General features: G+C 41.1%; 1 protein-coding gene across 3 annotated transcripts; it reads left to right on the top strand.

Annotated features, from left to right (window-relative positions):
* The first annotated feature begins 52,388 nt into the window (after positions 1–52,388).
* Positions 52,389–143,466, top strand: SNX9 (sorting nexin 9). Of its 3 annotated transcripts, XM_061207172.1 has the most exons (18): positions 52,392–52,656; positions 89,859–89,945; positions 92,484–92,558; positions 94,152–94,277; positions 109,719–109,884; positions 112,146–112,296; positions 115,723–115,807; positions 117,833–117,958; positions 118,075–118,192; positions 124,914–125,044; positions 128,354–128,457; positions 129,682–129,785; positions 132,213–132,290; positions 134,950–135,026; positions 136,157–136,246; positions 138,111–138,225; positions 140,092–140,183; positions 141,833–143,465. In XM_061207172.1, exons 1-18 carry the CDS (start codon positions 52,645–52,647, stop codon positions 141,878–141,880), a joined length of 1,785 nt encoding a protein of 594 aa, XP_061063155.1. In that variant the 5' UTR covers positions 52,392–52,644; the 3' UTR covers positions 141,881–143,465. The 3 variants fall into 3 exon arrangements, with proteins under 3 accessions (XP_061063157.1, XP_061063156.1, XP_061063155.1); XM_061207174.1 differs by lacking the exons at positions 140,092–140,183; positions 141,833–143,465 and adding an exon at positions 139,949–140,076 and having other exon boundaries at positions 52,389–52,656; XM_061207173.1 differs by lacking the exon at positions 94,152–94,277 and having other exon boundaries at positions 52,391–52,656; positions 141,833–143,466.
* The last annotated feature ends 713 nt before the right edge of the window (positions 143,467–144,179 follow it).

Below are 144,179 nucleotides of genomic sequence, written 5' to 3'. Positions count from 1 at the left end.
AAAAAAAAAAAAGCATTAAAAATTCAAATATATGAAACAGGTGGTTTGTGGTAGTCAAGGAGAGTACGGAATGCTGGCATAAAGCAGTTAACAGTCACCCTCCTGGGCTTCTGTCTCCAGGCAGAATGCTTCATATTATCCTCAAATATTGAGTATCAAGGGGCTGTGTTTCTGCCCATTGGGGTAATCTGTTTTCAGGAAGTTACTCTTCCTACCAAATGGAGAACAACAAAACACCCTCCCATCCTTGGCCCAGGGTGAGACTCAGAGTGAGAAGGAGGCTGGCAAGCAAGAGAGTGGGGAGCCTTTCCAGGTAGACCCGTAACAGTGGCAGACATTTCTGCAGAGTTTGTGGAGGGAACCAAAGGCTCCTTGGTGATTAGATTAATAAAGACTGTCATTTGACATTTGAACTCTGAGAAAGCATATTCTCCAAAACACAAAATAAAGGCCAACCTACAAGACAGTAATGTCCTAGCACAGAACAGAAAAGGGTCTGAGGGAACTGGTCAAAACGAACACACACACACATCATTTTTACTGAACAAAAACAGTCTATTTCTTAGCCATACCTGACCAAATAATGCCTTATCGCAATTCCACATTTTTTAAAAAGTGGTCAACAAATTGTGCCTTCACAAGCACAGGGTAGAATTCAGTGGTCGGTGCCCCTGACCTTGAAAGCAGCCAGGGGTTTTTTTTTTTTGTTCCATCTTCATTTTATCAGTTTGCACTAAGTACGAGAGTAAATAGGTAATGAAAATTTATTCTTTCATTAATTCCAGCAATAATTGTATTAACTACTCGAGTGAGGGCAAATTTTAATACTGCTGCAAGTTTAGCTTATTTTCAAAAGACAAGGCTGTTTTACACTGTTACTGAGTGATACCTCATCAACATTTGCATCCAAAGATCATTTGCTAACAGAGTTTGCTTAAATATCAGGGTTGACCATCTTGAATTTGAAAACGAAGTATTGAAATTATTAATTCCATACAAAGCACACTTATGGAAAATAGGAATCTTCTCAATTAGCATTAATGAAGTGAGACAAATAACATTAGTAATAACAACTAACATTTATTGAGCCCCTATTATGACCTAGACGCTGTCCTAAGTAGTTGATAGATTTTATTGTTAGGGCCCAGGGCAGGTGCCCCCAAAATATGCCTCAATGGCATATATTTCTCCCGTGTGAAAGCTGCCCTCCCTGTACTAGGAGGTAGAAAGACATCCTTGTTACAAACAAACCTTGTTGATTCTTCACTAATTTATTACCCAAGCCCAAACTTCGCTTAAATTCTTTACTAATTAAGCACCCAAGCCTCAATTTCTTTGTCCTGTCAGTTCCTCTCAAATGTATTGTTTCTTTGTCTAAAAAGTATAAAAGCTGCCTGCTTTGGCCACTTCTTAGGTCCCATTTCTATGACACCTCTGTGGGCACGAATTAAACATTTTTTTTTTCTCCTGTTAATCTGTCTGGTGTCTATTTTATTATTAGTCCAGCCACAGAACTCAAGAGGGATAGAGAGGGAAATTTCCCCCACTCCAACATTATCATCTTTAATCTTCACTAGAACTTTCTTCGATGACTGCTATTATTATCTCCATTTTCCTGTTTAAAAAAAAACCCAGAATCTCAGAGAGATTAAATAACTTGCCCACAGTCACACAGCTGGTAAGAGGCAGAGTTGAGATTTTAACCCAGTCTGAGTCTGGAACTGGAACTCTAAAACTTCTAGAATCAAACAAGAGTTTTCCTCTGTCAAACTTTTATTTCAACAAAACAACATCATCCATCATATTAAATTAATGTTATTAGTCCAAATTTTATTGGTTTGGTCATTTCATTTTTATGGAATTTGTAAGTTTATCTCAGTTTTATAATTATATTAGATCTTCCAATATAAGGACTCTGTACCTAGGTTTAGTTTGTTCATATTTAAGTAACCTAATAAAAACTAATTTGTGTTGACATAGGATATCTGTAAGAAATATTTACTTTAAGAAAGGGTCCATCCTTTACACGTTTTACAAACGCCTCTGTACACTAGGAACCCCTACTTCACACAGCCTTGTCTTCTGTCCAGTGCAAAATCTTGTGCATTAAAGAACTTTTGACTGGTAGCGGAAAATTCATCTGCTTTCTCATTCTCATTTTCACAGAGCCTTTCCTCCTGAGAGTTTAAGGAGCTGTATGGAAAATTTTCAACAAATTAAGATGTTCCATGACACTATGAACAGCCTAAGAGTTGGGAGGAGTTATTAAAATCACATAAACAGTGGCCTGGCTTTCTGTAGTACTTTTCCTCTCAGTATTACAAAACACTTTTAGATAAATTTTATCACATTTGTCTTCTCATATCCTGAGGCAGTAGGCCGTGGAAAGTCTCTTTGTCACAGCCTCACAAATAGAGGCTCTAAAGTACAGAGAGGGTCAATAAAACTCACAAGAGAATTCATGTGGAACGATGAAGTTTATATACTCTAATTACCTTTAGAGTCTAATTAGATTTCACATCTCCCGGGGGACTTGTGTATTGAGTCTGAGAAGCCACTGGGTGAAGAGGTCTCTGCCCCAAGCCGGCCTAGTGTTCCTACAATTAGTGAGTCGGGGAGAGTTCAGGGTAATGGACAAGGGTGTGGCCAGTCTGGTCTGACCCTTAGCTCCATCACTTACTAGCTTTGAGACCCTGGGAAAATTACTTCACTTTTATGACCTTCGGTTTCCTCATCTATCAAATGGGAATAGTTATATTCCCTACCTCATGGGGTCCTTTCGATAATTAACTAAGATAGTGTATGCAAAGGGCTTAGCGCTGGTCTCATGCCGAGGATATGCTGAAGAAATGGGAGTAGTCACCATCGGTGGTGACAATGGTGCTCATGTGTATTTCTGTTCTTCCAAGTGGGCTTCAGGCGTCAAGACCCCCTACATCTTAGAAAAACTGCTGAGATGGAGGGTAGAAGAAATGATATAGGGGCAGAGGGATACAGCAACCTATGAATAGAGACAAGAGCTAATTATGGATTATTATTTAGGAAGCTTTCAGATTTAACTCAGTACGGTCTCAACAAGGATATTTAGTCTCATATGACAAGAAGTTCGGAGGTAGAGCTGGTAGATTGATTCGGCAACTCAAAATTCTCAAGGATTCAAGTAATTTACATTTCTCTAGTCTACTATATTCAATAGGTCTGTTTTGCCCTCGGGCTGGTTCCCTTCATGTTCACAAGATGATTGCCACATCCTAAGATTACAAATAAAATAGGTATGACAAAGTCCAGAGGAGGATGAGAGGTTATCTCTTTCTATGTCTATTTTTTAAGAAACAAAGAAACCTTTGTTTCTTAACCTTCCCAGAAGCCTCCAGATTTTCCCCCACGTCTCACTGGCCAGAACTGGTCATCTATTTACTGTAACCCAGTCACTGGGATCACAGTAGTTGTCCCAGAGTCATCAAGATTCTGCTGCTGTGGCTGGAAATGGGAAACACAGGACAGAGACCTGGACACAATCAGAGTTCTCTTAGCAAAGAAGAAATAGGGTTGGCAGTTGGGTAGGCTACTTACTAACAATGTCTGCACTTAACAGATTCCCACTCTGACTTGAAACATAAAAGTGCTTTCTTGAAACGGGGCCTATACATACATAGCATTGTGTGAAATGGGCATAACTCTGCCCTATGCATTTGAATATCTATAGCAAAATTTCTGAATAAGAACTCTGCCTCATAAATCTACAGCTATCAGAACCTCAAAGCTTCAAATGCTGTAGTCAGAATAAGAGTGCAAGGGGACAAGGGGACATGCAGCCATCCGAGAAGGTAGACATACTGCTAGGGGCCTGTTTTAAAGGCTCGTCCCTTGATAGACTGAAGCCCAAGACCACCAGAACTGAAAGGACCGACCCAGAGGCAAGACTCAGGGAATTTCTTCCCCATCTCCCAACTGGGCTCCCAACAAGCCTCACTTTTGCCCAGCGTTAAACATCTCCACTGGTCTGACTGTTCTCCAGTTACAGCTTCCTTCCAGGAAATTATTTCAGGAGGCTAAGGTATTTCCGAAAAGAGTAAGAGTCTGAGGGAAAGGAAATGCTGCCCCGTGCCTGATTCTTCTGAACCGCAGGGACCTCGCTTGTCTCTCCAGGCAGATGGATCCCGGAGAAAACAAACTCTAATTGTCCTGCATTCGGCGGCTGCCCCTTGGAAAGTAAGGTCAAAAGGTTCATTTTACTTAGAACGTTCTTCTGATCCCACATCAGAGGACTTTGATTTTGGCTGCAAGTTGAAATCTGGGTCGAAGTTATTCGGGCAATATCATTATTAGCCCCAGGGGCTGCCCAGATGCCCTGAGAGGATCTTTCCCCTGTTATGGAGAGTCATGTCATGGCGAGAAACCCAACAGGCATTCCCTCTCCTGCTTGTTGTCATGAGGGCTCCTGGAACTGAAGATTTTCCCCACGAGACCATAAATTGTCCACATGCATAGAACAGGTATGTCCTGCTCTTCAAATCTGGAGTACGAATGTAATTGTGTCTCTTTTTTTGCTTTCATTTAATCACCAAAGACCTTCACTAAGAAGCGGAAAGCTCTCTGATCTGCCTAAAACCAAAAAAACTTCTGGTCTGGCTACCAATGTTTCCAGATACAGTATCCAAAATGGTGGTTAACTCCCCAATATCCATTCTACCCCAAAAGAATTGTCCAAACCACTCATGGTAACCCATTTCCCCTGGCCACCGGGTGGTTTAGCAATAGACATGATATAGACATGTGACCCAGCCCTAACCACTGAGATGTAAGGGAAGCTGGGGGGCTCCTGGGAAAGGCGCTTTCTCTCCTGAAAATAAAGAGTATCTCACAATCTCCAGGGAGAAATTCTCTCTCTCAGTTGTCTCTCTTTCCTAGTGGCCTCTCTTGGCACCATGTTCCTGAGTGTTAGTCATTCCTGGTAGGGAAGAGAATGCATCTGGGATAGAAAAACACCAGCTCAGATTTTGTGGAGATTTCTCTTTGAATGTGTGGAGCAACAGAGACTACTGATGGACTGGCATAATTTCGGAGTTTTGCCCTTTTTTTGGTCAAAGATTAAAGGAGGAAAAGGACCTTTCCCCACTATTTGATTTAACTCACTCAAATAGATGATAATGTGACAAATGTCACTGTGATTTAAGCTTGAATGTGAGGAATTTAAAAGCACTTGCTTGAAAAAAATTGTATTACATCTTAAAAAAAACAAAAAAATACTTCGGAATGATTTTTATTTTCCATTCCTTTGAAAAAACAAAGCTGAATGCTTTTCGTCCTGAAAATGCCCTTTCATAATTTCTAGGATCCTGGCTGCAAGACACAAATTGAAAATCACCCACAGGAAACCTCTCCAGTAATTGCATCTATCTATACCCCACGCTTTGATCTCAGATGTTACTGGTGAGGCGGGGTAGAAATCTCAGGTGCTACGGAAAGATGATGCTGGTGAGTCATACTTATGGGATTTTTTTCTTCTGAAACTAGACTGTCTCATGTGTGACCTTCGCGATGAGATATGACATCAGCTGACTGACAAGACGGTTGTCAATAGCCACATCTGACGCTAGCGTGTCGGTCTATGATATTTTATCTACCATCCTCACTGGTGTGGTTGACAGGGTTAAATGAGAAAATGTGTGCTGCAGTTCTCTGTTAATTGCAAAGTGGTACATAAATACAATTCTTTGATCCATGCAATCTCTCTCTAGGCACAATAAATTGTACGGTAGGGTTCTTCCGGTTTTCGGTTCTGATTTATGCTTTTCCAAGATTATCAAAGTTTCTAGCTCCTTGAACACGGACATCATACCTTAAGGATAGGAATCACTTTGGTACCCCTGCAGTTTCTAACAGCACACAGGTAGGAGGAGATAGTCCAGCCAGCGAGGAAATATTTATTGAAACTTGGGCCTGATCCATAAGGGGGCAACATAGTCAAACACATTGGGAAGGTCTGGCTGCAGCCAGCAAAGGGCAGCGACGATGAAGCCGAGCATCCCAGCAATGGAGGAAGTGGTGCCAATATGCAAATGAGGCCGGGCTCCGAGCCCCAAGGCTTGGGAGTAGCCGGATAATTCAGGTGCTTTGACAGCCTTTCCCTTGGCTTTTAGCTGTCATGTGTGTATGCTACATTACCTCACACATCACCACACTCAGTCTTGGATCTTTTACATCCAACCCTGCCCCCATACACACACACACACCCCGACCCCATCCCCACCCTAAGAGCCAGCAGTTAAAGATACCTATAACATCAGGATTATGCCACTTCTCTAGTGAAAATCAGGAAGATTAAGATGATGATAAACACGCTGATGAAGGGAGTCCATAAAAGTAAACTGAAAAGCACAACACAGAAGCTACTTAAGTGCCTAAAAATATTCAGTCGTTATAACAGTTGCCATTTATTACCTATGTGCGGAGTGCTTGACAACCACTTTTCTCTCATAAGCCTCACACTCATGGTCTGAAGTAGCTACTTTGTGGAGCGCTGTGCCCCAGTCACTCTACACGGGAGAGGCAGCACCAGGGTTCACTTGGGGTCCCGTGCCCTTGGCCACCTCACCGGGTTAACACTGTCACACTCGTTCATTCAACATGAGGTTACTGACTGCTTACTGGGGCCCTGCACACTCCTCGTTGCCAGGAATTCAGAGAGAAAAGACACAGCGTCCTCCAGCAAGAGCTCGTTTTCCAAAGAAGCATGGAGACTGGTAAACAGATGATTACCGTATGGCATGACACAGACTTGACAGAGAGAAGAGTCACCAAACACAGCCCGGGAGGGCCAGCGAACACCTCCAGGAGGAGGTGACAGGAGCAGCCCCGTGGAACGGCCATAGCGGCACACTTGCATCAGAGCAAGTTTTGAAGGATGAGTAGGAACAGCAAGCAGTCAAAGAAGGGAATGGGGGTGGGGTGGCATGGGCGGGTGGAGGGATGCCAGGCACAGGGAAGGGTCTGAGAAATGTCCCAAGGGGAACGGGGACAAGCAGACCAAGAGGTGGACAGGGCCCAGGCCACATGGCCTTTTCATGATGCCAGGGAGCATAAGCTTTGTTCTGCAGGCTGAGAGGGTGTTTGGGAGAATGTTATACAGGGCAATGGCCATATCATAAATGTGGTTTCAGAAGTATTGTTAGGCCAGCGTTATGGAGAAAGGATTCGAATGCAGCAAGTCTCTGGATGGAAAGACCAGGGAGGGGCTTCCTGCGTAATCCAGGAGAGAAATGATAAGGACCTGAGAAGACAGCCGTGGTGGGAATGGAAGAGGAGGACAGGTTCCAGACTTGTTTAGGAGGAAGAAGAGGTCAGATTTACTGACCAAATGATAGTAAATAAGTAATGTGGGAGAGGCAGGGGTCAAAGATGACTCCAGGGTTCTGGCCTAGGTCACCGGGCGGATGGAGATGAATAAGTTCCATGAGGACTGTGGCTTATTCAGCAGGTGGTACAGTGACTAGCATGTAGTAGGTGTTCAGTAAATATTTATGGAATGAATGATGTCATGAATGCCTGGGTGAGGAACATAAAGAAAGAGCAAGTAGTTTTGGGGGAGGGGTTGGAATGATGGTACATGTTGAGTGTGAGATGCTTTTGAGATGGTCAGATAAAGATGTGCCGCAGACATTTGCATCTATAAGACTGGAGTTCAAAAGAGACATCTGGGCTAAAGGTATCGTTGTGGGAAACATCCACATTCACGTTCAGAATAAGGAGACCGGAAGACCAAAAGGAATCATGGTCAGATCCCGGGAAGCATCAACAGTTAAAAGGCCAGCAGAGGAACAGGAGCCCTCAGAAGAGGTTTTAAAAATAATGGCAAGAAAGAATGGTGTTGTAGAATTTCAAGATGGATGGGGTGTCACAGGCCCCTGGAAGGCCAAGTAGAATAAAAGCTGGAATTTATGCCTTGAATTTAGCAACCAGGAGAACAAAAGTCACATGGCCCTGGCTAGAAGGAACACTGAGATCCTGCAGACTGCTGGCAGGGTGAGATGAAGCACAGCTGAAGCCGTGGGAGGGTGAGGCCCACAGGCACGGGGGAGTGCTGTGCAGGAGCTGACCCCGGACAGGAGCCTACCCCGGACAGAAGCAAGCAAACCAATTGTTACACTTGCAGGAATTCTGAGAGCTGGTATTAAACATAGCCATTATTAAAAATTAAATTATATAAACCCGAAAATTGAATAAATTATACTAAAAACAAAAGTTATAAACACCGAAAACTCGTCACTTCCTAATTATTTACATTTTACTGTTTTCTCAGCTGTCAAGGTTATTAACATCTATTATATCTGGATGGCAGAAATACCGTATAACCGTGTGCTGCTGTACATCTCTTCCCTACCCCGCATTCAGTGATGTCATGGTGATAGGCTGAGACTGGCCATGGTGGGAGTATTTATACCAGGTGCAAATGCTACAGTTTGGGGTTCTTTTCTTCCAGAGAGCTGGTTGTTACCATTTACCAGCACGCCACTGAAACCAGGCCAGCAGCTGCCTGCCCCCGGGCTTTTCCATCAGGGAGTGGCGTTGATCCAATCACTACAGTGAGGCTGGTGTAGGGGAGGCGCTGACTGCAGAGTGTTTAGTCAAGGACAGTTCTTAGCGTCAGGAGGATGCCCGTGTCACCTTTCTAGAGAGTTCTCTCCAGGTTGGTATAGGGGCCAGCCAGAGAGGATTCAGAGGATTTGGGGGCAGGGAGGAAGTAGGCGGCAGGGATTGGGGTGCCAGTAACTGTGCTGACACTCAGGGCTGGATTTCAGGGCCAGAAAAAACCCAGGATGGGGGCAGAGGCCCGCGTGGTCGACTGGTCACCCACACTGTGCTCAGGTGCAGATGACCCCAGCCCTGAGGGTTTTTCAGTTTTCATTGCCTCAGGCCTGGCTGACAGGAGCCTCAGGGCAGCTGGGGGAAACCAGACTAGGGAGGGCAGGATCTGGCAACCAAGCAGGGGGAAGTGAGATTTATTTATTTAAGGGGAAAAAAGACCAATTAAAATAATTCTGAAAAAAATCCCGTCTGATGGGTAACATGAATCACTGGTCACACTGGGTGGTGTACCGGGAGGGAGGGGGGAGCCGTGGGTCCTGGGGTGCACTGTCTGTAGAGAATTAACAAATAAGAGGAAAACCAACTAATAGGCCTGCTTTTTATTATCGCCAGATGTGGCAATTCTAAACAACCGCACTGACAAAATACACCTCCTTTGGGGCGGACTCTGCCCACGCACCCTCCACACATGTATTTTTGAGAACCTTCTATGTAATCAGTTGATTGTATTAGAACAGCTGACACATACTTCTTTAGTTCCTTTTTTGTGGTGTTTGTTTCATAGAATCACTTATTTTTAGAGTGTTGGAGGCATGTCTTGTTTTTCCATTCAGACACCAACATATATCAAGGGTCCCTGAGGAGCTGTCAGTTACGCTTGGAGTTTAAGGGCATTCGCAAAGATGTAATATGGTCTTTGGAAGAATCGGCAGACGGCCTTGTGTTGTATGTGCCATAAAAGAAGTCAGAAGTTGGTTATGAATCACCACTTTCCTATTATTCTAGCATTGTGCCCTGCAGAGCAGAAGGAGGTTTTAAGCATAAAAAAGGTTTTTTAAAAAGACAGAAGCAAACAGGATGTGGAAGGGATGACCTAGAAGCAAGTTCTGTTGCATTTCAACTGTGTGACCTTAGAAGTATTCTACTCAATTGCTCGGAGGCTCAGTTTTCCTGTTTGTAAAATGGGGTTAACAGTACCTGACTAGCTTCTTCCTGGGGCTGGTGAGACCAGGTGTAGGAAGGGGTGATGCACCGAATAAAGCTTGGTGCTGCTTCAGTTCCTCAGGATCCGGGAAGGGGGAGCGTGGAGCCCAGAGCAAGCCTATCTGAGGAGGTTAAATGAGGTTTAGATCTGCAACTTCAGTTGCCACTGCCGATACAGTGTGCTCAGAAATGTCTGGGGACATCAAAGTGAAAACTGGAACTTGGAAAACAGGTCAGTGGGGAAAGGAGACAGGTCAGGGCTCTCCCGGAGTGGGGCTCACCCCACTCAGCCGTGATCACGTAGTAGGTCAGCACCTCGCACCGGCTCAGAGCTGCGATGTCTGGTCGGGAAGGAAAAGTCAGGTCTAGAAGCGGCTCTGGGAGCAGCAGTTCCAACACCACTTGCCAACTGGCAGATTCGATTTGAACCAGAAGCCCCTTCTCTTTTCATTGTCTTGGCTGCATTTTTGAAGAGTGGATGGTTCTTCTAGAAAGGAGGGTGGTAGAAATCCTATGAACCCCACCAAATCTCCCAAATCAAATGGAAAAGAAAACAAACAAAATGCCCAGTGACCTCTCTGCAGCTCACTCTACACAGATTATACGCAGCAATGTAAAATACGGACTTTTTCTTTACTACCTGAAAAGGGATGGAAAGTTATTTCCCGAGGGTGCTGATGTTGGCACGGTGATGAAGGATGATATACTGTCACCCCTCCCAGGCATGGTCCATCTGCCTTCTTTGATGCTGAGCAGGGGCTGGGGTCTTTAGCCATAGGACAGGGAGGGAGGAGGGCCAGAGAAGCTGCCCTGTGCTCCCAGGTCAGACCCTCCCAACATGAAAGAGCTTTTCCACGTAGAGCTCTAATACTTCTCCGTGGAATTTAAATAACTAAAGGCAAAGACAGAAAAGGGTCTCTCCCCTTTCTATCTAGTGCTTAATGAAGAGGGTAAGGCTGAGAAGGGAACAGGACAAATCAGATTAGAAGAAACAAGCCTTTGAGACGGTCTTGGGCTTCAGATGGTTGACCCAGGAGCAGGTCAGGCCAAGAGCTGTGAATCTAGTGTTGGGACCCAGGGCAGGCTGCCCCAAAGTATGCCTCAATGGCATATTGATTATTTAGAATTAAAGTTACTTAAGAAATGGCCAACGCAAGAAGGACACTCTGACCTTCCTTTCTTTTCTCCCTGAAAGCAGAAAATAAATCTCTCATGTGAAAGGTGCTCTCCCTGTATCTGGAGGTAGAAGGACATTCTTATCGCCAAAGATAGGGAATTCAGGCCAAGAAGCCTATATAAACAAGCCTGTTACTTCTTTAATTTACTATCACAGCCCAAACTCTGTTTAGATTCTTGACTAACTGAGCACCCAAAACCTAAGTTTCTTTGTCCTGTCAATTCCTCACAAATTTATTGTTTGTCTGAAAAGTATAAAAGCTGCCTGCTGCCTTCTCTGGCTATTTCTTAGGTCCCATTTCTTTTTTTTTTCTTTTTTCTTTTTCTTTTTCTTTTTTTTTTTTTTGCTGCACTGCACGGCTTGCAGGATCTTAGTTCCCTTACCAGGGACTGAACCCGGGCCTGGCAGTGAAAGCGCCGAGTCCTAACCAGGGGACCGCCAGGAAATTCCCATAGGTCCCATTTCTATGAGACCTCCTTGTATGTGATTAAAATTATTTCCTTCTTCTCCTGTTAACCTGTCTTGTGTCAATTTTATTATTAGTCCAGCCACAAGAGGGGTAGAGGGCTGACATTCCTCTCCCCGGCACTAGTGACACACTTTTCCTACCTGGAGAGACAACAGGTAAGATTCGCTCCCAGGTGGAACCCTGCCTTCTCCACCAGTCACCCCCCTCTACCCACCTGCCCGATTCCAGCAGCCCAGCCCACCGTGCCAATTAACAGCCTACATTTCCCACAGGCCTGACAATCTCTATTACCGGCAATTCCTCAAAACACTGAGGTGAGGTAGTATGAAATGTTATCCTGGCAAACTTTGCAGGGTAAGAAACATGACCAAGTACCCAATTAATTACTAGCAAATCTAGACTTACACGGTCTTGTGGGTTACACAAACAACCCAGCCACTCTGCTTCTTGTTCTCCAAATATAGTATCTACGCAGCATGCCAGAATCTCACCAGGCAGGATTTTTACCGCAGAGGAAGAAAACAAAGCAGGTGTCAAGGGTCATTAACCTCACCCTGGTCTCTTTCTGAAAATCAGTACTCTGACATGTCCAGGCTACCTTTTAAAGCTCCATGTGTATATGACGCAAATTTACACTTGCTTTGCATATGCATTTTGGGGTCTATTTTTGAGCCAGTTGCTGCACTCAATCAAGATAGTTTTAATTCTGATATTCTGGATCTAAAATAGTCTGCTGTGGTATTTCCCACCCCTGTGCCCTCTCTGAATCTATTTCCAAACCATTATTCCACTCATGCTCATTGGCTTTCAAAGTTGGAATGGCCAATGGATGCAGAGAAACACAGCCTTCATGTTTAACTGAGGCTAAGAAGGACTTTTCCTTGGTAATACTGAGGGGAAAGTATAAATTACAGAAGCAGTAACCAGAAAACAGACCTTCTATCAGAAGCTGGCTCTCTCCCCCAGCCGTGTCCAAAAACCTTCGCTATGAATGTATAGAGGAAGTAAACCTTAACCACACTGAGGCTTAAAAAAATTACACTGGTTTCTGTATGTGGCTTTTGTAAATCAGTTAAGTTATGTCACATTTCCACCTCGAACGTGTGATAATAAGGTCAGGGTTCCCCAGTAGACAGCAGAAAAAACCATATGGCACCTTCCTACACAATCTGTTTTTCCCTTCAAGCTGACAATGAATCATTTGTTGACATCAGTGGGGCCATCACATGGCAGATACGAAATGTGAATAAATGTGCCTGGTAGAGCAATAGTGTTGCTGGAGTGGGATGACCCTGGCACCTCCTTGCGGAGGCCAAACGTGACTCAGTCTCTTTCTCTGTACTGTATGGAATTAAATAACCACGTGTCAAAAACAAACAGCTCCTGCCTTGCGACCCTAAACTGTAAAACATGCTGGCGGCGCCTAAAACCTCTTGCAAAATATAATTACAGGTACCAATGCTTTGAGACTTTGGACATAATCCAACTCAACTTAAAATAGTAACAAAGGCTGAGTGTAAACCTGTGACATAGATTCTCTGAAAAGGGGCCAGGAGTCAGGCCAAGGGCTAATAAGCCTTTTAGGATCAGGAGGAGACTGCTCCATTCAACGACAGCTGACCCTCCAACTCTGACCCTACTCTCCACAGAGAATTAGATCTGAAATCCCTAAGGGCAAGTATTTTTGCCCATATTCCCAGTCCCACCATTGCAGAAATGAACTGAGGTGCACAGCTACAACCATGGGAGCTTTGAGGTGTTTGTTTTCTAATTTATTTATCATTTGAATGTAGTTTGGTAATTTCCTGGAGGGAAAGGATCTGGGGTAGATTGGGCAGCATCTACCATCAGGAGCCAAAAATGTCACAACTGCTAATCTTCCATCCTGACTCTCTTGCAAAAAGACTGTAATATTTATTCACAAGGGAGCTCTGGAAACAAGTCGGCTATTATCCGGGAAGGTCTATCGGCGGACTCCTTTGTACCAAGAAACTGACGCAAGGTCTTGGGCCCACCATTGTAGCTGATTGTGAGTTGCGTTAGCACATTTCCCCACTGTATTATCATTACAAAACTTTTTTGGAAATTTAAAAACAGTTCATGGCAAGAATAAAGACAATATTTATAGTACATACTTTCTGGAAGATTTGGATGAAATAAATAGTTGATTAAGTATCTTGTCAGTAATTCAGGCACCATTTAACTGTGCCATGGTAATTGTCTAGATGTTATTATTATAATGCTTCATCCTAACTTTGTTTGAATTCTGACACCAGGACACATGCTGGATCATCTGTCCAGTTTACAACAATGCCCAGTTCTCTGGTAACCCTCATCCCTGTCTTCCAAGGGGTTGGGCTGGTCTTGTTTATCCTATGTCCCCCGCCCCCCTGTCCACAGCAGTGTGGACCAGAGGTGCCCACCCCACATAGGCTTACTCACTCACTGGTCCTTCTCCTGGAAAATGAAATGGAACAAAGAAGTCTTTCCCATTAGCTGTAGTTAAAATGTATAAAACGTGGGTGCAGCCAGGGACCATGTCCCACCCTTGCACTGAGGAGCAGGGGAAGTTGGTCTACAAAAACCAGAGAGAAAGGCCTGATTTCTTCCAGGGCTTGTGTCCAGTTCCTCCCCAAGGCCCAGCTGCAAGCTCATTCCTGACTCTGACACTCCTGAAAGCTTACATTTTCCCTGCTTGTTTAACTCTGGGTGATTTCTGTCCCACACAACCAAATGATTCCTAACTGGTACAAATTCCTATCTGGGAATCACATCATTTCATGGGGCTTTGGGCTCCAGGCTGATTTGCATCTAAAGCCTTGCAGCATCTCAGAGGCACTGCCTCTGAGTTCTCTGTGCAGAGGCTTCTGGCAACTTGGGTATGAGTTCTGAGCCTGTTCATTCTAAGGATGTGAACTCAGCAAGTCTTCTAGCCTCAGTGCAGCTTAGTTTCCACACCTGTAAAATGAGAAAAACTAACTAAACATTGATAATGTGATAAAGCACAAAAAACTTGAGCTTTGAGGTGACTCTCGGGTTAAAGTCCCAGCTCTGTCACTTATCAGAGCCTCAGTGTTCTCATTAGATTGTCTGAAAAATTAGGAAAAAAAAAAAAAGGTAAATGCACCTGACATGAGACAAGTCCTGTGTAACAGGCACTTTTATTATTACTGTTACTGTCATTACCGCTCCTGCTCTCCTTCTTCTTCCCAATGAATGTGAAAGTTCTCCATAATCTACAAAGAACAATTCCCTAAAGAAAGGGTATATACTTAGAGAATCTTTCTTGAGAAATAAAAAGCAGTGTCTGACATCTCTCTTACTCAGCCAGAGGTGTTCAGCTCTCTGACAATATAACTTCCCAGCTCTGATTGGTTGATCTAGCACGAGAGCTAGAAAACAGGAAGGAAATAGATGTTTTCCCCTCTCCAGAAGAGGAGCTGCAGCCTGGCAATAGTGGGAATGCTGCTGACTCTGGATGTGGCCAGGCCTGCATGCCTGTCCTCAGGCCACTTAACTCTCTGAGTATTTTCTTGGTAGAACCAGAATGACAATGTCATCTACTCCATGGGATCCTGAAAACATTGGAGGTAGTAGGTACGAAGTGGTACTCAACACAAGTTATTTTTAGGACAGTCCTCACTTAGAACTTACCCTAACTCTCCAATCTTCCACCTAGAGCAGCAGAAAGAGAAAAATCCTTCTGACAGCCATGCAGTGTGGCTCTGTGTTAGTAGGAACCCCCCATGTGTTTTTCAGCAATTTTCCTACTAGGTCGTCATTTTAGGAAAAGAGCTAAATCAAACCTCCTTCCCTTAATACGTGTTGCATTATTTGGATTTTTTAGGAACTGAAATTTGCATTCAGTGCAACTTAAAGAGAACAATTTTGACAGTTCAAGTGTATCGGAATTTCAGTTCAGACCAGGATCCTGTTTTCTCTTTAATCACAAATCATTTTAAAATAAAGGTAAAGGGGTTTCATTCTAGAAAATAAAAAACAAATGACACGCTAAAGATAAAATTAGGGTCTGGGTTCCCAACTTCAGGCCAAAGTTGATTCTCAGAATGGCTCTGGAAAGTGGCAGTGCTGTGAGGTCCTCAGGTGGAGACTGGGGAGGGTGCTGAGCCACGTGGCATCACAGTGGGGGCATCATACAGTGGGCCGGGCCTGGGAGAGGCACTGCTAGAACCCCAGGCCATCAGGTGGTGGTAGGGTGATCAACTCGTCCTGCTTTGTCCAGGACCACCTCAGTTTTAAGCCCAGGGACCAGATAACTCCTCAGTCCTGGGCAAACCAGGACCGTTGGTTACCCCAACAGGTGTTGCTCTGACCTGCCTCATATGCATCTAACACTTTAGCCTTCCTAGACATTCTGATCCCTGACTAATCTGTTCCATAGACTTTTCTTAAATTTTCTTCCTTATTTTTTCTTATCTGTAGAGCAGAAGACAAACATAACAGGAGGGGGAAAGTGTTTGAGGACAGATAATCAGTGAGGCTATTAACCATTGCTTATATAGCCATGACCTTGGACTAGAAGGGAATTGCCCTCAATTTTCTCGCAGCTCAGGACCTCAGAAGCAGTAAACACCATCCCTGGTGACGAGCAGCGCTCATGGTCTCTCTTTATGGCTGTGTTTGCTTTCTTACTTTTATATAAATTTATTAAAAGAATATTAATTGGCAGCATTGACACTAGAGTTAACTTCCTCTTCATACCCTTTCTTCGCTGATGTGTGGAGCAGAGAAGGAAGGCTGTCTTCCCTTTCCCGCTAGAGGAAATAGATTTGCAAAGAACATGAACCCCCAAAGGAAATTCCTCTTGCCCGATTCTTTTTTTTCTAAAGCAAAATTTGCTGGGGAGGGGTGGTTCATCACGATTATCAAAGTAATACATGCATATTGTCACAAACAAAAAAAAACAGAGGAGGAATAAAAAAAATCACACATAATCCCAGAATGTCACCTTTTAAAACACGCTGAATAGCAACACAAACAGTGGACATCTTCAGTGAGCAGGACTTGTTCAGGTGGGTCACACTGTCATTCAGCAGTGCCACCGGCTGCTCTGAACATTCTCCTCGCTACTGCCTTTTACACAGTAGCAGCAACAGCAAGCCCATTACTAAATGACAGTACCCAGTCTTCTTCCTCCAGGCTGCTGAACTTGTGAGAGCCTTGAATCAATCAACCCATCCACCAACAAATACTTGTAAAGTTTCTACGACGGTGCAGGTACCCTGGGAACAAGGCAGGGGAGGACCCACACCCTCACGGACAGAAAATACACTGGGCAAGTGTGATGAATTATGCCAACTGGCAGAGAGAGTGCTGGGCGAGTGGGTAGCCAGGGGATCGCTCTTGTCTGAGAGGCAGGGAAATCTTCCTAAGGATGTTATACGTAAGTCAAGACTCGATGGCATCTACGAGTGAGGCAGGTGAAGACAGAGAGGAGGAAAGACGCAGGCCGAAGGGGCAGCCCGTGGGAAGGCCAGAAGTGGGAGCGTCCTATTTGAGGGGCAGCGGGGAGAGGGCCAGGTGACTAAAACACCCAGGGCCAGGGAGAACGAGGCATGAGCCACGGATGCTGGGGAAGGAGCAGGGACAGAATGGGTGAGGTCTGGAGGTCCATGTTCTGGTTTGGGGGCTTCCACCAAAAGCAACGAGAAGCCACCCCAGGCTGGTCCATGGGGGCAGGATGGGACCTCTGCTGTGAGCAGGGAGGGCTGCAGAGAGCAGGGCGGGGATGTGTGGCAAGGGGTAAGTGGAGGGAAGAGACGTCTGGAGAGGGAGATGGGGAAATGGGCGTGTTTGCAAGGTGTCTAGGTGACAGAACCAGTAGAACTTGGTGACTGAATAAATATGGTGATGAGGGGGCCCAGATGGTAGGCTGCAGAAGGAAGGGTCTGAAAGCTGGAAGGACAGCCCCTAAGGCGGGGCTGGCTTCGTGGGCATGTGGCCTGTACAGTGGCACAAGCCTGTGCTTGGAAGGGCCCAGCACTTGGTCGAAGACTCTGCTATCACTGTCTTGAAATACTTAAATCATTTTTACACAAGGGGCCCTGCCTTTTCATCTTGCACCAGGCCTTCAAATTACATCACCGGTCCTACAGAGGGCTAAATGTCTGCTACATGTGTATGCAGAATCTTCACTTGGCTAATGGGACTTGGACTCCATCCAAGGCTATTTATCCAAGATAAATCGAGATTGTCGATTTATCCCGTCAGGCAGGACACGAATCTAAAGAAGGCTCGGTGGGTCCCAGTCAGTGCAGTTTGTGTCTGCGAGAACATCAAGGAAGGTCTGTGGTTAAAGTTCATGAGAGCAAGAAGAAGACAGAAGACACACTGTGTACGAGCCTTGGAGACAGTCAGGAGATGGAGGGCATCTTAATAACACGAGCTCCAAGCTTGTTGCTTGAGTGAAACAGGAATTTCCCTCACCCAAGTTTCACTTAGTTTAGTAATTCAAGCTAAAAAATTCTGTCCGTTCAAGCCAAAGCTAAATGGGTATACCGTTTGGCAGAAAACAGTTTTTCAAATGAGTGGTTTATTATTTTATTTGGCTAAAGGTCTCAGGCTACACAAAGTTTGCACTTAAAAGAAAGTTATTATTGTAAGGGTTTAAAAGAAAATTTTTGAATATTCCTATGCTTGAACTTCAAGAAAAAGAAAAAGGCAGTCCTTTACAAAATTTAAGGTATAACACCTTTAACTGATTATTCAAGGAACCATCTACAGATAGAATTGCTATGAGAGGTTATAGGCTCTGGACCAAATAATAATGATTACTTTCACTATTTTTTTAAATTTTATTTATTTTTGGCTGCGTTGGGTCTTCGTTGCTACGCACGGGCTTTCTCTAGTTGTGGCGAGCGGGGGCTACTCTTCATTGCAGTGTGTGGGCTTCTCATTGTCGTGGCTTCTCTTGTTGTGCAGCATGGGCTCTAGGTGCGCGGGCTTCAGTAGTTGCGGCACGCGGGCTGTAGAGCACAGGCTCAGTAGTTGTGGCGCACGGGCTTAGTTGCTCCAAGGCATGCGGGATCTTCCCAGACCAGGAATCAAACCCGCGTCCCCTGCATTGGCAGGCGGATTCTTAACATCTGCGCCACCAGGGAAGTCCCTACTTTCACTATTAAATGAGGAAATAAACTATTAAGAATAACTGAGCTATAGATCACCATTCTGAGTTTCTTTGGTGTCTTATACCCACTTAGAGCATCAAATTTCTAAAAAATACTAATATTACAGGAAGAATAGGGGAAATCTGGCAAGCCCTTCCGAATATTTACAAGGCTACATCTTTTGAAGTTGACTTAGTAATGTGCTTAAAAGGAAGGGCTTTGAAGTCAGGTAGTTTCGGTTTAAACCTCGGATCCGTCTTGGGAAAGTTGTTTAACCTGCTCGAGCCTCAGTTTCCCCACATGTAACTGGAGGTAATTCCTACTTGCTGTTTGTAATTTTCATGTTGTTGTCATTCAACAACCTGTATTTTTTTAAGCTGTATTTTTAAAATAGCTGCTAACGGATGATTAAATGCAGTTATCTGCGTGAACCTTTGTGTATTTCCTTAACAATAGCCTCAGTTCCTTTGATAGGTCACTCTGAGGGCAGGGGGCAAGGCTAGGAATCGGCTGCACTGTTCTGCTTATGACAGAGGGTGAAGGAATTGGTGTCTGTCCCTCAGAAGAGAAGAGGCAAAGAGAGGGACCGAGGTAGGGGCACGGGGGAGGGAGAGGGGTCAGTGAGCTGGTGTCACCTGAGGGGTTCACAGTGGGGAAGCAGCCCGGGTCACATCCAGAGAAGCAGGCTACCCATGGGTCTTTCAGGACCAAGATGCGTTTGCATTTCTTTGGTGTAAGCCAGTGTTTCCCTAAATGTATCTCACAGGTAAAGTGATACTATTTGTACCACATCTGTATTTGATTCTTGGGGCTTCTGCAACAAAGCACCACAGACTAGGGGCCTCATGACAACAGAAATTTATTCTCCCATAGTTCTGGAGGCCAGAAGTCTGAAGCCAAGGTAGCGGCAGAGTTGGTTCCTTCTGCAGGCCCTGAGGGAGACTCTGTCCCATGTCGCTCTCCCAGCCTCTGGTGTTTCTTGGCTTGCCGATGCATCTCTCCAATCTCGGCCTCCGTTGTCACACAGCCTTTTCCAGTGTGAGTGTTTCTCTCTGTCTCTTCACGTAGCACCTTGAAATTTTTTGAAAAGCAGGACCCAAACAGGCTTGCACTGGCCCGACCTTTCTCCTCCAGGCCAGGGCCGATGTTGTGAGACTTGGGCCCGCTCCCCTCTGAGTCTGCACTCCAGTGGCCAGCACCCCGTCTCCTCCTGAAGTGGGATGGGCTCCCAGGGCGGCCTCGAGTGTGGTAAGGAGAGCGGAGGAGGAGCTCGGGACCCAGCTGTCAGGGTCATGCTCACGTTTCACCCTAGTTCGGAGGTGTGCTAACCACCGACCACATGTGGGGAGGCCAGGCCTTACCCAAGCCAAGGAGCCTGTTGTCTGGCTGCAGAGATAAAAGAAACACCTCCCTGTGTTAGTTTCCTTTTGCTGTCGTAACAAATTACCACAACCTCCATGGCTTCAAACAACAGAAATTTACTCTTGCATCGTTCTGGGGGCCAGAAGTCCAAAGTCAAGGTGTCATCAGAGTCACGTTCTCTCAGAAGGCTCTAAGGGAGACTCCTTCCTTGGCTCATCGTATCTTCTGGTGGTTGTCAGAAATCCTTGGCTCTCCTTGGCTTGAAGATGCATCCCTCCAATGTCTTCCTCTGTCATCACATAGTGTCCTCCCTGTGTATCTATGTGTTTGTGTCCAAATTTCCTCCTCTTCTATGGACACCAGTCATTGGATCCACTTAGAATCTATTCCAGTATGACCTCATCTTAACTTGATTACATCTGCAAAGACCCTATTTCCAAATAAGGTCACATTTACAGGTACCAGGGGTTAGACTTGAACATATATTTGGGGGTGGGGCACAACGCAACCCACAACACTCCCTAGTGAATATGTCTTGTATTTATGAAAAAGAATGCAAGGGAGCAAGGACTGGGTGCCACAGGAGTAAAATTCATTTTAAATCTAGATAAAGGAGAAATTATCTTGAGCTGGTTGAAAGAGTAGGGGATTTTGAAGAATGGTTAGGAATTAAATAGAGATAAGGCTAAGGACATAATAATAAAACCATTTACTGATCACCTGCTCTGCACCAGGCACTGTGCTGGGTGTTTTAAATGCATGATCTCCAATCCCCCACTGTCTATACTCTATTAGAAAATGCATTCGCCACGTATAGTGTCTTTCCCAAAGTCACACAGTTGGGCAGTGGTAAAGAGAGTTGGAACCCAGGTCCAACTGATACAAAAGCAATCTGGCTTCAAGCCTGGTCCACTGCACTGTACAGGCACCTAGGAGGAGACAGCGGGGTGGAAGTGTGGAGGTGGGTTGTGTGGCCATCTTGTAGAGGATGAACACCACCTGTCTGGCCTGAATGAGAGCTTCCTGCAGGGAAGGTAGGGAACGAGGCTGGACGGGTTGGTCAGAGGAGAGTGGTAGGGGGCTTCCATGTCACACCAGGAGTCGCTAGAACAAGGGAGCCCCTGAAAGTGAATTAGCAGGGAGTCTTATCTCCAACTGTCATGGGACAGGGCGTAGAAAATATATGTGAAGAAAAAATGTGCGTTATTCAAATTGCAGATTAGGGACGATTGCTGTAATTTTCTCAACCTTTTGACAAGGACGTGGCTAGAGTCAAAAGATGTGTTCTAGTTCCATCTCTGGCCCTTGTGACATCAGGAAAATCCCTTAATTTTTCTGCAGATAAATTTCCTATCTCTCAGAGGAAGATAGTGACAGCTGCTCACTGGTTTTATTGGGAGACCTGCCAGGATAATGTTTGGGGAGCATTATTACAGAGCTAGGAGCCTTGGCAAGATTCTCTAGGTGGCTATGCGTGGCCCTTGCCCTGAGATTGCTTTAGAATTCACAGAAGAGTCAAAACAGACAAAAATTAATTTAAATAGTATTAGAGGGGTTTCCGTGGTGGTGCAGTGGTTGAGAATCCACCTGCCAATGCAGGGGACATGGGTTCAAACCCTGGTCCGGGAAGATCCCACATGCCACAGAGCAACTAAGCCCGTGCGCTACAACTACTAAGCCTGCGCTCTAGAGCCTGCGAGCCACAACCACTGAAGCCCGCGCACCTAGAGCCCGTGCTCAGCAAGAAAGAGAAGCCACCGCATTGAGAAGCCCGCCCACCGGAATGAAGAGTAGTCCCAGCTCGCCGCAACTAGAGAAAGCCCACGCACAGCAATGAAGACCCAACGCAGCCAAAAATAAATAAATTAATTTTTTTAAAAATTAAAAAATAAAAAATAAATAGTATTAGACAAGACAAATAATTTAATTAGACTTGAGTGTGCTGATTTTTTTCCCCCATATGTGGGTGGAAAGGTCTACCCAGAAAACGGTACATGCACTAAAGTCAGGCAAAGCCTGCGCTTGAATCTCACCTCCTCCACTTAACAGCAGTGTGCATCTCCAATGTCTCGTGGACCCTCTGAACTTAAATCTTGCAATCAATAAAGTGGGGACAGTCAGTACATGCAGACTCGTTGCAAGGATTAAATTCCGTCAGATATGTAAACTGCCTGACATAGGAGATACTCAGTTAATGCTCTTCGTTATTACAGATGGGACAATTTTGCTTCTCTTATTATCTTCCTTCTCCAGGCACTGACAAGAAAATTCACCGTTGCCTGGGGAGAAACAAAGGGTTGGCAAGGGATCCCTCCTCTGGGGAAAAAAATCTGCCTTCAGCAGTTCCCTTTCTACATCTTTTTGTTCTGGTCTTTTTTATTTAACAGCAAAGGGGCTGTTTAGAATGTGGAGTTTTCACAGGTTTCAGAGCATCTTCTCTCTTCCTCTTCTCTGATTTTTATTTGGTTTCTCTTGTTGCTAGGGCTGGCTGTGGGTGAGCCTGCCTGCCGACCCACAGCAGGAGACTCCAGGCCCCGCCTGCGCTCTCCTGCCTGGCCTCTCCCGGCTGGCTGGGCTGCCCTGTGAGTCAGCTTCCCCCTCTGTCCCTGTTTACTTCATCGCAAAATGAGGATAGTAGAATTATTTACCAACCACAACAGGGTGCTGTGGCAATAGACAAGTGCGTGATTATAGAGCACACTCATACATAAAGCCCCTGATAAAGCTAAATATTATTTTTATAGGCACTCTCAAAAGGAAGATTTTCTTTACTAGCGTCTGGGGGGTGACTCTCCGGGTTGCTCATGAACTTGGCCTCCCAGCTGGGTGTGCTTCTTCCTCCCAAGAATAGGATTGTGAACATCCAACTGGAGGCCCATTTCCCTATGAGTGTGGCCTTACAGGGCCAGAATTCTGTCCTGTTTGGCAGCACTGAATGGAGACCATGGAGTTGCCAGTTAAATTTGCCAGGACTCTGAGGTAAACTTAAATTTCAGGTCAATGACATACAATTTTTTTAGTATAAGTACGCTTCATACGATAGTTGTAAGAGAAGCAAAACACTTATACTAAAAAATTATTGTCTGTCTATCTGAAATTCAAATTTGACTGGGCATCCTGTTTTAATTAATTTGTTTGTTTGTTTTGGCTAAATCCGGCAACCCTAGGGTTCACAGTGGTTTAGTAGCACCACCTCAGGACCATGATATTTAGACATCACAATCATCAGCTCCTGCCTTCAAGAGATCACAAATATCGATTATTGGGGCTCATGTTAACGTGTAACACTATATATATCTATCTCAACAGTAGCACAAAGTGTGTGTGAGAGGTGTGTGTGTGTGTGTGTGTGTGTGTCTGGTGTGTGGCTGTGTTCCAATAAATATATTTACAATAAGAGGCATCGGGCTGGATTTGACCACAGGCTGAAGTTCGCCACCTCTGTTGTAGAAGATAAGACTGCACAAGCTTGGGAGCCATATTGCCTTGGTTCAAGTTCTGACTTTGCCATTTACTAGCTGTGTGACCTTGAGCAAATGACTTAGCATCACTGTGTTCCCTCATCCAGAAGATGAGAGTAATAATAGTACATCTTCATAGGGTTGTTGTATTAAATGAGTTAATAAACGTAAAACTCTTAAAGCCCTGCCTGGAACAGACTAAGTGCTCAAACAATGTTAATTGTTAACTTAAAGCCAGTTACACCACATATATCAGTTAGGATTAGGTCTGAGTAATAGAAAACCTAAAATGACAAAGGCTGAAATATGAGAGACTTTATCTGGCCCTCTGGTCAATTATGGCAGAGTCGCTAGGGCAGCTCCACAATTGGCAGGGACCCAGGCTCCTTCTAGCTTGTTGCTTCACCAGCCTCAACATGTGGTCTCACTGGTGCTTGAGTTCTAGCATCTTGCCCATATTCCACATTGCCGCCAGCAGGAAGCAGGAAGGCAGGGAAGAAGGGGATGCGCTCTCCCTTTGGAGGTACTTCCCCAAAGTTGCGCGTACCCCTGCCACTTATTTCCCATTGGCCAGGACTTAGGCACATGGCCACAGGGAGCTGCAAGGGGTGCTGGGAGATGTAGTCGTTATTCTGGGTTTCCCCTGGGAGTTCTAGTACTAAGGAGAAAAAACATGTATGGGGGAAAACCAGAGGTCTCTAACACAACAGTGCTTTCCAGAACCTGCTATATTAAAATCAAAACCCTTGGACTTCCCTGGTGACTCAGTGGTTAAGAATCTACCTGCCAATGCAGGGGACACGGGTTCAACTCCTGGTCCGGGAAGATCCCACATGCCGCAGAGCAACTAAGGCCGTGTGCCACAACTACTGAGCCTGTGCTCTAGAGCCCGCGAGCCACAACTACTGAGCCCGCATGCCACGACTACTGAAGCCTGCACGCCTAGAGCCCGTGCTCCACAACAAGAGAAGCCACAGCAATGAGAAGCCGCGCACTGCAATGAAGAGTAGCCCCCGCTCGCCGCAACTAGAGAAAGCCCATGTGCAGCAATGAAGACCCAACACAGCCAAAAATAAATAAATAAAAATAAATAAATCTATTCAAAAATTATTAAAAATAAAATAAAACCCCTTAATTTAGCAAAATCTCCTCGTAGCCAGTGTAAACAGGTGGCTGAAAGAGAAGGGGAAATTTGAAACAAGAAGAGCACGACAAAGAAGAGAAGAGGCAGACTAAGGCCACGTAGCTGGTTTCTTGGACTTGGTTCATTTGTGGTCTGCTTGTTGTGTGGTTGACAGGGAGAGTTGGGGCCCAGGAATCACGTCCAATGGCCTTCCTTCTCTGTTGCCATTTACAAAGGAGTATGAGACATTGGCATCTCCCCAGCTGTGGGTCCTCTCTTCCCGACCTAACCCAGGGCGGGGGTAGCTAAGCAGGAGTGGGTGTGGCTGCAGGGAGGAGGCTCCAGGGAATGGCCTGGATCTCAGAGGAGCGGCCTGGCACTGCTTCTGAGCTCTGCTTCCACTGTGCACTCAGGGCTTGTCTCTGCAACCACACCCCACCCCCAGCCAGTTGTGCCGCCTATCGCAGACCGCCATGCCCCCCCCTCGTGCCTGTCCACTAGCAGCTGGGGGTGGGCCGTGGGGAGGAAACTCTGCCTTTCTGGCTCTCTCTCCACTCCCTAAGTGGCGGCAGGAGCAGCTTGCAGAGTTAGGTGCTTCAGAGGGCGGAATAGTTAGATCAGTTTAAACTCTGTTGGTTCTAGCTCCTAATCCTTTCAATAATCATTGTTGGATCCCCTTGGGAAACCGTAAGATGAGAACAAATTTTATTGGAGTCACTTTGATGCGTTTTAGGTCCATGACTGTGGGTTTTTTAGTAAGTTTTTTTTTCTCTGTCATTTTGTTTTGTTTACAAACAGACTTTTTAAGTGAGCATCTATCAGTTCTTACTTATGCTGCCAAACTACTTTGACATCATCTATAATTCTTCACCTTCCCAAACTGCATGTGCAGGTGAAATTAATTCAGTGAGTCTAAATTACTGATAACAATCCTCTATTCCTATTGTCTGTTCCATTGAGAAGAAATCTTTGTAGTCTTAGTACATGCAATGGAAATTGCTTTTCCTAGTAGTGAAGCAAGAAATGAATTTAGTCTCTGTCTTTGAATGTCAACCAGTCCCCTCTGGGACTATGCAATCAGTCTCCTGTTTGGATCGACTGAGAACACCTGAAATAGTCATAAACCATAGCCCTTAGGCCTGGTCCCTGGTAGGTTTTCAATAACTTTTTGAATAAATAAATGAGAGTCATGTTTATGCTAATTAATGTTTTTGAAAAGCTGTGCCTGTCTTCCTCAACAAATACTTGTCCAGCATTTGGCGATGTGATACCTCTCTTCTTGGCACAAACTGTGGTGATATATCAGTAAGGTGACAGCAGGGAGTCAGTCCACAACTATCAGCCCACTTCAGGGAAACACTTGATATGACCAGCGGGACAAGCTCCTGCATTGCATGGAGTAGTGATGGCTTTTCTCTTACCAGTTTCTTAGCTGGAAGTCAGCACCAAGTAACATCAACAAGTAACTAATTACTAAAATTTCCGGTCAACATAAGAGAGATTTATTGGTATGATTGTGAAGGAATCATTTAACAAAAGTCTTGGGAAAAAATAATCCAACAGAAATCTAACCCAGCTGAAAACACCTGAACACTAGGTTATTTAATTTGGATTATCCGAAAGCACAAAAGTAGCAAAATTCCTTAATGCTATAAACCCTTCAATGTCCCTGCTTCTTAAAAGAGCATTTATTAATTTTTTAAATTACTGAGTGTGTAATGTGTTTGTTTTGGCTTCAACCTTGCCAAGAGGATGCTCTGAACTTTTTAACTTCCAGCTATTGTTCTTATCTCCACCCAATGCTAGCCTGATGACACTAGTATCACTCTTGATTAACATCAAAGAGTTGCCTTATCAGCCTCAAAATATTAAGTTATGGTCTTCATACCGAAGAGGTCCCTTTCTCAAACCCACGTATCTTAGCTTCAGGGATATTAATGCAATGCTGAAGATATTCCCATTCCCCAAAGTTTTCATTCATTCCCTTTGATTGTTTTGTGCCCGTTTCCCCCTCTCCAACCAGATGGCCGGTTTCTTAACAGGCAAGAATTTTTATTCATCTTAGTCCCCACGCTGCCTTGGCAGCCCCAGTGCCCAGGTGAGTTCTTCATGTAAGCAGCAAATCTGCAATAATGCTCACTAAATAAAAGAGAAAATATGGCCATCAGGTAGTTGTGCTTATTTTATTGTATGGCTTGTAAACTGATTCTGAAAATATTTACAAAAATGCTTGAGGAGTGGCAGCATCGGGGAAAATAGTTCATGGCTCCAAAGGGCCTGCTCTGAAGACAATCCTCATTGGAGAGCCTAAGACCTGGTATATTTGTTGGAGGGACAAAAGGGTTTCATTGTTTTTCAGTTAACTTGTATTATGAAATTATAGAATGTTACCTGTATAGCTTGTCTATCAACTAGGCCAACCTTTCTTACAAAGAAACCATGGCTTAGGGAACTTAGAGTACTTACTCAAATCATTAGTTCATCGTAAAGGTGGGACTAAACCCAGGTCTTCTACCTCTCTAAATCTCTGCCAGTATTTTTTTTCTACCACTATTACATTGTCTCTAGAGACTGCTAAAAGCAAACAATATGTTTCTCTCTCTCTCTCTCTCTCTCTCCCTTTCTTTGTAAACTTTGATTATGTATTTTTTTTAACTTTGATTATATATATTTTTTAATTTATGCTTACTTGTTTACAATTAATTCTTAATATTTTTCTTGTATTTTACTCTGAAAAATCAGTTTTACTTTTTTCTAATTTTGCCTTTTTTTTTTTTAATGAGGAAACTTCTCTGAGGAATGAATGAGAAAAGTCTTAATTCTGAGAGAAGGCCATTACACTTAAAGATTTATAATAAAAGAGAGTTTCTTTTTCTGACCCAGATGAACTTTGCAAACATGAAAAACATAAAACTCAGTCATACATCCTCCAAAATTTTACTCTTATTCTCTAGCTCCATAGTAGCTATTTTCAATGATTTTCTTTAGAAAAATAGTGTTTGGCTAGTATATATGTGTTTTTAAAGACCAGGGATATTGAGATACTTAAAAAAGATGCTAGATTTTCCCAGATGCAAGGTGAGAATATTGTCTTGCTCAAACTTCCCCCACCAAAAAAAAAAAAAAAAGAAAACAAAAGATTTGGCAAAGTAGAATTAAAAAAATAGAAGAAAAGTAAAAGGAAACAAATCAAGATAAATTTTTAAATAAAGTAAATTAGCAGAGACTAGAAGCTGAACAATCAAATGCAATATGTGACCTAGTTTAGATCCCAAATCAAACTAAATATAAAATGAAATATAAAAATACATCTTGGGTACACTTGGGATAATTTGCATTTGGGCTGGGTATTAGATATTATGCAGGAATTTATTATTAGGTGACATTATGGTCATGTAAGAAAATATCGTTATTTTTTAGAGATGTGCAGTGAAGTATTTAAGGGTGAAATATTGGGGGGACGAAAAAGGTTTCATTTTTTTTTTGGAGACTGGTTTTTAAATACTTTAGCAAAGGGAAAAAATAAATAAAGCACCTATGACAAAATGTTTACTGCAAAATCGAACTGACAGTTTTAGGAGAATTTGTTATATTATTCTCTCTACTTTTATACATAAAATTGTTATAATAAGTTTTCATATGAATAATGTTAAAAAGCACATTAGATGAAGGAAATCGCCTTCCTAATTCAACCTTAAATACCATTTCAGTGTTGGGACAACTTTTGGTATTAGGATAACAGTAAAAATATCTTAAATGTGGAAATACTAAGCTAACTGGTTGCTGGACAGAAGTTGTACTTCTCACTTTCCTTTCAGTGGAAAAGATGTTAGAACTTAAAACAAAAACAACAAAAATAATGCTATGAACAAAATCAGTATTTTCTTTAAAGAGGAAGTGTGACGTGGAGGATTGGCATAGTAGGAAGACAGGAAGTTAGATCTGAAATCACTGTCAAAAATGATTCAGAGGAGATTACAAGGCAAGTAGCTCTGACGGTATGCCTTGAATTTCAGGAATTCCAGCCCTCTTTTTTTTTTTTTAAACCGATGCTCCTGTGCTCCTGAATGCTTCCTTTTTTCCGTGAATATCCTCGCAACAGTGTTTCTATGAATAAATCTCACAACTGGCATTTTCTCACACTGACAACTCAATTGTGTTTGAACTATTCGTTGAGAATATAAATTGGGATATAATGTTTTTTTCTATTTAAATTGTAACTCTGAAACTAGGAAAGAGAGATATAAGTCAGGATAGGCAAGGTTATGCTGCAGAAATAAGTTAACCTCAAAATCTCAGTGGCTTCAAAGGTTCATTTCTCACAAAAGATCTCCTGTGGGTCAGCAAAGCAGTGGGGGGCGAAGGGGAGCTAGACTGGGCGCAAGAACCTTCCCAGCCTTGTAGCTTTGCCATCTGGAACTTGGCCTCTGCAGGATAAGAGTGACCAGGGCAAACCACAGGGGCTTTTCACCAGTCACTTCTGCTCACATTCCTTTAACCAGGACTGGTCACAGGATTCCAAGGGGGCAGGGGAGGGTGGCTTTCTAGATGTCAGCGAAGGAAAAGAGGCCATGTTTCGGTGAACACTGTTTCTACTTCATTATCACTCATGCTTCGTAGTTGTACAGATTGTTCATTCACCCATGCAAAAGCCACTGCTTGAATACCTGCTATGTGCAGGCACCATGCTAGGCATTGGTGATGTTCAGAGAGTTAATTAAATGACTACACTCCTGGGGCTTCCCTGGTGGCGCAGTAGTTAAGAATCCGCCTGCCAATGCAGGGGACACGGGTTCGAGCCCTGGTCTGGGAAGATCCCACATGCCGCGGAGCAACTAAGCCCGTGTGCCACAACTACTGAGCCTGCGCTCTAGAGCCCGCGAGCCACAACTACTGAAGCCCGCGCACCTAGAGCCTATGCTCCACAACAAAGAAAAGCCACCGCAATGAGAAGCCCGCGTATCGCAACGAAGACCCAATGCAGCCAAAAATTTTTAAAAATAATAAATAAAATAAAATTTAAAAACATTTATAAAAAATAAATAAGTAAATGACTACACTCCGTGAAGGAATTCTGTTATCTTGAGAAGACAGTAAGCTCTGCTTTTTTTTAATTGCTACCAGAATATAAAATATAAACTCAAGGAACAGAGATAATACTGTTTCACGACATATACCTAGAAGGTGTTATATATTGGAAATACTTAACTTTTTAAAAATTAGTATCGAGGATGATCTTTGGAGTGCTACACATTAGGTTCTCTCCTAGCAGTTTCACCCACCGTGAACCTCTCTAAGCCTCAGTTGCCTCCTTTGTAAAATGAATAAAAGAATAATATCATGTACCTCAGAGAATGGTTGCAAGGATTAAATGAGCTGTTGGGTCTAAGTGCACACAGTATCTGGCACACCGCAGGTGCTCTGTCGTGTGAAGCACATAAATAATTTCTAATGAAAGCTAAATAATTTAAAATAACACAAAAAATGGAATTAAAATTGTTAGGAAGCCTCCTCTCTGTTTATCTCGGTCCAGCTTTCCTTCCTGAATGATTTCGTATGAAAGTCACTACGTGGGGGGCAAGCAAGGCAGCCCACCATGTCTGGGAGCCTGGAGCCCAGGCAGGATGAAGAAGGGAACTAGGGGGTAGCAACTTGTTACTTACAGAGAACATTGATGCGATAAGTAAACATTTTGAGGAAAATGGGAACCAGGTTTCACACTGTGAGAGAAGGAAATTACAAATATAGAAAATAAACTAGAATGAACTGAGGTGTTGGATCTGGAATTGGAAGTATTCATATGAACTCATATGGTTTGTATCATATAGAGATAAAGAAATATATATAAATGTAAATATCTGATATATACATGGTGTGTGTGTGTAGATAGCTAGATAGACGATAGATAGGTAGATAGAGATAGAGCCCTAGCTCTGTCTAAAAGCAGTGATACCCCATTAACAATGTGCACACCTAGAGTCTAGATCCTGGTTTCTAAATACCATTCTCTACTAAAAGGAATCAAGGATTCTTGGAGAAATGGCTGATTCCAGGATTGGGGCAGGGAAGGTACAAGATGGGCCTAAAATATCTTGTGCCACAAAATCAGGAAGGGCTCAGTGAATGATAGGGATATTTTAAAAGGACACAGAAACCAGTTCAGTGGACCTCACACTGGATAAATCCAGGACAAAATAAACAATTTGGCCTCAAAATAAGTAATTATGGTAAGTGATGATAAGCCCCTTGAAAAAATAGGCATCCATGAGTCTATACTGATACAATGAAATTACATAATAAATTAATGGGGTGGAAAAGAAAAGCTTTTCCTTATAGTAAAGTACAAACTAATAAATGTACAAGGAATGATGGAATTAGAAAATCACTACTTGACAACATAATGAGTATTAATGCAGCCAGCAGACATTAATGGATACTAAAACCAGTGGGTGAAAATTTGACGAGGAATGGAACATTTTCATAATCTCAAAGTATCTCCTCACAAAAGTCTTACTGATTACAAAAGAAAAAAGAAGAACTCTACCTTGGAGAAACCTGGAAGACAACATTTTAATCAAATGATCAAAATTAATGCCATCCATAATGAAATAAATTGCAATGTTGTATCATGTGAGAGGGTACAATGAGAAAAATTCATCATGACTTCTGTAATATTCCTACCAAAAAGCATAGCCTGAATCTCATTGTGAGGCAACACTGGACAAACAAACTGAGGGACATTCTAGAAAATAACTGGCTTGTAATCTGTGAAAATGTCAAGATTCCGAAAATCAAGGATAAACTGAGAAACTGATTGACCAAGACTAAATGGACAGATGAGAAAGTTGCCCTTTCCTGCTTTCTGGCACAAGACGTTCCAGGTCCATCTTGTACTTTCCCTGCCCCGACTAAACACAGTGACTCATCCTAGACTGGGTCCTTTTCTATAAAGTATATTATTGGAACCATTAGTGAAACCTGTATGGGGTCCAAGGACTAGACGTTGGTGCATGGTCAATGTCAATCTCCTGATTTTGATGGTTGTGTTGGGGTTATTTAGGAGAATGTCCTTGTTCTTAGGGATTTCACACCAAAGTATTCAGGGGTGATAGGATATTATAGCAGCTACTTACTTAACTTACTCTTAAATGGTTCAGGAGAAAAAGTTCTTTGTGCTATTTTTACAACTTTTCTCTAAATTTAAATAAATTTCAAACATAAAAAAGCTAGAGACGGATGGTGGTGATGGTTGCACAACAACGTGAATGTCCTTAATACCACTGAAGTGTACACTTACAACAGGTAACTTTTATGTTAAATGTATTTTATCATATTTTTTTAAAAAGCTAGGAAAATGGTAAATGAAAAATAGAGACTAAAATGGTTGCTCAGGGCACACACTGGGAACTAGTTTGTCCTCCGCACCAAAATTGCACGTGTGTGTGTGTGTGTTTGTAAGGATTTGTTCACGCTGGTGCTTGCCTGTGTCCTACAGAAGGGAATTAAATCAACTACCCTACATAGTGGTTATCCTTGGAGCAGCATCACCCTTGAGGGCTGTTTGGAATTTTGTGGGGACGTTTTTCTGTTGTCACTATTACTGGGGAAGGGGTGCACTACCAGCATTCAGGAGGGAGGGCTGGAGATGCTAGACTTCCTGCCGTGCGGGGACCACACCCTGAAATAAAGAATTGCCCCCATGTCTCCGTGAATCTCAAGTGTCCCACCAGATGTTCATGAGGGGAAAAAAGCTTTTTGTAAATATCTGAGCCTAGAACTCCATTTTGCACATAAACGCAAAGTACTTTTTCCCCACAGTTTCCACATTCACTGAATTTTCCAGTAATGCATCCACCATATAAATTAAGAGAAGACTGTGCATGTTTTGTTTGAGACTTTACCAAGAAGCTGCTTGCTATTTGGGAAAAATGAGGTCACCTATATCAATGCTGCCTGCCCATGGTATTGGAGTAGCCAATATACACACCTCCATCACTCTGCTTTTGCCAGTTTCATATGCAGCTATGTCACTGAGCTGTCTTGAGTCTCCTTTTAACTGCCTTACAACCAAAGCATTATTAAATTAGAGACATTAATTCAAAGATCTGGTTTAATTTCTCTAAAAGGATTCTTTTAGAATATTTCATGTGATTTTTATCATATGTATATTGATTTTTTTTCACTCAGTGATAATAAACACACTGTGAATTTGCATACTGAGATTATTTATTCTTTAGCTGCCCATGTTTTTCAGTCTCCCTCTCCCACTGTCCCCAGAGGTCTACCTCAGGGCCTCTCTGTCCCCTCTACTGCTTCTCTTTCCAATCCAGTCTCCCTGCCCATTGTCTACTGAAGCCTGAGTTCTCCAAGGCTCAGTTACTACAGAGTGAATTTTTTTTGAAGTATAATTGATTCACAATGTTGTGTTAGTTTTAGGTGTACAGCAAAGTGATTCAGTTACATATATATATATTCTTTTTCAGATTCTTTTCCATTACAGGTTATTATAAGATATTGAATATAGATCCCTGTGCCATACAGTAGGATACCTTGTTTATCTCTTTTTTATAAAGTAGTGTGTATCTGTTAATCCCAAACTCCTAATTTATCCCTCCCCCCTCCTTTCCCCTTTGGTAACTATGTTTCCTTTCTATGTTCTACAGAGTGAATTTAAGGAGATCAAAATAGGAGATTTGTTTTTGGTAATTCACTGTCCCATGTCAAAAGGCAGGACTTTATTTTGATAGTACACTTACAGGCAAATTCACAGCTTGCCTGTGAGAATATCATACTTCCTCATTTTCACCCATCTATAATTTGTTATGCTACATATCATGACTTTAAATAAGGCTTTTCCCTCTTTCTTTCATCATATTTAAATAATTTTGGCCTTTATTTGTCTAGTGCATTCTTGTCCCTTTACTTTTTCATTTTCTGTACTTGTTCTGCAGAGGGTCTTCTAATCTTCTCACTCCTTATGCATGCAAACACTGATTATAAGGAGGTGCAAATAACCATTTCATTATGTCTTCTAATGTAGCTATGCCTGAATATGTACATGTTATTTTTTCATAAATTACTTTCCTTTTATTCCTCCTTAATTTTAATTTAAGTAGGACATTATATTTGTTTTAATTATGTGTGTAGATAGCTGCATATATATATTCATATATACATCTGTATATTATATATATACATATATATATATGAACTTTATTTCTTGAGAGTAGGGGAGGTGTTACAAAATATTTGTGGTGAGAAGGAGGTGGGTATTGGGTCTGATAAAGATCAGATTTTGTGCTCTACCATAAATAACTGATTGTCACAACAAAGATGGCTCACATGATCTGAGGATGATGGGGACACTTAAAAAACTGGGGGGGGACAGTTGAGGGAGTTGAGGATGCCTAATCCAAAGCAGCCACAACATTGGCTCCTCAAATACATCAAAGGTAGTTGCTCAGACTGAGGTTTAGATGGGCTCAGGGTGGCCGCAGGGGACAGAAGACTGACCAGTGGGAAAATTGTCAGAGGCAGATTTGAGCCCAATATACAGAATGATTTGCTTAGTTAAGGCTACCCAAATGGGATCATCTTCCCCCTCCAGCCACATTTGAAGATGTTCACATAGATGCTGGAGGCCATAGCGAGGGTGACCCCTGAGACGTCGTCTTAATCTGGATGACTGAGTATGGTACAGGTTAGGGGTATCAGCTCTGGAACCAGGCTGCTGAGGTCCAGATTCTGTGCCTGCAACCTCCAAATGGGGTGACAATGGGACAACTTAACTTCTGTCTCAGTTTCCTCATAGGTATAGTGGAGATGATAAAAAATAACTTTCTCCAAGGGCTCTTGTAGCATAGACTAAATAATCAGTAGACATCAACAATTTCTATTAATCTTTATGAATCACTGCATCGAGAAATAGAAATAGGAAATGGAGAGTCCTAAGAACTCTCCAGTTCCGTATTAAAACCCAGTTACCTTTTTACTCTTGGGTTCCATGAAACTCCTGTATTCTATGATAGTTCCTTTTTTTGTTGTTTATGCTAAGTCAAGTTAGTTTTAGTTACCTGCAACCAAAGAAGCTTGACTAATACAGAGGAAGAAAGTCTAAGAATCTAAAACAGCCTCTGAAAATAAGGCTAAGAAATTCAGAAGAGCGGACTAACACAGTGCCAGCAGTTGGGGGCAATATGGTGGCAGATCCCAGTGCTTACTTGTGAGACCCTTTCTGAACTTCCCACTAGAATATTTATGAATGTACCCGAAAATATGTGAACTGGCAACACCACTGGACATTAAGGGAGAAAACCATGGGCCAGATGTGGGGGAATTTCCGCTATCTTCAGAGTGGATGGGGTTGGGTTGAAAATTACCCCTTTGAATCATACCTCTGTGTCCTCTAAACCAGCACAGTAATGGATGGCTGGAAAAAAAGTGGGGAGGGTCTGACTCACCTCCATTAGGAGTTCCTATTAATAGCTTGAGAACACGTCTCTGAGCAAGCCAGCTTGTCATTCCTGTGTGAAAGTAGCAAAGATGGCCTCAAATAGGCACGGGCTCAAAAAATACACTATCACATACCTTCCTGAAAACATCATTCAAAGAACATACATCAGTATTGGGGTAAGACTATTAAGTGTCTGTGGTAATAGACACCCAGCTCACTGGTAGTCTGTGAGTTGAAATTTGTGATTTAAACATTTTATTGGAACTCCACACACACAAAATTAACAAAGGCATGTTTATCTCTTTCATCTGACAATTAAGACAGATAAACAGCCAAAACAGTGTTGGCCTAAAATTGAGCTACTCTATAACTATTCATCATTTTCAAAAGAAAAAAACAAAAGGCCTCTCTTTCTCTTGGCTTCCTTTTCTGCTCAGTGTGGTAAATCCATCATGTAGGCTTTTTTCTGTCTCCTTATTTTCATTTCTCCATTTCTACATATGCCCTAGGTTACTGAGTCACTTGTCTTCAACAGATGTAGCCATTACTCAAGCTCTCCAAAATATCTGATAATTGTGGAGACAAGCACATTTGTGAAACATTATTCCATGGGTATAATCTTGGCTATGTGACTTTTAGAGGGAAAAATAAAGAAAATATCCTAAAGTTTCTGTCTAGACACCCAACAATCTCCCTTTTGGAAATATAAAGCAAACCAAACATCCATCTCTACTAAATATTATTTTTTTTTTTTTACATTTTTTATTTCTTTAATGTTGTATCTATTTTATTTATTTATTTTTGGCTGCATTGGGCCTTTGTTGTTACGTGCAGGCTTCCTCTAGTTGTGGAGAACGGGGACTGCTCTTCGTTGTGGTGCGCAGGTTTCTCATTGCGGTGGCTTCTTGTTGTGGAGCACGAACTCTAGGTGTGCAGGCTTAAGTAGTTGTGGCATGTGGGCTCAGTAGTTGTGGCGCACGTGCTTAGTTGCTCTGTGGCATGTGGGATCTTCCCAGACCAGGGCTTGAACCTGTGTCCCCTGCATTGGCAGCCGGAGTCTTAACCACTGTGCCACCAGGGAAGCCTCTCTACTAAATACTCTTAAAATCAAGTGAAAAATGGCAGCTGGTAGCAACTACACCAACACTTTGTTTTGATGTAGTCGGAAGTGGATTATTTGAATCAGTTGCCAAACATTTATTTTCTTTCTGAAATTTAAACTCAGATTGTGATGGCAACAGAACATTTGGATGATCTGAAAATTGGGACAACTAAATTTTTGGACCCAATTGCCTTCATATGTTAATCTAAACAAAACATCCTTTTTGTCTTCTGCACTGGCAGAGCCCAGTACAATGTTTGCAAAAATGCTGTTAATAATCACCAACAATGAGAATTTCTATAGAGAATTAAATAGCCTTTCCAATCGGGTTCCTTTACGGTTGTTCCAAATACGTTCCACTGCTCCCTGCTTTCCCCCTTGTATGGTCAGGCTATTCAAGATGGCTGTTTTCTTGCGCTCTGTCTGTCCTGCCTGAAGCAGTGCCTACTTCACCTACACCTACTCACATGACTGACCTTCTCACATATTTGCCCCAGGCCGCAGCTAATGACTGTTCTAGGTTTAGATCAGAACATCTCCACTATGATAGCTTATCAAAGGGGTGGTGAGGGGCATGCCTCTCTGCTGGTTTCCCTGGTAACTAATGAACCAACTTGACATCAATTCCCCTTATAACTGATAACTTTCCACCGCCCACCCCCTACCAACTTTCCAGAATCCTTCTCACTGGAATTTACAATACCTCCATTGTGTGGGAATTTCCACGCTAAATTTTTAGTATGAAAATTAGTCTCAGACTGGTTAAATCTCCAGTTGCCTAGAAGAAGAAATACAAACTACTCTCCAGGGATATTTTCTTAGTCAAAAATGTAAGTGACATTAGAAACAAAATCTTAAAGAAGTGAACTCACAAACAAAAATTATAAACCACAGGAGGAAATGACTCACCACAGACATGGATATCCTCATGACATAGCAGCTGGAATCCGAAAGAGAGAGAGAGAGCTATAGAGCATCCAAGATGGAAGCCACAGACTTTTTATAACCTAACTGTCATGGTGGCATCCATCCCTTTGGTCCTCTTCTGTTCAGTAAAAGCAAATCAATAAATTCAGCCCACTTTCAAGGGGAGGGGATTATACAGGGGAATGAACACTAGGAGAAGGGGATCACTGGGGGCTATTTTAGAGGTCTAGTGGATTCTCCATGAATATGTGTTCAATGAATGAACAAGGTAGGAAATAGAGAAAGGGGAGTAAAATTGGGAGAAATTTTTGTAAGATGGGTTATGTATTCAGTTTTGGCATATACTATTTTGGTCCCAGTGTGTGATTATGACAGAGGCTATGAGTTTACCAAACCCATTTCCTTTTTCCTTGGGCACACAGCTAGACTGCATTTCCAGCCTTGCTTGCAATTACGTGAGGCCAAGTGCTTGAATTTGGCCAATATAAAGTGGGTGTAAATGTTTTCCCTCCTCCCCTACATGCCAGGCAGATGCAGAGGACCCAGTGGGTATGGTAAAACCAATCAGTTGAAGAGCCTGAGTCCCTGACGGAATATGCAGAGCAGATGTGCCCCAAACTCCCAACTAACCCATATCTTGGTGAGTGGGGAAAGTAAACTGTGTTAATCCACTGAAATTTGGGGGTTATTTGCTACAATAGATGAGATGATATTGTAAAAATAGAGTAGCTAAGACAATGTGGCATTGAAATAGAGGTAGACAGTACACCAAGAGAATGGAATAGAAAAGCCAGAAACACACCCATGCATGTAGTGTGACGGAGCTGACACTGCAGATCAGAGAGGAAATGACCTCCTAGTCAATGAATGGTGATTAACCATATTTAAGAAATTGAAAATGAATTCCTGCCACCATGCACAAAAGCAATCCCACAATGACCTAAATGTTAGCACAGCTATTGTTTGTTAGGGATCACAATGATCTGTGTGCTCATCTACTCTTCCAAGTCTTCCTTGCAATTAGATTGGCCATATAATTATTTCTGGCCAATGGAACATGAGCAGAAGTAATATGTCACTCCTAACAAGATGGTTGAGTATTTGGTGGGCATCCCCAACAGTTCTCCCCATCAATTAGATGGATGATAGTGACCTCAAAGCGACAAGATGGAGAAACCCCAATATGAGAGCAGCCTGGGTCCCTGAGTCACACTTTGAGCAGATATGCCTTGGAGAGCTATCCAATCAGGAACTTTCACACTGGGCTTTGGGTGAGCAGTACATAAACTTTTATTGTGGTAAATGCCTAAAATATTAGGGCTTATTTGTTATTACAGTGGAGCATAGGCTACCCTGACAAACACAAATATGAGAGGCAAAACTTTAAAGCTTTTAGGAGAAAATACAAATTTTGACCTCAGAGTAAGGAAGAATTTCTCAAACAAGACACAAAAATCATAAACTGTAAATGAAAAAGCCAGATAATTGGAGCACATTAAAATTAAGAAATTTTATTCAACCACAGGTATAGAGTGAGAAACAAGCCCACCTTGGAACGAGATCTGTAACACATGTGACTAAGAGATGATTCCCAGAATAAAAAGATCTAGTATGAATCAATAAGAAAACAGCAAATATCCCAGCAGAAAAATGGGCCAAAGATATAAACAGGAATTTCACAGAAGAGAAAATATGAATGGCCCATAAACAAATAAAAAACATGGTTATCCTGATTTGTATGAGGGAAAAATTAAAAACACAGTTATAATACTGTATTATACCTATCACATTGACAAAAATCAAGTAACTGGACAATACTAAGTGTCAGAGGCAATAAGAACTCATACAATCCTTTTTGGAAAAAATATTGATATTTCCTGGTAAAATTGAGAATATGCATATTCTGGAACCCAACAGTACCAGGCCTAAGTATATACATGTACAAGAAAGTTCAAAATAGTACTGTTTATTACAGCAAAAACTAGAGACAACCCTTGTCCATTCACAGTAAATTAATAAATACATTGCGGTATATTCAATGGAACAGCATATAGTAGTGAAAATGAATAAGATATAGCTATGAATGAATTTTAAAAACATGTTAAAAAATAAAGTCACATTAGAAAACATATATTTCATTTATTTAAAGTACAAAAACCAGGCAAAACTAAACAATATATTGTTTAGAGATACCTACATAGAGTGAGACTATAAAAAGCACACATATGTTTACAAAATTGAGGAGAGTGGTCACCCCAGAGAGGGAAAGCAGAGGATGTACTTGGGATGAAGCACATAGCTTCAGAGTGCTGGGAACGCTCTGTTCTTAAGCTGCATGGTGTTAGATTTTAAGCATTTTTTAATTTTCTTTTTTTTATTGTGGTAAAATACACATAACATAGCATTAGCTGTCTTAACCATTTTTAATTGTACAGTTCAGTGCTATTAAACACATTCACATTGTTGTGCAACCACCACTGCCATCCATTTCCATAACTCTTTAGGTTTTTAAAATATTTTAAATTAAAATGCACATACATATTATACTCACTCTTTTGCATACTCACATGGTTCTCATTTTTAAAAGGCAAAAAAAAAAACCATTGTAGAACTATATTTATTGTTCTGAAACTACATCCATTGTACATTCTAAAGATAAAATGGAATGATGTGGTGGTATATACATACAATAAAATGTTATCCAGCCATAAAAAAGAATGAAATTCTGATACGCACTATAACTTGGGCAGACCTTAAAAATATTACACTGAGTGAAATAAACCAGACACAAAAGGACAAATATTGTATAATAACTGCACTTATATAAAATATCTAGAATAAGCAAATGTATAGAGACAGAAAGTAGATAAGCATTTACAAGGGTCTGAGGGGGAGAAGAAAATGTGGAGAGATTGCTTAATGGGTACAGAGTTTCTCTTTGGGGTTAGGAAAGGGTTTTGTAAACAGATAGTGGGGATGGTTGCACAGCATTGTGAATGTAATTGATGACACTGAATCAAACAAGTAAAACTAGTTAAAATGGAAATATTATACTATACAGTATTGCTGCTGGGTATTGAATTCTGTTTTTAACAGGAGATTTCTTTGCCACTTTAAAAATGGCACTCCACTGATAGCTGTCTTATTTATGTTGAGACCTTAGGTATCAGCTTTTTTCTTGTTTATTTGCCCTCTGTAGTCTCTAAAGTCCTTCTTGTTATCTTCGATTTTTAGACCATAGTTTGTGTAGCTCGTTACTGTTTCCTGTGTATTTACTTTGCTTAGGGGATGCTGAGTTACTTGAATCTGTGGATTGATGTCTTTCATCAGTTTGGACCATGCTTGTGATTTTCACTTCTAATATCAATTGCTCTCTACATTCTCTCTACTCCCTTTTACATTACATCCCACTTTTCTTTTAAATCTGTCCTGAATTTTCTGATGTTGTTCACCCTGTGCTTTTGTTGAGATATTTGCTCTTTTTTTTTAGCTTTATTTTTAAATTAAATTTTTTTTTCCAGCTTTATTGAGGTGTAATTGACAAATAGAAATTATTTACATTTAGGATGTACAACATAATGATTTAATATATGTATACATTGTGAATTAGTGCTGCAATCAAGTTAATTAACACATTCATCACCCCACACAGTTACCATTTTTGTGTGTGTGTTGAGAACACTTAAGATCTACTCTATTAGCAAATTTCAAGTATACAATACAGTATCATCATTAACTGTAGTCACCATGCTGTACATTAGATCACAACAGAACACATTCATCTTATAACTAAAACATCTCCTCATTCTCCATCCCAACCCCTCCCCAGCCCCTGGCAACCACCATTTTACTCTGTGGTTCTATGAGCTCAACTTTGTTAGATTCCACATGTAAGTGAGATCATACAGTATTTTTTTTTCTGTGTCTGGCTTATTTTACATAGTATAATATCCTCCAAGTTCATCCATGTTGTTGCACATGTCAGGGTTTCCTTCTTTTTTATGGCTGAATAATATTCCTTCATATCACATTTCACATGTCAAAGAACATTTGGGTTGTTTTCATATCTTGGCTATTTAGAATAATGCTACAATGAACATGGAAGTGCAGATATCTCTTTGGGATCGTGATTTCATTTCCTTTGAATATATATTCAGAAGTGGGATTGCTGGATCACATGGTAGTTCTAATTTTAATTTTTTGAGGTGCTTCCATACCGTTTCACATAATGGCTGAACCAATTTACATTCTCATCAATAGTGCACAAGGGTTCCCTTTTCTTTACACCTTCACCAGCAGTTGTTATTTCTTATCTTTTTGATAATAGCCACCCTAAACAGTGTGAGGCGATATCTCATTGCAGTTTTTTTTTTAATTTACCCAATGATTAGCAATGCTGAACACCTTTGCATATACCTGCTGGCCACTTGTATGTCTTCTTTGGAAAAATGCCTATTTAGACCCTTTGTCCATTTTAAAATCAGGTTATTTGTTTTTTTGCTATTGACTTGCATGAATTCCTTGTATATTTTGAATATTAACCCCTTATCAGATATATATGGTTTGCAAATATTTTCTCCCATTTCATAGGTTGCCTTTTTCATTTTGTTGGTAGTTTCCTTGGCTGTACAGAGCTTTTCAGTTTGATATAGTCCCTGTTCTTTATTTTATTTTATTTTATTTTTTTTTTTTTGGCCATGCTGCAAAGCTTATGGGATTTTAGTTCCCCAACCAGGGACTGAACCCACGCCCCCTGCATTGGAAGTGCGGAGTCTTAACCACTGAGCCGCCAGGGAAGTCCCTCTTTTGAAATTCATAATCATTTTTGAACATTTTCCTTTTGATCTTGGACTTGCAAATTATGTAGCCAGGCCAGAGAACAGTGCCCACTGAGAAAGAACTTGGATCCCTGTTTCAGGTGACCCAGTCCTTCTCAGAGCACAGCCACCTGATTTCTAGCAGAGTTAGTAACCATGTTACAAAATCATTCACTTCCCCTTCATTTAAATGAATTCTATCTACTGAATATTTATCAGGTTGGTTTTACCCAAGTTACCAATAGTTCCTTAATCCTCCCCCAATACAATTACATTTTCAAAACAACATGCTAAATTAGTCTCTCATTATCCCAGTGGGAGACATTTGAGACAGGGGATGATTGCAAAGCACACCAGCCCTGGAATGAGAGTATTAGGGTTTGAGGTCGGAGCAGTGTGGTTTGACTGACTCCCCTAAATTGTTCTGCTTTTCACAACTTTTCCCCTCTTTTTGCTTCTGAAACCACAGCTTCTCTAAAACACGGGCATTTCTCCCAGTGGTTCTCATGGCAATAACATGAGAGTTTTGTTTCTAGGAAGGAGCAGAGGACATATGTCCAGTAAGAGTGAATAGAGAGCCGGCACTATGTTAGGGCCTCAGAGTGTGGTAGCACTTGTGAAATTTCTTGTGGTGTATCCTTGTGGTATTTCAAATTCTAGGGGAGCACAAAATGCATTTTTCATAACTTTGAGTTTATCTAACGCAGCTCTTTGCACATAGCTCTCAATAAATATTTTGTGAATGAAATAAAAAGCAGCTAATAGACCAAACTAGCTCTAAAAAGAGCCACTGCTTCTTGAACACCTAGCGTGTGCCATGCACTGGGCCAGGCCTCTTGTGTGCCTTACTCCAGTCAACGACCTGACAATCGCCCCCTGAAAGCCACACCGTTACTTTACAGATGTTGGCATGGACAGGTGACTGGTAGATAGCGACTATTTATGAGAACCACATGTGTTTCCGAACAAATCTTTATTTAATACTTAAAAAAATTAAGCTTGGAATGTCTCCATTTCTACAAAGTATAACATAAAACTGGTTACTTATTTTGAAACTAACGCAGAGCTTATAAGAATTGTGAGTTTTTCTGTGCACTTATTTACTTAAAAGAATATTTTGCATTTTGACATTTCCTGACTTAATCAGAGGTTAATGATCTTAAGAAGCAGAAAATTGCTGAGTTGCCTGTAAAAATTCTGAGAAATTCATCTCTCAGAAAAATTCTGAGAGATGCTAGACACATTAGGGAAGAGATTAAGTATATCACATGACTAAATGAAACACAATGAGGATGAAGAAAGAGGATGCTGAAGAAAGAGAAGAATGACTGGGAAGGCAAAGGAGACAGAAGTGCCATAGGAGTAGACAAACACAGGGACTGGATGTGACTGATAAAACAGCTGTAATCATTGTGGGTCAGCATATTAGAATATTTGTTATAGATCTGAGAACCACAATAAGAAATTGACACCCAGGAGTGAAGCCCACCAAATGCATAGGTATTGATAACTATTTCACGGAATCTGCTAAGTAAGTCGCAGGGCAGTAACAGTATAAATGAGAAAATTCAGGATCAAGATGAAATAAGCTGCTCAAATTCACACAGCTAGTAAGCAGCAGAAATGAGCTTCAAGCCAAGAACCGTCCAAGTCCAGGGCCACGTGCTCACCATTCAGCACTCAGCAGCGGTGGCCTTTCTGGTCAAAGGCCTGGGGGAGAACAGGACTCCAAGGGACAGAGGCTGTAATTCACAGTACCCGACTCTAAATAAGGGTAGTAGTGGCAAATGTCCTGCACTTGTGTCTCACAACCACTGTCACTAGAGTTGCCTTTCACAAAGAAGGAATATAAGAGTGTGTGTTTGTGTGTGCTAGTGTGTTAGGTGGGGCTTTAGCTCTAAAGTAACTAAAGTAACTCTGCATAGCCTGTGATTTAAGCAATGACACATGAGCTAGCAAAATGTCCTTTGCCACCCAACTATTCCTACTCCCACTATTGTCCACTTTGTGCCCAGTCACTGAGTGTAAGTATGTTTCTGAGGACTCACACCAGAGTCTGTCCGTAACAGGTCAAAAAATCAAAGCGACATCCTAGGGTAAGGTTTTAGGGAACACCATTGATGCTGGAGGCTAGGAGCTCATTTGGGAAGCCAGCTGGTTCACCAGTCTTACCATTACTACCCTGATTTCATTCTTCTGTCCCAACCTTCCTTCTGGGAATCAGAGCTACCCAAACTGAGCAAACAGTCTTTTATAGATCCCAGAGCAAACAGTCCCTGCTGCGGCCCAACCCTGGCTGCCCGTGCCACCCCTGCCATCTGTGCAGCCTCACCGACCTCCAGCCTCTTCCCGCCATTACCTCCCGCCCTTTCCTGCCTGCTCAGATCTTAGCAATCCGATTCCCGCTAGATCTTCAGTTCTGGACACTATGTCCCATTATTATAGCATGGATTGAGTCTTCAGAACAGTGAAGAGACAGAAGTGACGTAGTCAAAATGAAACAAAAATTAAAACCAACCAATCAGCCAACCAGCCAAAACAAAAACCCCAACATTTTTATTCATACCTTGGGCTACCCTAACACCAAAGGAAAGCCTTCTATCAGTGTAAAATAACCTCTCCCACTTCTCTTTATACCCTTGCCTGGCTTGATTTTTCTTCAAAGGACTTGCTAAAGCACCTGACATGTTGTATACTTATTTGTAGTTTATTGTTTTCCCAGACCCTCTGCAGAGTGTAAGTTCTAAGGGAGCAGGGACTTTTATCTCTAACACCTGTAGCAGTGCCCAATGCTGGGTACAAGGTGAAGGCTTAAAACATTTATTGTGGGTTTCCCTGGTGGCGCAGTGGTTGAGAGTCTGCCTGCCAATGCAGGGGACACGGGTTCGAGCCCTGGTCTGGGAAGATCCCACATGCCACGGAGCAAATGGGCCCGTGAGCCACAACTACTGAGCCTGCACGTCTGGAGCCTGTGGTCCGCAACAAGAGAGGCCGCGATAGTGAGAGGCCCGCGCACCGTGATGAAGAGTGGCCCCCGCTTGCCGCAACTAGAGAAAGCCCTCGCACGGAAACGAAGATCCAACACAGCCAAAAATAAATAAATAAATAAATAAATAAAAATTTAAAAAATAATAATAATAATCAGGTACTTATTAAAAAAAAACATTTATTGTGATTGGAAAAGCACCTGTTGCACCCCTTTCTGCTGTTTATTTTCAAGGCCACCCCTGAGGTTCACTTTAACCTCATTTAACTCATAAAGTGGGAGAAGATATACCCGTGTGCCGGACCCAGGCTGACTCTGTGGTCCGTACTATTCTCCACTCTTCCCACTCTTCCTCCAACATGAATAGTAGGTCACCATCCTGTTCACACTACTTTTCACAGTTTCATATTCCCACATTAGTCCCACATGATTTGACTGTCGGCTGAAGAAAATTGCACAACCAGAAAGTTGTGAGTTAAGTTTTATTTGGGACCTTACTGAGGACAATAGCCTGGAAGAGAGCCTCTCAGATAGATCTGAGGAACTGCTCCGAAGAGGTAAGAGAGGAGCTGGGACGGAACCGAGCAGAACCCTGTGCCCCTCCCCCCACGAGTACAAAGGCCCTCCGTGTCCCCTGCCTCTTGTTTGTAGAAAAGCTGAAGCCTCCCAGGCCTCCCTGAGTCACAAAGGAGCAGGCTCAAGCAGCTAATGATTAGGACAATAGAGTCACAGGCTCAGTGTCTGAGGCACACTCCTGAGCTGTTCTACAGATACTGTAACCGCCACCAGAGGGAAAACCGAACTGCATGATGACCAGACTGCAGCCACGACATAAGCTGCTCCATCTTGAGCAGTACTGAGTCTATGGGTAGCGCAATTCCAAGAACTGGCCTTAAGAGAATGGGATTGGGCTTCCCTGGTGGCGCAGTGGTTAAGAATCCGCCTGCCAGTGCAGGGGACACGGGTTCGAGCCCTGGTCCGGGAAGATCCCACGTGCCGTGGAGCAACTAAGCTCACGAGCCACAACTACTGAGCCTGAGCTCTAGAGTCCGTGAGCCACAACTATTGAGCCCACGTGCCACAACTACTGAAGCCCATGCGCCTAGAGCCCGTGTTCCGCCACAAGAGAAGCCACCGCAGTGCACCGCAACAAAGAGTAGCCCCCGCTCGCCACAACTAGAGAAAGCCCGCACGCAGCAACGAAGACCCAACTCAGCCAAAAATTGATTAATTAATTAATTTTTTAAAAAAAGAGTATGGGATTAACACTATTGCTCATAATAATCTCTTTGTGAGCATCAAAGTAATTGTAGCTTGTTCTGCCTGTATTTGTAAGCAAGCAGGCAACTAAAACTGTCAGCAAAGAGATGCTTCAACTCCATTTCTATATCTCACTCTACGACCTCCACGCTCTTTCTCAGCATGAAGCAGTTACAGAAGAGGGACCTTCATCCCTAATCCCAGAGAAATGGAATGATATCTGATGGGGGGGATTTGTAAGCAGCTCTTTGCAGGAAACCGCTCTCAGAAGGAAGCCCCTTTTCTTGTCACTTCAGCAAAGCTATATTGTAACTAGCCTCAAACCAGGCGCCCCCGTGCTCTGCTCATCTCTGGCCCAAGCACACTTTTCAAATCTTATGATCACACAGTACCTTGCCTAACCTGTTGGTCCTTTCCGTAGATCAAAGAAGTAGACATGAAGAATAAGTAATTAACAGATGACCAGATCTCTTCCGTAGCTTCCCCTTCAGTAATATCAGGAACAGACTGTGTGAACAAGATAACCTCTAAAGAAACATCCTGAGGCATCGACAAGCCCGCACGCAGTGGGAGATGGCTAGGAGTTTAATCCCCCATCTCACTGATTAACTGAGATTACTTCCCCTTTCCCATTTAAAAACTTTCATGGCTCAGCAGAATCTTCGGAGTTGGTTTTTGGGGGACATGAGTCTGCCTTCTCCTCAGATTGTTGGCTTTCTGATTAAAAGCAACTTTCCTTTCTACCAACATTTGTCCCTCAGGTATTGATTTTTGAGTGGCGAGCAGCTGGGCCTGAGTTCGGTTACAAGGATATATAGGAGTTTTTGTTGGGAAAAAAAATGTAGTCAAACATCAAAAGATAACTGCCAAAAAGAAAAAAAATTACTGCTAATCACAAATAACAGATGTTAATGATTAACATCTGTTAATCAAGTTAATGATTTTAGTGCATTTCTATGTATGGGAAGATGCAAGAGTCTGGATTCATTGAAATTATTCCTTAGATATGTGTCTTATCTAGGGCCAGTATCCAGGGCATAGAATGCTTCCTGTTGTTCTCCATCCTGAATTCCCACCAGGGCGCACCGTGGAGGGGTGAGGGCAGCTGCAGTGGCTGAAGGCTTGATGGCGGTAACATTCCTTGTTTAGTGGAATGGCAGGCAACATTCCCTTTCCACATGACCTAGCACTTAATTGGGCTCTGCGTTATTGGAACATAAGGACAATCTAATTATGACTTAAGAAAGAAAGAAGAAGAGTTATAACTAATACTTCTTGAGAGCTTATTCTGCTAAGTCCTATGAGCTCATTAGCTAGTTTAACCCACACAACAAAGCCATGCAGTAGGTACTACTATTACCCCCATTTTATAGTTCAGGAAACTGAGGATGAGAGAAGTTAAGTAATGTACCTAAGGTCACACGGTATATAAGTAACAGAATCCAGATCTGCTGACACCAAAGTCTGGGGTTCTAAGGAAAAAAGAGAGAAGGGAAGTGGGATGGGGACTGTACTTGTGGTTTGCTGAATCATCATAGTTGTATCTAAGAAACTTCAAGTTCTTGAAAGATGAATTTTAAAAACGATCCTTTCAATGTGAAAAACAATGAGTTTGGGGCTAGAGAGTTTCTGAGCCTCAACAAGGAAATTAATATTAATTTCTGCAGTTAAAACAAAGTGCTTTAACTTCCTAAGTGTATAGTCATAACATACAACCGTTACTGAACAAACCCATCGCCACCAGCTGTGTCACTAGCACAGGCTTCCTAGGAATACTTATCACTCCCTTTTCCTGGGCATAATAAAGAGTGCAAAGCCCAAACAGAGTGGCTCTGTTGCTCTGGCTACAGCTCTTTTTTCTTTTGATAGTGCAATCTAGTTATAACTGAAAGCGTCCGCAGATGCAAATCAAATTTCTTAACTAATCAATTGTGTTCTCATCCATAGGAGTAAAGGAAATAACTGAACTTGGCTGTAAAGAAAATAACTGAACTTGGCCTGTGCCAGGCTCAACGCCAGGGTTCTGGGATCTGAGGGCCAGGATGTAAGGCACCACCTCTGAGGAAGCTTGTCTAGGGAGGAGGAAGGGAGAGAAGAAAGGTGTATGAATGGGTGATCAAGGTAAGCAGAAGAGGAAACCACCTACTTCCCAACTTGGCCCAGGGCTCTTCATGATGATCCTGAGTGAAGTCAACTTTCTCGTTTAGGAGAAGCCCCTGTTCCACTGGGTGGCTGGGCTCCACGAGATGAGAGGAAAGGATGCCACACCTCCTCTGTCCTTCTAGTGTGGGTGGGTGGCTCCTACCACAGCTCAGGACAGGAGTCCTTGTCCTGTTTTTAGCAGTGACTGTCTTGACTGTCACAAAATGCCCTTCAAACCTCTTACCTAAAATACTTTTAATTTGAAAATGGCATGTTTTGGAGACCTGTGATAAGAGAATTGGGCTCTTATCTCCGCTCTGGCTTAATTTGTGGCCATGGGTAAGTCATTTAACCACCCTGGTCTCATTTTTACACCCATAAGTGAGAGGATTGCCATTTTATCATTTCATGTACGTGGTAATTACATCCAAGACAAATGCCAAGCAATAACTAGAAAGTACACAGGAGATGTGCACTTCAATGATGTCACACTAAAGAGTATCTAAAGAGTATTATCTTGAATATAATTTCATCTTTATTTATTGCATTTTAAATAATGAATTGGGTACTCCATCTCCAGTAAATACTACTAAATTTAGCATTTTCATTTTCAGTTATAGCAATCAAAATCAACATTACCTCATAAAACATTGTCGTAGAGGAATAACACTTCTGAAGAGTATTTTTTCTTTTTCTTTTTTTTTAATGAATTTATTTATTTTATTTATTTTTATTTTTGGCTATGTTGGGTCTTCATTGCTGCGCATCGGCTTTCTCTAGTTGTGGCGAGCGAGGGCTACTCTTCATTGCGGTGCGCGGGCTTCTCATTGCAGTGGCTTCTCTTGTTGCGGAGCACGGGCTCTAGGTGCGCAGGCTTCAGTAGTTGTAGCGCGCAGGCTCAGTAGTTGTGGCATGTGGGCTCTAGAGCGCAGGCTCAGTAGTTGTGGCACACGGGCTTAGCTGCTCCGCGGCATGTGGGATCTTCCCGGACCAGGGCTTGAACCCATGTCCCCTGCACTGGCAGGTGGATTCTTAACCACTGTGCCACCAGGGAAGCCCTATTTTTTCAAAAAACACGATATCGAGTAATAAAACTTTCAGAAAACTTGTATCATATAATGTTTCACATTAACTTAGGTAACGATAGAGACGGTGGTTTTCAAACATGTTTCGCAGAATTCTGAGTTGCTTGAAAGTAAATGCAGGCAAATGGTATACTGCTTAATTTGTGATTTGCAACCCCTCTCATCCATTCATTTATTCGTTCATTTCACAAAGTATTAGTGGGGGCTTACTCTGAGCTTGCTGTGATGCTAGAGGCAGGTGCAAGACAGGGGCACCAGGCCTCCTCTCCTTAACTTACAGTCTGATGGGGGAGGCAAGCAAATGGTCACTCTAATGAATTACAGACTGAGATGTTTCCAAAGGCAAGGAAACCAGTACCATGAAAACTTGTATCAGAAAACTTACCTCAACAGAACTTAACTTAGACTTGGGACAGGGAAGATGTCCCTGACAAATTTTAACTGCTGTGAAAGTTCTGGGGAGCTCTGAAGGATGAGTGGAAGGCTAGCAAGGCGTGTGGGTGTGGGGGAGGGGGAATGGATGGTGGGTGGGTGGCAGGTATTTCAGACAAAGAAACAACATCAGCAACATAATCTGAGAGTCCCAGTGCAAAATGAAAATGTGAAGCCCCTTGTTCAAAACTATTAAGAATTTAAAGATGGCACAGGCAGAGCATTAACGCAAGGACGGGGCCCTGCGAGACGGCACAGGTCACACGCCCCAAAGCCAGTCCTGGTCCTCTCCGTGGAAGGGAGTGTGAAGATCAGGAGTCAGGAGGAAGTGAGAGGCCAGTGCGTTGGAGCAGAGCCCCAGGAGGGTGGTATGAGATGGAGCTGGAGATCAGGTTCACTTGAGGATTATGTCAGTGACTACACCTCAGTAACACAGGTAGTGATCTCACCTTTATTTAAATACTTACATTAATTTGCATTGGTCATTCTGAGATTGATGTCAGCCTGGTTACTTCTAAAAATGAAGCCAGGGTTACAGAAATTGTTCAAGTAGGGAAAGCTTGGACTCTGCTCCTGCTTTCTTTCTTTCTTTTTCTTTTCTTTTTTTTTTGCCACACCACGTGCAGCATGTGGGATCGTAGTTCCCAGCCAGGGATCAAACCCTGGCCCCCTGCATTGGAAGCACGGAGCTTTAACCACTGGACCGCCAGGGATGTCCCTGGTCCTGCTTTCTTGGTGCTGGGTGCCTAGGCTGATTGGTTATCTAGAACTTGCATGCAGAAAGGCATAGGTCACAGGAGGGAACCTGACTTTGCACCTTCCTATCAAAATATCCATTGTTGAACTGCTGCAGGGAGCTGTAGCCAGCTTTCAAATTTAAAAGAATAAGGAAAATTCATTACTTACACTATTACCTAAGTTCAAATCCTGGCTTTCCCACATACCACTGCGTACTCTTAGTCAAGATATCTATTTAGTTAAAATATAAACTTGTTTTTTAAGATAAAGTAACACATATACATATTCAAAAATTCTGACATTAGCCTCTGGTGAATCTTTTCAGCAATTTCCTAGGCATATACAATGTATTTTCATATTTTTTACACAAATGGATTGTACTATACCTAATGTTCTTTTTTTTATTAATACCTCTTAAAATATTAGCATTTTTATGGACTTCCTAGTATTTCACTTGTATGGATATACCATATTTATTGAAACAGTCAGATTAACAAACATATAGGTTACTTTCTGTTTGGGGTTATTACAGAACAATGCTTTACTGAAAGCACCTTTGCTTACTTAGACAAGTGTGCTGGCAGAATAAATTCCTAGAAGTAGAGCTGCTAGTTCCAAGGTTATGGTCATTTCTAATTTTGTTAAGTATTACCAAATCAGCCAAGTTATTTAAGTGAGCTTGATTTCTTCATGTCTGTAAATAGTGGCCAACAACGACTTTCTCAAAGGTTTCCTATAAGGATCAAATGAGATTAAGGCATGTTAAAAGCCTACTACATAGCAAGTAGGTTGTCAATGAATGTCAGTCTGCAACTTTACTTTTACTTAGAAAGACAACTATTTATGAATATTAGGATGATTATAGCTGTGGCCCTGAGCTCAGCAAACACAAAAATTCACAGAAAACACTGTAGTATCATATCCATTTTAAACCCCATTGTTGAACATAACCGATGAAATCTCTGGAAGTCAGAGTATTTTCGAGAGGACACAATTTGACATTAAATACCGCTTTCCTGGCCTGAAGTTGATTTTTGATAGTTGCCTATTTAAAAATATATATATATATATTCCTGATGATAAAAACAAGATTTACTGTGCTAATATATCCATCAAGATATGTCTTCCAGTCATGGCTTTTGTACTTGAGTGAAAATCTTGCTGCTCAATTTAAGTCATTCATTTATTAACAAAGCCCATACATCCAACTCTGAAGAAAAACCTTTTGATAAGAAAATGGAAAATTTTAGACCTCTCGTTTCCATTTCGAGAAACCTGTTGTGTCTCCCCCAAACCTCTGGGGCCCGGAGACGTTTTTAAATTTATCAAGAGCCCAGAAGGAGGTTAATGGGGCGCCTCAGAACGGTATCCCCAAGCGTCCGGGCCCAGAAGCCCCAGCCGGGACCAGAGCCCGCGGTCAACTCCAGGCTGGAGGCAGATCCTCCTCGGAGGGCCAGTCGGATCAGGAAGCCATTGCTCCGCTCCGTACCGGCTGTTTATTGAACACTCCACTTAGCCCAGAGCTCGACCGGCCCTACAGCCATCCCGACGCGGGACAAAGATCCCGTCGGTGACTCGTGCCCGCCGGGGGACGCAGAGCTCTGGTCGCACCCCCGTGCATCTCGCACCGAAACTTCAGCCGCGGCGGACGGCTGGAGGCGGTCGGGACTCGGCTCCCCAGGCAGGCGTTCCCTCAAAGCGTGTCCCCAGTCCCCTTCACCGTCCCCACGGGCCGCCAGGCGGGGAGCGGCCGGGGGCCGTGACCCGGCCGCCGACCCCGGCCCCGGCCGCCACTCGCGGACGCGGCCCGCAGCGCTGGAACAAAGGGCGCCCGGAGGCGCGGCCCGGGGCGGAGGCTCCGGGCGGGGGCGGAAAGTGGGAGAGGAGGCCGGGCCGGCCGAGGGCACCGGGCGCGCTTCCGCCGGCCGCGCCGCGCACGCCGCGGTAAATGGGAGGCTCGGCCGCCGGGGGCGGGGGCCGCGCAGCCGGGGAGTTTCAGGAACTGGAGGAGCGGGCGGCGGCTGGAGTCGCCCAGAGCCGAGACTCGGGGCCCAGGCGGAGCCGCCGCCGCCGCCGCGCCGGGGCCCAGCCGTAGTAGCCGCCGCCGCCTTCGCCCTCGTCCGGCCGACTCGGGCCGACAGACGCGGCGCGGGAGAGGAGCCGGCCGTCCCGGGCCAGGGATCCGCCCGCCATGGCCACCAAGGTGAGGGGCGCGCGGCCCAGGCCCGGCCGGCCGCTCGGCCCAGCAGCGGCGCGGGGAGGGTCGGGCCCGGGGGCGCGGGCGGCGGCGCCGCCGGGGAGGCCGAGGGGTCGCGCCGGGGCCCACCCGGCCCCCGCAGGGCTCGGGTTACGCGGAGCGGGCAGGTGGCCGGGGCTCGGGCGCCCGGGGGCTCGGCTGGCGGCGGGGGAGGGTCTCGGGGCGGGACCCCGGCCGCTCGCGGCTCCGTCTGCAAAGTTTGCGCCTGAGCGTGGGCAGCGGCCGCCGGGAGAGAGAGAAGTTCCCGCAGCCCCGGCGCCCGCTCCGAGGAGCCGCCTGACCGCCGGGAGCCCCCACTCTTTCCCGAGTGGAGTCCCCTCCTCACCTCCCCGCGCGTCCGTCCGCCGCGGGAGCAGCGTCCCCTCCTTCCGCAGAGGGTGGGACCCCGGCGCCACGGGCCGCTTTCGGGGGCCCGACCCCCGCCGGGGAGGACTGAGAATTTAAAATCCAGGCCTGTGAACGAGGGTTCCCGGGGAGGGAAAACGCCAGTGGAACGCCCCGCTCCTCCACTTCCCTCAGTTTTCCTGTTTTTTTCTTTTGTTTTGCTACCTTTTTGGTTTGAATGTTATTTCCAGCATGAATAAAATGCAAAGAGGGAAATGACTCTGCTTTCAATTACGCGTTTGCTTAAAAAAAGGTCCAGGCCCGAATTACGTGGTGGAACTTTGACTCGCGCTTGGTAATTGGCCAGGAGTGGTGATTTGCTTATTTTACGGTATTGTCGGTGGAATTAGCGGTCACCCTTTGCTACCTGAGTCTGCAGGAGCCACCATCTCCCGCTCCCTGGGCTGGGGCGTTTTCTTTAGTTCTAGATGTCACCTAGTAATGGGAAAGCCACGCTCCCCTCCACGAGCCAGTGATGGGGTTTGAGTTGACTTTTTTATTTGATTGATTTTTGCAAATAGTTTTAGTAGTGTCCCCTTTATAAACATCAGCACCCTCTACCATATTTACTTTTGAAACCTCGAAGCTTCTCTTGGGTTGGTGAAAACCTTAGATTGTTGTTGTTGGGTTTTTGTTTTTGGTAGAGAGAGAACTTTGAAAACTGAGAAATTTCAAATCCCTTTGAAAGATCAGATTGATATTTCAGTCTGTGAAATTTTGTGTTCTGTATCTGCCTAGGTGTAGTGTTTATTTTTTTTAAAAATGGAGATTCTTCAGGGAACCTGTTGCCTGCTGTTACTGAAATAATTACCTTCTTGTTAATATATTATTGGCTGCGCTCTTCCTTGGTTTTATTAGGTGTGATGAACTTTGCTACCTTTTTAGCATATATCATTTTGTGTTGATCTTTTTAAAAACAGAACTTAAGCCAGGGATTTCTAAGGAAATTTGATTTTGAGGTTTGTTGCCAAACATTCCAGAAATTACCAGTTACACGTCCTATTTTATACTCATCTTGCCACCTTAAAAGCTGTTCGTGGTCGGTACCTGTTGAGAGGTGGTCAGCGTTTTGGTATTTTGCACCGTGATCTACCGATGCATGTTAGATAGACTGTCTTTTAAGTGGGACCCAGCTTAGCAACTAGTGCTGGTATATGTAATGAAAATTTTATCTGATACTTAAACCTGAACTTAGTTTTTCTATAAAATTAGAAAGGAGAATAGTTCTTGTACTAAACTTGAATTGCGTCTGTCCTCACTAAGCACAAGCCTTAAAGCATGTGTAAGCACTTCCTACTTTATTGTCTACTCCTCCGAAGGCAAATTCCAGTAATTCTGAGTCTTGGTTTCTTTCACCTTTCCAATGACTATTCCACACAGTACTCCTTTCCATGTTTACATTGTGACAAACCACTTATGTTTTAAAAAAAAAGGAAGAGCAGAGAAGCACTTATATAGGAACCTTCCTCAGTTCTCTGGTTTTCCTACTTCCTGATGATTCTTACATCAAACCAAAGTCTCATTTTTTAAATTGTTCCCAGAGAGTAAATTTGTCCTTGTTTTGTTACACACCCACCCCCCACTTCCCACCCCTGCCCTTACCAACATCTGAGTAGTTTGGGGTTTTTTCTTTCCTTTAATTTAATCAGGCAGGTACTTTTTAGTAAGAGAGAATATACATATAGTAAGTAATAACATCTAACTCTTTTTAAAATTGAAGACTCATATGGCACTCAGGCTCCTGCTACAAGCATTAAGTGATAAGAAATAAATACAATATCTGGATATTTTATGTAGTGTTGGGTTTCCCTTTGAACTGACCAGAAAATACCTTCAGTTCTCTTCAGATATAATTTTCTGATGTATTGCTCTTACATATTTTCTTGAAGATGCAGTTATCTTTGAACTATCATCCTTTTTAAAAAACTGCACTGGTATATTCACAATAGAAAGAAATGACCTTTTAGAAGAAAAATGAATTAGGTAGTTCTTCACTGCCAAAGAAAGTTAATCAGTAACTGCACATTTTAAAGAAATTATCTGTTCTTTGTTTCTAATCATTACTCAGGAGAATGCTGAATTCGCCTTGAGTCCCAGTCTTGTCTCATTTAGTAAATACAACAAAAGCCTAATATGAGTGTGTAGCCTTGACTTCTAATAGGAACTCCAGGTTATATTTTTACACTGTCATATGGTGGACTTAGGAATAAATTATTTATTTATTTATTAAGTCTTGGGAAAGGAATTCTTTTTTTTTTGGCCTGGATATAGCAAAAGGGACATGAAGAAACTAGTTAACGAAGTTAATCCATAGCTATATAATTTAGCTGTAATTTCCATGTCACAGTTAACCTTTGGTAACTAATTTAAATCCTTTTGTGCTTATGTAGTCACTTTTAGGAGTAATCATTAGAACCAGATTCTAGGAGTCCCTGATGCTTTTTTTTTTTTTTAACTTTTCTTTCCATCTCCGATGTCTAAAGTTGTATATTTGTGTTATAGTGCTTGTCTGGTTGAATGAAGTGAGTGTGGACTGTTGAAATTAGCGGTAGGAAATGAGTGAATTGCCCAGGACTGTTCCATGATATACATTAGCGAGAAGAGTTTAGAAAGCATACTTTGTAGTCTCTCCTGAGCAAAAACCTCTGTTTTGAAGAGGTTTATTGAAGAAAAGAGTAGAAATATCTTTCTAAAGCGTCTTAAAGATTAAGTTGTTTTTGATAGTTTTTTTTAACAGTATGGAAAATGATAACCATTCAGTTTAGCTTAACAGTAATATTTTTTTAAAGTGTCTTCGTAAATAGAATATCTAGACAGTATTTCTGTAGTCACAGAAAAATTCTATGACAGTAGGAACGTCAACCGATTTCTTATTAAAGAAGGAATAGATGAGAAAGCATATAAAATTTTGCGAAGTTTTCTGCTATACCCTGCTTCTGTATTGACCATCTGAAAATGTAATTAGTTTTTTTAATTAACTTTTGTTTTTTAATTAATTAATTAATTTATTTATTTTTGGCTGTGTTGGGTCTTCGTTTCTGTGCGAGGGCTTTCTCTAGTTGCGGCGAGCGGGGGCCACTCTTCATCGTGGTGCGTGGGCCTCTCACTGTCGCGGCCTCTCTTGTTGTGGAGCACAGGCTCCAGATGCGCAGGCTCAGTAGTTGTGGCTCAGGGGCCCAGTTGCTCCGCGGCATGTGGGATCTTCCCAGACCAGGGCTCGAACCCGTATCCCCTGCATTGGCAGGCAGATTCTCAACCACTGCGCCACCAGGGAAGCCCTGTAATTAGTTTTTTACTCTGATTGCCCACCAAAAACTTTGTAACTTTGCATATGCTGTTCCTCTTTTCTGGAATGCTGTTCTCTGGCCTTTTCCCCTACGTACCTTCTTTTACACATTATGTCTCAGCTCAAAGCATTACTTCCTACAGAAAGCTTTCTGATCTCCCCGACCCCTGTTACAGGGTCACATCATACGTGCGGACTGCCATTTTACATGTGTTTCTCTGCCCAGTGGCTGTCTCCTTTAGGGTGCTGTCAGCCCCAGGAGGATGGCCTGTGTGTTTGCTCCTCTGTGTATCTTCTGTGACAGGCACAGACCAGGCTCTTGATAAACTGTTATTCCATGAATGAATGTTGAATTTTCTTGTCTCGATTCCTCCCTCTCCAGTTTGAAAGAGCAAAAAGATTTTCCATTGAGATAGGTGGCTGTTAAAACTATTTAGCGCCACCTGTAAGCTTGTTTCTTTTAATTGTGCATTTTAGTAAAGATTTTTTAAAAGTGTGCATGCACAATGGAAAATAGACATCTACAGCTCAGTTATTGGCAATGTTTTTTAAATAAATCAGTTTTACTAATTATTACATGAGAAATTGGTTATGTTTTAAGGTAATTGGAACAAACTTCGTACTTCTGAGATTTTAGAAAGAGTTACCTTTAACCCATGAATTGTTAGAAATGTGTTTAATTTCCAAAAGTATAGGGTTTTTCTATTTATCTTTTTGATAATGATTTCAAACTTAATTTCATCATGATCAGGGAGTCTGATTGTTACTAATAACCATACCTGAAAATTTGTTGAGGCTAACTTTGTACCCAGTATATAGTCAGTTTTTATAAATGTTCCACCTGTGCATAAAAAGAATATATATATTCCCTAATCAATGTATGTATATTTTCTGTGTATGTCCATACAAACTTATTAACTATGCTGTTCCCATCTGTATCCTTACTAATTCTATTTGATCTGTTGTATCTTAATGTCTTTTGGTCTACTTGACAGAGGTGTTAAAATGGTGGATTTAAAACATTTCTCTAAGGTTAGGATTAGTATCTTCCAGGTGAATTGAACTTTTTATCATTATGAAATTACCCTCTTTATAGTGCATTTTTTCTTAAAGACAGTTTTGTCTAAAAGTTAATGTGGTTTCACTAGCTTTCTTTTGGTAAATATTTTCCTGGTATATAAAAGCCTGTAACTGAATTTTACCTTTTCATCTTGTTTGGCAATCTTTGTGGCTAGAGGGTTTTGTTTGCTTTATTTGTGTTTATTGATGTGTTTGGATTTCTGGCTACCATCTTACAGATTCACTGAGGATTCCGCCCCCCCCCACCGCCCCTCAACTTTTTAGAAGGTTTATTCCTTACAGGCATACCTCAGAGATGTTGTGGGTTGGTTCCAGAGTACTGCAGTAAAGCAAGTCGCACGGACTTTTTGCCCCCCAGTGCGTTTGAAAGTGATGTTTATACTATATGGTAGTCTGTTAAGTGTGCAATAGCATTATGTCTATAAAACAATGTATATACCTTGATTAAATAGTACTTCATTGCTAAAAATGTTAAGAGTCACAGTAGTAACACCAAAGTTCGCTGGTCACCATAACACATATAATAATAATGAAAAAGTTTGTAGTATTGGGAGAATTACCAAAAGGTGACAGAGACACGAAGTGAGCAGGTACTGTGGGAAAAATGGTGTGTCAATGGACTTGCTCTGCTCGGGGTTGCCACAGACCTTCAATTTGTAAACATTGCAATATCTGCAAAGTGCAATAATGCAAAGCAAATAAAAGGAGGTATGCCTGTATGTCACTTTTTTCAACTGGTTGTCGTAAACGTATATGTTACTGCTTGTACCTTAAAGTCCAAAAGTCCTCAATATCATTACCCTCCTCCTGGATTACAGGGACCTTAAGAAGCTCAGCTCCAGTCATATCTCCCAACACAGTTACTGCCCAGGATTTTCATTCTGTCTTTTCTACCACAAATTAGACATTATTTTTGTTTTTTATACAGTTAATGTTTACTTAGATTTAATCAACTTTTACCATATCTTTGCTTACTATTCCTTTTTACATTTCAGTTCTTTCTGGGATAATTTTTCTTTTGCCTTAAATGAATTCTTTGGAATTTCCATTAGGGAGAGTTTTTTGTTGGTAAATCTCTTATATATGAAAATGTGTTTTGCCCTGTGCTTGAAAGATAGTTTTCTAGGTATGGAGTTCTGTTATTTCCCGTTTCCTACCGTCTTTCAGAGTTACTGCTCAGAAGTCAGCCATCTAATATTGTTCCTGAATAGTCTGATTCTTCCCTCTGCCTGTTTTTAAGACCTTCCCTGTGTCTTTAGTATTTTGCAGTTTCACCTTAGTGTGTTCATGTGTGGATTTTATTTATATAGCCTGGGATTCATGGGCAGCTTGGATCTTAGGATGGATGTTTCAGTACTTCTGCACCAGTGCAGTTCCATAAACTTCCTGTGATAATGGAAATATCCTACATCTGTGCAGTCCCGTGTGGTAGCCACCTGCCATGCATGGCTAAGGAGAACTTGCAGTGTGGTTAGTGTGACTGAGGCACTGTGTTTTTAATTTTAGTTTAAATAGTCGCACGTGGCTACTGGCTATCATAGTGGGGAGTGCAGCTGTAGAAAATTCCCAGTGATTGTATTTCATGAATATTGCCTTTTCCCTGTTCTCTCTTTCTGGAACCCTAATTAGCATGAAAAGGTCCAACAGACATCTAACTTACTTTCAATCTGCCGTGTTTTCTTTGTGCTGCATTCTAGATAATTTCTTTGACTCCTACCTTCAGTTTACTATTCTTTCTTTAGTTGGGCCTAATCTGTTCTTTTATCCGTTTTTCAATTATATTCTATTTTTAGAAATTATGTTATTTGGTTTTGTTTCAAATCTGCTTGATCATTCTTTATATTCTCTAATTGCTCATATTTTTAAGCTTCTCTTAAGCATATTAAACATTGATTGTTTGTGTCTGTTAGTTCTAATATCTGAGGTCTAATTCAGCAGTCGTTTCCGCTCATTCTCACTCATGGTGCCTTGTTTTCTTGTGTGTTTTGTGATTTTATTTTCTTTTGTGAGTTGCTCATTTTCCTTGGAGGTTCATCTAAGGGTTTTGATCCCTAAATTGAGTTATATTCGTCCACAGAGAATTTGTCTTATGCCAGTCTCTTGGGGACACTACATCCTTGGGATCACTGTAACTTTCATTCCTGGCTTAATGTTTTTCCAGCCATACTCTATAGCATAAATATGGACCTCAGATCTCAGGGGAAATCTCCCTTATTCCACTACTCTGGGTCAAAGATGAGACAGGTTTCCTTGCTGTTCCCTTCTGTACAGTGGGTTCTTTTTTCCTTATGTTGAGGTCCTTTTGGGGTCCAGCTTTGAGCTTAATACAGGAGTGTTCATCTGTCACCTCCTGCCTCCCCCAGGACAGCCTGCAGAGCAGGACCCAAACTCAGGCTCTCCAGGGCATAGAGGAGACTCCTGGGGTGGAATCCTGTCTCAGAACATTTTCCTCCCAGGGTTTCTGCTCTCATATCCTCTGACCTCTCTAGAGCCTTTCCTTTTGTGCTGACTCAGCAGTGTGTGTTAAAAGGTGTTTGTGTGCTTGGGTGTGTCTTTGCTTTTAATATTTTATTCAGCACTTCAGTGTTTCAGTCTGGTGGTGGTTCATGGTATCAGCCGGCCACGCATGCCGGAACAAAATCCAAGTCAGAGCATCTTTATAACAGACTGTAAAGTGAAGGAATGGAATATCTGCACACAAAGTGTTAATCTGTTTTTTGGAGGGAAAAAGGTGGAAAAGCAAAGTTGTTATGCATTTTAGTTGAAACCAGACCTTAAGCCATCAAAATAACAGGCTGGGCATTTCAGTTTCCAATTGGTATTTTTCTTTTTTCTCCCCCCTTGATTATCAAAAACACATGATAGATTTAGTCCATCTTATTCATTTTTAGGTGTTGTAAATACAGTGCTTGAGGATGTTATTCAGTATGACTCAATTTTTCTAAGCTATTTTTAGTATCTGAAAACTGAGTTATAGAGTAAGTAGTATTACCTGCAGAGGCAGGATTCAGAAGTCACCTCTTTGTGTCACGGGGGACATATAAGTCAAAGGGACATGTGACTTTAGACATTAGTTAACTAGGCGAAACATGCACTTTGTTCTGGGAACCGTTACCCATCATCATTCACTGACTGCTTCATTTGAGTGTCGAGTGAGCTCAGTGCCGGGTCTTCTCCTCCACGTTGGGGTGTCAGTCTGAAAGGCCTGTTCTTACCCTGAAGCTCTGTTGTTCTAGCGGAGGGTAGGCCTGCTGCAGGGCGCAGGGGGCTCCTGCTGCAGCTTCTCAAGCCAGCAAGGCTTTCCAAGGAGCTGAGTCTTGAAATGTATATTTTTCTCTTTAATTCAGTGAGTGAATTTTAACCCTTATTTGATCACATCAGTCATTTTAAAAATACTTACATAGTACATCTTGACAGTCTGCAAGTCCAGACTTTGTCTTGTAGGATCCCAGATAATCAGTTCGGCAGACAGTTTTAGCGGTTCCTATGTGCTTCTCTTACGCTGGAAGTAAGGCTAAGATTTGGATCCTTGCCTAAGAGAGTAGACATTCAAAAATTAATGAGCTATTTAAAAGGTACCAGTTAAATGCCAGTTTTAACGTATTTCTAATGCAAATTCACAGAAGAGGACTTAAAAATGTAAATTTGTGTGTTAATAGTAGTTGTCTGTCTCACACTTAGGAACTTGTTTTTCATCTTTAAGCGTGTTTTGTATTCTCAAGATTTTGAGTAATGAATATTTATTGCTTTTGTAATAAGGAAGAAAACAAGTTAATTTTTTTAAACTTAAAAACTTATTGTCATTAGCCAGGCCTCTAAAGCAGACTCCCAAATTTATCCATCTTCTGTTAATTTGTTTTGAATTATGCTAAGATGAAAAAAAGATTTTAATTAATGCTTATACATAGTAAGTGGCACTTTAATAGAAAAATGCTAATGCATTCAGTATTACAAATAGAAACTTAAAATTTATTTTTCTTCCCTCAGCACCATATTTTCTTCTTCCAAAGGAGAAAAAGTATGTTTCTTAAACTTTTAAAAATACCTAAAAACTTACTGAATAATAACCAGCACTGAACCTGGAGTTCTTGAAAATTGCTCTTTTTAAACACATTTATGTTTTACCTGCCTCTTTGCGCTCTTTCCCTCAGGAGCTCAGAGGACTCTTTCGTGAGTCAGCAGCAGTTTCATCACTCTTGTACTTTCCCCACCTTCATAAGATTTTAAAGTCAGGAGTTGAATTTAAGATTTTACAGCCTTTTTGTTGATGTGTCAGACTTACTTTGTCTCGTGATTGTCATTACCAATAAGTATATTCAATTTCTTACAACCAAAAAACCTAGGAAATCGATAGGCTTTAGACTACTGAGATCTGTAGTTACGTCAGATTGATCCATCTTAATCATTTAAAGCCATGATGATACCAAAAAATACGAGATTGTTTTTTAAAATTCTAATATTTAAAGCTACTTCTGGTTCTAGTCTTTACTACTATATATATAGTTTTTTAAAACCCATTCCCCTTTTTGATAAGTAAAAACATCCCATGCTTTTCCTGTAGTTTGTATTTAACAAGTGATAGATGGTTGTTCTCTAAAATTTGAGTACTAAATATTTTCCCCCAAACTCCCCTCTTCTCTGACTCGTTAGGAATCTCTGCTATAAAGAAGATGATGGCAATGGTAATAAGCTTCCATCTAAGAGAGAAATTGGACTCTTACTAAAGTGCATAACTATTTTATGAGTGGTGATCATGTTTCCCGAGCTTAGGCATTGATGGTAGAGCTGAGGTACCCCAGCTGCATCACAGCCCCCTACCTGGAGAGCTCGTTAAATCACAATTGCTGTGCAGTTTCTGAGTCTCCAGTTCAGGAGGTGGGGCCGGAACATGCATTTCTGCCAGTTTCAAGGTGATGCTGAGGCTGCTAGTCTAGGGACCACACTTCGAGAACCAATGTTGCAGAAGATTGAAAAAGAAAGTAAGAAACTGGGTTCTGTCCTAGGTTCATCTCTGGAATCTGTGGACTCTAAAATGGGTGGGCTCTAACACACTGTGTGCAGTGAATGCTTCATTCTTGCTTAAAGTATTCTAATCTAACTGAGTTCAAGTGATGCGGAAATTTTTTTTTTTTTTTTTTAACTTTTTGGGTTTATTTATTTATTTATTTATTTATGGCTGTGTTGGGTCTTCGTTTCTGTGCGAGCGCTTTCTCTAGTTGCGGCAAGTGGGGGCCACTCTTCATCGCGGTGCGCGGGCCTCTCATTATCGCGGCCTCTCTTGTAGCGGAGCACAGGCTCCAGATGCGCAGGCTCAGTAGTTGTGGCTCACGGGCCTAGTTGCTCCGCGGCACGTGGGATCTTCCCAGACCGGGGCTCAAACCCGTGTCCCCTGCATTGGCAGGCAGATTCTCAACCATTGCGCCACCAGGGAAGCTCGATGCAGAAAATTTTAAAAGTTGGTATTCTCAAAAACTGTTAAGCTTCTCATCAACTTGTGGTTTTCAGTGTTGTATTGATTGGTTATTTGTGTTATGTGCAAAATGGCTTAATCTAGTAGAGTCTGATTATTACGGTGGTGAGGTGACTGTTACTTGTTATTACTTTTCCTGTTGCTTTTTGGTTAGCCAGAAAACATGCCGTACAATTTTGAATATCATTATAGTTCACAGTAATCAGTCCAGACTTATGTGCTTTGTATCACATGTTCCTAAAGTGGTTGTATAATGAGAACAATTTTAATTCACTAAGGGGGATTACTATGTAAAAGAATCCTGTTTTTTAATTATTTTGTAATTGAGATAATCTATGATATTTGTGTAAATCCAGTTTTTTATCTTACTTGTGTGGTATGCACCTATACTTAATTTCAATGAATTTAAATTTCACCAGATTAAACTTTCCTGTTTGCCCACTTAGATGCCTCAAAGAAGTAAAATGACAAGATGTTTTTAAAGCCAGAGAAAACAATGAATATAGTCCCTAAACTAGAAGAACCTACCTTTGAATAATTAAGTTGATCTAGGACTCATATGTATGAAGGCAAGGGTGTGCTTTAGAAAATAGCCTGTATTCATGTAACTTGCCTATGCACTATCAATAAGAATTAATGTATGTCTGTATATGAACAGTACAGAAAAATATTTTGAAATCCTTGTTGGCATTTATACCATTCAGAGTCTTTTTGTTGGTCTATAAATGGCATACACTATTAGTTATGGAAGGAATACATTTGATTTTCACATTCTGTGGTTAACATCAGAATATTATCATACATAAATATCAAGGGTTATTTATGGGAAATGTTAAGTATGCTACCAAAAATCAAAAGCATGTTTTTTCATTCAACAGTCTCTCTCCAGAACTTATAAATACTGTAAGTGAACAGTGCACGCATTTTTCTACTCTGAAAGAATTTATAGTCTAATGGGGAAAACAGGCACTTTCATCTCTTCAGTTCAGAGTTCTCGTTGCTGTGGTAGAAGTACATGCTATGTCCAGTGATGGCACAGAATCTAGGGTTGGAAATGAGACCCTTTCGTCTAATTTGCTGCATTTACTGTCATTGGAAACTTAAGAGTAAAACTGAGTTTATGTCAGTAAAGAGGCCACAGTTTGAAAAACTTATGTAAAAATAAAAACTAGTTAATTACTCTGACATACGTCCGTCATAGTGTAGAAGATCATTTCTCTGCTTGAGATGAGGGAGTAGTGTAACCTAAGTGAGGGCACATTTAGTTTGAGGTCTTTTAAACAGTTCCTTATCATAGTGACTGCCCTTGCAGGACAGAAAGTACATTTCAAAGAAGGCATACATTTCCAGCATGCCTAGTTGTGATCTAAAATTTTATCTGGGACTAGACACTAAGCCACTTTTGGGAACCAGTGAACAACACGTGCCATGCAGATAATGTTTCTATGACGTGGCTCCTTCTAAATCCCTGTGGCCTTGGACACAGCATCTGCGAATGGTTAAAACGGATCTGCTCCTTTTGATTTCCCCGTTAGCAGTTCAGTTAAAGTATTTGGAGTGTTTCGTGTGCCTGGCTTGCAACACCTAGAGTTTATTCTAGATTAGAGATTCCCAGCTGGTGAATTTTCAGGGGATCTTTAAATCTAAATGAGCAAACATTGTTACAGACTGTTTATCTTCCTCACATTTGCAATACTGTTTTTAAAATATATGTAGATTTTGTTAGTAATAAAATACAGATACATTTCAAAATGCTAGTGACTTCATAGTACCTCTTTGGCATTAAGTATTTCTCAATACATTGTACTTTTATATGTTTACTGTTGTTTGTGGGGCGACATATGTATGTATGTAATGAATTGATCTTGAGGTTGTTGGCATTCTTCTGTGATTGAAGTTAGCTATTACATAAAAGCTATTACATTTCCGTTATTGCTGTTTGATTTGCCTTGAATTTTACATTTGGAAAAGAAATTTTGTCATGTCTTCTATTAGAGATGCAATGAATGAAAAAATTAGTTCTATGTGATTATGAAATTTATGTATTTCAGTGCAATAGTGGTGGAATAGCAGAGAGATTGGGAGTCTGGGTTCAAATCCCAATCAAATCCAACTGTTATCACTTTGGAAAGTTACTTAATGCTTCGTTTTCCTCATCTGTAAAATACAAGTAATAATAGGAACTCAGGTGTGAGTTCCATTGCACAATCCAGGTAGGGCAAAAAAACAGAATTTCATTTTTCTGTAACAATCTACAACGAATTATGTCCTTATCCTACTGGGAAAGTCAGCTATAACCTGCAGCTCACCGCCTCCTCCTGTGCCCAGTGTTAGGTATAACTTGAAGGTGGGGATCCTTGCATAATGCCTTGGGCGGAGGGTCGTGTCTTGCCCTCCAGCCACCTCTCCGGCAGTCTGCACCCTCAGGTGGGGAGTTCTGTCCCACTCCCTTGCTGTGCCTGAGGGAACCGGAGCCATTTTGCTGTTGTCCTGCTCTAGTGGGACACAAAGCTGCAAAACCCAGACACTTTCCATCCTAGTGCAGTACAAGCTCTATCCCCTCCTGTCGATTTGTTGTTTCACTGGGGTTCTGGCACCGGGCTGAGGGCTCTCTCCAGGTCTCGCCATTGCCTCTGGCCTCCGCTCTGCACTTCCCCACTGTCTTTTCCCCCAGCTCAGGTCCTCTGGTCCAGGCTTTGAGAGTGGAGGTGGGGGTGGGAGAAACAGAGGCCGCGCTGTGTCTCCCCATTGCAGTATTTCTCACCAGTGCTTTCTGTCTGGAGCCCAGAGTTCTCTCCATTCTCAGGGCCTTTGGAACTCACAGCCAGGAACCCTTTACAGTGTTCTCTCATGTCATAGCCTCTCCTGGGACAGTGGACACAGTGGGCACTGCTGATTCGGGTTGGGGAGGTGGGAGAAAAGATAAGGGGAAAAAAACCCCTGAAGATGAAAAAATAACATTTCAAAAATATTATCTCTACCAGATTATCTCAAGGAGTAAGTAAAAATTTATGTAAAGGGCTTACCAATATGTCTGACTTTACAACAGGGGATACTAGCTATGGTTGGATGGTGTTATTCGTATTATTATAAAAATAAACTATAAACTGGGACCTGTTAGACCCCAAGATCTAAGGTCTACCTTAACTGTGTTCAGGGAGTTGTAACAAGTTTCTCTAATTTCAAGTTACTCTTGCGGAGGTGATGAACTTTCTATCTGCTTCTTACTTATCCCAAACTTTGTTAACCTACTTTTCCAAATCTGGGTGTCCGGCAATTTGAGTTTGATTCTTTCTGCCATTGCCTCAGTGTGCCTTGTTTTTTCTGGTAAATTACCTTTCATACATGAAAACAAGATAAAAACAAGGCAGAGTGTTAGAGGCATAGAGGACAAAAGAATGAGATTAAAAAGCACCTTGGCATTGCTGGAAAGTCTATGTTATAAAACCACTACATGTGTTTAGCAGATCTGTTTACTGAGGTCACAGATAGTACATCTCATTGGATCCTCATGTGGTAGATCATTGTGTTATTTTGTTACCTTCAGTAAATCGTTGAGCCCCTATCATGGGCCAGAAACTGTTGGACCATTAGGAATACAGCATGAAAGAAAATAATTTTAAATCCCTGCACTCAGACAAAAATCCCTGCTCTCATGGGCCTTGCATTCTAGTGGAGGAGATGGCAGTAAACAAGGTCAATAAGGAGAAAAATAAAATAAGGAGAAAAATACAGCTGGGAGAAGAGACCTTGCTGAGGGGTGCGTGCATGTGTGTGCGTGCATGTGTGTGCACGCGCATGTGTGTGTGTGTGTGCGCGTGCATGTGTGTGTGTGCATGCATGTGTGTGTGTGCGCGCACACAGTGTTAGATGGGGTGGCCAAGGAGGCCTCTGAGAAGGTGACCCTCGAGTCCAGACCTGAGGGAAGGTTTGTAAGTTGCATCTCTGAGGAAAGAGCATTGCCCTCAGGGAGAGTGTGCCTGGAGGTCAGTGAGGTCATCGAGGCCAGCTGAGCTGTGGGAGTGGCGAGGACCCTCAGGTCCACACTCACTGAGTGTGCCTGATGAGGAGGGCTTTGGCATTTATTCTGAGATGCGAGACCACTGGAGGGTTTCCAACACATCAAGAACAACTGACTTTTTTCTTTCCTTTCTCTCTCTCTTCCTTCCTTCCTTCCTTTCTTTTCTTTTCTTTTCTTTTCTTTTTTTTTCTTTTTTTTTTTTTGAGTTGAGCTGACCTTTATTAAGCCAAAGCTAGCTGCAGGGAGTTAATGCTCTATTCACTTTTATATCAGACTTAAGTCTTATTTGATCCCTTCTTGAAACTTAATTGATTTTATCTAATTAAAATCATGCTAGGAAAATCCTGTGCTCCACTTAAGCCAATCAGTGCACAAAAGGATCAGTAGATTATCCTTTTATATATGTATGTGGAATATCCCAATCCAGTCGTTTGAAAATAATTTTTAAATAAAATTTAAAGCATCTCTAACATACTGAATTTTCAATTCTATCTTGTCTCCTGATTATACTGAAAGTAAATACATATACCTATCAGACCATTTGCCCCTTTGGGCTATAAAGCAGTTGGTTTGGCTTTCACCATCCTATTGACTTGACCGGTGTTCACCCAGAGACTAAGTAAAATAGTTGCAGACTGGCAGATTTTAAGCAGGTATAAAAATATTCATAACCAATTACAGCCAACTTCATTCCTTTTCTAACTGGAATCACTGCTTGCTAAAGCAGTTTCTTATGTAAACTTTCTGAAGCCTCAGCAATTTTGGGAACAGTAGTGTAAGAAAGCAACTGGTACACTGAGAATTGGGTCAGAATGTTCTCACGGGCTTAGAAGAAACGGCATCGCCCTGGCCTAGGATTTCGAGATTCAGTGAATCTTTATTCTTTTCCTGGTTCCATTAAGTGCTTCTGTTTTCTGTGATTTTTTTTTTGGTATGAAATATGAAATTTCATATTATTTGGGCTTAAAAACTCCATGTCTGGGAGGTTTAAAGATAGTATCTAGATAGCTTGGCATTATTCAATATTTTTTATTTTAACTTTTATTTATAAAAATTCCAAACATAGACAAAAGAAGAATAGTACAGTAACAGTAAACCCCCTATGTACCCATCACCAGCCTCAGCAATTACCAGCTCCTGGCCAATTTTGTTTCCTCTAACCTTCCTCCCCCATTTTCCCCTTCCAGACATATTGTTTCATGATAAATATTTCAGTATATATCTCCAAAAACAAGATTTTAAAAATATCAATACATAACAATTCCTGTTATCCTACTTAAAAATTCAGAATAAATCTTTAATATCTTGAAATATCCAGTCTGGTGGTATGCAGTGTAAACATTTTCATCAATTAATAGTTTACTGTATTTATGTGGCTTGGTATGCATTAAGGTAAAGACAGTGCCATCTAGTTTAGTTAGATGCTTAGTTGATGATATTTAAAACTGTTGATAATTGGCATTTGTATGAATCTGCCAGTGTTGATTTAAAACGAATTTTGCCATAGGTAGTATGACTACAGCTAACGTATCTAAAGGTTTTAGGGTATGTGTGTGTGTTGCTTTCCTCTTGCCAACTACACGCTTAACCAAAATCCTCAGCAGACAAGGCCCTTCTGAAGCCTGTCTGTACAGTGTGGTTGGTGTGGGCAATAGGAGGATGCTTAGAACTAGAGCTGAGAAGAATGGGGTCACATACGCATTTATCAGAGGTGAGAAGGACATGCCTGGCCTTTAGCCTCCAGGTGGTACCTGTAGTTGGTTAAAAAGTTGATGAAAATCAAGATTGAAAAGGAAATACTAACCATCTTATTTTAACTTAAAATATGTAAATATACATTTATTTATCAATCCTTTGATAGGAACCCAAGGTCTTTTTTTTGAGTATGTACCTCTGACTGTAGTTCAGAGTGATCCATGTTGTATACTATAATGCATTGTCTGTGGTTTCCATTTCTTTTAAAGAGCTTAAACAATTTAAAAACAATTTCAAAGTACTGTGAATACAAAATCTTAGATTTAAAAAAATTGTTGCTTCCCGTTTGTCTCAACTGTTGTCTCAGCTGCGCCTACTTTGACAGTAAGCTTTTTAGCAACTTATTTTTTTATCAAGGCTCCTCAAAACATTCAATTTAGTTTTCTTAGAAATAATTACTCTTTTTTCACACTCTTGTTTCATTGGCTTATGTAATAATTCAGTTGCTTAGCTACAACAGTTAAGTACAGCTGCAACTAGTGGGATCTGAACTGCCCCTGTATATTAGGGAGTAGCTTGCTCAGTGCAAGAGCTCATTCAGCGTGCCACATGTTTTATACAGAGCACAGAGTGTGTCAATAAACCTGGCAAATGGGTTGTGTGGAATACAGGCTGCATGATACTCTCCTATTAATAAGTCAGATTGTTGATATTTGTGGCTGGTTACCTGGGATTGCTTAGGTTAGAGTATGGTTCTCATGGACCCATCTGGCTTTGAGGAGAATTGATGGTGGGTGATGAATTCAGTATTTGTTCCTTACCATTTTAACTTGGTCAGCTGCCTTTAGTAAATCAGTATCCTAGTGCCATATCATGATTTAAACAATTATCAGAAGTACTTTTGTAACATTTTCAGTGAATATGGATATTAGACAATTATCTAAAAGATAACAAAATGTAGTTTACTGAAGTAATGTACCATTTTCTATTTTACAAAAGAAAATGGTATCCTAACTCTTTAAATTTAGAGGATCTTACAAGAATGGGGAACTTAGAAGTTTCTTTGTTAATTTTTCCTTCTACCCTAGAAGTAGGGAAGACGTAATCCTTCGAAACCAATATATTCTGCTGGTGGTGATGGGACATGATCTTTCTCTGCATTTCAATTTAGCCGATGTTCAGTGCTTATTATAATTTGCAACTCAAGTGACTAGGTTTACCTTAGAGGATGTAAAAGAAGTAAAGACAAACGTAGCTTCTGTTCTTGAGGCCCTCGTGGTTTTAGTATTTTAAAAAACAGCTGTACACACTCAATGGGAAAATAAAAGATATTGGCCAAATCATTTAAGGCTCAGAATACCCTCCCCCTGGCTTTCTCGGATTTGTGCCTCCCTGCCGACACCTCCTTCCCTGCCCACAGGTGAGTTCTCTGCCTGCTGTGCCTCTGTCCTCCTTGTGCGTCCTCTTTATCACGCTGCATGCTGTTGTAGCTGTGGCTCTTTCTCACTAGCCTTTGAGGGCAGTGGCTCTTCCTTGCTTGTTTTCATATCCTCACGGAGTGATCGGTAGTGGATATTCAGTAGATGATTTTTTGAGCAAGAGCTGGGAGCCTGCAGCGTGTACTGGAAAGGACAGTCCTGGGCTGCAGACCCAGCTCTGCTATTTTCTGGCTCTGTGACCGTAAGCAAATCAACCATTCTGGGCTATGGTTCCTCATCTGTAATTATGCCAGAGCCTCTCTTATCCCTTGCAGGGGTATTAAACTTTTTATGACTTGCAGGATAGTCCCAATGTGAAGAATTGTCCTCCCCTTGCCCCAGTGCTAACTGTACCACTGTTGAGAAACACTGGCTTCGGCTCATCAGGCCTAGATCGGTCCCTAGAGCTAGACATAGGGTTACCTTACCTGACTCACAAGAGGGAGGGATGAAAACTTGATCAAAATGGGGGTTTTTAACCCCCCAGTGAAGAGGGAAGAGGAGGGCGTGAATGTTGCGAGCACTCCACAGTGCTGATTCCAGTGATGTCTTTACTGGGTGAGAGGAGAGAGTTGACTGGCACGGGTTTGGTGTTGCAGGGTGGGAGACAGGGTTAGCTTTTTAGGGTGGAGTTAGATTATGGAGGATGGTGAACGCCAGGGAAATGGATCTGAACTTGATCCTAGGGAACAGGAAATCATTGGGACTTTCTGATATGTGATGTGACGCCAGTTTTATCGAGAGAGCCTCTGGCAGCGGTGAGCAGGATTGACTGGCTGAGAGGAAAGATTGGGGCAGGAAGATCAGTTAAGGGGCGGATCCGACCCGCTCCAGGGTGACTGACATCACAGCAGGTGCAGGGCAGAGTGCTGGGTTAAAACTCCAGTTCTTCCATTTGTCGGGCATTCTGCCTCAAGACAGGTTACTTGATGTATATAATTGGTATGAGCTGCCGTTTCTCCTGCAAAACTGAGTGATGCCACCATTGAGGGTTGCTTTGAAAATTAAGGAAGGACGTATGTGAAGTGCCTCCTGCCTCGAAACAGTCCCACTTCACCTTTCTCATCTGCCCGGTTTTCTCTTTTTGTAGTGTTTTTTTTTTTTTTTTAACGGAATTCCTTTATTTTTATTTTTTAAAATTTGTTTATTTATTTATTTTTGGCTGTGTTGGGTCTTCGTTGCTGCGTGCAGGCTTTCTCTAGTTGCGGCGAGCAGGGGCCACTCTTCATCACGGTGCGCGGGCCTCTCACTATCACGGCCTCTCTTGTTGCGGAGCACAGGCTCTAGAGCGCAGGCTCAGTAGTTGTGGCTCACGGGCCTAGTTGCTCCGCAGCATGTGGGATCCTCCCAGACCAGGGCTCAAACCCGTGTCCCCTGCATCGGCAGGCAGATTCTCAACCACTGCGCCACCAGGGAAGCCCTGTAGTGTTTTTTAGGTTGCAGGAAGGACCACCTAGACAGAGAAAAGAGGATGCTAGCAAAAACCTGGTTGGAGGTACATTTCCTGTGTCCTAGAAGGTGTCTGGTTAGAAGGTTTCTGGCTTCTCCATTTTCGCATGTGATGACTCCCTCGTTGTGCATTTTTCCCATCTCTTGGTCGCTGCTTAGTCTAAATCTCTTCATTTGACTAAGTGTGATTCATTCCTCCGTTTTTTGGTGTGATAAACACTGTCAGCTCTTCAAATACATTGTATCTCCCTAACTTAATTCTCCTTGGCAGTTTTGCTTTACTGTATCTTTAACTTTACACTTGTGATCCGATGAAAACCAGCTGTAGTTCTGTGGTGAGTTGTGTATTAGCTGTATGAATTTAGAAGAGAAATTGCCCTGAAGAGGAACCACTGATGAAAATAAATCATAGTTAAGAGTACTGGCCTTCATCCAAGTGTCAGTTAAAAGCAGACACCCATGTTCCTCCTGTAACCCAGTTGTATGTGTATTTATGTAGATGACTTTAAGGGGAAACATCATTTTGAGGAGTTTAATTTTAAAGATATGTACATTTCGCTTAAGTATAGTAGTGTCCTTTAAATAGATTAATGTAAGATACTTAATCTAAATTCTTTAAATAGGCCCAAAGGGACTTGCAGGTTATCCTGTCATTTTTCATGTGTGAAAGGTGAGACCTAGAACTAGAAAATAAGTATCCAGTGTCTTCTGTCTTATCCAATAATACATGGTTAGGATGGAGACTCTGAGTCGTTAAGAAAAGACTTTTCTTAATGAATTATACTTTCAGGGTAATCTTTGAAACCAGGAAAATGTATCATACTTATAAAAGAAGGACCATGAGGCATACATTCTTCAGTAGTTTTCTAACTTAAAAAAATTTTTTTTAAATTTTATCCATTTTGGTTATTGAACTTTTAGGACAGAGATGGCAAGCAGAAGCTGCTAGGAGGGCATTGCTGAGAGGGACTGAGGCTCTGTACAGACTGTGCTGATAGATTAGTCATTTGTACCAAGGGCCCAGGGAGGAGGAGGGAAGCCTACATAATACACTACACGGCTTCTGCTCTGGTTTTAGTAGTGCTTAATTCCTATAACTCTTTTTCAGTATATTTTATTCATAGGTTATATAAATTATGTACTCTTTTTTTTTTTCTCCTGAATGCTAGTTTATTTACGTAGACACAGCAGAGAAGCCCTGCTAAAAACAAAGTGTAAATTTTAAAAACTTTTTGTAAATGTACCTTTGTATTATTTGACCTCTGATTTGTATTTTTACCCTTGGCTTTGCACGGTGCTTCCTCGGGGCCTTTGCACTTGCTGCTCCTCGCGCCGTACTTGGCCTTGCGTTCTCCCGCGGTCCCTGTTCTTCACCAGCTGGCACCCTCATTCATAGGTCTCAGGTCACATGACACCTCCTCAAGGTGACCTTCCCCAGCAACCTCATTTAAAGTAACCTCCACCAGCCCGTTACTCTATCACATCACCTGACTAAGTTCTTTACCAGCACCTGCCACCACCTGCAAGTACCTTGTGTGTTGAGTGGCTGTCTCCTCCTCCTAAAACAAACACTTCTGAGGGAAGGTAGGTGCCTTTAGGCTTTTCACCACTATGTCCACCTAGGACGGAGCCCGGTGGTAGTAACTGCCTGTTACATATCTGTTGACAAAATGAATGCGTACCTGCCCCCTAGCTTCGGTCTGGTATCCGGCCATCAGCTTTAGCGACCACAGAGCATCCCAGGAGAGTGCAGACTCTAAACGTGGCCTCTGATGGCTTTAAGCAGAAAAACCTAGGATGCTAGAGGGAAATTCTTCCCCAAAGTCATGGTAGAGATTTAGGAAAAGTATAATTAAGAAATGTTCAGGATAAGCATTGGCATTTTGCAAAACAGTGTTTAGTTTATAAACTTAAGAGATGTATGATTGCCTGTTAAATGGTTTTTGGTTCTTTAGCTGGGGCAGTAAACCTAGACTAAATGAAGTTTTTCATCCCAAGAAAACTATGATTTCTATAATTTCAAAACTGAAATAGTGAGATGAAATTTATTTGAAAATGGCAATGAATTCATTAACTTGAACATCAGACACCTAGTAGGTAGTAGATACCATACTATGTGGTAAATGGATTAATAATTCATCCATTTAACAAATATGCATTTGAGTGATTGCTGTGCCAGGCACTGCGCTGAACACGATAGAGAAGGAACTTACAGTTTAGTAGAGAATGCACCACAGGTAAACAAGCAAAAATAACACCGTGTAAATACAGTGATGGGGAAGTACGACGTAGGCCCAAAGGCAGGCTGTAGGAGAGATCCACGGCAGACGTCGGAGGTCACAGAATGTTTCCCACATGTGAAATCTAAGTGAATTAAGGGGCATGAAACATGAATAGGATTTGATCAGGTGAAGAAAGAGGGAAGGTATGTACAGGTCTGGGATTCATCAGTGTGAAGATGGCAAGTGGAAGTTGTCAGGGTGAATATCATACAGGAAGAGTGTGTCCAGTAAGAAGAGCACAGGATCCTGGGGAACATAAACTTTTATAGGGTGGCCTGTCTCCAAAAAGAAGCCTGAGAAAGGAGAGAAGGCAGAAAACCAGAAGAGGTCACGTGTGGCGAAACAAAGAGAAGAGTGTTTCGAGAAGAAGTGGATGGCAGTGTCCTTTGCAGCCAGGAGGTGGAGTGAGCTGAGGGCCGTGTAGGTCCACTGGGTTGGCCCCCACAGGAGGGTTGCTAGTGGCCTCGGCAGAGCCATTCCAGCGGGATAACGCGGGAGAAGCTCAGCTACCGTGGGGTGAAGAGTGAGTAGCGGATGAGGTCGACACAGTGAATGCGGACAGCGCTTCTTAACATTTAAATTTCTTTTGAATGGATGAAGAAGATGTGGTACATACATACAATGGAATACTACTCAGCCATGAAAAAGAAAGAAAGAATGCCAATTACAGCAACATGGATGGTTGGGATAGAGATGATCATACTAAGTGAAGTCAGTCAGAAAGAGAAAGACAAAGACCGTATGCTATCACTTATATGTGGAATCTAAAATAAGACACAAATGGACTTATCTACAAAACAGAAACAGACTCACAGACAGAGAGAACAGACTTGCGGTTGCCAAGGGGGTGGAGGGGTAGGAGGGATGGATTGGGAGTTTGGGGTTAGCAGATGCAAACTATTACATACAGGATGGATAAACAACAAGGTCCTACTGTATAGCACAGGGAACTATATCCAATATCCTGTGATAAGCCGTAATGGAAAAGAATATTAAAAAATTATATATATGTATAACTAAATCATGTATAACTGAATTTTGCTGTACAGCAGAAATTAACATTGTAAATCAACTATACTTAAATAAAAAATAAAATAAATTGAAGTAATTAAAAAAATTCAAATTTCTTAGAGATGTTAAGAGAAGGTATTGGTCAAAGGAATATTTGGGGTTGAGGTAGGAATTTTTTCTTTTTAAAGATGTGATGGACATGAGTGGTTTAAATGCTAATGGGAAGGAAAGAGCAGAGAAGTTTAAAATCATGGAGTAGTTAGAAAGTGTATCTGGCTGAGAGCCTCCCAGTATACAGTGTAGGGTGTGGTTATCTTTGTAGTTTGCTGAGGGAGTTTTCTCCCGGCCTCTCCTTTCTTTCTCTTTTTTTTTTGTTTTTTTTTTTGTTTTGGCCACACTGCAGCTTGCGGGATCTTAGTTCCCGGACCAGGGATTGGACCCACGCCCTCAGCAGTGAGAGCTTGGAGTCCTAACCACTGGACCGCTAGGGAAGTTTCTATTTTGTTTTTTGAAGTTAGAGCCAAGGTCATGTGCTTACATGTAACTCCCAAAAGCACCCTAAAGCAAAAAATACAAAGTGGTTTTACAATGTGAAGCTCATCACGTCTGCTCTGTGTGCTTGGTGTCTATATTTAAAGTATTTTACTTTGTTTAAGGCTTCTGGCAGACCACTTTTGAGATCATATCTTTGTTTCTTTGACTTTTCAACCCGTATTACTGCTAGCTGCTGGTGGCTGTGAATGTGTTTGAGTGTACCATCAGCCACAGAAGGCTAATTCCGTAGAAGGAAGCCGGTGCAGTTAGCGTACCATTATTATTTTTTTCCCCACAATTGTACTATTTATTTGTATAGATTTTTAAAAATTATGGTAAAATATATATAACATAAACTTACTATTTTACAGGCAATCATAAATCTCTTGAATTTATAAACTAAACTATTTTGCAAAATGCTAATGTTATCCCAAATATTTCTTAATTATACTCTTGGAGGTTGTCCTACCTGCTCCTTCTGGTGGTTTTTCCTTGGGCAGTTTATTTGCTGCACGTGCTGATCAGTTCTCAGTTGGAGACTGCGAGGGAGGGTCCCTCTGCAGACCCCCAGAACAGTCTCTGTGCAGCTCTTTCCTCTCCCACACTCTTATCTTGTGAGCGCTCACCTCTCGGGCCTCCCCTCACTCCCATCTTTGCGTCCTCAGTGCCGAGGTTGACAGCCTTTGCCTGCGTTTCCCTCCCCTGAGCTTTCGGGAGGCTGTGGCAGTTCTTGGGCTCGCCTGGTTCCCCCCGTCTCTCAGGGATCACTGTCCTGTGCTGCCTCTTGTCCATTGCCTGAAAACTGTTGTTTCATAGATTTTGGTTCGTGTTTGAGGTATTTGAAGTTGGAGAGGATATCCAATACCTGGTGTACCATTTTTTTCTGGCATTGAAGTTTTGCCCACTATTTATTATGAAATTTTTGTCTACTTCCTCAAGTATATATATTTTGTTAACTGGTTCCAGAAAAAGGCCAATTTATCTTCAGAAAAAAAGGGGCCCCAGTGTCCTTCTTTCGTCTTCACTGCTCACCCTTTCCTGTCTCTCGTGTGGGGTAGTTTCGTAGTGACATCTACCTGCCGGCTTCTTCCACGCACATCCAGAGTCAACTGTGCAGGCGTTCAGACATCCTGAATCTTGGTTCTACTATTAGGCACGTATTTGATGCAGTCACCCTGCCAGCTGGTGGTTCAGTCCTGGTGGAAAGTCTGCGTCTACTTCCTTCTGCTGCCCCATCCTGTACCCTAATGTGAGCTAGAGCCCCAGCAATAGTACTGCCATCTGTTCTCACCTTTCATTCCTTTACTTTTAAGTCTTCTATCTCCTTATACTTAAAGTGCATTTCTCATAGATAACATATAAGTAGGGTCTTGTTTTTCATCAAGTTGACAATCTCTCTTTTAATTGGAGTGTTTAGACTACATTTAATATAATTGTTGATTTGATTTCGTGCAAGTGTACCCTCTTGCTGTTTGTTTTTTATTTATTTGCCCCATCTATTCTTTGTTCCTTTTTTTTTTCTTTTCCTGCCTTCTTTTAGATTATTTAATAGTATTCCTTTTTGTCGTCACCATTGGCTTACACATACATGTTTATTTCTTTCCTCCCTCCCTCCCTTCCTTCCTATGAGTGCCCTGAGGTTCATCGAATAAACTAGTATCTTAACACATTCTGACTTCAAATAACATTACAGCACTTTGCACATAAGAACTCTGTAACAGTATATTTCTATATCTCTCTCCTGTCCTTTGTGCTGTTCCTTTGTTATACATTTTATTTCTCAATATTATAAACCCCACAATACACTGTTGTTATTCTTGTTTCAAAAGTCAGTTATCCTTTTAAAGTCAGTTATCTTTTAGGGAAATTAAACAACAAGAATTTTTTTTTATATGGCCCACGTACTTTCATTTCTGATGCTCTTCTTTCTTTTGTGTAGATTCAGGTTTTTATCTAGTATAATTTTCCTTCTGGTTAAAGAGCTTCCTTTAACATTTCTTGTAGTGTCCGTTTGCTGGTGACAAATTCTCTCAGCTTCTGTTTGTCTGAAAATGTCTTTATATCACCTTTAGTTTTGAAGGATGTTTTTGATGGATGTAGAATTCTAGGTTGATATTTTTGCTGTTTTTCACCACTTTAAAGGTGGATTTTGACTGTATTGTTTCTGATGAGAAGTCTGCAGTCATTCTTTGTTCATGTAGCCAGCTCCCGCCCCCCACCTGTGGCTTTTTTAAAGATATTTCTGTTTATCGCTGATGTTCTGCAATTTCATTAGATCTCTTGACGTAGTTTTTTTGTTGTGTTTTGTGGGATTTATTCAGCTTCTTGGATCTGTGGATTGTGTCTCATGAAATTGAAAACATTCTGCCATTTTACTTCTTTCTTCTGTTCTGCCTCCCCACCCCGCTGGCATTGTGGTTGCATGTATGTTAGACTGCTTGCTGTTGTCTCACAGGTCACTGCCCAGGTTTTTATCCTCTTTTCTTTCTGCTAATAGTTTCAACTGCTATATCTTCAAGTTCACTGATCATTTCTTATGGAGTATCTAATCATCTGTTAAGCCCATCCAGTAAATTTCTTTCATTTGAGAAATTACAGTTTACAATTCTGGTCGTTCCATTTGGTTCTTTTTTATAACATGCATTTTTCTCCTTACTATGATCATATGTTCCTTTAAGTCCCTGAATATATTTATCATAGTTATTCTAAAGTATCTGCTGATTTTCTTATGTCTGTCATTTCTTGGTTTGTTTCTGTTGACTGATATTTTTGTCCTGCATTACATTTTTCTGTTTATTGGCTTGTCTATTAATTTTTTGTTGATAATAGACATTGTGTTGGCATGTTGCTGAGTGTCTGGATTTTGCTGTCTCCCTTTGAAGGGTGTTAAAGTGTGTTTTGGTAGGCAATTAAGTTACTTATGAATCAGGTCGATTCTTTCAAGGCTTACTTTTAAGTTTTGTTAGGGTGGGTCCAGAGTAGCCTTATCCTGAGGTACATTTTGCCCTACCCCAGCCTGAATGGGGTCTCCACCTTGAATGCTTTGGGTGTATTCAGTGGAATTTCCCCACTCTGGCTAGTCAGAGCTCTAGTGTCTTGCAGTTCTGCCTGACCTCTGAGAATTTTTTCAGCCTGCAGCTCCCCTGGAGTTGTTCTTTGCTCAGCCTTAAAGCAGTTTGTCCAACTGTGTGCAGTTCAGTATTTATCAGCAGACTCAAGGAGACCTTTGTGCAGGTTTCTAGAGCTTTTTCTCTGAGTAGCTCCTTTCTGGTAGTTTGTCCTCAGGTTTCAGCTGCCTTAGCCTCCTGGAATTCTGGTCTCTGTCTCTTCAACTTAGCAGGACCTATGCTTTCTGCTTGGAGCTCCCTGCTTCTCCCAGCATTTGTGTCAGAAAATGCCACCAAGCAGAAAGTTGGAGCCATCATGGGGCTCATCTCATGTTTCCCTTCTCTCAGCATTCCCTCTCCTGTGCGGCCCTTTCGCCCAGTATCTGGAACCTGTTATTTTGTGTATTTTTCCCAGTTTCCTAGAGGTTTTTGTCTGTATGTGGTAACGGAGCAAGTCTAATACCAGTTACTCCATTGTGGCTTTTGCTCTTTGATTTTAATTAGTTGTTTTCTTTGTTGTTTTGGCTGTGCTGTGAGGCTTGTGGGATCTTAGCTCCCTGACCAGGGCTTGAGCCTGGGCCCTTGGCAGTGAAAGCACGGAGTCCTAACCACTGGACCGCCAGGGAGTTCCCTTGATTAGTTGTTTTCACTACTAGATTTTGATGTATCAGTTATTCATTTTATGTTCTAGTTTTTCTCTTCTCTTTTTATTTTAGTTGGTCTGTACTATAGCCTTTTTAACCCCTCCTTTTAATAGTTTTATCCTAAAAGGCCCTCGGTTGGTTCAGGTTACACGAGGAAAATGATGAAGTTCTAGGGCACAAGTTTATTTTTTTGCCATTTTGCATATGTTCAGTGTTTCACAGTTTACCCACAGGGTCTCCAAATAGCAATAAAGACTGCGCTATAGCTTGGATCCCCCTTCCTGTGCTTTCCCCAGCACACAAGTGAGCTTTCTGAGACTCTGTTGTTTGAAAAATATGGTTTTAGGGGAAATTTCGGTCCATGTAAGGAATTTGAAGCACTGAGTATAATAGAATATTTTGATAGATTCCTTTCTGAGGACTTATTTCTCTTTTATGAGATAATGTATTTTTTTCTAAATGGAATTGTTGGAATGTTCAGTACAAAGTAATCAGTGTAGTAAAGGGCTAAGTAGTACTTGCTGGTGATCACTAGCATAAGAAAAAGGAGACTAATAGCCAAAGCAGGAATTTGTTTTATGGGACAGTTTAATCTTTCAACCTAATGAGGAAAATAAGTAAGGTACTTTGTGCCATTTTGGAAACTATGCTGAGTTTGTATTAAAGGGCTGGATGAAAATGTTAAAAATCTTTAACATACGGTCTCTGGCTATTGATTTTTGTTTGTGGCCTTAAAGTGCTAAAAATGAAGTTTTGTCATTCTTTGTTTTTCAAGTCATGGTGTGTTTCAGGTACCCTTTTTTAAGTGAGCAGAGTACATTTGGGACAAGTTCATTCACAATTTCTCAGAAAAAAAATCCCCTTGGGATTTTAGATGAAACAGCATTATATTTATAGACAGACATCTTTATGGTGTTTTACCTTTGTTCTCAGGAACACGGTGTGATTTATTGATAAGATTTTCTTTACTAAGGTTCTTCATGCTTTTGGTTATCGCTTCTGCTTTGTATTTTTTTGTTGTGGTTGCTCTTGGGAATAACCCCCAATTATTTATATATTTTTATATATATGTTTTTTAAAATCAAATTATTATTTATAGAGAAACTATTGATTTTTGCCACTTTATTTTAATATTGGTCTCCTGATTAAATTTCATTATTCTAATATTTTTTCAAATGCTTGGGGTTGAGGGATTCCCTGTGGACCACCATCAGCATTGCTGGATCGCCCCTACCTTCATACACATATTACACATGAGGTGGGTGTGCGTGTTTCTGGTTGACCCCCCTCAGGTGGGTCTGGTTCTCATATAATCTGGTGCAGTAACAGACTCTAGAACCACCTTTTGTGGGAAAAAGTAACCCGACACTCAGCTCTTTCCTTTGAGCTTTCAGGCCAGTTTCAGAATCCTTGGTGGGCTGGAAAGAAGACACAGTTAGGCAACAATTTTTAGCACATGCAGAATGTATATATGATATTCAAAAAAGCCAAAGGTCATGATAGCTAACATTAATTGAGCCCTTTGTGTCACAAGGCACATGCTGTTGGCCTTATCATATATTCTTGAGGAATCTGAGACAGAGACTTTAAGGAATTGAGCCAAGTTTACAAGGCTGGTGAAATGGTATAGCGGGGAGTTGAACCCGCGTGGTCTGGCTCCAGAGCCAGCTCATAATCACTGTGTTGCCAATAATTACATTTCATCCCCCTTTTGGGGGAGAAATGAAAAACATTGTCAACACACAGTGCTGGGGGGCAGGGGTGGCAGGGAAAGACACAGTTCCTGGGAATGTTTATGTTTCCTACCTGTTGTCTCTGAGGTTTGGGATTTGGGGTACCGTTTGCTGTTAAACTTTTATCTTTTTTTCTACAATGCACATGTCATTTTATAATCGGGAAAAACAGTAAAGCTATTTTAATTTGGAGTGGGGGTGAGGATATTTTCTTAACCACAGCTAAGTAGGTTTTCCTGTGCTTTGCCCTGGAGGTTGAGTAGTAGATTAGTAACCTTGCAGCTGTGATAAAGAACAAGGTAGGGGACTTCCCTGGTGGCACAGTGGTTAAGAATCCGCCTGCCAATGCAGGGGACATGGGTTCGAGCCCTGGTCCGGGAAGATCCCACATGCCGCGGAGCAGCTAAGCCCATGCACCACAACTACTGAGCCTGTGCTCTACAGCCCGTGAGCCACAACTACTGAGCCCTCGTGCCACAACTACTGAAGCCCACGTGCCTGGATCCCGTGCTCCACAACAAGAGAAGTCACCACAATGAGAAGCCCGCGCACCGCAACAAAGAGTAGCCCCCGCTCACTGCAACTAGAGACAGCCCGCGTGCAGCAACGAAGACCCAACGCAGCCAAAAATAAATTAAAAAAAAAAAAAAAAGAACAAGGTAGATGTGCTGATATGAAGAACCCTAAGATTGAATAAAACATGAAATGTAGAGACGTACGTGTACTATGGTTCTGATGGGTTCTGTGTGTGTGTGTGTGCAAATGCACGTGTCAAATGCAGAACATTTTGAAGGATACTTTCAAATCTATTAGCACTTGTGCCCTTTGGGGAGAAGAGGAACATTTTCTAACTTTTCCTTTTTTAACTTCATTATATTTTTTTTTGTTGTAAAAGTGCCTGTGTGTGTGTGTGTGTGTGTGTGTGTGTGTGTGTGTATCTATATATATAGTGAAATAACAGTACTCAGAATGAGAACTCCAGAAATGTGTAGATTTTCATACAGATTCGGATTGCCTTTTTTTGAGTTAAACTCTGGAGCATTTTGTGTTCTATTGTAACTGGGGAAACATTCTCAAATAGACTGTGGTATTTTCAACAAGATTCTGAGCTTCCTGGGTAAAGATACAAGACAGTGCTTTTAATTTTTAATTTTTTTTGACTAAACAGTAAGTTCATGTTAAGAAAACACACACACTTAAAAAGGTATTGATACGAAAGGGATAACGCTGAAAATTCCTCTCCTGTTCCTCCCTTTCCTCAGCCAGCTGTCTTCTCAGAGGCAGTGTTATCAATTTCTTCTATATCCTTACAGAGATATCCTATACATACACAAGCAGGTGCATTTTCTTCCTTTTTTTTTTTTAACACAATGGTTATACCTTGCTTTATTTTCTCACTTAATATATATACATTAGAGAGGATTCCACATGTGAAAAATAAGCAAACCCTTCTTTTTTGTTGGAGTACATGGTATTCCATTCCATGGAGGTGCCCTACTTGACTGACCAGTCCCTATCTTTCAGGCTGAGCCTGGTCCTTTGCTATTGTAAACGGTGCTGCAGCGAATAACCTTTTGCAAATGGGTGAGTATTTCTAGAGGAAGAATTCCTGGAGGTGGAGTCTCTGAGTAAGAGAGTTTGCATGTTTGTGATTTGATAGGCGTTACCAGGCTGCCTCTCACTGCCATCAGCACTACGTAAGAATTCCTGTTTCTCTGCACCTGCACCCTCACCCACACAGTGCTGTGATCAGAGTTTTGTTTTTGTTTTTTTGCCAATCGATAGATGGAAAATATTTGTTTTATAAGTGAGGTTTTACATTTTTAAGAGCCTTTTATTTCTTAACTGATTTGTAGTTACCCTTCATAGAGTAGGAGAACCAACCTTTAGTCTGTGATAAAAACTGTAAATATTTTTCCTGGTTTGTCATTTGTTTCTTATCTTGTTCATAATGGCTTTTGCCAGGCAAGGCAGGTATGTGTTATTTTGGGAGAAGAGAAGTTTCTCCATCTCTCTCTTTTAAGGACTTCAGGATTTTGTTCTGTACTTAAAGTCCTCCTCCACTGCAAGATTATTTTAAAAACTCACTTAAGATTTCCTTTGGTTCTTTTTATAGTTTTCTTAAAAGCCTTTTTATTATGGAGAAAGTCAAACATACTCAAAAGTAGGGTAGTATAATGAAGCCTCTGTACCCATCACCCAGCTTTGGCAACTGTTGACTCGCCTTGTTTTGTCTAGACCCCATCAGCTTCCTTTGCTCTTGCATTACGTTTGAAGAAATGCCAGATACTTTATATCACTTCATCTGTAAATATTTTAATGGATATCTCTAAAGATGGGAAGTCCTTTAAAGATATAACCACAATACTATTTTGATACTTGAAAATTTGACTACTTTAAAATATCTCAGAGCCCTTAAGTGTTCAAATTTTCAATTGTCTCAAATATTATCATCTTTTTTGCATTTTGTTGGACTTAGAATCCAAATAAGGTGGGGAGGGACAAACTAGGAACTTAGGATTAACAGATACACAACACCGTATATAAAATAAACAACAGGACCCACTGTATAACATAAGGAACTATATTTAATATCTTGTAATAACCTATAATGGAAAATAATAAGAAAAAGAATCTATATATATATATAACTGAATCACTTTGCTGTACACCTGAAACATTGTAAATCAACGGTATTTCAATTTTAAAAAATGAAAAAACGAGTACGACGAAGAGAAATAGATTTAAAAATAAAAGAATCCAAATGAAGTATATATAGCAGTCGTAATCAATTGTCTAAGCCTCTCAATTTATAAGTTCCCTCACTTCCCTCCTCCTTGCCCCCATACCTGGGCTTGTTTTTGTCTTTGAGATTTGTTTGTTAGAGAAAATGGGCTCTGTGATTTCCTACGTCTGGATTTTCTTACTGCATCCTCATTGCAGAGTGTAATATATTCCTTTGTATGTCTTGTAAATTGGTACTAGGATCTAGAGGGTCAATAAGATTCAAATTCTTTTTTCAAGTATGTGACTGGCATTGTATTCCATCAGAAGGCAAGTAATGTCTGGTTGTCTTTTGGATGCACTGTGCTTAGATGCATTAAATTATTAAGGATTGAAAAACGATGTTCTAATTCTATTATTCCTTTTTCATTTATTTCATTTATTAACTATCCTTCAGCATCATCCTTGCTTTTGCATATTGCACTAAATAATAACCTTGTACACACGTGCACAGGTGCAGCTAGAGAATGGATTCGCAGAATGCGACTTCTGGATCTAAGGATAAATGTATCTTGAAAACTGTATTGAAGTAGAATTTCTCACTTATAAGATGAGCAGAAATGCAAAAGTTGGGTAATTGATTCTGTTTGTGAAACTGCGGAGAACCATTACGTTCATATATATTGCCGGCAGAGGTTTAAATGGTACAATCCCCAGTGGAGGGAAATCTGGCTACATCTACCAAATTAATTTGTCTTCCTTTATGTGTGGAATTGAGCATTTTTTTCACACATAAATGGTGTAAGGGCCATTTATATTTTTCTATGAACTGTGTATTCCTCTGCCCATTTTTTCTGATGGGTTGCTGATCTTTTTCTTGAGTTCTAGATGCTTTTTAAGATTAAAACTTTGTGATACAAATTGCAAAGATTCTTTTGTAGTTCATGTTTTATATATTAGTGATTTTTGGTAATAGTGATGTTATGTGTGATATGGCCAGTTTGATGCCACCACATCAAATAACTAATGCTTTCTTCTGATTGTTCTTATATAAAACACATAAAGAAGCTTTGATCTGGGTGAGTTTGGGTAGAAGGTTTCTTAAAATCATCCCAACCTCCAGCTGTTTGGTTACAACATGGCCTCAGTTCAGAGGATTCCCTTGGTCCAAGTATTCCCAGAATCGTTGTGCATGAGTGGAATAGAGGCTGGGAGGAGTAACATGGGAGTGGATGGTACAATTTGATTGGTTTATTGTAAGTATTTAGGATTTCTTCCCCCTTGTGATTGTATAATTGCCCTTTGTTACACACAGATTTAAGATTATTCTAAATGTTTCTGGGAAACGTATTCCTACACTCAATGAATTTCTATTTACATTTCTCTTTGCCTTAGAAGTTTCTCAAGCTACTTGTCTGGTTGACCAGTTAGAACATGCCTCTAAGTGCATCATATTTCAGGATGACAGATATAAACCCATTTTAGGAAAAACATTTTTAAAAGAACATATCGATTTTACTGGTAGTTTATTCTTGAAATTTTTACATAAGAAAATTAATTTTCAGCCATTCTCGACGGGTGCTACCAGTTCTTTTTAGAAAATTCTTCTACTGGGAAAAGATCTTTTACTAGAACAACTGTTAAAATAAAACCTTCGCAGAACTCAATCATCTTCACTCTAATCCTGAATAGATTATCAAGCACATTGCTTGTAAACATTTAAGGAAACAAACCAAGTTTATTTCCTCACTTGGAAATTTTAAGAGCAACATGCCCAAAACATAATTAATTGATCCATGTCTCCTTGGAAAGAGTTGTTTTATCATGTGCAGCTGTCTTGGACCTCAGCCATGCCATATTTTAACAATTTTACTGATGGCACAGGTGAAACTATGGAAAGCATGCTTATCAGGCTTTCTAATGACTCAGCAGAAAAGGATGAGGGACAATTGGATGATGGTTTAGGAATTCAGAAAACTCTTAATATGTTGGAGCAATGGGCTGAATCTAACAAGATGAAATTTCACGGGGATAATTGAAGATTCTTTATTTGATTCAAAATAACAAGTGAACAAGCACAAGCCAGGATTTAGCAACAGCTGTTGAAATCACAGATTGGTAGAAACTGAAAAGCATTTATGCCTTAACCACTTATAAAAAAGACAAATACATCTACATATATCAGTGGTGTAATAATGCTCTCAGGGTCTGTTAGAGTGAGTTCTGTCTCTTCTGATGATCTTGTGGATTAGGTAGAGACAAAATATAGGAAGTCATTAAATATGTAAATTTTATAAAAAGTCAAGAGTGTGTTTAAGTAAAACAGGCTTGCCATTTAAAAAGATTAATTTTATAGAAATATCACCTACATGCAAAACTTCAGTTCTCAAGGGTGTCAGATTAATAAAGGATCCTTCAGTCCCCGAATTTCTGAAGGTTTACATATTTTACTCATTGTTTTGATTGAGTATCTCTGTTTTTTGGTTTTTTTTAATTAATTAATTAATTAATTTATTTATGGCTGTGTTGGGTCTTCGTTTCTGTGCGAGGGCTTTCTCTAGTTGTGGCAAGTGGGGGCCACTCTTCATCGCGGTGTGCGGGCCTCTCACTATCGCGGCCTCTCCTGTTGCGGAGCACAGGCTCCAGACACGCAGGCTCAGTAGTTGTGGCTCACGGGCCTAGTTGCTCCGCGGCATGTGGGATCTTCCCAGACCAGGGCTCGAACCCGTGTCCCCTGCATTGGCAGGCAGATTCTCAACCACTGCGCCACCAGGGAAGCCCCTGTCTCTGTTTTAAAGATGGGAGAGCTGCATCGCTGAAGGTTTACTGTTTTTTCCCAAGATTTAATTGTGATTTATGTGAAAGAAGCAGATGTGTAAGAATGGGAGCTTGTCTTCTGTGTTCTAACCCCCATATGAAATTTTTTTGCTGCCAGTCTTTTTGCTATTTGGAACTGTTTAATTCTCTATTATTGTACATTTTAGGTTTTGTTTTGCAAAATAGGAAATACAGCAATGAACTTATGTACAGTGTTTTTTTATTTAGGATGTTTTCTTAAAAAATTCTTTGGTTTGGGATTATTGGTTTGTATCAACTTGGACTCTCTAGATTGCAAGTGACAGTCTGAACTCATAAGCACAAAAGGAGATGCACTCGTTCCTGTGAGTGAACCGTCCACAAGGGGAGAAATGGCTTTGGGCTTGTCCTTCAGGTGCTCTCTTCAAGGACACTGTTTCTCTTCCTCATTCCACTCTGCATTCCCCCCACTTCATTCTTCAGACTTGTAGCCGCTGGCAACATTTTCAGAGAAAAAGACCCACTCTCCCAGTATCCCTGTCGCATTCTGATTTTCCCCGTTTGGGTTATATGCTCACCAGTCATTTGGAGCCAGGCAGGAAGCTTCCAAAAGGAAGGGATGTGGAGCAGACAAAGTGACAGATGTTTACAGCATGGGTCAGAAAGAATGAGGTATGTTCAGGATGATGGGTTCTGCACACATCAGACAGGTGTGTGTGGCACACTTAGAATTCTGGAACGCTTAGCACCTGGAACACTTAGTTTGAAGCTGTGAATCCACTAACGTTTATCTTACTATATCTAGATAAAAGAACTTATATATAGGATTGCTATCTACCAGCCATTCGCTTCCTCTATAGTACTTGTTGAAATTGCTGTTGAAGAGATGAATTGTGGTTGACAGTATGTATTCAGTATACAGTATGAAGTTATCTACTGTGTGGAAATTTAGCTCTTGAACATACTTGGAGTCATTTTTTAATGTACAGCTAACATTGGAAAAGGTGGTGTAGAAAAATGACCTTTTCTTTCAAAGACCACATCAAAAAATAGTTGGGCAGATTGGCAGTTGAGGTCGAGGTCCGCATCTTTATCTGTGTGGGTCCTGTAGTGGTGGTGAAGGCGGGAAGGTGAGGAGACCTGGAAGCCAGGGAGGGACGGGAGAGAGAAGGAGAGGATAATAGGAGGGGGCCGGAGGTTTCCAGTCTGGCCTAAACTTTGTAAGAAGAGTTACTCTTCTAGGCTGAATGGCCTTTTTTTTCCCTTCCTGTTGACATTTATGCTCATTTGGGGACGTGCTTTTTAAATCTTTTTGTTCTCCAACGTTAGTCTCAGTTAAAATTCTTAAGAAGCATCTCTAGGTTAAAAAAAAAAGTCCTAAACCAACGTATTAAATAAACCTATAGTGTTTATAGACATTTTCCACGGGTAAATGTTCAGTAATGCTTAAATGTGTAAGGGAGTTTCCATTTTTTTATTTTCGGCTTGTTTCACATTCTGTTTCACCAAGTTGTAACTTTAGTAAACAAGAGGCTTTGGTTTTCTCTATCTGCGGGTTAGTTGGATTTAACCGGATCAAAAAAGTTGTTAACCAGGATTCCTAAGGAACCCGAACAAAAAGCAGGTTCCTCATCTGGCTCTCGTCAGCTTGCCAGGCCCCGCCCCTCCCCGGGAAGCTCCCTGTCCTGGGGGGTGAGTCCTGGCCTGGGAACCCTCTTCTCCCTCCTCAGGCGTTTATCTCCTGTCTGCCCTCGTTGCACGAGGGATTGAGGTTGGTGTGGCATGTTTTTAAAAAATAGTCCCCAACGTGGCAAGCAGAATTCTGTCTACTTTTGCAGCTGTGTGAGGCACATACCTCGGCTCGGTGCCGTTGTCCTTTGTAGTGACCTAAGGAAAACTGGAATGCTTCCAGAATTCTCACTGTCCCTGAGCCTGGCTTTCAGTCCCCCTTCCCAGCCTCCCAGCCTATAGCAGTAAAGGATCTAATGCTATTTCTTGACTGACAGACTGTACACTACCATTTGTTTCTTTCCAACATTTTATTATGAAAAATTTCAAGCATGTAGAAAAGTTGAACTCATTTTCCATTGAGCACCGTAAATCCACTATCTATTGTAGATTCTATAAATAGCATTTTACTTACTGTACCTGCTTTATCACATATTCCTCCATCAGTTCATCTTATTATTTTTGATGTATTTCAAAATAAATTAGTATTGGGGATTTTTTTTTTCCCCTAATCTTTTATCACAGGAGGTGAATCCTTGATTCCTGTTATAAGGATTTCAGGCTCATTAAGCAGGTGTGGAGAAAGAGCCCTGGCCAGCAAAAGGGCCAGCACAGTTCTTGCCAGTGCAACAAATATTTGTTAAAGGAATGCAGTTCCATTAGGCTAATTTGTCTAGCCTTGTAGGCAGACTTCATTTTGCCTCATAGGACAATTACTTTTAAAACAAACCATGTTAACTAGGTTCATGTGGCCTCCAATTTATAAGGTGGACTTGCTTCTATAAGATAGTCCATGAAAGACAATTATTTAGAATTTGAAATGGATTAAATATATGTAATATATTTATTATATATTATAAAAGTATATATAAAGTATTTGTATTTTTACAACAGTGGTTGTCTCTCTTGGAATACGTGCCTGGCAGTTATTCCAAGGAACCCACATCTCTGGGTTGGTGCCTCAAGGATCCACTTGAGGAAGACCCTGAAAGAGCAGCCCCACCTCACATCAACCAGAACAGCTTCCCTTTAGTCTGTTTTCTATGAAATTCAGATTCCATTGCAAGAAGTTTGAAAATCACAGCTGCTCAGGTTACCTGACCACTATACCAGAGCCCTAGGTAAGTCGTCGTATAGTAGGAAGTATTCTAGTAGAAGAGTATGAATATATCTTGCTGCCCACATCTTAAATTTCTGCGTTTAGTTGGCTAGGGATGCTGCACTATCAAAATTTATCCTAGATAAAGAACAGTGAGAGTTTTCATAGCAAGGGATTAATCTGAAGATTATGAATCTGATGTGGGTACATATTTGTGTGTCTGTGGAGATCCCTCAGGCCCTGAGATTGAGTGTTCCCAGAATGAACAGTATCTGTATTTCTACTTCTTACCTCCTAAAAGGAAGGCCATGCTCTTTTCCCCTTGATGAAATGGGTTTATTTTCAGTACTCTGGGGGCCAATGTCTAAATGCAGTGTGGGCAGCTACCAGAAACCTTCCCTGTTTCCAAAGCACAGCAGGGCTCTCACCGTTGGTTTCATTCTTCCTCACAAATAGGGCTGATGAATCATTTTGGTACTATGTCTTCCTTTCTTGCAAAACAACTGCAATCACGTCATGATGTGTTGTTCACACCAGCACACTTACAAAGTGAACGGTATAGGTGGTTCTTTTTTGACTGTTACGTTAACATTTGTAACTTCCTCTTTTCTTCTCTACTTCCAATAGGCTCGGGTTATGTATGATTTTGCTGCTGAACCTGGAAATAATGAACTGACAGTTAATGAAGGAGAAATCATCACAATTACAAATCCGGTAAGAGAACTGTTAGGTTTAAATCGGTCCCTTAAGGACTTATTTTTAAGATTTTATTTTTTTAACAGGTTGATCATTCAGACCCACATGAATTTCTTTCCTGTTGCTTGTGAAGTATTGATATTGAAGTAATAATCTATTATATAAACACTGAGAACAATTAAGACCCCCTAAAAATAGCTGGATGGGGCTCCATCAGGCAGAACTGGAGCTACATCCGGGACAGATCCCAGCTGGACACAGGTATAGAGATCAGAAAGTGACCAGTGTTGTTTAGCAGCCTCAGCTACCATTTGTTCATGGCCTGTGAGCCAAGTGTTTGGCTAAGTACTCTGCATATATTTTTTGATGTATTTTCTCTGTGAACTGTGTGAGATAGGTATTTTTAATCTCTTTTTACAAATGAGGGTAATGAGCCTTAGAGAGGTTAAGTAACTTGCCCAAGACACTTCTGCTTGTAAGTGGCAAAACCGGGATTCAAAACCACATCTGCTGGCCTCTAAGCCCTGCTTTTTCATCTCTTCTGGGGACACTGCAGGTAAACAAGTGTCCCAGGAGTACAGGTATATATACGCCAGTAGGAGACTGGCTGAGAAAACAGGGTCTTAGAGCCAAACCAGACAGGACCTGAAGCCAGGCTACAGCCTTGGATTTCATTTGGAAAGCAGTGGATTCATTTAAGGGTTTTGCTTGGTTTTATTGTTGATATTGTTGTAGGGAGGTGACATGATGAGACCTGTACTTCAAGGAAATTAATCTAGCAGAGGTGTATTGAGTGAATTGGTGTGGCTGGAGCCTAGGATCATGACCTTGGGTAGTAGCAATAGGAGTAGAAAGAAGATGGATGCAGGAGGCTCTGGAGAGTCAGACCAGGAGGACTTGGTGCCTGATTAGATACTATTGGTGAGAAATAGTCAAGGATCCCTGAGGTTTTTGGCCTTCACACCTAAGAGAATGGTGCAGATGGATTTATTAAAGTACGTAAGTCAGGAAGAAGAGCTTATTTTTTAAATGTTGAGTTTAAAGACTAATAAATAATCAACCCTGCCCTATAGCTTTGCATCAGTTTAGAAATAGAATTGCAGAGCTAGAGCTAAGGGCTGGAGATTGGCCGGCTCCCTGGACATCTTTGAGGAAGCATGTGAAGAAAGGTACCAGGAAGGCCAAGGAGACTCTGGAAGAGGAAGGAAGGGATGCACCTGTTCCACCAGGTGGGAGGGAGTGGGGACTACGGCAGCACAGAGACCAAGGAAGGAGAACAAGGAATGACCAAGAGGATTGCAGTTTCTTAATGTTGATAGTATTTTTTTAGACCTATTTTGTATGTTTTAGATTAAAAAAAAAAAATTACTGGTTAGAAAAAGTATATGTAGTTTTATATAATATGCCAGGTGTATATAAGTAAATAGGTTCTATTTTTAATCATAGAAGAGATTAAAGATTCTTTTATCTACTATTGATTTTTTTTTTTAAATGAAGAAGCATTCTTCATTTCTTGGTAAAATAGTATTTAAGTTGCTGTTGTGGTCAAGAAATGGACAAAGTTGTGGCTTAAAGTGACTTTTAAAAAGAATATGTTATCTAGATTCAGGTAGGTATTAACTAATTAGGGTATGATTTATGAATTTAAGATAACCTTTACTATTTTAAGGGGAAAAAGTAGGACTTTGCTGAGGTAACGTTGAAAAATGGGAATCCTGTTATAGAGTATGTTATTATTGATATTTAGTTTATTAATGTTACTTATCCAGGAGAGCTAAGGGAGTACGGACCAGTTAGTTTTCCTAAACAACAGGCAATCCCAAAGCTTAGTGGCTTAAACAAATAATCGATTGTTGTTGCTCGGGAATCCACAAGTCAGCTGGGTGGTTCTCCTTACCTGGGCTCGCCCGTGGGTCTGCAGTCACCCAGTGCAGGGCTGGGGCAGAGCACTCCAACATGGCCTCATCTGTCTGGCATTTCTCCTGCTGGGGGTTAGCTGGCTTTGGGTGGGCCAATGGGGAGATGGGGCCTTGTCTCTGTCATCATCTGGCAACTCAAATTTATCCTCATAGTAGCTCTTTTGGAAAAAAAGAGCTAGCTGAAGTGTACAAAGCTTCTAGAGGCCAGCTCTGAACTCACCCCATATTATCTCCACCTCATTCTGTTGGCCAAAGAGGTCACAAAGGACAGCCCAGATTCTAGAAGTAGGGGTGTGCATTCTACCTCTTTGCATTCTACCTCTTGACAGTCAGAGCTGCAAACCATTTTTGTGATCTGCCACAGACCAGTAAATGAAAGGAATTACAAAATGATGGCATTCTATTAATAGACTATTTTTCAATCTTTGATCGGTTCTTCAAGTTTGAGTTTTCTTTGTAGATTATATCATTTTCTGATGTAAAGAGAAGGCTTAAGAATTTAAAAATTTGAACGTTAGCTCTGTAGGAATGAAAAGGTTAATGTTAATTACTTTTTTATGTATAACAATTCCCAGAGCAAAATATCTGCAGGAAATTCCAACTATAATCTTTTTTTTTTTTTTTTAACCTTTTTGAGGACGTTGGCGGAGGATGGCTGGAAGGAAGAAACAGCAAAGGAGAACGAGGCCTTGTTCCCACAGACTACGTTGAGGTAAGAACTTACTGTCATTTATTAATTAAACCTGGTCATTGTCATATATCTTTTTATGAATTATCAACTTAAAGGACAGGACTGGAAGATAATGAAAAAATTCCATTGTAAAAGTAATACATGCTGATTATATAAAGTGTAGAAAATAGATTGAAGTAGAACCAAGAAGAAATATTGCCTATAGACTTACGCTCCAAAGAGTGACTCCAAATATTTAGATTAAGTTCCTTCCAAGGATAGCAACTTTTAATTATTCTGAATAAAAGTCTCTATTTTTCCCTTTGCTAATATTGTGTAGTAGCTGCTGCCTACAATACTGTTTACTGTAGAATTGATTCACAAAGTTTAAATAGCAGACTGTTTGAAGTAGCTTTCTTCTCCCTGTGCTAATTTAGGACATCTCTCTCAGTGCCTTCTCCCATTCCCAAGGACGGAGGGTCTTGGATGGGCTGCTGTGAGCTATGGCCTGGTTTAAGCTCTGTTGTGATCGATGCCAAGGGTAGCGCACAGCCCCTGAATGAGCCCTCCCTGCCCGGGACACACCCACTCAGCTGACAAACCCTCTCTGAGTCAGCCTCCTGGCACCCCCTGCTGGTTTTCCATAGGTCACTGAGCTGAGTCCTGGGTACCTGGTGAGCTTGCCTCTCATCCTGGGTGATAGAAAGAAACTAAGGCTGTCTGGTGCCCTGTGAGTAAAGTTGGAGTGAGATCAAGGACAAAGTTGCCTTGGGTTCCCCTCCAGTAGAGAGAGATAGTGCCCTGGGAGGCTGTGTGCTGGGCACCGCCTGCAGAATGGGAAGGCTGTCTGTTGCTCCTGACTGAGAGTTGGCGGGGGGAGTTTCGAACACTCTGGAGAATCTGATGAAATCTCAGAAATATGCACACGCAGACACCCCACCTTTTCCAGACCATTTCAGAGGGTTCCCAGGCCCCTGAACCCAGTCCGCGTGTCTCATGTTTATGTCGTGTTTGACCTCTGTGCACTGTGCATTCAGGATCCTAAAAATGAACAAGAATGAGGGAAATGGGAGAATTTAAGTTGATACTGGCATTAGTTGCATTTCTAGAATTCTGCATACTGACAGAAAGGAATTGTTATGACATCTTCTTGGGCTTGCTTACCCTTTTTTTTTTTTTTTTAAACATGCAAGCACTTCAACATGAAATTTCTTTTTATTTTATTTTATTTTATTTATTTATTTTTGGCTGTGTTGGGTCTTCGTTTCTGTGTGAGGGCTTTCTCCAGTTGCGGCAAGTGGGGGCCACCCTTCATCGTGTTGCGCGGGCCTCCCACCATCGCGGCCTCTCTTGCTGCGGAGCACAGGCTCCGGACGCGCAGGCTCAGCAATTGTGGCCCACGGGCCTAGCTGCTCCGCGGCACGCGGGATCCTCCCAGACCAGGGTCCGAACCCGCGCCTCCTGCACTAGCAGGCAGACTCTCAACCACTGCGCCACCAGGGAAGCCCTTGCTTACCCTTTAAGAATGGAAATCCCTTTTCCATATTAGATGACAGTTCTTGCTTGCCCTCAGGGGCTCTAACTCTGAAATAACTCTAATCTATGAAGATAACTGTGGTTCTTCCTAATGTCCAGATTTTGCCCAGTGATGGAAAAGATCAGTTTTCTTGTGGAAATTCAGTGGCTGACCAAGCCTTCCTCGATTCCCTCTCAGCAAGTACAGCTCAAGCCAATTCATCAGCTGCCAGCAGTAACAACCAGGTAAATCTTATTCTATCATCCTGCTGGATGCGACTGGCTTTACTGAGAGCAAAGCACGTTTGTGAAAGCTTGTGCTGCGTTATAGCTATTGCCATTCTCTGAAAGCGTAAACAAAATAGCTGTTAGATATTTGTGTGGCATTTCTTGCTGGGTTTTAACAAAGACTGTTTTTAGAGTTGATGATTAACTAGAAGGCGGGGTGTTCATTGAGAGTCGCTTGTAAAAGTCTGGCATGGTATGAATACAGACCCCATAAATTGCAAATATCCTCTCACTTGAGGGCAGGAAAGGAAAAGGGTCCTCTGCTGAGGCGCAGCGGTCAGGGTCAAAGCTCTGGCTGGAACAGGACGTGATTTCTGTGACCTTGGCACATTACTTGTACTCTCAGCTCGAGCCCCCTCCTCTTGCAGATGCAGTGCATGTAAAAGTGGCTGTAGATCCAGCAGTTGGTACCGTTATGGTACTGCTTCTAGAAAACTTAGAAGAGTGGGATAATTTGAGAAAACTATGCTGCAAGTTCACAGTAATTTTAAGGAATTTGACCAGTTTAGGTGACTGCCTGGTTCAGTTATTGCTAAATGATTATCCAGAGCCAGTGTCAGTAAGAAAATTGAGAAGATGGATATGGAAATGTTATTGCTTCCTGCATCTTTAGAAATGAATGGGCTTTAGGAGATGTTACTTCTTGACATTTTTAACTACATAAAAGGCTTTAAATTAGGTAAAGCCTAATAATCATATCACTTATAATTATTTGCTTACATTATATTTATATCTTAACCTTTTAAGAGAGTTTTTCAAAGTACTGTTACCATATGTTAACTGCAGATTTTATACATTTTTAAATAGCTTTTGTGGGCATCCTAAATTACACATTGTCTGGCTCAGATATTTAAAATTCAGAGGCGAGGTTATCACCAGAGTTGAGCATTCTCCTATATTTTGTTAATCTGTAATACCTAAGAATATTGGCCGGTTAAAGTTTACTCAAGATAAAGTGTGAAGAAATAGCAGTTAACCCTTACTTGACGTTTCACCAGGGATTCTTAGCCTGGGAGCTGTTAACATTTGGGGCCTGATGCTTCCTCACTGTGATGACTAGCAGCGTCTCTGGCCTGCCCTCACCGCTCTCCCCGCCTCCCCCTCACCCCGCCGCAACCCCGGTTCCAGTCACCAAAATTGTCTCCAATTGTTGCCAAATGGGCAAAGTCAACCCAGCTGAGAGTCACTGAGTTTTACAAAAACATCAGTGAAAGGGTTTGCATTAAGTAAAAATGACATTTCAATAAAGGGGAATTATAATGAGATGGTCATAGAATAAGTGAAGGAAACAAAAGATGGGAATATTCATCTTATTTTAATTTGGGGACCTGTTTCACATATCTCAAGGTAGACTGAAATACTTTAGCTCATAAACACAAATTCAAAATCAGGCTCAAATTTTATGTTATGAAGAAGACTCCTCAGTATTTAAATGTAACAATATAAACTGATCAGCATAAGTCTAATTTTTTTCTTCCAGGTTATTTTGAAGAAAATATAACCGACTTTTTTTTAAAGTTAGGTTTTACTAATCCAATCTGACATTAAACCTAATCAGATCCTTTGAAAGCAAAGAAAAAAATGAACCGAAACAAGGAGTAACAAAATACAGAAAGCATGACCATAATGAATTAGTTTAAGCATTTGAATAAAAATATTTTCAGCAGCCATCTATGCTCTCAGTTATCCGGGATGTGAGAACAACTTAAATGGGCCAAAACTGTGGTACGTTTTATAAATACCATTATTAATTGGCAGCTTTTAAAAATGTGGCCGTCAGGTTTGCCCGTTATTTCATTTTCTGAATGTCAGAAAGAAAATACTATTTTTGTTCCAGGTATATGCGTCTTGGACCTTTCTAGTTAGTCTGGCATTGTGTTAGTTCCCGGAGGACAGTTTTATTTGGAGATAAGTGTGTCAGAGGAGCCAGGCCTCTCCCCTCTGCCGTCAGGCAGGCAGGGCCCCCCTTCAGCTCGGTACACTGTGCACACTCTCTAATCAGTATCCCTTGAGTCTCCTCAGCACCACTTGTTTTCAGTTTGGCCTTCTTCCTGCACAGGCAGGTTAAAGCCTCGCATTCAGCTACTGGTTATCCAACACTCTGACTGTTGTATCTTTTAAATCATATCGTTTTAGAGAGATCTCTCTAAAAGGTTACATCCATCTGCAGATGTTCTTGAATAACTTATTTTGAGCCTGTTATTTTTTAATTTGTCTGTGTCTTCCTTGACTTTGTATTTTTAAGCTATACTGCATTTCAGAGTAATTAGTTCATACATTTATAACTTAATATGTAAAATAGCACTTCCTTTTGTTTTTCTTAAAACTCCTAATTTCAGGTTGCTTGGGGTACCTTCTGGTTCTAGCTTCTTACTGAGCAATCACAGAGGTAAGTGCAGTGACTGGTGTAGAGGTAGATAATGTTGATGCATCATCCCAACCCCCAGTATGATCTTTTCCTTTCCTTTCTAGTATGTAAGGGAACCCTTTACCTGTAAAACACAGTCCAGCCACTTGGCTGAGGTATAGACTAGAACTGTAAATGTCAAAGGAATATAATGCATTATTCTTTAAATGTGTTGGAACAATTTAATTTGAAAAATGATAGAGCTGTTTATTTTTTTAAGTACTTGGAAAAAATATAGGTAACATTTTTTTTTCATTAGCTTTGGAATATAGAAGGTCTTTCTAAGCACAGCACAATTTCTAGCAGCCATTAAGGAAAGAATTGATATACTTAAGTCAAAAAGTAAGGGGCTTCCCTGGTGGTGCAGTGGTTAAGAATCCGCCTGCCAGTGCAGGGGACACGGGTTCGGGCCCTGGTTTGGGAAGATCCCACATGCCACGGAGCAGCTAAGCCTGTGCGCCACAACTACTGAGCCTGCGCTCTAGAGCCCGCGAGCCACAACTACTGGGCCCGCGTGCCACAACTACTGAAGCCCGCACGCCTATAGCCTGTGCTCTGCAACGAGAAGTCACCGCAGTGAGAAGCCCGCGCACCGCAACGAAGAGTAGCCCCCACTCGCCGCAACTAGAGAAAGCCCGCGTGCAGCAACGAAGACCCAATGCAGCCAAAAATAAAAAAATAAAAAAATAAAAATTTTTAACAAAAGTAATATTCAACTAGGAAAAAAATTTCTAACATGCCAGAGATATCAGCTAATTCTGTTAATATACAAAGAACTCTTGTAAATCTGTAGGAAAAAGGTGAACAACTCAGAAGAAATGGGCAAAGAATATGAACAGATTTTTCATTGGAAAAGAAATACGAAGAGCCAATAAACATAGGAAAATGCTCATTTTGAAATTCTTCTATCAAATTAGCAGAGAATTAAAATGTTTTAACTCCTAGTGTGAGGAAAGGCGTGTTCAAATAGGCATTCTGGTATGAAGCTGGTAAAGGATGAATTGATGAAGCTTTTTGGAGGACAGTTTGATAATATATATTAATATCTGAGGTGCATCTACTCTTTGACCCAGCACTTCTGAGTTGATCTTATAGCTCTACTCTCAGAGCACAGCCATCTGGGCAGGAGAAGAGGTTTCCTGCAGCACTGTTGTAACAGCAAAGCCTAGAATGTGTGCATCATCAGTAGGGGCTGGTCAGATAGACTACAGGACAGCCACGCCATGGGAAGCAGGGCTGCTTTTAGAAGAATGAGGGTAGCTTCACATATACAGATATGGATGAATGGGCTTTTAAAAAGGCATATCACTATGTGTAATGTTATCTTTATTGTGTTTAAATATATACACACCACAGATGCAAATTGTGTAGAAAAATTATTGAAGGATATCCAAGAAATGAATCAGGTTTTTGTTTTCTTTTTCTATTACAGATTTTAAGTTGGATGAGGACAGCTATTGCAATACCTTTAGAAAAGAAGAATGGTTTATAGTGGTTAATACTGGTTTCATTATTAGTCATTTATCTGATATTTTACAGTTTCAGGAGCATTTCCTGTTAGTAGCTGTGCCACTAGAATGAATTGACCCGCTGGTGGAAACGAATCTCAGACATTATTACCAAGCATGTGTTAATAGTTGTCCTCATTTGGGTTTTCTCCCAGCTATTAGTGTTTAAATTATATCATTAATTATAAAAAGGTTCTCAGTATAGATCTTTTTAAAAACTCTTAGATTACTGCCTCTTTGCAGAACTTACTTTTGAGAAATTAATGGGAAGTTTTTGTTTGTACCTTTAAAAGAACAATGGGCCTTAAACATTAATTGAAAGTTGTATAAACCTAGATGTTTTATCTGAAGGTTTTTGACTTGAGGGATTTATTTTTCTATCTTTTTTAAACTAGAAAGGTGTACATACTTGGAATAAACTGCTTTTCCTTTTGTTAAAATTCTTGTTGCTTTTTATCACACTGTATCCCAGTTGCCCTTGGATATATCTCTGTTCTTCTGTTTCACGGTTTCTCATCCCATCCTTCCCCCTCTCCATGTGGGTTGGTGCGGTGGGAAGCCTGGTGTAACGTTTGGTATTAGAGCTGGGTTGACAGTCTGGCTTCACTTCGTAAGAGTTGTGGCTGCTTCCTGAACTATCGGAGGACCAGGCCACTGGTATAAATTGGTGTCAGACTCACGGAAGACATTTAAGAAATATTTTCCTTCTTTTTTCACCTCTTCCCTCTCCAAGGGACAATCTCAATCCACTTACCCTTTTTTTGTTCCAACCTGTCTCCTTCCTCTGCCCTCTCTAACCGTGCAGAAGATTCCCTTAGAAATCTCTCTCCAGTGTTGAATTTTCTCTTCAGTGTGCTCAGTGTCCAGCTTCTTGTTCAGCATCACTATCTGCCTGTCTCCTCTGTATCTCAGACTCTGCATGAACAGAATCGCTCATTATTTCCCCACAAATCTAGTTTCTCTTCCTGACTTTCCCATTTCTGTTTCTCTGAAATGTTGCTTTTTTTCTATGCTCTCTTTTTCATTCCACTTTAAAACCCTGAGTGCCTTTGCAAGCCATAGTTATTGATAGGAGTGTCCTGCATCCTTTAGATGTGTAAGGGCGGGAAAACGCTCGGTTTTAATCCCAGACCTTGCCTAGATTTTATTCCCAGATCTCATACTTGCTGTGTGACTCACGTTGAGCTTCTTAGCTTCCGTGTGCCTCAGTTTCCTCATCGGTAAGACCTCACAGAATTGTTGGAAATAGTAAATGGAAAAAAGTTCTAAAGTGTTTAGAACAATACGTGGTACTTAGTAGGGGTTTAATTATTTTTAACAGTTTGATTATTAAACAAATGCTCAAAGTTAAGTGGGTATTTAGGGACATAACATCTTTTTTATTATTTAGAGATTTTCAGTGTGATGGTATTTGTTATGAAGGAACTTTTATTCATTAAGGAATGAGGAAGGAAATAGTAATTTTATGTTGGAACTACATTTTGCTTTCGCATTTCTCAAAAAAAAGTCCATTTTTAGGCCATTTTGTAGTCCATTTAAAAATAAATCAGCAAAAGAAACCTTCACAAAGGCTTATTATTTCATTATCTCAAATAAGGTCTGTAATGCTGTGGACTTCTTATAATTGCTTACTGAGACTTTCTCTTTACAAAACCCCTGCTGCAAAGGTTCTCTCCGTTTCCCCACCCCCTCTCCCAGCCACACAGGAATCCCTTTTACTCAGTTACAGGGCTTTGTAAGGAGGGTTGTGCACATCTGTTTACAGGATTTGTTGACATTTTTCTTCAAAACTGCATTAGGCTGGTGATGTTAACCTTCCATGCTTTCCTGATCCCAGATCCTTGCCTTACATAAGACAGCTTTGTGCATCTGGGACCCATTCAAAAATACACACTGGCGAAATTTATTTTTTAGGATGTTTTGTTGCTGTTTGGCTTTATCTAAAAGGAAACAAATGACAAAAGCAAAGGGTTTGTTTTGTTTTCTTTTTACCTTATAACTGTCCTGGTGAAGGGCCAGTCAGCATTGTTATACGCCCAACCCATCATCAGAGGAATGTCTATAAAAGCCCATTTCACATGGACCTTTATTAGACAGATCTATCAAATTGTCTTCTGCTGCTTATAGCATCATCCTGTTTGGCACATAAAGCTACCTATTTTAAAACTTTGTGCTAAAAAAATAAGTAAATTCTCTAAGCTAGTACAAGTATTTTCCATTTTTTAAGGCAAATCTTATTCTTTTAATTTTCTCTATTTAAAAAATAAATACCTGGAATTGACATCTGTGGGTTCAGAATGTGAATTAATAAAGGATCTGTTAAGTCATTTAAGCTTTTTGGGGAGTAATTTCCAGTCAGTAGTATTGATGTGACTGGCTACAAATGGATTTAATCTGTTTTTGTGATCTAGGCTTATTTTTAAAAGAATGTACAAGTTTTATATTTCTATAAGTGGTTTTTTGAAATCAGTAGAGGTTCATCTGTAGAATTAGATGATGTGCTTTTAGCAAAAGATCTATAAAGAACAAAATAGGAAATTTTACAAATTCTATCTGTATTTTGAGCTGAAATAATTAGGCTTTTTACATAAGACAATTTTATACCTTCTGTAGGCCTTTTTGAGAACGAGAAACCTTTGTCAGGAACTGATTGAAATATTCTTGGTTTATAGAGGGATCACATTATTTGCTTTTTAGTCCCACTTCCTAACACAATTGGCACATGGTTATTAAACATTTGATGTATGAGAAATGTCAGATAAAGACATTTATGCCTCAGTCATGCAGATAAGTTGCAAAAAACAAACAAACAAAAACATAATAACCTCAGCTTTCACAAAACCAGTAACTTTCCATTCATTTTTGTTGTATACCCCTGGCCAAAGTCTTACTCTGGAAGTTCCTTCCCTCCTTCTTTCCTTCCAAGCGTATATATTAGGGTGTGGCAGTGTAATCGGCCATAGCAACATAACCGATAGGGTGTAGATGTATGTGACTGAGGATTTCCTTGTGTGGTAATCAGGTGGGCCCTCGAATGCTTCCAGAGCCTTTCCCCCGAGATGATAATACACAAGGTAGTGAACCCATGATTAGCGACTCTTCTTACCTGGTAGACTTGTCAAACCGAATGGTCCGTGTTGACCTGTACTGAACTTTGGGCATCCTCTGTAAGGAACCAGGTGGGCAGCGGAAGCTCTGCCTACTCATCAGTATCTTTTGAACCTTTATATATATTCTTTGTACTCTTGTTTGCTGGTTTGGTAGAATGCCAAACAGAAAGCAACCTTGATGAAATGTAAGTTATCTTTTTCATGAATTCTCAGACCTAGATCACCCTTGAAGTCTGAACTAGTTCAAGTGGGCACAGAGAGAAATAAAGGCATCTGTTGCCCATCTCTCCATCTGCCCCCAGCCTCTCCCAGTGTTGTCTCATGATGTGTGAAGTGAAAGTTCTTCTTAGACCATGTCTTGAAGAACTGGGAAACCAGAAGAACTTATTTCCCCTGAAACCAGCAGAACATACTGGGAAACCAGTGAATCAAGTCGATCTAACTGTTGTTTCCAAACAGGCCCTTGCCCAGGTCTTACTGCATTGTCTTTGATGCCGATTATCAGAAGAGTTTGATTCTTACTCATCCTGGTGGCCCAAGGATGTCACATAAGAAGCAAAGTAACAACAAAGTAGCAAAATATAACAAAACCAGACCTATTATTTTTGTGGTCAGCAGTTGCAGACTAGTGTTTTGTTTTGTTTTGTTTTGTTTTTCTTTAAAAGAAAGTTACTTAGAAACAGTTTAATTCTTTCAGTTTAAGCTTTTTTTAGAGTGGGACCAGAGCAATGCTCAGTCTAGGGATTTTTTTTTTTTTTTTTTTTTTTTTTAGTCTAGGGACATTTTTGCCTCTCTGTTGAGGCAAAAGCCTTTTCAGTGCTGTACCTGCTGTCACCCCCATGAATCATGAGGTTTTCCATTCTGGCTGGTGAGAACCACCCTACTAAGGGGTTGATACTTAACCTTTCATGTGGCAGCTCCCTCACGTGCATATGCTGATCAGTACTCAGCCTAAGGCCTGGGGTCCCATCCCGTCCCCCACTCATCTCCGGAGGTCTCTGTGCAGCTTTCTCCTTCTCAGTACTCTGCCCCAGACTCCCAGCTCTGTCTTCTTAATTCACAGAGACCAGTGGTCTTTGCATGGGTTCCCCGTCCCTGATCCATGGCCTGGAAAGTCTCTCTAGGCAGAGGTCAGGTCCTTTATTGCCTGTTGTCTAATGATTTGAAGACAGTTTCATATATTTTGTCTTTTTTAGTTTTAAGTGGAAGCGTAAACTGGATCCCAGTTACTCCATCTCGATTGTCTTCTTTGTGTATTACTAGTTGATTTCCAAAACCAAGTTTATTTACATCTACAAATGGTACAACTTTCTTCACAAGAAAGTTGTACATGAAAAGTGCATTCTCATAACACTATATAAATGTTAATAGTAATGACTTCCCTACTAGATAGTTGTGGAGCTGGGATTCGAAGCCTGGAAATTGGGCTCCAAGGTTGTCCTCCTAATAGCAATGCTGATTTGGCCATTGCCTGGCTCCACAGGGTGTATCAGTTATCTGTTCTCATGTTGACACACACCAAGCCAGTCAGCTCAGGAGCACACAGAGTTCACGACCTCGCGGGCTGTTTTGTGCTCTAAGCCGGTCTTGGTAGGTTCTCCGTGGCTCTGTGGTTCCAGGAAGCTTTGCTCATCTCACATGTCTGGTGGCTTTGAAAGCCCTCGTTCAACATTCTAACATTTTTAAAAGCCTGGCTATGTTTTTCCTCTGGAGTTTTTTTTCATTGGCTGTATGACTTGCATGATATTTGTTCCATTCCTTCTGTGCTGCTTATAATTATTTTTAGTGCTTCAGTGATACTGTGTTATGACAGCAAGAGTCTTTAGAATATATACTAATACATTGAAGACAAACCACTACTATACAGTAGGGGCTTTGCTTTTTGCATGTAATCTTGGTGCATGAGTGGCATGCTGGAATTTTCTGGTGAACTTAGCCCTGCTATGCATTTGCTGTTGTTAGCTTTGATATACTCTTCTTTTCCCCTTTGTTTACCGAGCACCTTTTTTTATTTAAAGGTGGATATTTTGGCTCAGATTGGTTGTATTGAAAGTCTCAGCCAATCACCACCTTCCTCATCTTCTCCTTCTCCTTCTCCTTCCATAAATAAGGTAAAATTCAAACTTGAATGAAAGAGGAAATAAACATTTAAAAACCTTGGAAGTAATCCTTTTTTTCCCAAGTGAGGTGATTGTTTCAGCTAAAGTATCTTACTAAAGCTCTTCTTGGGGGCATGGCAACATAGAATGTGGGACATATAGGAGTTGGAAGGGCAATTGGGATTTATACTTTGGAGACCTTTTAGCTGAGACTTTTGATGAGACTCGATTGATGTATTTATTCCATGGACAGCAAGGTCTAATGAAGGATTTTTAATCACGGAGTTGACAGAGTCTGGATGGCTTTGGTACCATAAAGGGTGGGGAAAGAAGAGAATGATGACGTTGCTCAGTAGAAAGGAGAGAGGAGGGAGGGCTGGGAGAAAAGAATAGGAGAGGTCCCTCAGAGTTTGAAACCTTAGTGGAGGAACATAGTGCATTATTGTGCAACCAAATGTCTGCAGGTGAGGGACAAAAGGGGTTCTTGGAATTGATGGCAAAGAAGTCAGAGGCCAAAGGATCATTAAACCAAATCATTGTGTAGCTCAGTTTGTTGCAGTAGGGGTTAGGCTTTGAAGAAAAGCAAGATCTCAGCATTTAGCACACAGAAAATGTGCCAAGACCCCCAAGAATTATGAGTTGCTTTGGAACTTTATGGCAAAACAGTTCTGTCTTCTTCCTCTTTCTCTTATGTATCTGAAGGAAACAGATCTTTGGCTAAAATAGAAAGTATCCTAAGTGCCTATAATCACTTATTTAATTAAAAGTTTCTCTATTAATGTGATCTGGCATTGAAGCCATTTGGAAATATAACTGATCTTTTCCTCTAAAGCGTAAACTAATGGGGATTTACTCAAAGATTACCAGTCTTCATTCTTTTCTTTATACTCTAGATGAGCCCCCATGTAGTAAGATAACCACTACTGAATGCATACCATGTGCCAGATATTGTGTTAGGTGCTTTATATGCATTATGTCATTGAATCCCTACAGAAATCTTATGAGGAAGTTTATGATGTTATATCCATTCTATAAGAGTGGAAACTAAGAGAGATGGAGTACATTGCCCAAGTTCATACAGCTAGTAAATGGTAAAGCTGGGATTCAAACCCAGATAGACAGCCTCTAGAGCTTTAGCTCTTAACTGCTGCACCCATGAGAAATTTAAGTCAGTCAAATTTCTACAGTTTCATAAGGGATTTAAAATTCAACCAGTGGACCAATGTTCTTATCCTTGCCCCCTTTTACCCCATATTATGTATTTGTAAGATGCACAGCTTTGCTATGATTATCTCAGGAATACCCTTCGCTCCCCACCCCGCCATGGCCGCTCAGACTCCATTCTCTGTCTTTCTGCTCTACAGGCTCCGTTCAGCGGATACATTTAGACTGTCTCATGATGTAAAGACAATGTAAATGTATTTCTTTGTTTTGTCTTATGAGGTTAGGATAGCTTTTAAATTTAGAGTGCCAGACGTAGAGAATGGACTTGAGGACACGGTGGGGGGAGGGTAAGCTGGGACGAACTGAGAGAGTAGCATTGACACATATACGCTACCAAATGTAAAATGGATGGCTAGTGGGAAGCAGCCGCATAGCACAGGGAGATCAGCTTGGTGCTTTGTGACCACCTAGAGGGTTGGGATAGGGAAAGTGGGAGGGAAACGCAAGAGGGAGGGGATAGGGGGACATGGGTATGCATATGGCTGATTCACTTTGTTATACAGCACAAACTTAACGCAACATTGTAAAGCAATTACACTCCAATAAAGATGTAAAATAACAAATTTAGAGTGCTAAATCAGCAAATGTGTTGACTACATTGCTTCTGGCATTAGGGAGCATTTAATTTAGTTAGAGTGGGAGTTAGGGGGCGAGTCAGACATAATCAGCCAGTTCCAGTGCAAGGCAGGTGAAAATCCATTCATAATAGAGATCCAGACAAACATGTGAGTGTTTTAATTTAGCAAGTAATTTACTAAACACTTACTACGTGTAGGCCCCATGTTCATAGGCAACAAGAAATCACTGGTGACCCTGATGGGCACAGACCTTCTCTTGTCCCTTGCATGCATCCTCATGGAGTTCAGAAGACGATGTTTGTATGTGCAAGTTTTGTTTGTTGGATTTTCCAACATTTGCTAAAACTTAAAGCATAGGAAAGTTAAGTGAACTTCATAGTGAATAATCATATACCCGCCTTCTAGATTTTACCATTAACATTTTACTGTTCTTTATCACACATATGTCCATCCCTCTGTCCATCTGTACCTGTCAGTATCTTCCAGCTTTTCTACAGTGTACTGATAGGCTTTTATAACTGGGAAGGCATTGTTATTTTAAGAGCATGGTAGTGCTGAAAATCACTTATTCTGTGGTCGTCCACAGCTGGTTATTTTCCTAGAAGAGACTCAAGTCAGTATACATGAGGAAAATCTGATTTCCCTCTTTGTGAAATAATAGTAATGTTATGAAGGTTAGATGAATATCTAAAGAATAATAGATATAATAATCTATTATTATTGGAATAATATCTACTTCATACAAATGACCAAGAAGATCACAGTTGGCCACTCTAAGTAAAATAAAAAATTTGAGTCTTTGCCACTTTATGTAAGGCGCTTTGAGAATCTTTTAGGGGAGATGTTTGCCCGTGACTTGCTAGTGGGAATGACTAACTGATACGCCAATAACTCTAACGGAAGACTAACTTTGGGAGAAAGTGGAAGGATGTGACTGAATGTCAGCCAGCAGGCGGAGGCCAGCGCCCTCCGTGGGGTGGGACTGGGCCAGAATCTAGGAAGGTGAGGTAGAAGGCTTTGCATGCAGATGGAGAGCAGAGCCTGAGCAAAGGCAAGGACACAGGAAAGTCTGGGAAACTGCGGGCTGAAGCACAGAGTGAGGGTTAGTGGCAAGTAGTGAGGACAGGGAATGTCATGGAAGGAAAAGTTAGGATCTTAATTGATGGACTAAGGAGTTTGGAATCTATTCTGTGGTCAGTGAGGTCTAATGAACGGTTCTTAATTAAAGTGGTTGATAGAATCGGGAGAGGTTTGGTGCCCTGAAAGGAGGGGAAAGAAGAGGATGAAGACATTGAAGGAAAGCTGGAAGAAAGTAGAGAAGAGGCATGGACTGTTGTGTGACCAGATGACTGCAGTTAAGGGACAGAAGGGTTATTGGGAGTTGAAAGCAAAGGAGCCAGAGGCCAAAGTACAGGCAGGGTGGGTTCAGAGAGAAGCAGACCATGAAGGCTTTGTGAGCTGGTTGTTAGTTATTGATATTAGAGGAGGGACCCTGGAGGTCACCTGAGAGAGAGTGAGTAAAAAGTCAATGATAGAAGCTGGAGAGATTGCCAATTGGTCAAGTTTTGAAAGATTTATCAGTAGGAGTCAAGTTGAAACAAGATAGAAGGAATGTTCCAGGAAAAAAAACAGAGAGAAGCAAAGTTATTAGATTTGCCAACAAGGATTTCATAACCCAGGTAGAGAGCTAAGATCGTACACATAACCAAATAAGATAGCAATTATTGTAAACGATGTATAAACAAAGTAGTTTTTAAAAGTACTATCATGTTATATGTTTCTGTCCTAACAAGTTTTAATTTTTTAAGGATACTTGGGGATGAATTTCATATCCCATTTCTTCCTCAGTATTGATGAAAACCTTCTTTGACAGTTTGCTAACACGATCTTAGTGTCATGGCAGTGCTGAACTTTCACTCATCCTGTTGTTCTAGTTATAACACTTCTGTTCCTTTTCCTCAGTGGTTTATAGAAATGCTAGACAGTGAATGCCTGTACTTACTGTCATCTTACTATCCAAAATTTCTGTACCTTTTGAAGTTTTTAATTCTAAAAACAAAACCTCATAGTTTAGTTTGGAGAGCACAGAGTATATATTGCTGAATAAAACACCCCTACTTAAAGAAAACTATGGAAGGAAGGGCTTCTCTTAAATGAAGTGTGATTGTCAGGCCCTCAGCATGGCAGCCTTCATTTCCGGTCTGCACTAGAGTGGCTTGAGAGTAGCTCCGCGTCAGCCGTATGTTCGAGAAACTCACAGTCATAAGGATGAATGTCTTTCTGCTATTAATATTTGACTTCAGGCAGAATCACTAGTAACTTCATTATTTTTTCTTGAAGGTATAGAGATGTTAGAATGAAATCATAGTTCCTCTTGTAAAACATATACTGTTTTTGATGCTTCTGGTAGGTGGCAGGCAGTTATCCACCCTGTATGTCAATTGATGAAGAGTGAAGAAAAAACCAACCATGATAGCATTCTAAAACATTAGAGAGGTGTATGAGGCCGTTTGGGTAATTTTCTTACAAATCTCAATCTCTCTCTCTCTCTCTCTCTCTCTCTCTAACTAACCCCCAAATTTTTATGTGAGAAGGAAGACTTGAGTAAAGAGAAAAATTTGCTATTCCATGTTCTTGAATAAATAGATTCAGTATTGAAATTTTTTTAAAGGCACTATTTGTTTTCCCTGAGTTTATCTGTAAATTTAAGGTGATTCAAATGAAAATCAGCACATTTTTTAAACTTGACATGCTAATGCTAAAACTAAAGATTGTTTTAGTTTTAAAACATGAAGCTGATGCTAAAGTTCACGTGTAAAAATAAACCGATAAAAGATGTTATGGTAAAGTACTAATGGTATTCTGTCTAGTGGACTCCAAAGTAGCTTGGTAGTAGTATGAATAGATTACTAGGATAGAATAGAGTCCAGAAATAGGCCCAAGTCCAGTATACGATAAAGGTGCATTTCAGATCAGTGGAGGAAAATGGATTATTCATTAAGTGATGTTAGGACAACAGAATGACTACAGGAAAAAATTAAGCTGGATTCCTATATTATTTCATATACTGAAGTAAATTCCATACAGGTTGAAGATTTAAAATTTAAAAATTAAGGAAACAAAAAACAAAAAAAAACTGGTTGCCTCAGGGCTGGGTGAGCCAGGGGTGAGAGGTGGGTTACAGGTATTCTTACTGCAGTACTCCTTGATATTGGGTGCCATGTATTGCCCATTCCAAAATTTTGTTTATAATAGTAATAATTAAACTATAAAATTATGCTAAGGAATAATGGGAGAAAATATTTTTAAAATAGTTTTGGAGTATGGTAGCCCCATTTTATGCAAGACACCACCCCTTGGCGTGTAGTAGGAGTGTAGGAATGTGACTGTACAATCTCCTTGGAAAGCAGTTTGACAGAATCTATCCACTCTAAGTGCACACTTGTATTAGCCCAGCAATTTTTCTTCTGGGAATTTCACATACATCTATTGGATATGTGAGGAAAGATGTACAAGGATGTGCATTGCAGCATTATTTACAGTAGCAAAATACTGCAAACCAGATAAATGAGCATCAGCATATGCTGTTTAGATGATGGGAAATAAATACAGTGGAATTCTGTGGAGTCATGTAAAAGAATGATGTCATCCATGTGCTGCTGTACCTAGGAGAATGTTTTAGGCTATTAAATGGAAAAACAAAAGAAAAGTGCAGAGCAGAAAGTATAATTTGGGCTCACATAATATGTTTAAAAGCAAAAAGGCTCTCTCTGCATGGCATGTTTAAGTATATACAAGGAATTTGTTAGGAGTCATTATCTCTCAGAGAATGACTGGCATTTTAAGGTGGTAGGAATATTTTTTAAATTTCATATCTTTTTATACTATTTGAATTTTTTCTTACTGGGAACGTATTACCTTTTCAAATAAAAATTAAAACAGTTAAAAATACAACTGATTACTATCAAGCAGTGAAAGTGAATAAAACATATTCTTACCAGCAAGTATAATATCAACAACATAATGTTAAGTGAAAGAAAAAGACATCTTGCAAAGAGATACATACAGTACAGTGTTGTTCAGGTCAGTTTGAAAAATATAAAGCATTTGTTATTTATGAATACGTTATATATTCCATTACATACGCAGTGGAAGTATAAGAACATGCACAGGAATGAGAACAGGTTTAGAAAAGTAGTTACTTGGGGGAAGGAAAAAGAAAGGGAGTTTCTTTGTTATTGGTTGTAAACTTCCTAAGCAAATATGGCAAACTGTTAACAATAAAATTCAGTTGATCCTGTCTTTTGTGCTTTCCTACATGTTTCTAAAATTTTATTATCTAAATTTTAAATTGTTTTAAATTTCTATCAGTTTTTTCAGCACCCTATTTCAATTGTTATGTGATTCCTACTCAATTGAGTAATGCTTTCTAGAAGTCACGAATACGCTTTCCTTTTTTACCCCTAACATCAGGTCAGCAGTGGCAATGACCCCTGGTCAGCCTGGAATGCTTCCAAATCTGGAAACTGGGAAAGCTCGGATGGCTGGGGAGCCAAGCCCGAGGGGACTGCAGCCCAAAGAAACACCTCCAACAACTGGGACACTGCCTTTGGTCATCCCCAGGCCTACCAGGGACCAGGTGAGGAAGAGGGCTCTGCTGGTGATGGAGCCCACCCACCCTTAAAGGGCATCGGAGTTAAAATAGATTTAATCAAAGGAACTGTTCTCAGGTGCTCTTATTCACTAATAGCAAACTTATTTTTCTGGGTCAAAATGTAGGTAGTTTTTAATTATGGTCTTTAGTCCACTCTCAGTTACCTGTCAAGGAGTCACAAATGCAAACGCTTGCAGGGGCCAGGTTCATAAAGCAGAACAACAGCGCGACCCTGTGGGGCGGGGCTGCGGAAGACAGAGGTGAGCAGCTCTGCTCTAGCCGGCGGGTTGATGCCGTTCCAGGAGAACTGAGCTAGTGTTCCTGGACCACCGCAGTTCCAGAGAGACTAGAAATCTCGATTTTCATCTCATCTTCCCACTTTAAAATCTTAGCTACTAACACACATTTGGGCCAAAAAAATGTGCACACGGATTGAATATGGTTCATCGCCACATTCAGTGGTTTATGGTCACATGGTTTATGACCTCTAACGTAGCTGTTCTGTCTTTTCCTTCACTACCTGTTTGACTCCCAGTTCTTAATGGAAATACTGAGGCAAAAGAGGAATTTCTAAAAGGAGAAGCAATTCAGGAATTAAGAAAGGCGATTTATGTCTGTTCTGAAAGTAAGAGATCCACCCGTTATTTTTTAATGATCCCTGTATGAGCAGATTTTGCCAAGAACTGAATGTGCTAAACAGCAGGAGACTTGCATGCAGGAGCCATAAAGGGCACAGGTGCTGGTTTCCAGCTCCCACTCATAGACAGGAGCTGGGCTGCTGCAGGACCAGGAGTCGTGGGCTGGGTAGAAACGTTGAGACTAGACTGTTGACATCTGCTTCTGTAGTAACTTGGCGTGGCTCCAGGACTCTTGGCCCAGATCCTTCTAATACTTTCTATTCTCTTCTTTTTTTCATTTTGGCATTTGTCTCTGGGCTTCTCATGGTGGCACTCTTAGGGCGGAGATCCCAGGGCAATTTCCTGCCTAATGCTAAAGGGACTCCTCAGGCCATCAGAGGTGGGAGACAGAGGCACAGAACAGTGGAAGAGGAAGGGAGGGAGGGAGGAAAGCTGGCAGCACCTCATCTGACACAGATTATTGTTAGAATGTTAGGCTCCTGATGCTGGTCAATTACTACTTATCTCTCGTTTCTTTCTCTTTCTCCTCCACCCCCTTGTCCTTCTCTCACCTTTATTATTATTAGTGTTAAACAGTTCCTTTTTAAAACTCTGGGAAAACCATAATTCAAGAAGAGTCATGTACCAAAATGTTCATTGCAGCTCTATTTACAATAGCCAGGACATGGAAGCTACCTAAGTGTCCATCGAGAGATGAATGGATAAAGAAGATGTGGCACATATATACAATGGAATATTACTCAGCCATAAAAAGAAACAAAATTGAGTTATTTGTAGTGAGGTGGATGGACCTAGATAGAGTCTGTCATACAGAGTGAAGTAAGTCAGAAAGAAAAACAAATACTGTATGCTAACACATATATATGGAATCTAAGAAAAAAAAAAAAGGTCATGAAGAACCTAGGGGCAAGACGGGAATAAAGACACAGACCTACTAGAGAATGGACTTGAGGATATGGGGAGGGGGAAGGGTAAGCTGTGACAAAGTGAGAGAGTGGCACGGACATACATACACTACCAAACGTAAAATAGATAGCTAGTGGGAAGCAGCCGCATAGCACAGGGAGATCAGCTCGGTGCTTTGTGACCACCTAGAGGGGTGGGATAGGGAGGGTGGGAGGGAGGGAGACGCAAGAGGGAAGAGATATGGGAACATATGTATATGTATAACTGATTCACTTTGTTATAAAGCAGAAACTAACACACCATTGTAAAGCAATTATACTCCAATAAAGATGTTAAAAAAAAAACTCTGTCACCCTTTTGTCCTCCCCAGTCTCTTGGCTTAAAGGGTATTTGATCTGCTTATTTGCAAGTTTATAAAGCTAGATTTATCAACGTATAGGCCTCTAGAAGGCCTTCCCTATATACCACAGGGTGTTTTTATAGTTGGCATTTATCTGGAGTTACTTGGACTAACAGCCCTCTTGAAGTTGTTTCTAACTTGTCTTTTGTGCTAAAAGGCCGAATCTTCAAGCCCCAAAACTGTCTGACTACAGAGCCTATACTCTTCACATCTTTATTATAATCCTGACCCCCCCAGATGATTAAGTCCTCCCATCTTTCTTTTGTCTTTCTTTACTGACGACCTTCTGTGCCCACCTCCAGCAACTGGTGACGATGATGACTGGGATGAAGACTGGGATGAGCCCAAGTCGTCTTCTCCCTACTTCAAGGATTCAGAGGCCGCGGAAGCAGGCGGGGCCCCGCGAGGAAGCAGCCGCGCCGGCGCCTCCTCCATGAAGCTGCCGCTTAACAAGTAGGTATAAGGGAGCTGGGGCAGCGTGCGCTCTCTGTGGAAACAGATACAAGGTACAAAGAGGCTTTTTCTCTTTTCAGTGGTCTACAAACTTTTGGGTGCAATTTGATCATGCTTATTTTTTATTTGGCTCTTAGCTTGGAAGCTTCTTTTTTAGAAAATTTTTTTCATTTTAAAGTGAAATATATGTTCCATTTAATGATCTGCTAAATACTGTTTTTTACCTTTATTAACTCATGACATATTAAGGTTTTTATTGCTGATGTCACAGGAAAGCTAAAAATAATCATGATAGCTTCCTTTTAAACGTTTTACTGTTTATTGATCTTTTACCATGTGCCAGGCTTTGTGCAAAGCAGTCTGTGTGTATTCTCTCATGCGACCCTCATATCCCTTTTGTGGTACATATAATCTCTGTTTTCTCGGGGAAAATGAAGCCCAGAGAGGTTAAGTAACTGCCCAAGTTCACACAGGTGGTAAGTGACCTAGTCGGGATTCCAATCCAGTCCCTCAGCTTCCTGAGCACACTCTCAACTACTATGTTTAATGTGTTTAAGACTTTGTTTTCACTTAGATTATTCTTATATTTTTTAAAAGAATGTTTTGAACGGTGCTTGTAGAAACAGTGCTTAGCAGGAAAGCATGTGGGAAAGGGTGAATATGGACACAGCTCTATGGAATTCCCTAGTAGAGAGTTCTGGATAAGTCTGTAGTTTACACCAGTGTAGCTTGAAGGAGATGTAGTTTGTGACTTCCATATGATTTATCTTCAAGTACTCTTCTTGACAGCAGTTATATTTAAAATAGTTTTTCTAAGATTACTCATAGTTTTTCTCGGTGTTCCAAGTTCATGATTCCAAGCAGATATCAAGGAATGTTAATCTATGTCTGGAAAAAAATTGTAAACATGTTTGATATATATCTAGATACCAAGTTTCTAGGTCTCGACGTACATGTGTATAAGTTTAATGAGCCCTGCAAGTTCTCCTTTGTATTTAAATACCATCTGGTAATTAAATGAGTTATCTTTTAGCTCACACTTTTCCTGCATTTCTGTCCAGTTTCTTCCATTGTGTATTTTCATACTCAGTTGCATGCATAATACAATCAGTCATTATTGACTGTATCCTATTTCTTAGAGTGAGATTTGAAGTTCTCAATATGGTCTGTAGTGACGTACCTTACCCTCAGTTCTTTAAACCTAAATATGACGTATATTTAAAACCCATTTTAATATAATGTATCCCTCAGCCCCATTTTGAAAATGAGGAAGCAGAACCTGTGAGACAAGTATGACTAGCTGAATTTTTGAGTTTTCGTAGCTAGTTCATGGGGTTCTGGCTCGTGCCAGGCCTCTGACTCCACTTTCCCATGGTTTCCACTGCTCCGTGCTTGCCCTCTGGCTTGCTATATGATCGTGGGGAAGTTGGATGACCTGTTTCAAACTCAACTTTCTTCATCTCTAAAGTGAAGGATTGGCTTTAATTAAGAATTCTTTCTGCTCTAAAGTTTCAGTCTAGGTTGAAACCAAATTGAAGGAGTCCTAATATGCACCTGCACCTTTGCGGCATCCCTCACTTTCTGTGGTGCTGGGAGCCGTTTAAACCCTACATATTTTTATTTAACTAGACTAATGTATAAATGACTTACTTATAACAGTTGTAAAAATTTTTTTAATATTAACACTTTTCAGCGGTTAATCCATTTTATATGACAGCTGTATTCCAGTCATGGAGCATAAACCTTATGCTAGAAACAGAGATCAGACATTTAAGTATACTTGAGCATTACAAGAATGCATCTTGATAATACTGAAAGAATTAATCAATTGCACTGCTGTTCAGTAAGTCTTAAATGCGTGCATAGTCAGCTCTAGAGTTTTGTTGTGGTCACTAAGATACCAAAAGAAGCATGACATGTGCTCTCTGCACTCAGAAGCTTACAGTCTAGTCAAGGAATTGTTGCTATGTGTAATGCCCGGATTTCTCCATCAGTGTTTTCTAGCAAAAGTGTAGGTTCTTTAATGAAAGTGTTCCAGGTTAGCCCATTAATTCATTAAGCATTTAGTATATTCCCATAATTCCTCTAGGTCCTGGAAATACAAATGCTTTCTCTAAGGTACTTCTAGTCTGCTGTGATGTGCAAATGGATGATGGCAATTGCAGCGCGATAAGCTGAAGAGCAAAAATATGCTCAGAACATTGAAGCAGCACAGAGAAAGCTCCACCTGAGGCTGTAGGGAATACTTCCAAAGAGCTGATGGCGTCATTAGAAATCATTTTAATTTCTGAGTACGTACTAGGGTCTTTAGATTTATATAGATAACTCTTTATTTAAATCTTTTCATTTAATTCCGTTACCACCTTAAAGCTAGGTTGTATTGGTCCCATTCTTCACATAAGGAGACACGCTCTAAAAGTCACATAGCTATTAAGTGTTGGACTTGAAATTCAAACCCAAGGCCATCAAGCTCCTAGACACTTCTTTTACTCTGTTGTATGAGCTGTGTTTTAAAGCAGGTCCAGGGAAAAGAGAATGGAGGGAGGTCAGTCCAGAATGAAGGAAAAGATATGAGCCCCTGAGAGCATCACATTGGTCTTTAACTTGGTATAGGAATGAAATCAGAAGTAAGACAGCTGGTTTTTGTAGAAATAAGATTTCTTTTCCTATTTTAGGTATTTTGCTTTCTGAGGATTTTTTCCCCGTTTATTAAAAAAAAAAAAAAAAAATCTAAAACCCAGATTAATCTTGTCTTCTTTAGAAGTAGCACTTTGGATGGCCATGCATTTATTCCAGCTTTTCTTCAGTTTTAGAACTTCACTTCGGATGTAGATTTGATTTCTGGAAATAGCCAAGTTTATTATGTTTAGAGTCTCTTTACTAAGGAGACTGGTTTTTTGCGTGTGTCTCATAAACTGGTTCTGAAGGCAGTTCCCAAAGAAAATGGCACAAGTACTTATGAACAGTGGTGGTTTCTTTGGGATAATTGTGGCCTCCCGAGGGAGAATGTTGAAAGGCAGCTTTAATTTGAATATAAAAATGCCAGCGTGTGGCCTTCACCCCATGTGGTCATCTCAAATTGATGTGCTCAGTACTTTCTACCTCTGCACCTGGGGGACATTTTCTAGTCTGCCCTTCACTCTTCGTGTGGTGATAGAGTGTCTCAGATCAAGGAAATAGAGTGCCCATAAATATCACACCTTCTGGAGTCAAACTGTCCTCTTACCAGATAAAGCTTAATTAAATGACTAATTGGCCATTGAACAATCTGATTACATTAGGTTTCATTTACCATAGTTTCCTAGTTCTAGTATATCTGAAAGACAGAACAAGTTCAAACTGTCGTATTAAGTAAATGTGGATGAGAGCTATAGAATTCTTATAAGGAAAAGCATAAGACTCACAAGCATTTATCCTCATGATTAGATTTCCTGGATTTGCAAAACCTGGAATGGAACAGTATTTGTTGGCCAAGCAACTAGCAAAACCCAAAGAGAAAATTCCTATCATTGTAAGTTTGTTCTTTTTTTTTTTTTTTTGCTTTGTTTCTGATTAAGCTCTTTTATAATACCTTAAAGCTAAGAGGGTTATAGTCATTTGGAAAGTATTTTTTAACACGTTTAATGCTCGAAGTAAGTAACTGACAGTGTGTATTAGTATTTTAAGAGTACTAAAAATAATTGGCATGAATTAATGCCCATTATTATATTGTTTAGATATTCTTTACTTTTATCTTTCAGACTGTTAGTAATTGAACAAACAACACCCATAGTACATACATATTTTTAATAATTTTTCTAAAGTATCTTGAAGTATCTTTTACATGCTGTTTTTCTACTAGCCATACATATTTAGCTAAAAAACCCAATTCAAATATTTAGGTTTCTACCTTGGCGAAGTACATGCATGCTATCAGAATAAGTTGCCTTTTGCACTATGTTGGTAATAGTTTTCTTTCAATAAACCAGCTGTCGAGTCGTGATAAGGAGCTAGTACATAAAAGCTGGGAGTTAATGGCACCATTAAGTATATCTTTCTTTGAATAGCTTATTACATAACATGACACAGGCTCTGTGGTTTCACCTAAATGTTGATTGCTGATAGATTTTCTATCTAAATGTTATCTAGCTGTATATTTCCAGATGAAATTCTGGCAAAGAGAACTATAGCTATCTTCTGACCCTGTTGATTTAATCCTGTAACTGTAAGTTGGGGGCAGGGCAGGAGGGCAAGCGGCCTTGAATATAATCACCTTGGACTCAAACAAGGAGGAAAGATCTGGTCTTATTCTATAATCTTTGGGTCCTGGGAAACTCGATAAAATTGCAAGAATGATATTGAATTTTTTATAGTACTTGTTCCTACTTCTTTGAAAAGCTTGAAATCCTAGAAAACTCCAGAGAGAAGGGTTGTGACCCAGAGCCCTTTTATCCTTCTTCCCTCAAAGCAAACTTGGGATAATTATCTTCTGAGTGGTTAGGTTAGAGATTATTTTAGTTTTTTTCTTTAACTCCACAGAATTAAGAGCCCATGGCCCTGCCCCTCACATTCTCACAGGGGACTTTGTCATCAGCAGGAGAGTCCTGGAACAGAGCTAAAAGACCCCCGTGTTTGAGTTGTCCCACACGTCTTAGGTGAAACTGGGCCCATAGGCAGGCTTGCCTGTGTGGGCTTCCTATGTGGAAAAGGAAGCTGAGGAAAGCCATTGAGCCTTCAGAAAACCAAGAGAAAGTAGAGACCTGGTCCTTTGCTTTTAAGGTGCAGTACCCTACCCACTAATAAAATGTGACCCTGTGGATATTGGGCCCTAGTTGATCAGAGTCGCCTCTCTTGGTCCCAGTCACTAAGGGAAGTTCCCAAGAGGCCCCTCTTAAAGATTCCTGCTCTGCAGCTTTAAGAGAGTTTTCTGGATCTGGGCTCCCTCTTGGAGAATCATAATAACTCGTTGTCAGAGATCTTTAGTCCCTTATTAAAATTCTCTGGGCCCCAGTTACCATCCTGACCTAATAGCCTCTGAACTTTCATACCTCACCTCACTTTTTTCTCCTTTCACCTTTAAAAACAATTAGAACTATATAAAGAATTAGGGTATACAGAAAATGAGAGTAAGTGTGGAGGAAGTTTGATGGCAATTTGGCATTGCTGAGACATCCAAGTGTGTAATTTTATATTTCACAGAACTCTTAGTCTGCAATAGATTTGAAATTTTTAAAAACTAGCCCCTCATTACATAGAACTAAGACAGCTGGACTAGAGAGAGAGTGTGTTCCATCTCTCTAGAGGAGAGGCAGATCGGCATCTCTCCACGGCCTGCGATGCCCACGTGGGAGCAACAGGGCTTCTCCCATTAAGCGTGTTCTTTACATATAACCTTAGTAGCAACAGAGAGCATTTATGTAAATAACTTCTCAAAGAAGAGCAAAAATGACCCTCCTAAGGACTTGTAGTCCTAAAAAGAATCATTTGATGATTTATATCGATTATACTTACTATTTTTCCATGTAACAAAATTAACTCTCCCTGCGATGTTGTGTAGGTTGGAGATTATGGCCCAATGTGGGTTTATCCTACCTCTACATTTGACTGTGTGGTAGCAGATCCCAGGAAAGGCTCCAAAATGTACGGTCTGAAGAGCTACATTGAATATCAGTTAACACCTACTGTAAGTATCCAAGTTATCAAAGCAGAATCATGCTTGCATCACTAGTAACAATTTGCTTTTTTCTTCATTTCCTGTAGTTGGCATTGGTAACGTTTTTCTCTTTCCTTATTTTGTAGAACACTAATCGATCTGTAAACCACAGGTATAAGCACTTTGACTGGTTATATGAGCGTCTACTGGTAAAGTTTGGGTCAGCCATTCCAATCCCTTCTCTTCCAGATAAGCAAGTCACAGGTGAGTGTGTGCGACACTGAACTCAGGACAAGTAAAAAGACTCCAGTTAGAGTGTCCTAATGTAAATCAGAAATGGCATTTTCCATCCTCTAGTGGAACAAGATGTAGGGGTTTGGAAACAGCAGCTAAAGATAGCCATGTACATATATATATATTGTACATGTATTTGGAAGTTACCTGAACACCTAACAAGAATATGTCCTAAAATTTTCTGTTAGAGTTCCTGTATACGTATGTATCTTGAATTCTGGCAAAGTCACTGTGTCTTTACTGCTACACCCTTTCCAATCATTGTGTCTTTATTGCTAACCCCTTCCTATAAAGAAATACATGCATTTTTTTAAATGTGAAAAATGACCCTTGAAAAAAATAGAAATAATCCAAATAGTCTAAAATGGAAATTAAAATGTATGACCCAAATGATGTAAACACGTTACATAGTCCAGCTGTGTCATTTTCATTACAGGTCTGTAAACATCAGATGTAGAAGCCATAGAGCTTCTAAGTGTTAGTGCAGGAAGCTACCAAGTTTTCTACTCCATTATTCTGGTGACTATTGATATTTAAATATTTTTATTTATCATTGATTATTACCCTCTCCCTTTCCTCATTTATTTAAATGCCATGTTCCCCCCACTCCCCCACCCCAAGTAATCTTGTAGTGAATAACGCACCGTGCTACCAGAGCCCCTCTAAATGTGCACTTGGAGGGAATCTGTTCCTGTGTCTGTTCCGAGAACTGATTTTTTCAATCTCCAGCCTGATCTAGAAACTGGAATGTTAGTATTCAGGAGGCGTGTATTTATCGTGGAATAAAAGTTTGTAAAGAAGCTGAGCTTTACATAGAGATTAGAAAGTTTCCGTATGCAGCTGGAAAACGTTTAGAAGAATGAAACTATACGTATAGAAAGGAAAGGGTTGAAGATGAGAGTAAGACTTAGAAGGTCGGAGCTACAACAGCCTCTGAGAGAAGTGCAGGGGGCACGGACACACTCACCGGCCCGTGAGGAGACTCGAGGGGCCCACGGAGGAGGAAGAGCGCGTCCCCGGAGGCCGGGGACCCTGGGGACCGGAGAGGGTTTAGTCCTCACTCAGCAGGAGGTGAAATACATAGTTTAGAGAGGGACTGAGCACCTCACTAGCCGGATGGCAGCGCCCGCTCAGACGGTCCAGCACGCGGTGAAGTTTGTCCCCACGTGCCAGGCGTCACGTGTTCCCGGGCACGTCACACACGTGCTCTCTCAACTCAGAGACACGCGCCAGCCCCCATTCAGTTCTGCTAAGAAGGGATGTGAATGTGATTCCAGAGCTCGCCGTGCTCACGTGATGAGGTGCGGACTAACTCATCCTCAGCCAGGATTAGTGACCTTAGGATGAGAAAGTTATTCTCCTTAAAACTTTATTTTGTGCTTTACTTTGTTTTATGGTTGTGTTTCTCTGAAACTTTTTGAGGAGATGGGAACTTTGTTTTTAAAGAACTTGTTTTGATTTTGATTTTGGGGAGAAAACGTTTCAAAACTTTCAAATTGTCGTAGCAGAACGGAGAGTGGGGACTGCGTAGCCAGGTTGGCACCCCGCCCTCAGCCGGGGTGACTCCCAGGCAGTCCCTCTTGGAGCCGGGGCAGCTGAGGGGCAGCCCTGTCAGGGTGGCCAGGTTGGCGTAGATGGCTGCTTCCTGCCACTCATGTGTCACCCCACCCCTGGTTCCATGCCCAGTTCAGACACTCACTCTCCCTCCTTTCTGTCATCCTTATTGTTAAGTCACAGCTTTCTTTTTAAAAATTTAGACTTCTTTCCATGAAAACTTAAGTTCTGCCTTTCTCCACATTTTCAAATTTCAGACTGTCTCCTGAATTTTAAGCTCTCCTTGATCAACTTGATTAGCATAATATGTTCCCCATGGTGTTTAAATAAATGGATTAATGAGCTGTCTTAGAGTCGTGGAGGTTTCTCCTATTTTTTAGGTTTTAATACATTGTTTATTCGGAATCAAATAACCCATGACTGTCTTAAAGCATCATAGAGTCACGGTTCTCCCATAGTAAGGTTTGTATTTTTTTTAAAAGAAAGGTCAGGCCTGAAGGCAGGAGGGTGTCACAGAAAAGCACGGAAGCAGCAGCTTCTCAGTCTGAAGGAAGCTGAGCTTTGGCTCACTGGCTGGGATGTGTGCCGAGGAAACTGAAAAGCCCAGGAGCCACTGTATTTCCCCCTTCTCTTGTTTGCCTCCTGCTTGAGATGCCCACAGGATCATTATTGTATAGGTTCCTGTCTCATTTAAATCCTGGAGAAAAGAAAAAGGAATGCCAAATAGATGATGTCATGACATTTCTGTGGACTTGATAATCCATCCATGAAAAGCTTACAGCTAAGATATTTTGTTTATAGATTTTGTTCTTTGTGGAATAATAATGAATGAATCTGGTTTTATTTCTGGCTGCCAAACTGATATATTCCCATACTTAGTGAAAACGTAAGTAAGGGTCCTAGAAAATGGGGAAATGGAAATCCCTCTTCTCCCTTTTTAATTTATTTTTATGTATTTACTTATTTATTTTACTAATTTTTTTTGGCTGCGTTGGATCTTCATTGCAGCGCGCGGGCTTTCTCTAGTTGCAGTGAGCAGGGGCTATTCTTCGTTGCGGTGCGCGGGCTTCTCATTGCAGTGGCTTCTCTTGTTGCGGAGCACGGGCTCTAGGCACACAGGCTTCAGTAGTTGTGGCACACAGACTTCAGTAGTTGTGGCTCGTGGGCTTAGTTGCTCCGCAGCATGTGGGATCTTCCCGGACCAGGGCTCAAACCCGTGTCCCCTGCACTGGCAGGTGGATTCTTAACCACTGCACCACCAGGGAAAAATCTCCTCCTCTCCCTTTTTTTAATTCTCTGGAACCTGATAGGAAATTCCTAACAAGCACAAGGTAACATCTGAAGTCACAGTTTGTAAATAAACCAGCAGTGTCAGAAAAAATTTCAGGAGGAATAAGAGTCAGTAATTAATTAATTCCAACCAATGAGTAGGTTATAAACTCTTGGTATAATTTACTTGCTCATAATGGGGAATTCAGTATAGCCCTTAGGTCCGTGCTGACTTACAGGGTCTTTTCTGTCCATGAGGTGGGCCATCTTCTGCACAGCTTACGCTTCTGTAGTGCTTAATCTCTACCCCTAGTAAGTGTAGAATTTGAAGTGTTTTAGTATACGGGAGGGTCTAGACCCATCAAGCTGTCCAATGGCCACTTTTTAGGAGTTTTTGATTTATGTGGATTTATAATACTCTTCTCATTAAAGGAAACTTGTACTTATTTGTACTTGCAGTTTCTTAGGGAAAGTCCAGGCTGCTTTTTTTTGTTACTTATATATAGTAAATTCACTCCTTTTGGTGTACAGTTCTAAGAGTTTTAACAGGTACCACCACAGTCCTATCACTACATTCAAGATACAGAAAGTTCCATCACCCCCCCCAAATTTCCTTGTGCTGTTCCTTTATATTCAACCCCTCCCCCTAGTCCTAACCCATGGCAACACTGATCTGCTCTTTGTGTCTATAATTTTGCCTTGTCTAGAATATCATTATAAATGGAAGCATATAGTGTGTATGTCATCGGGCTTTTGGGTCTTTTGAGTCTGGCTTCTTTCACTTAGCATAATGCATTTGAGATTCATCTCTCGTTGTGAGTATCAATAGTTTGTTTCTTTTCATTGCTGAGTAGTATTTCACTGTATTGGCTATACCATAGTCTGCTTATCTACTCACTCTTTGAAGGATGTTTGGGTTTCCAGTTTTGGCCATTTATAAGTCTACTATAAACATTTACATACAAGTTTTTGTATAAGTATAAGTTTTCATTTCTCTTGGATAAATTCCTAGGAGTGGAATGACTGGGTCATATGGTAGGTATATATTATTTAATGTTTAAGAAATTGCCAGGCTGTTTTCCAGAGTGGCTGTACCACTTTGGAATCCCTACCAGCAATGGATGGGGTTGTCAGGGGCTCCACATCCTTACTTGCACTTTTGATAGTGTCTGTTTTTCTTTATTTTAGTAAGTATAATAGTCTAATGTAGTGATGTTGTCTCCTCATGGTTTCAATTTGCATTTCCCTAATGACTGGTGGTGTAGAGCATCTTTTCATTTGCTTATTTCCTTTCCATAAATTTTCTCTGGTAAAGTATCTTTTCAAATCTTTTGCCCATTTTTTTATTAGGTTGTTTTCTTATCATTGAATTTTGAAACAAGATTCTTTATATATTCTGGAAACATGTCCTCTGACGAATAATGTGATTTGCGAATAATTGTTCCCAGGTGTGGCCTTTCTTTTAACAGTGTCTTTTGCATAACAACACCTTTTAATTTTAATGAAGTCCAGTGTGTCAGTTGTTTCTTTTATGGATTGTGCTTTAAGTATCATGATTAAGACCTCTTTGCCTAACCCAAGTTTACACTATTTTCTTCTAAAAGTTTTATAGTTTTAGGTCTATGATACATTTTGAGTTAGGGTTTGTATAAGATGTGAGGTGGTAGAGGTATATGTTATAATACATCTGGTTATCTAGTGGTTCTTGCACTATCTGTTGAAGAGCGTATCCTTTCTTTATTGAGTTTACTTTGCATTTTGTCAAAAAATCAGTTGAACACATTTGTGTGGGTTTATTTCTGGACTCTATTCTGTTCCATTGATATATGTGTCCGTCCTTTTGCCAGTACCACACGGTCTTGATTAGTGTAGCTTTTTAGTACAGTAAGTCTTGAAATCAGGTAGTGTAAATCCTCCAACTTGGTTCTATTTCAAAATCATTTTTGGCTATTCTTTTTCTTTTGCCTTTCCATGTAAATTTGAGTCAGCATGATTATTTCTAGTCAGAGATCTATAAATAATCATGCTGGGATTTTTATTGGAGTTGCATTGATTCTATAGACCAATTTTGGGAGAATTGAAAACAATGTGTAGTCTTCTAATCCAAGAATATACATATATCATATTTGATTTTCATATAGGGTTTTGTAGTTTTCAGCATACAGATTCTGCACGTGTTTTCCTAGATTAATATGTAAGAATTTCATGGGGAGGGTTCTACTGTAAATGGAATAGAATGGAATAGAGGGAAAGGGGTGCAGCCCCAGGCCAGAACGCCACAGATTTCCACTGTTCTGGCCTGAAGTTCAGCAGTTTGGGAGCATAAACACTTCTCACATGGCTGTTTGCCTTTGGTTGATTTCCAGAGCCCTTATTTTTGTGGATTTTGTCCAGCTTTATAGTTGCTTCTGGGGACTAGGTTTAGCAATTAGCTATATTAGTTTTTGTTTTGTTGTTTCAAAAAAATTATTATTATTATTATTTTGTTTAAAAGCAAGGCATGCTTGTGATGACTCTGTAACAGACTAATTTGGGTTGTTGAAGCTGTTCCCGGGTTCCACTCTGTCGAGTAATCTGGGATATCTAGGGTTTTTTTTTTCCTTTTTTTTTGGGCAGGGGAGTGTGTGTGGGATTTGTTTTCATTTAGTCGTTTTTTTAATTCATTAACCATTGGACAGCCCTTAAGGGGAGGAGGACAGATTGATTCCACCACATTCCACTTCCTAGATCTAGTTTAGAAAATGTGTTCCCCACCTGGTGCTCTTAGGAAGGGGTGTAGTAAACGCCTCATTTAAGAATATACTCCTTTTTTTTTTCTTCAACGTCTTTATTGGAGTATAATTGCTTTACAATGGTGTGTTAGTTTCTGCTGTATAACAAAGTGAATCAGCTATACATATACATATATCCCCATATCTCCTCCCTCTTGCGTCTCCCTCCCACCCTCGCTATCCCACCCCTCTAGGTGGCCACAAAGCACCGAGCTGATCTCCCTGTGCTGTGTGGCTGCTTTCCACTAGCTATCTATTTTACATTTGGTAGTGAATATACTCCTTTTTGAAAGTTGCCTTTTCTCTCTACCCTTGAGTAGGTCCAGTATTTGATGAAACTCATGAAAGTGGGTGGAACCTGTCTTGCCCCTCCTCTGCACTCAGCTGTAGCCAGAATTTCCACCTCCAGAAGCCTTTTAACTGATAGTGATTTTGTTTGTTAGGCTTATAAAAATTCTCATTGTTCACTTGATGTTTGGTATGTCAGGTTTGTTAAGCTGATTTTCTACTTTTAGAACAGAAATATCACCCATTAAGCTCTGTTTTTACGATGGTCATTAAGTTCTGGAATCACTTTCATTATTGCATTCATGGAAAAATTGCTTTTTCTGTTTTTCATTTAAGTAGTTTAAAAAACAAAACAGGAAAAAAAAAACTACAGTTCTGAGTTACTTTTCAGAAATACTAAATTTAAATTTGTATATCTGAGATTATGTTGCATTTAGACACATTTTTATAAATATAGAAATTTCACATACTTTGTAAGAATTGCTTATTAATTTCCATTTTTATCACCCCTTTCTTGCCTATAATGCTTCATATGGCCACATAGGCACTGGCTTGTTAGTTTATAAGAAAGAGAAAAGTTTTCATATTGAGATAAAATTTTCTTTCAAATTTGTTGAGTACCTTTCCCGTGGGTCTTTGAGCATCCACTATGTTGTGTGTTTTTAGGTTAGTGAAAAATTACCATGATTTATCTTTTACTGAATAACTCTCTACAAATAGCCAGTAGCTACATAAACAGTCTTTCAGTTGGGGTAACAGTGATTCATCTTTGACAGAGTTGCACATCACTCTCGGTATGTCTCTTGCAGGTCGCTTTGAAGAAGAGTTTATCAAGATGCGCATGGAGAGACTTCAGGCGTGGATGACCAGGATGTGTCGTCACCCAGTAATCTCAGAAAGTGAGGTTTTCCAGCAATTTCTAAATTTCCGAGATGAAAAGGTAGGACATTTTGTTATGATAATCTTAGAGGATATTGAGAATTATCCCATTCACACCAATTTTTTGTCTAAAAGGAGTTAAGTTGTGTTGGTTAGTTGGTTGTTTCTAAATAATAGGAAATCAGTCACAGCACGTGAGAGAAGCGCTTGCCCAAATGGTTTCCCATAACCCGGGAGTGGATTGGCCCAGTGAAGGCAGGGCTGAAGGATATGATAGAATAAGGGACTTTTTCCTAGATGCTTTTAAAAATAGGATAGACCCCCAAACTGTGTAGGATATTATCAGCGTGAAGTCAGGGAAATTGTGTGAATGATTTCTTGTGATCACATTTTGACCTTAGGGTGTAAATAGTGTGATGAAGGGAAAGGTAGATTCGGAATTGAACCGGCTTTCTCAAAGCCACGTTGTTTTTCCAATCCAGGTCTGCCCCTGCCCCTGCCCCTTCCCCATGGGCAGTCATTCTGCCAGCAGTTATCTGTTCTTTTTTGCAAATCAACAAGAAATTGGCTGCTTGTCACCTCACTGTTGTTATCTGCTTTGGAAATAGCCGTGTGTCACCTTAGTCTTCCACTGTATGTGATCATTTGTTTGGTCATGCCTGGTGTAATTTATAGGTTAGAGATCATTCCACTTAAACATTTGTAGTCTTTTTGCATTTCGTGGTGAATGATACATGTGAAAAACCAATAGAGTTACAAGAACGACGGGGAACCCTGTCCAAGTTGGTGCCTTACTGCTTACCCATAGCACTTTAACAAGGGCTTGTTCGATTGATTTGTCAAGGATTCTATTTAGGAAGCACTGCTAAAGGTTGTGTTTTATGCAGAATATTATTAATAAAAATAATAACTCTAGACCTTTTTTGGTGTTTTTGATATAAGAGAAGAAAGAAAGAACTTGGGGCCAGGGCCCTCAGTTTTAGTCTTGGATTTGCTTCTAACTACCTCTGTGACCTTGACCAAAGCATTTAATTTCTTTGGGCCACAATTTCCTCATCTGCTAAGTGACAGTATAAAACTAGAAAGTTATTAAAAATTGTGATTCTCTGGGCAACAGTAGCTCACATAGATGGTTGGACATAGAAAATCCCAAAGAATCTACAGGAAAATGTAAATCTACATAAAAAACTATGGAACACTGTTGAGAGAAATAAAAGAAGGCCTAAATAAGTGTTCCAATACTGTGTTTCATGGATTGAAGAACTGAAAAGATGTCATATGTAGAAAATTAAAGCTCCAAGAATAGCCAAGATACTCTTAAAAAAGGATGAAGTAGGAAGAGGACTTTTTTGGATATTAAGACTCATTATAAAGCTAAAATAATTTTAAAAGCAGACCAATAGAACCGAATAGAATGGACACTTGATTTATCACAAAGATAGTGCTGAGTACAGTGGGGGAAGAGAAAAGAGCTAGTATTTCCGAAGCCCCTGTCGTGTCCCTTCCCAATCACTACCCCTTCCCTCCCCTACAAGGGTAACCATGATCCACTCCTTTACGGTTATCATTTCCTCACTTTATAGAGTTTCACCATCTAAGTCCCTACACCATGGTTTTGCTAGTTTTGTGAACTAGCTAAGAACCCTACCCTAAGCATTCTTTCGTGTCTGGCCTCTTTTGCTCAGCTTGTTCAGTCAGTGGTGCTCAGTCAATTGGATGGCATCACTGGGAAGAATGAAATGCGGTCACTACCTCACAACAATCTGTTGATTTTGTTAGGTTTGATATTGGTATTGTGGTTATGTTTTTAAAACATGGCCTTATCTGTTAAAGATATATAATAAAGTATTTACAGGTGAAATGATATTATATCTGAGATTTCCACTAAAATAAACAAGAAAAAAAAGTAGGATGGGGGAGACTAGATAAAACAAGATTGGTAAAAAGTTGATAATTTTTGAAGCTGAATCTATAGGGGTTTATTAAAGTACTTTTCTTTCTACTTTTTTTCTGAAAAGTTTCCATTGTATTAAGTTTAAAAAAAATTAATTCCAGATGGTTCACAAGTCTAAATGTGAAAGACAACACAATAGAGCTTCTAGAAGGTAACATAGGAGAAAATCTTCATACCCCTAGCGTAGGGAAGGATTTCTGAAATAAGGCACAAAACTGACTAACCGTACAAGAAGAGATTGACAAATTAGACTACATTAAAATTAGGAACTTCTGTTTATCACAATAAGTCATTAAAAAAGAAAAACAAGTCAAAGATATGAACATGTATAACGAACAAAGGGCTGGATTTTAGAAGATGGGCAAACCCATACAAACTGATAAGAAAGGTAAAACAGTAGAAAAATAGGGGATTTGGTAACGTACCTCACAAAAGAATCTGAATCACGAGTAAATGTAAAGTACCTAATCTCATGAGTAATAAGAAACGCAAATTAAAACCACAGTGAATACACTTGCCAGAAGGCTAAAATTAGAAAGACTGACTATACCAATTATCTTCTTGGTGAGATGAGGAGTTTCTGGGACTCACGCACACTGCTGGTGGGTGTGAAAGCTGATGAGACCAGTTTGGAAAACAGTTTGGCATTATCTATTTAAACTTGAACAACTTTCCACTCCTGGGTAAATGCCTACAGAAACGCATGCACATATGCACCAGGAGACATGTACACAGCAGCTTAATCCGTAACTTGGCCAGGACTGGGGGTGGCTACCAGTAGTAGAATGGGGTAAATAAATTGGGGAACAGTCATTCAATGGAATATTATACAGCAGTGAAACGAATGAACTACAGTGTAACAACAGTGTGAATGTAGCTTCTCAGCGTAGGTTGAGCAAAAGAGGCCAGACACGAAAGAACGCTTAGAGTAGGATCTTAGCTAGTTAATAAAACTAGCAAAACCATGGTGTAGGGACTCAGATGGTGACACTCTATAAAGTGAGGAAATGATAACCATAAAGGAGTGGATCATGGTTACCCTTGTAGGGGACGGAAGGGGTAGTGATTGGGAAGGGACATGACAGGGGCTTCGGAAATGCTAGCTCTTTTCTTGAGGCGCTTTGTCACATTCGTAGGTGTGTTTATATGGGTGGGCCTTGGGAAAGGAAAGGTGCTGGGTCACCTCACTCTGGAAGGACTTGGGTTCATAAGGACCGTTCTGTGCAGTGACACTGTTTACGTATGAGATGACGTTGGAGATGTATAGGTGCCTGGCGCGTTTTCAGAGGGAGGTGGTGTGGGCGCTGCTTCCTGAAAGTTAGAAGGATAAAGATGACAGCCGATTCTAGGAGGGAAGTTTGAAAGACCAGTTTGGCTCTGCTCTCCACTTTAACATTATAATGTTCCTATTTACAGGAATGGAAAACTGGGAAAAGGAAGGCTGAGAAAGATGAGCTGGTGGGAGTTATGATATTTTCCACCATGGAACCAGAGGCACCTGACCTGGACTTAGTAGAAATGTAAGAGATGCAGCCAAACTTCCCTTCTCCCCAAACTGAGTCCGCCTCCGTTGCTTACAGGTCTCGGCCAATCGTCAGACTAGAGTGTGTAAAATGAGTGGGGTTAGTAGTCAGATGACAGGAGAGCATCGTTTGTAGATGAAACACTGTCTCTCTAACCATAACATCAGTTAAAGTCTGCTTCCTTTTTACCTTGAAGTCAGTGATTTCACACTTGACATTGTGGTTAGTAGTTGTTTCCAGTAAAGGATGATGAGACAGGGTGGCACCCACAGAATGGTCCACGAGACAGAAATCTCTCTGAACATTGCCTTGAAGGGGGCAATCCCAAGCCTGATTTTCCTGTTTTTTTCATATCCTGTTTTTAATCTTGTCATCTTCTTTTTAACGTAGGCTTGGTTGAAAATCTGGAGTAGTTCCTTTGCTGCATAAAGACTAATAAGAAATCGTAGGCTTTTTTTTTTAAATTTTAAGAACCGTTTTTCTTAACGTAAAATCATGGCTTATGTGTTACCAAATATATAGGTAGTCTTATAACTACCCAGAGAGAAAAATCAATGTTAATATGTTGACCTAGGTCTGTGGTCTTCCAAACCTTCCTCTGTTCATTTGTATCTGAAGGAAAAATTGTTTGTTTAAACAAAAGTGACCTCACACTATGCATTCTCTTTTATAATCTGCTTTTTTCATTTAAAAGTATATTGTGATGATTTTTTCAGGTTGGTGAAAACTTTTTACATCCTTAAGTAGCTGGTATGTTCAGTATTGCTTAGATGCTATGCGTCTAGGGTATTTTCTCTGATTCATTAAAGTACTTGTTGGAATGAATGAACAACTACCATTAGCAACCTGTACTACGTTTTTATAGATTCAGTGGTACCTGCAGTGATTGAATTTCACTAAGAAAGATATTCAAGAAATGAAGATTTTATTTACTTTAGAATAATTTTAGTTAAAATTCGCAAGGAATTGAGAAGGGAAGGAAGCAGAGTTAAAACATAAATGGCAGATTTTGAAGTAGTTCTTTAAAAACCCGAATCCAGCCTGTTTTTTGAAGACTAATTTAGTTAAAGTGCAGTTGTTATAAAGCAAGAAACAAGTACCTGTGGTCACGTTTGGTGTGAACTCCCCTGACCACGTGGACTTTTCTCCTTACATCTCATACTGTTTGGATGTTTGATGGTGAAGTCAAGGACCCACCTCCTCATGTTTTTTGCCCCACAGAGAACAGAAGTGTGATGCTGTCGGTAAATTCACCAAAGCCATGGATGATGGTGTGAAGGAGCTGCTAACCGTGGGGCAGGAGCACTGGAAGCGGTGCACAGGACGTAAGTGCCATCCTTGGCCGCTGCTGGCTTTTGTAGGCGGCGGTGCAGCCTCCGCTATGGCCTTTGTCACCCTGGGGAACCGAACCACCTCAAACAGAAATACGCTTAGTGAACCAAAGTAATGTCCTACCCACAGCTCTTGGAGGAACCTCACTTCTCAACCCTCGTTAAACGACAGAAAATTGGCTCAAACAAAGCCAGTTCAAGAACTGCTGTGAAAAACACCGTGTTCACTTAAATATTTCCAGTTATTTGGGGTTTCTCATCTGTGGAAGATTAATCGTTTCTGCATGTTTAGAAAGTGCCTGTGGTTATTTTTAATCTCATGATTTTATTTTTTAATATTCATCCGTTTGGTAAAATGGATGAATATTAGTAAGTTGTATACTTGACTAAAGCTCTAATTTTTAGGCGAAACCAGCGGGCGGTGATAGCAGAAAGTGCGTCCATGGGTCAGACTCGCACACTGCTGACAAGAGAGTGGCGCGGTCACCCTCGCGTTCTGCCTGCTGTTCTACATCCTCAGGAACTTGCTGTCCTCCCTCCCTTCCCTTTGTTTGCAGACCGTCATTCTGCTGAACTGTTCTCCTGATTTCCCCAAACCCACGCCACTCTGGCGTCAGATGGGCCGGGAGAGAAGCACACACAGTCAAGTGTCCAGCTGTGGGGATCAGGCCTTGGCTACTGTCATGTTGAGGGTGGCTGAGTTGAGTACTTTCAACAGAAACCTGCCACCTGACAAAGCCTAAAATATTTCCTATCTGGCCCTTTGGAGGATAAAGCGAGGCCTTACACTGCATGGCCCTCCACCATTCACATGACATTTTATATCAACAGAACCATTTGTCATGTACCAGCTGTTCATGCTTGAGGGGCAGACACCAGGAGTAATAACAGTTGCTCCTTTCCCGAGGCAAAGAAATACTAAAAATAGAACTGAGCCTGAAAACATAACGTATACAAATGCAACATCAGAAAACAAAATCCGTTTCAAGCCTTTGGTCACAGAGAATAACTCATGGACAAAAAGGGGAGTGGCACTTCTCGAAAATGTAAATGAAGTAATTTAATTTTTTAAATAATTAATTTTAACTGTAAACTCAGCTGTTTCCCTTTTTTTAAGAAAAGTTTAAGTGAGTGCAAATATTACAATAAGATTTTTTAAGGAGATCACGAAAAATCTGTGATTATGGCTTCTTTTAAAGAATCAAATCCCTTATGTCTAACATCTGGTCAGCTCCATGTCCTGTAAAATCCATGGGCCAAATTTATGAAATAGTAGTAACTCTAGGCTGCTCTCTTTTGTGGGGAAAGGGGGTTGAAGTATTTTGTTTAGAATTTGATTCAGGCATAATTTCTTTCTTCTCACAGAAGAATTTTTTAAAATTCCTAATCTGTGAAGTGAGAGATCTAGCACACACTCCACATGGTGAAGCACATGACAAGTATTTTTAACCCCTGGTATAGAGGCAAAAACTGAGTTACAAAAGGGTGAACAATTTATTAAAATTAAGCTAATATAGTTTGAATTCGTGTTTCCTGATTATTACAGCTTATAGACCATATGTCAAGTTTCTCTGGCCTAGATTTTTTTAAAGAAACATTTGAAGCATTTTTCTTTATTAATATAACACTATCTTCAAATGAAAGTAATGGTTTCTTTTGAAAGGCAGCAGATGTGTTTCAGGGGACTTATGTATAGATGCAAAAAAGGTAGCCTAAGATACGAGACCCTTCTCTCGAAAGTTCTCCAAAGTGATCCCAGAAGCCTAGAATTTTAGCGCTAGAAGGAGCCTTAGAGATGATTTAGTTAATTATTATACAGATGAGAAAACTAAAATCCCTCCTCCCTGATCCTGTGAGGTGCCACTGCCATTTTTCTGCACACCCCATTGCTTTCAGTTTTTTTTTGTTTTGCAAATAATCATTCATACGTACATAGCAGAGTGGGAAAAGCAATGGATTAGGAATCACAAGTGCCAGATGCACCATTTAGCCATGTGACCCTTATTTTCCTAACCCATGAAATGAAGATGGGGCACCTGCGTTGGTAGAGGGGGTTGTTGTGACGATCAAGTTGGGGTGGTGTACGTGGAAGGCCTCTAACCTAGACGCCATCTTCTAAGTGAGCTCCTGGTGCACTTTGAGTTCACTCAGTGAATGAGAATGTGGGTGGTGGTGGTGTTCATAATAATAGTGTCCGCCATTAATTGAACAATTGATTAATGTAAAACTAAAAACATTAATTGAAGAAACAATCATTAATTTTTAAAAACAATCATTTTACTTCAATATTTTATTAAGAATATAGACTATTTTGAATCGTTTCAAATTTCTCTTATTGTAATAGTACTTTTAGAAAATAATTGGATCCATTTCATTTTGCTCAGAGGACTAGTTAATGATTTATTCCTTTTGCTCTTTCAGCATTACCCAAGGAATATCAGAAGATAGGCAAGGCCTTGCAGAGCTTAGCAACAGTCTTCAGCTCTAGTGGTTATCAAGGTACATCTTTATTTATTTATTCTTTGGGCCTTGAGTGTCTTCTCCACACAGACCGGCCTCCTCAGGCTCTTGTAAACAAACAGTAACTGCAGTTAAGCACCCTCGTCAGTGAGGTTTAATCTGCTCCACTGAGGACTTTTGAGCCTCACCTTACTACTTTTGAGAAAAGTGGTGGGTTGTTACAATTTGTTTTTTCTTGCTAGCTTCTTTGCCTTTCTTGGGCTCAGATAGCTCTTGTGTTTTAGTAAGACAGGCCGCTATGGTGTGTGACACTCTGCCCTTGCTTCGTCTCTCTGCCAAACTCTGAAGTCAAGTCTGACTGTCAAAAGCCAGATCTTATCAAGGTCATTTGGAGGAAAAATTTTTACTGAGTAACAAGTTCATGTTGCTTTATGTCTCTCCATAACTCATAATTGCTTTCAACTTATCCCATATCGTATGTCTTACTTGTGGTATTTTGCGTTCATTGTGCATTTCCATTGACAACACTTATAAGAAGAAGTTAGCTGTTTTCTTTTATATTTTGGTTTATGTTTTCTTAATTTGGCCTATGGAGCAGATAGGAAGTAAAAGTATTTGCCAGGTGAGTGGCACCTATTCAATTTGAGGGCATCCTATCACTTACAGAAATGATAGACATAGTATTTTCACCGTAGTGTTTATCCTGATACCCAGGGAATGCATGTCTTTGGAGGTCAGTGTCTGAGTATTTTTAGGAAGAAGAAATTAATCTCTAACCAAAATGTAAGATCTGGGGCTCCCATATATGAATATCTCTTGTTGGCCTGGCTGAATTGTGTCTTATAATCAGAACTTTTAGTCTGGGCGGGAGTTTAGAGGATTCGTTAGTCTGGCCCCTCATTTTTGAGATGAGGAACCCCAGGCCTGGAAAGATAAGCATCTTGTGGCCAACAGGCACATGAAAAGATGTTCAACATCACTAATTAGAGAAATGCAAATCAAAACTACAATGAGGTATCACCTCACACCAGTCAGAATGGCCATCATCAAAAAGTCTACAAATAATAAATGCTGGAGAGGCTGTGGAGAAAAGGGAACCCTCTTGCACTGTTGGTGGGAATGTAAATTGGTGCAGCCACTATGGAGAACAGTGTGGAGGTTCCTTAAAAAACTAAAAATAGAGTTACCATATGATCCAGCAATCCCACTCCTGGGCATATATCCAGAAAAGACGAAAATTCTAGTTCAAAAAGATATATGCACCCCAGTGTTCATAGCAGCGGTGTTCATAGCAGCACTGTTTACAATAGCCAGGTCATGGAAGCAACCTAAGTGTCCATCAACAGATGAATGGATAAAGAAGATGTGGTACATATATACAATGGAATATTACTCAGCCATAAAAAAGAATGAAATAATGCCATTTGCAGCAACATGGATGGGCCTAGAGATTATCATACTAAGTAAGTCAGACAGACAAAGACAAATATCATATGATATCACTTATATGTGGAATCTAAAAAAGCAATACAAACGAACTTATTCACAAAACAGAAACAGACTCACACACATAGAAATCAAACTTACGGTTACCAAAGGGGAGAGGTGAGGGGATAAGTTAGGACTTTGGGATTAACAGATACACGCTTGGCTCTGCTCACTGGAAAGGCTTAGAAACAATTATCCAATCCAGTAACAAGAAGCACCCCTAGCACCACCCACATGGCGGTTTCTAAACATTATGTTCCCCTGAAATAAACGAGAGCTCCTAGCAGAAGAACTCAGATGTCAATTTGAAGAGCCTTCCACGGTCCAATGAAGAGAAAATTTGAGCATTAGTGAAAATAATAACTGCTGTGGAATGTAGCATATCAAATATGTTTAAATTCAGACTTTGCAATGATACTTTTTTAAAACGTTAGTTACATTTGGAGGATAGGAGAGAATCAACGTACTATTCTGAAAACTGTAGAGAGAAAAAAGCATTTAACCTGCTCTTCCTATTCCTATACCTCAAGGTAACCAAAAAGTTGATAAAGGGAAGTTTCTCTTTATAGAAGTATTTCAGCTAATAAAGAAGGAGTGATAGAAGTAGAATAGCACCAATTTGCAAACCTGTACTAAAATAAAAGAGCTAGACAATACAGGGAGCAGAGGATTGTGTTATCACCACCGAGACTCAGTCAGCAAAACCCAGACTGTGGTACCAAGGTACATGGCCTGGTTTATACACCTCCCAAAAAGAAATTTGCAAGAAAAAAGGATGGAGGAGAAAGAACTTATGTAGGAAACACATCAGCTCTATGCCATGTGGGCTGTCTTTGCATCTTGATTCAAGCAGCCAACTTGATTGGAGATACCAAGCAGCTACACACTGGCTGGACAGTTTATACCAGGAACAATTTTCTTTTCTTAGGTGTGAGGTTGGTATTGTCCTTATTTTTTAAAGAGTCCTTATCTTTTAGGTAAAATGTATGGATGAAGTGTTAAATGACCAGTGAAAGGGCGAGGTAGGGAGGAGACTAAAAGAGTGGCCATGAGCGGTTAATTGGGACGTCGGGTGATGGGTAAATAGGGGCTCGTTATACTAGTCTGTAGATTTTAAAAGTTGGAAGTTTTCCATAATAAATTTTTAAAATAAAATAAATGAAAAGGAAATATAAGTTATAACCACTCATATAACTGTAATGATTTTCAGGTGAAACAGATCTCAATGACGCAATAACAGAAGCAGGAAAGACTTACGAAGAAATTGCCAGTCTTGTGGCAGAACAGGTATTAACATAACCACACAATTCCAATTAATACTTTATGCTACCTCATCTACATATTTAATTTAAAACCTGTTTTAAGACAAAGTTTCCAAATGGCTATTCTCTTCTATCCCTATGTATCTTTGTTAATTACATTGGGTAATAGTATTTCTTAGGCTAAGCTAAAGTGATGGATAAATTCATCATCAGGAAACCTAAATACCTTCCAGTGTCGGTGGTTTGAATCCATTCTCAGCCATGAGGGGATTAAAACGTACAGGAAAGCTTTGCTCAAGTCCCTGTTTGGACTCTTGCTCAGCCTATCTGAGCCTTGGTTTCCTGGTCTGGTAAATGGCGATGGTAGCACCTACCTGCAAAGGATCTCAGGATCCAACAGCTAATAAAGAGAAAGCCCCTGGTGCGGTTCCCGGCATGGAGCAGGTTTTTGTTATAGCCACGTGGCTTTTATTGAAGCCTTTAGTAGCCTGATTCCAATTATGTTCATAGTAACAGATAACAAGTTTCCTTAAGGGGAAGAACCATCTAAGTTGTTTCAAATTCCTAAATTTAAAAACCTTTTTTTCAGTTGATGACTTGAAATACATGTTTGTATGCACGTACATTCATGTGGTCATTAACTACTCTCCTGATACTTGTTAAAAAAAAAAAAGAAAACGATACATTTTTAGAATTGTGCATACCATAACTATTAAAAATTATAATCTAGAAAAATAGAAAAATTTAAAGTTGCCACTTTTAATGGTTACCACATTTTTAATAATTTTTTTTATTCTCTGCTAAAATTTAGACATTAAACTATGTAAGGTCGTATTTGCTTGTATGTAAACGTACAGTATTAACCAGGTTTTTTTTTCTCACAGTGTTGTATTTTGGGCCACCTCAAAATAGCTAATTTTACCAACCAACCTAAAAATTTTCTGTTTTATCATTATTTTCTTCACAACCTATGATGAGAGTATAGTTCTTGGGGATTATTTTCTTATAGGAAAACTAGGCTGAATGCTTGACACTCAGTAACTTAACGTAGTGCCTGGTGGATTTGGCTGATACAGTCCTCAGATATAACAGTTTTATCTTCCTTGATTGTCTGAATTCCTCCGCCAATAATAACCAGTCTGTGTCTTGTTACAGCCAAAGAAAGATCTCCATTTCCTGATGGAATGTAATCATGAATATAAAGGTTTCCTTGGCTGCTTCCCTGACATTATTGGCGCTCACAAGGTAACTTGATCATAGAAGTTCACAGACGACATCCCAGGTGAATCAGAACCCAGGCGCACCGCCACCTGCGTGAGCCTGACCCTTCAGTGCCCCCCAGTCAGGAGCTGGTCTCTGAACCCAGCTGGAACGGCTTGGAGTGTTTATCAGTAGTGAGGTCCTAACACGTTTAGATACATGGATAGTTTTTTAGTTTCTTTTATTCCGTAAAAAGATTATTTTGAGAGAACCTAAAGTATGATAAATACTCCTTTATGGATATACTTAGGTCCGGTATCAAGCATAATCATCGTGGTGTTTGGTATTCAAGTCAGTGTCAGGAATGGTACTTTCCCTCATCATTGAGACCCTGTGTGCTGCGTGGGCAGGTCCTCAGAGGTCCTTTCCTGTCCAGATGAAGTAAGTTGTTCTGTCCCCGAGCCTGACGAAGGGTCTCCCAATTAAAATGAAAATGGTCAATATCAATTTTATATGTTTATATTAATAAAAAGGAAACTATAATTCCCATCATAAAGGTTTTTTTAAACTAAATAAAAGATTGGTTTGGGGTGTCCTCAGATTTTGATTCTTGTTAATTTTTCTCTCTCTTTCAAAATCTGTGTACTACTTCGTTACTGTGGGTATTTTATCAACGGTAGTACTCTAGAGTATTGTGATATACTTGGGTTTATTAAGAGAATCTCTACAAAGGCCCGGTCTGTGATCCTAGCAGTCCTGGCAAGTGGGCATTTTAGCATTTGGCTTTATAACTGAAGTATCATGAAGGGGTAGCATAGGTAAGTAAGCTTTGTGCAACTTCAAATAGCTTAGTACAGAACTCAGAACATCTTCTTTATCCACTCATTCATCAGTGGACACTTAAGTTGTTCCCATATCTTGGCTATTGTGAGTAATGCTGCCATGACCATGGGAGTGCAAGATATCTCTTTGAGATAGTGATTTTGTTTTCTTTGGATATATACCTAGAAGTGGAGTTGCTGGGAAAGTAGATCTTAAAAGTTCTCATCACAAGAAAAAAAATAGTTTGTGACTCAGTGAGGAGATGGATGTTAACATACTTACCATAGTAATCATTTTGCATTATAAATATGTATCAAATTCATTATGCTGTGCACCTTAAACTAATACAATGTTATTTGTCAATTATACTGCAGTAAAACTGGCGGCGGGGGGAGGGGGGGATAAAATAAATAAAATGAAAATGAAAATCTCAGGAAAAATCTGAGAACAGTTAGCATGTGGTAGGAGTGTGTGCCTGCCACCCGAGTTCTAGGCGGGGAGCCTGACTGATGCTCTGCAGACAGTGCCAGCGAGCAGCGCGATGAGACTGGCGTGGGAAACGTTCGGCAACTTTTACACCTGTTTCCGTCTAAGTATTAATTTAAAATTAATTCAGTGCCTGTTACAGAAATCACAGTAAAGCTTATGATCAGCGCACTTAGGCACCAGCTTATGAAATACTCTACTTTGTAACAGAGACACAGTGCCCCGGCGCATATGCTAGACTCACCTGGATCAGATGACTTCCTGAACCTAGTGCCTGTTTTCCCATCATGTACTACTCGTATCATGGCAATGGCTTATACGTATTACAGAAAGAGAGCGCTGTTTAGTTTTCTGCTCTGTGGTAGCATAAAATTGTAGCTTTCAGCTAAGTTATATTTTGCAAGAATAGCAACATTTTTGTTTCCAAGTGACTTACAGGAAGTTACATATAGATGCTTACCTTATGTTCTTATTTTGTGGGGACATTTTCCTATTCAGTAGCAAGTCAATTATAGAATATGTTAGCTTTGTTATATTTTAAACTAATAATTGATCTTTTTAGATTTGTTTTATTGATACCACTGCATTTTGTATTTCACAGGGAGCGATAGAAAAAGTGAAAGAAAGTGATAAACTTGTTGCAACTAGTAAGATCACCCCACAGGACAAACAGAACATGGTGAAACGTGTTGGGACAATGTCTTATGCTTTGCAAGGTAAGGAGGAAAGGTGTGTGGCTAACTAGTGGAGGTTTTTTTCTCAGCAAATTTTCTATCTTCCTTGCTGGAGAGAAACTCAAATGTGAACAGCAGTTAAATTAATAAGAACTGATACAAAATATCTTCATAAGCCTGTTGTTTGCAGGATCCCAGTGTTAATGAAAAGCTGTAATATTTATTTACTTTTTTACGCATTTACGTGACATAACTATGAATGACAGCTTGATTAAACCTGTACATTTTTATTATTTCTTGGAGACCTTGAAGATTCCTTTCATAACCTTTAATATCAGCCCCTATCCCAATTCGATTCCAGCGTTCAGCTTTCAGCAGTATGTAACCTCCAGGCCCCAAGACCATAGAATGTGAAGGGAGTTTGAACGTAGCATTTTTGGCATAGTTTGACTGTTAATAAAGAGAAAATATTAATGTTTTGAGTGTTTTCCGGCAGATAGGAGCAGTGAAAGGATGTTTCCTCTTTGGGTGGATGGATAGAACATACATGGGCAAAGGAGGAAGGGGAAGGATGTTCCAGTATGAACAAAAGCACACAAGATAGTGGTACCAGATTAGGTCATTGGCCTTTGGGAATAAAACACACTTGGAGAGTATTAGGGGAAAAATTCTGGTGATTGTGGAGGGCCTCGAAAGCCAGGCGGAAGAGTCTAGACTTGCTGTGGGCATTAAGAAGCCATTAAAAGGTTTTGATGGAAAAACGAAACAAACAATAAAGCACTGCTCAAGGGAGAGGGTTTGCTAGTGACCGGGGCCGGGGGGAGGGCGGGTGCAAATTGGGGGCTGACGTTAGTCGGACAGCCCGACCAGAGACCTGGCTCCTGCCATCTGAGATTTTGAGAACCCGAAGAAGATGAGGTGCTAGGGGAGAGAATGAAGGGTATTTGCGGGCTTTTCTAAAGGACATCCTTCGGGACTAGGGAAGGTGTGGGAGAAGGGAAGAATGTGTGAAAGGCATCCAGAAGTAAACAGGGAAGCCTGACCGAAGCTTTGGGCTTTGAAGGGTTTTAAACTGGGAAGTTGGTTTTGAACTTGTGTTTGAGGTTATCCAAATAAATAAACGAGAAGCTTTGTACAGCCTCAGATAACAACATAAAACTCAGAACAGTGAGCTTTTTGTAGGAATTTATGCAGGCAGTTGGCTTTGTAGGTGTGGAGTATAAGGGAAAAGGTGGGGTGCGGGGCGGGGAGGCAATGAGGAGCCCTGATAAGGAGACGTCTCCAGAGTTGGTGATAGGGTGAGGGTGCTGAGAGGCAAAGTAAGAGACGGGATTCATTTGCTGAATCGGTACATTCAGCAAACAGGAAGGATGGGCGTGTGACCCTCTGCCTGGAAAGAGCCTGAGTTCTGGCAGCTCTGGTGCTCAGCGGCACCAGGCTCCACTCTGAAGCGGGCCTTGCTCACGTCTCACTCCTCTGCCCAGCTTTTCAGAGTCCCTCAGGAGACCTGCCTGGGCAGTCTCTGTGCAGGAGGGGACATGGCAGCCAGCGGGCGCCTCGCTAGGTCCACAGTAAACAGACCTGACGTTCTGAACTGCAGTCATCTGTAGACGGTGAGACCAAGTCGGTGTCCTGCTCGAACAGTCGTCGCCATTTGGGTGACCATCGGTATTGGGCTTCCTAGGATTTAACATGCCAGTCAGCAGTAATCGTCCATCTACTGGAAAGCGTTGTTTGCCATTAACTGTTCACATTGTTTTTCTAGGCTCTTTCTAGCATTTTGTCAGGAACTGGCACGGGCCAACAAGATTAAATCCGGTTGATGATTAATCATAACCGAGCAGAGACACCAGTTGTGGTCGTTTGAAGTCCGGGGGGCACTGACTGATGTCTTGGTTTTGGTTGTAGCTGAGATGAATCACTTCCACAGTAACCGGATCTACGACTACAACAGCGTCATCCGCCTGTACCTGGAGCAGCAGGTGCAGTTCTACGAGACGGTGAGTGGGCGCTGCTGCCGAGCCTCCGTGCGCACGGGGAGGGCAGGGTTCCTGCTCACGTACGCTGATGCTATGAAGTTAATCTGTGTGTTTTTTTTTTTTTTTTTTTTTTTTTAATTTTTGGCTGCATTGGGTCTTTGTTGCTGTACGTGGGCTTTCTCTAGTTGTGACGAGTGGGGGCCACTCTTCATTGTGGTGCGCGGGCTTCTCATTGCAGTGGCTTCTCTTGTTGCGGAGCATGGGCTCTAGGCACGCGGGCTTCAGTAGTTGTAGCACGTGGGCTCAGTAGTTGTGGCTCGCGGGCTCAGTAGTTGTGGCGCCCGGGCTTAGTTGCTCCGCAGCATGTGGAATCTTCCTGGACCAGGGCTCGAACCCATGTCCCCTGCATTGGCAGGCTGATATTTAACCACTGCACCACCAGGGAAGTCCCTGCTTGTATTTTTTAACCCCAACTAATAAACCAAAGGAGGCTAAATATTGAGCAGGGGTTTTTCCAATCTCTTTTAATCAAATCCGCCTTTTCCTTTGAATAACACTGGGTTAAAAGGCGGTTTGTTTTTTTAAGAAGAAGAGTATTGGATGCTGTTTTGAGGCCCCAAGAAGCCCTTATTGTGTGGGCCCTTTCCCTCCCTCCAGCCCCTCTGTGTGCAGGGAACACTGTGAATGCGATGAGGTCACCCTGCCGTCCCTGCCGGCTCTCAGCTGGGGAAGGAGCCTGGCACCATGCAGGACAGCACAAACTGGCTTTGTTTGTGAGCGAGGTTTCTGCAGTGTACCAGAGGAATTTCAGAAAGAAAACGAAAACGAGAGGGAGGGCGAAACCTTAGATATTTTCACTCAGGAACCAGTAATGAAAATGTTAACTTTTGTACCTCTGCATAGCAATTTTGTTATTTACCAGAGTGTACAGAAAACAAAGATCTAGCATGTATTGAATAAATGGAAACTCAGACATCCGAAGACAAGTTCTGTAACTTACACAATGACCATGTGCTGGCTGCCATGTTTCTTACTAAGTTTTCCACTGTTGCCATGGTGTCATCTCATGTATGTTCAGGGATAATGATAGGCAAGCCCCAGGCCCACATCCGCGCACGCGTCATCTTATCTTTGGGTGGACACTGCCGCACGTGTCTCTCCAACAGTCATTCTTGGAAGGGAGCTGTGGCTGATGTGCTCTGTGCATATTGTCCATTGCGTGTTGGAAACAGTTGGTTTCAGAGACGAGCTGAAGGTGCATCCTGTCTGCACACTGTGTAGCAGCAGCGGGGCCTCGTGGGGAGCCGCTCGTCCGCCGAGTCTCAGGAGTTCACAGGTGTCCGCGAGGGCAGGGGAGTCTGGGCCAGCGCGGAGACCGGATCCCTGGAGGACAGGCGGGTGGTCTAGGAACGACGCTGCACAGCGTGGCAGCAGCTGCGCTGTGGGAAGGAAGGAGCGGGGCTTCCTGCAAGCCGGGCACCACCGCGACCGGGGTTTAGGAAGGCCTCTCCACTGCCCGGAGGCTGGGTTGGTGCGGGAGAGACTAGGAGCATCGACCCGTTCAAGGATTTGAAACTTTTGCCATGTTTAACTCAGAAGACATGGAAATAATAGAGTGCCATGAAGTCACGGTGGGAGAGATGTCTCACAGTTGTTCTGTTTTTCACCAGATTGCGGAAAAGCTGAGGCAGGCCCTCGGTCGCTTCCCGGTGATGTAGGACAGAACGAACGTGAAGAAACGCCGAAGTGCTTCGTTCTGACTTGGGGCAACGCAATTTAATTTTTTCCCTCCATCATCCAAAAAGAAAGAAAGAAAGAAAGAAAGAAAACCAAAAAGAAATAGAGTTGGAAAAAACTGCATTTCCTTTATTAAGCGCCTAAATGCATCAGTTCTTTAGGGATAGTCTTTTGTTCATTTCCACATCCATTATTTAAACCAATGGAAGGAAATTGTCTATTTTTGGAAAGTACTTAAAGTTGTCAGAATTTTGAATGGAAAATTAGGGGTTTCCCCCACTGATATTTTACATAAAAGTGTAATTTATGAGTCACCCACGATCTTCCAGTTCTTACCCAATGTCAGATAATTACTAATTGCTTTCTTAAAAATATGAAATATGCCAGAGTAAAAAATATATATGTTTGTATATTTTTATAACTCTTTTCAGCCCTTTGGGATTCCTGTCTATTTAGGAAGATCTACATGCCTTTCGCTGAGATATTTATGACTCAAGCGCTTACGTTTCCTGGAGAGAGAAAGCAAAGAGGGGCTCCCGGGGCTGCGGCCCCTCATGTGCCCGTGACGCACATGTCCCTTCAGAGGACAAAGCTTGGCCGAACCCCGGGATCAGAGCCCCTGCGCCCACTACCCTAAAGTGCCGTCTGCTGGGAGGAGCGCCCCCCTCAGGCTTCTTCCCGAGCCCCGGTAAGGCTGGAAGAATTCACCGAGAAAGCTGGGTCCGAGCTCTGCCTCTGCTCCCGGGGAAGGAGCGGCCGCGCTGACCCTGCACCCGGGAGGGCCGTCTGCCCTGTGGGCAGACGCTCCTCCCGAGCTTTCCACTCGTTTTTAAGTCTCGAGGTGTTCAGTGAGACCTCGTGAGAAATGCCGGGGAAAGCGTGATTTGCCGCTTGATCTGATTTAGACTAGCGGGCCAATGGGAATTGTCTGAAAAGATAAAGCACAGGTTAGCAAACCTCTCCCGGCCCCCCAAATGGAAGGAGTTTAGGGGCTGAGGAGGGTGGCAGCCCGCATAATGTGCGGTCATCCCGAGATTTTACGTTTGAGAAAAGGCGTAGAGCGATGTTATTCCCAACTGTACCCTAAACTTGAGACAGAATTTTCCTGATCACTACTATTTCCCTTAATGGCATAAAGCCAAACGGGATCTTTGGAAACCGTCAGCTTTAAATCTGGACACTCGCAGACACGGTCTCACTCCCGCAGATGTCGGCGTCCTGCACAGCTGCCTTACTGCATCCTCTCCCCCTGCTTTCACTCTTCTGACCTGATAGTTACATGATAGAAAACGGAAATTTCGGGCCAGCACAAATAAAGTGAAACCAAAAAATAAACAGCAGAGGAAATCAAATGAACATGAATATGAGAACTTCTTGTTCTTCAATATCACGGGTTTTTTGTTAATGTTTTATAGGAAATTTTCCCTACTTGATTTTTCTTTTATAAAATCTCATAGAACAGTGTTTATGTTACAGCCATTTAATATATGTACAAATTGTAAAGAATATGTATAAATGTTTTACACAAATGTAAGAGCATGTAGAAGCCAACATATAAATAAATTGTTAAAAAACTGTACAGTAAATTCTCAAGCACTTTTTCAAAACACTTTTTGGTGTTTTCGTGTGATTTTTCTTTTTTTTTTTTTGATAATTGTTTCTTGTTGCCAGCTGCTGAAAAGAGTGCAGGTAATGAGTTTTGCCTCCAAACTTATTTCTCTTGACATGAATTAATAATGCTAGTTCCTTAAATCAGAGTTATCAACCCGGGAAGCATGTCACAGTCACCTGGAGAGCAGTGAGAACACTGCTTACTGCTGCCCAGCGTGTTAGGGTTCTCTAGAGACACAGCACCTATGGGGTGTGTGTATTCATTCTTTACGTGAGGTTTACTTCTCTTGATACTCCATATCTTAATTCTGTGGTGCAAATTCCATCACCTTGTCCTTCAGGGGTGTCCAGGGAGGGGCTGTGGCTCTGCAGCTGTCCACTGGGGGGCGGTGTCCGCACATCGGGCAGAACCCAGGCCCCGTCTTCTCTTCCCCGGCCGCTCATCGTGGGGAGCTCCCCATGAGGCCATAGGTGCGGGCTGGGAGGAGGAGGCAGTGTCGCGGGAGTGGGGACCACGGCATTTGACCACTTCCTCGTAACTTGAACCTTCAGGGCCTTTAGCTATCACAGAAGAGCTTTAATTATAGAATAATTTATAATTTTTATAAATCTTGACAATGTAAAACTAGTAGATAAATGTCTGGAGAGGAGAGGTAAAGGCATGGTGGA

This window comes from Eubalaena glacialis, chromosome 12 (genome assembly GCF_028564815.1).
Source record: "Eubalaena glacialis isolate mEubGla1 chromosome 12, mEubGla1.1.hap2.+ XY, whole genome shotgun sequence".
NCBI classification, from domain to species: Eukaryota; Metazoa; Chordata; class Mammalia; order Artiodactyla; family Balaenidae; genus Eubalaena; species Eubalaena glacialis.
The sequence above is the reverse complement of the archived record's forward strand: the minus strand, read 5'-3'. Positions and strand labels throughout refer to the sequence as shown.

Coding starts and splice junctions, on each gene's coding strand:
- SNX9 (XM_061207172.1), top strand. Junction 118,193..124,913: donor TCCAGATAAGCAAGTCACAG/GTGAGTGTGTGC, acceptor TGTCTCTTGCAG/GTCGCTTTGAAGAAGAGTTT. Junction 128,458..129,681: donor GACCTGGACTTAGTAGAAAT/GTAAGAGATGCA, acceptor TTTGCCCCACAG/AGAACAGAAGTGTGATGCTG.